Genomic DNA, 144,179 nt, shown 5'->3' on the forward strand with positions numbered 1-144,179 from the left:
GACTATTGTAAATGATTAATCAGTTATTTTCTTCCTTAACGTTACATGTTCTTTTGATTTAAATTGTTATTATTATACCGATTCTTCGTAGACTTATATTTGATCAGGTTGAATAATATCTGTCTTCAAATAATATCCTGTATGATTTCCAGTCTGGATTCAGAAAATGTTTCTCTACTGACACATGTCTCATTCATCTTACAGATTACATTAGGTTCCAAATGGATAAAGGTAATCTTGTTGGTATGGTTCTGCTGGATTTGCAGAAAGCCTTTGATTCTGTTGACTATGGCATTCTATTGATGAAGTTAAAGGCGTTGGGTCTCTCAAGGATTACTGTTCAGTGGTTTACTTCATATTTGTCCGATCGGCATTGATCAATTGGTTGATATCCGTGGTAGTCAATCTTCTCGAGCAACGATAACATGTGGTGTTCCCCAGGGCTCTATTCTAGGAACGTTGTTGTTTCTTATCTACGTCAATGACATGTCTGGTGCAGTCAAAAATAAGTTGTTACTGTATGCAAATGATTCTAGTATTTTGGTCTCTGGTAAGGATAGGTCTGAACTGGAATCAGTTTTTAGCTCCGAAATGAATGTTCTAAGTGAATGGTTAATTTGTAATAAGCTATCCTTGCATTTGAGTAAGACGACTGAATTTGTTTTGTTTGGCTCAAAAGCAAGGTTAAAGTCTGGACCAAATCTAAATAGTGTATGCAATGGTAAACCTTTTGAAGCTAACGATTCTGTTAAGTATCTTGGGGCCACTTTTGATCAAAGTCTATCTTTTAATTCAATGGCTAGGTCAACCATCAAGAAAGCTAATGCTAAGTTTTTGTACAGGAAGAGTAAGTTCCTTAACTCCCATTCTAAAATGTTATTGGTCACATCCCTCATCCAGTGTCATTTTGATTATAGTTGTTCAATTTGGCTTGACTCAGGAACTTAGGAATAAATTACAGGTCACCCAGAACACGATGATTAAGTTTGTGTTTGATCTTGAAGCAATGGCTCATATAGATCAAAGTCATGTTGTCAAGCTAAACTGGTTACCCGTCTCTAAAAGAGTTGATCAAATCATGTTGTGCCATGTGTTCAAAATCTACAGTGGTAGATCACCAGGTTACCTAAATGAGCATTTCATTCCACTTAGTTCAGTTAATAACTATCTCACTAGGTTAAGAGTTGGTGCTTCCAATGATTCATTCACAGACACTTGAAGATTTTGTTTGCCCAAGGTTGAAGGTTTTGGTAAACGATCATTTGCATATCAAGGTTGTTTTCTCTTGAATGAAATGCCACAGTATATAAGCCAGGCTAAGAACCACCCCAATTTCAAGTACACCGTAAAAACCCATCTGCTTGCTACAATTTGATTTTTTTCTAGTTTTAATACGTTGTATCTAGGTCAACTACATTAAATGTATTAAGGACCATAAATAAGGATTTACTTCCTTTTTTGTGCTATCCTTGTATTTTAATGTTTGTGACATGTTTTAAATTTTTAGTACACACATATATATAAAAGAACATTTATTTACCAATAACAGTATTATTTTTTTACTGTCTCAAATGTTTAGATTAAGTTATATAATTTATTAAATATTTATAAACCTGCATCTATGTTTGCTTGATTTATCAACTGTGATGCTATTTTAATTTATAGGTTTGCTATTTCTTATGCCATACAACTTATTTTATGTGTAATATATGCTTTATGTACAAATTGTTAAAATATGAAATAAATTAATGAAAAAAAGACTTCATTGAATACTAGATACGTCAGCTCAGTATTGTCAATGAAAGCATATTTTGGAAGAAAAGTAATAGCAAATTAAATTTAGATCAAACACTCATTTATCAACCATGGTTCAGATTCAAATAGTAGTTGACATTTGTTGTTATTTAAACCCATGTATGCATAACGTCTAGAAAAAAGGTCTTGGAAAACAGCGTAGACCCAGATGAGACTCATCATGGTCTGCGCTGTTTGCGTAAAGGAATTTCTGTAAGAAATATTCTAAAGACAGAAATAAATATACTAGACATCCCTAATTATGGGAAATAAATTGATCCAATTTAGAAGTATGTGAGAGTCCACAAGGCATAAATGGGTTAATCATGGGCCTGCTCGTCGGTTAACTATTGCACGATTGAGTAACTAAAAGCATAACAAAATGAGGAACTTTGAAGTCATACTCAAGCGTGGGTGTTGTTCATGTTCCGCATGTGCTACATTTGGATTTTTTAGATAAACAAATGTTGTTGACAAGATACCATATCTTGCATACAATTTATTTTGCTCTTTTTCTACCAGATGCATCTTTATCCACCCCAAAATTTAGGAATTGACATCTTGATCTAACACATGTAATAGTAAGCCGTCTTCATCTCCTGTACTAGCTGTGTATTCATTGCTAAAATCAATATTTGAACTGAAAAGCGCTAAACTTTTTTTTCATGGCGACCTGTACCACAGTAAATAAATGTACCTGCACATATTAATTGAAAAAAGAAGAACTCAAAGTGATCAACACAATAAAGCCTAATTGGAGAAATTGTCGCTTATGTGTACATCTTTATTAGGTCGTGATCCTTTGAGGATGTTGTGTGATTAACTTGTGTTTTAGTATCGCTCGTACTATCTTGCTGGTATAAATTATGAAGTACTTTAGCCGCCTTTTATATATTAAAATATTAGCTTCCTGTTTTAACTAATAGTTGATTATATTTATACTCAACGTGAAGCATTTGGCATTATGACCATTGGTACGTTTTGTCATTTATGAACACTTACTTTATTAATTTAATTTGATTTATAATCGTCACCTATTCCATGTGTCTTAACTGAAAAGTGCTGTTTAAAGCATATTATTGGACTTAGACCACCCTTTGTATAAAATGGCTATCTAGCATGAGAGGTATACAATTTTCTCTACAGGGCATATCAGCATTCCAAAACTGAACTGCCCACTGCTTTTTTTAAACTTTGACACTTGTAATAATAAAATGTTATTTAGAAAAAGTAATTTCAAGAAAAGCTTCATAGTTTTAAAAAATCGAATGATTAAAACAGTTATTAATGGACGAAAGATTAAAGCTCATCAATTTATTTAACTGCTTTTGTTTGAATAAAACGCAGCATCTATTTGATTTGCAGGGACCGATATTGTATTCTTTTTTTCTTGCACTGCAGAGTCATGCGTAGATTGCGAAGTAAACGCACGCAGATTCTTAGTTTAACTTTATATTTAATTGTCAGCTACTTAACAAAATGCGTCGAGCGCCCAGATTCTGGTAAACTCGCACAGAACAAAATGAGGTATATGGAACGCACAAGAAAAATAACTATATGTAGAAAAACAAATGTTTCATGGGAAATAATATGAAAATATATTTTTTAATGTCATGATTTGTGAACTCTTTTAATCCGTCATCTAAAGTAATCTCAAGTTCATCTATAAAATATGAGGTTTTATGTACGTTCACGTCCCGGCTAATGAAGTCATGCTACGAACAAATACTTAACAAAGCTTAGGTCCTTGTTTATGGACTTCATCTAAAATATCTTTATATTGTAAGTCATGATAAGGGTAAATCATCTTCCTGTTTTCTAGTTATTCTATACAAAACAAGCGAAATAGACGGACAGACGGGAAGTGCGAACAATGAAAGCTCACGGACGTCCTTCGGGTGCATACAAAACTACATACACAATAAATGTACCTCCGCCATGAAGAGCATAACTTTTTAAAATATAAGCCATACATATCTACAGTACCGGTGATGATATATCATGTATGCCATAAAGTCACGGCGCTCTGCAACCGCGCCGGAAACGATGGTTGCCGCGGTCGCCGCAAACACAAACTGGAAAAAACCAGTGCGAGTAATTGGTTTCCGGAAGGCCGCTGTGTGCAAAGTGGGTGTAGCCGATGAAACCGTTTCCCTTACCGAAGGCAAACGCATAGCCAATCAATCAATAAATAACCCCACCGAAATCTGGAAGCCATCAAGGGGAACACAGTTGTTGTTGTTTTAATTACAATGTTGTACTTCTTCGTACTTATTTTCGGAACATAAACATTCGGGAACCGAACATATAAATTGGTATGCATATATGTGACCATATTGAGATTGATATAATAATCCGGTTTCAGTTGATACATGCCGTTTTAGTTATGAAAGAAGGCAAAAGAACTGTTAACACAATAATAAGATAAAAATTACAATAAATCACGCCATTAACTCCTTTCATGCACTCACATGAGTCAAGAGCGTTTTTGATGAGTATGTTGACGGTGTTCTTGGATCGAAAAGCCCCTGCCTCGAGGAAAGCAAAAACCGTCTGCATAACTGAAACAAAACACGGTTTCTTATCAACCGTTATACATCGTATATCACCTGAAATATCCGACATATTTATGTCAGCTCGTGACATGTTTTACTGATCGAGAGCGGGTCTTTTATATTTAGGTTAGTTCATAAGTACAATCTAAATGAGTATTTAAATATGTATTTGAGCAGTGGGACATTCGTTTCAAAAATGCAGTGAAAGAGCATCCTCCAGAGACACGTGACAAATCTGTTTAGAGAAGCCAAGTTTCGGTAATATGCACTCAAAGACCAGGTCTGTCCGAGATATTGCCGAAGAACGGTAACCCATATGTGCCTTATGCAATCTCTAAAACCCATCCAGAGTTGCTGACATAGTGAATTCCGTAAATAGAGCGATATGGCGTATTTTTTCAAGATAAAACGCGGAACAGTGTCATAGATGCTCAAGATGTTGTGACGATATTGTTGAACATTTATTTTTCTTTTGCCCGTATAATATTCTCCACGTAGCACGCATGATTGCACTCATCATTCAAACTTGCGGGGTAGAAATCTACTTACAATGTAAACATTTAACACTAGAATCAAAGCAACAAATCCAATTTATCAAACTTGGGAACAAACAACTCTTAAATAAACCAATGTTTATCAAAATAACAGCCAGCATGCTGTGGTTAACAGACTCGCATATATATATTAAGTTTCAGCATGTGAATTTCTTATGGGTATTGACGGTTTTATTTTAAGTAGGTGTCCGCGTTGAGTTTGTGTGTACTGATTTTGGTGTTTAAGAGTACATACAATATGCCAACACAGACGTGAATCGCGGACTATTAATAAACGCACACTCTAAGCCATTTAATTTAACTTACTTGTTTTAAACTGGTTTAAAATTATAGAAGTATTTGAAGTCAAGGCGGAAAAATGTCATAACAATTTATGAAAGCATAGTAAACATTTTATGTTTGGATTTCGTTATGCATTCCTGTTGATATTCGCGTTCTAGTCAAGCGTGTCGTAATTATAATCAACAAGAACATTCGTTGAATTGATATCCCCGCCTTACATTTTTCATGAATGGGTGCTGAAAAATAAGAAAAGTGTAATAAAGGATTGTTCTATTTCTTTATTATATTTTTAACTAATTCGTTCTTTCGATGGGTTGCAGACGACCATGAAATGCAGATAGCATCTTCTTGATGAATCATCAAATTTAAAGCAGGCTTAGTTTATTCTCAGCGGTAGCTTTTAAGATTATTAAAAACAGATATTTATAAGAATGAAATTGTGATCACTCAGCTAAAATTTATAAAAGGTGGTGTGTACCAGAAGATCTGAGAAGGTTTAACAATAACGAAGGGCTGATGCAACTCATCCAAGAATTCTGCTAAACGCCAACAGCGCTGTATTAATCAATTGATAGATGGGTGACTTTCAGGCTACCAGCGGACGTCCGTCAGGGATGTCTGCTCTCCACCAGCCTTTTTAACATTTGCCTCGAGAAGATATTGCAGACGACCCTTCACGACCAACTTCCATGGATGAGCTTTCTCACAGTAGCCCATAACAGACCTGTCTGGGACATGATCCCTGGAGTCGCGTTCTGAGAAAACTGGGCATAATGTATGTGCGTAAAGTGTCTTGCCAAATTAGGGACGACACTTTCCAGATTTATGGTATTTTTCGTTTAAAGGAAATCTCTTCTACACGTAAATCAAGTTTTCAAGGCGGAAAGTGTCGTTCCTGATTAGCCTGTACAGACTATATATATATATATATATATATATATCATAGAGATAGAGAGAGAGAGAGAGAGAGAGAGAAGAGAGAGAGAGAGAGAGAGAGAGAGAGAGAGAGAGGAGAGAGAGCGAGAGAGAGAGAGAGAGAGGAAAAAATAAAGCAGGAAGAGTAGAGAGAGAGTAGAGATGATTGGAAAAATATGCTGTTCAAACAGGGCTAATTACATATTTTATACATATGCCCTAGCGCTTTCGACTTTTCGTCTTCATCAGGGGCTTGTCAACACAGATATGGTTGTACATGCAATATTGGACATGACAGCGAAAAGTTTTAAAAATAGATAATTCAAAATTGATTGATCGTAACTCACCGATAAAAACGTGCATTCGCCTAGAGCCGTGTCCGTATTGTTACAGGCTAATTGAATGTTCGTAGTGGTTTACAATAGACTGGCTTCAGACTCATTTAAGCAATGAATCACGTAGAAAACATTTGACATCTGCCAAAACACAAACCTCTAAAATATGATGTATGTGTTTTGAAGACTCCATTATGTGTCATTTTTGTTTATTCCATATGGAGCAAGGGTGTTCAGTCGCCTTATCCAATATGTCTCCCGCGACTTGCGTTGCTCGTCGGACCACTGTGTATTTGCTTCTATACAATTCAGAATGATATTGTCAAACGAGTGGTTCGATTCGCTGAAATGTGCGGCAACGGGAGACCTTTTGAATTTGCGAGTTTTCCAGTCGGACCTATGCAGATTCATGCGTATGTTCAATGCCATTTTTGTTTCGCCAACATATTGCTTGTTACATATACTGCACGTCATCAGGTATACGGCATTTGCAGTTTTGCAGTTGTGTTTACCTGTAATGGATGAAATGGCACCAGATGTGGCTTTGAATGTATTTGATGGGCGCATCATTTTGCATGTTTGGCACCGACTGGTGCCGCATGGTTTTGATTCTCCAAGAACAGCTTCTTCGGATTTTGGTGTTATTTTGGCACGTACAAGAATGTCCCTGATACTGTTGGGTCTTCTGTATGCCAAAATGGGCTGTTCAGGAAATATACGTTTAAGCTTGTTTGATTTTTCGATTGTGGTCCAGTGGCGGTCAATGATGTTTTTTATTTTTGGTAGCCCTGGATGGTAAGTGACCACAAACGGTATGCGAGTGTTTGGCGTTTTGCTTTTGTATTGGAGTAGGTCCTCTCTATGTAAATTGCCGGCTTTTGTTATGGATTGGGATACTTTCGTGTCATTGTACCCACGTCTGCATAATTGGTCGGATAGCTCCTTTGTTCGGATTTCAAAATCTGATTTTTGGGTACAAATCCGCCGTATTCGAAGGGCTAAGCTAAATGGTATATTCCTACAGCATTGTGGTGGATGGCAGCTTGAAGGTAGAAGGTACTGGTGGCTATCTGTGGGTTTTGAATAAAGGTCGGTTATAAGACTGTTGCCCTCAATTCGTGAGACAGTATCTAAGAAAACGTGTTGTGTATTAGATATTTCGCTGGTGAACTTAATTGATTTATGGAAGTTGTTGGCAAGTTCAAGGAATATTTGGAGGTTGTCTTGTCCATGAGACCACTGCATGTCTATATCGTCTATGAAACGTAACCAGCGATAAGGTGTCAATGGTACCGCCTTCAGAAGCTGTCCTTCGAGATGTCCCATGAAAATGTTGGCATATGATGGTGCCATTTTAGTTCCCATTGCTGTACCTTGTATTTGGAGGTAATGCACCCCATTGAACTCAAAGTTATCACATTTCAGGATAAGGGTCAGTAAATCCACTAATGTTTTTGTTGAAGGGTCTTTTATGTCTCTTGTTTCCCAAGCATGTGTGCAGGCCTCAATGCCTTCTTCGTGAGGAATGTTTGTATAAAGAGATTCAACGTCCATGGAGACAAGTAATGTGTCGCTTGGTAGAGTGTCGGATGATGCTTTTGTAAGATAGTCCGTTGTATCTTTTACATACGACGGAAGTTTCACTACGTGAGGTCTGAGATGATAATCCACAAACTCCGAAATCCGTTCAGTTGGGTGGCTATTCGCTGAGACAATTGGACGTCCAGGGTTGCCGGGTTTGTGTATTTTTGGTAAAATATAAAATCGGCCAGCTCTTGGGTTGGTGACTGAGAGATAGTCGAAGTTTTTTTTTGCTGATTTCTCCAGAGTGTAACATTTCTTTGAGTTTTGTAACTACTTTTGCCTGAAATTCCTGGAAAATCTGCATAGGTCCGACTGGAAAACTCGCAAATTCAAAAGGTCTCCCGTTGCCGCACATTTCAGCGAATCGGGCCACTCGTTTGACAATATCATTCTGAATTGTATAGAAGCAAATACACAGTGGTCCGACGAGCAACGCAAGTCGCGGGAGACATATTGGATAAGGCGACTGAACACCCTTGCTCCATATGGAATAAACAAAAATGACACATAATGGAGTCTTCAAAACACATACATCATATTTTAGAGGTTTGTGTTTTGGCAGATGTCAAATGTTTTCTACGTGATTCATTGCTTAAATGAGTCTGAAGCCAGTCTATTGTAAACCACTACGAACATTCAATCAGCCTGTAACAATACGGACACGGCTCTAGGCGAATGCACGTTTTTATCGGTGAGTTACGATCAATCAATTTTGAATTATCTATTTTTAAAACTTTCCGCTGTCATGTCCAATATTGCATGTACAACCATATCTGTGTTGACAAGCCCCTGATGAAGACGAAAAGTCGAAAGCGCTAGGGCATATGTATAAAATATGTAATTAGCACTGTTTGAACAGCATATTTCTCCAATCTATTTTTTACTGCTTTCTGTTCTTGCATCCGTTTTTGAATCCAGTGTTTTAGAAAGATTCATTCGTTGGTGTTTAATATTTTTTCTCAACCATATATATATATATATATATATATATATATATATATATATATATATATATATATATATTTATATATATATGTATATATATATATACAATCTATCTTATTTTTCTTGTATATTATTTTATGTGAAGTTCCGCCGATAAAAATAGCTTTCGGCTGTTCTGTCGATCCGTTCTGTCTTTCATTCATAAAATACCGGATTATAACGTTGGTGGAAAATATATAGGCATGTTTTGTTTAGTTACAGCGCGTGCTTTCAGTGTATGAGCTCCGCCCATAATTATTGCAGAATAACCCATATAATATTGTCTTCTTTGTTTCTATGAAATTTGTCGTTCCGATGCTGACAGACAGACAGACAGACAGACACACAGACACACAGACAGGCAGACAGACAGACAGACAGACAGACATTTTATTTGACTTGCACAATCTTAATCATATGTGGTTGGTATTGATACATGTCAGCATGTATATGCGCAGAAAACAAGTGTCAACAAACATGAATATTTACAAAACAAATATATACAGAAGTACAGAGGATGAACAATTTGAAAATAACGTTATACGATTTAACAAATTCAATCTAATACTCAACGATTCCTTAACAAATAAACAAGGTTTTATTATTTCAGACCTATTGGTTCATTGAAGCAAGTGTACATACTTAATAACAGATGGATTATTATAATAATATTTTATTAATGTATTTCTTTCTTATATCAACAAATGTTGAACAAATACATACACAATGAAATTCGTTCTCAATATCCGTGGCATTACAACAAAGACAATATCTTTCTTGTCTAGCAATATTGTTTCCATTATATCTACCAGTCTGTATACGTAGGGGGTGAACACATAATCTTAATCGGCATATAAAAAACCTTAAATTTTTCGGAACTAAGTCTGGGTAAATCTCATATTCAAGATTTGACTTAAATGTTCTATAAATATCTACGATTGAACTATCTTCTAGTTTACGGTGCCAATTTTGTTTATATGAATCAATAATTCTGGATTTTATAATGGGTTAAAAAAAAAATTAACATCAATATCATGAACGCTGTTAAAGACATAACTGAATCCGTAATTATCCAAAAAAAAAATGATGTTATAAATCCAATTTTCAGCCTCTGGTGTAATCTGAAACTCCAATGTTGTATACAGTTTTGATTATTATGTTATCAGAGGCTGCTATTTCAAACCAATATTGTACCATTTGTATGTATCTCTGTATAAAGAGAGGATATCTTCCTAACTCACTATAAACACATGCATTACATTATTAGTTTTAACACTTAAAAGACTTTTACAGAACGTCAGATGTTACTTGAAAATAAAAGTAGCTCAAATTAGAAACCATTAAGCTACAAATTATTTAAGTGTTCGAAGTAATAAAATGTGAAATAAAGCAAAGATGGGTGTATTTAAATAATTTAATTTTGTTGAATAATAAATAGTAACCGGTACAAATTATATTAATATATTTTATGGGCGACGCCATTGTTTTAAAATAAATATTAAGACGCTACATCGAGGACGTTGAAATTTAACTTGACTGCAGAAAAAAATAAAAGGTTTCACAAGACCTTGGACTATTCATACTTATATTGCACTATTGAATTGATTTATTAACAAAACACCACCCTGTGGAGAGTGAAAAATACCTATAAATAAGCTTCTGAACTATACAGCGTAAACCAAAGGCTTAGCAATCTGTTAACTTAAAACGTAAGTGATATCATAGAACAAATTACTGACTTCGTTTTCAATTGAAGAAAGTAATTTTATTTTATCTAGTTCTAGGGTAGCACTGGTTTGGAAGATTTTATTTGTAAAGAAACTTGAGACTGTAAAATTAGCAAAGGAGTTGTAAGGCGAATCCCTGTAAGAAAGCGAAAATGATAAGCTTAAGAACGCAAACATAACCAATAGTCCAGTCAAAATATCCCCAAAATAGCCATAGCCTTAAAAAAATTGCAACAGAAACGAAACCTTTAAATTTACCATCTAGGATCTATTACATATCAAATAAAAAAAATCTAGAAAAATCTAAGCAGGGGAAATATTGTAAACAAATGAAAATATTTACTAGGTAAACACTTAATATTTCAGATAGAAATTGCCTGCTACAGCTAAATAGTGTTCAGAAGAGCAGTTTCATTTCAATATTTGAACATAATCCGGTACACAGAAAGTAGCAAATAATATTTAAAAAAATACTCTTTTGCTATCTGTGCATGTATTTAAAGCGAGATAAATATACATTAAACATTATACAATAATGAAGAAGTGGGTGGGGCAACGAACATAACCTCAATAGGATATATGACTGCCACATTACGTTCATGTTTGACCACAAGTATCGGGCGCATGTAATAAAGTCTTTAACACAAATGTTAAACCAGGTTCTTATAATTCCAAGTCTGAGTCAGAATCGTCTGATTCCCGTCTACATGTTGTGTTAGTGCAACTAACACCCTGGCACTCTGAACATCCAGTTGTACATTCAAGTCCGTTTTTTCTACATGTGCATTTTTTAGAATCGCAATTTCGTTTGCATCTGCATTTAATCATGTTAAGAAGGTTCTCTTGGGCAGGCGGTAAATCTGTTTTCAATGGTAGAAGTCTGTCGTTATTAAGAGCCCAACCCCATTCAGTTGGCAGCAGTCGTGGGTCAGCTCCTATCCACTCATGGACTTGAAAATATGAGAGCACGCTGTGATACTTAGCCGACCTAGAGGTAGGTGGTAATGTTTGGACCTGCACATGGGTTGTACTTGTCATTACCTTCCGCGTAAATTTCCTGAAGCGTAACATGTCTAATCCTTCCTCATCCAATCCACCAAACAGACTAACAAGTATCTTTTCTCCATTGCTTACTATGCTTTCTTCAGTGGACTGTTCTATGAATGTCTCCGCAAGTGTAACAAAATCTGTATCACCCAAAAACTTTTTCAGTGCCGCTCCTTTGCTTATGCCATACATCTGTGAGGTAGTATCACATCCAGTGAGGGCATGTATTACAGGCAGGATATGGGAACAGCTGAGACCTAATACCCGTTTTGTCTTCTGAATATGCCAAACTCGCAATCCCTTGGAGGCTGTAGCACTGGTTGCTGACTTGAAGAATACCGATCTGCTGGGTGAATTGAAATGCAACAGAAGCACAAGTAAATCCGTATCTTCACCAATAATGGTTACATTTGATGTTTCCGCTAATTTGAGATAAGTTTCTACAATCAACCGATCAGCATCATGGACAGCGTGAACACACCGATATCCGTGTCCTTCTAATTCTGTTCCCAACATGAAAATGAAATTCTGTTTTCTGGGTTTGACAAGAACTTCTCTTTTCGTGAAGCCAATGGAGTGCATTTTGTAAAGTAGACTTTTGGTCCAACAACACCATGCGTTCGCCTGATATGTGCTGTGTCTTTTGTTGTTGGTCCTGACAGATAACCATCAAACACAATCACTGCATTGGAATACCTTCCAGCTATGTAGCTTATATAGGCTTTACAGATTTCAGCAAATGTCATTCCCAACTTCCACGGCAAATGATGAAGAAGAGATCCACCATCAAGCACATAAGTTAAGTTTACAGTGTCAGATTCCTCACATGCACTACAGTCACCAAGTTTCCATATCGCATCAGCCAGTAAGGACTTTTGAGACTTTCGAATGAGTCCAGTAGTATCAAACAATGCAGATGGTACACTACAAAGCTCATATGAAAATATACTCGGAATGTCATCAGCAAATCTTTGGGCTGCTGTAGAAAGTCTTTGAAACAGTAATTGTGGATCAACTTTCACAACGTCATCTGTCTTGGTCCGCGGTGCAGCGTCCAGAGTAACCGCCCTTTTGTTCCGTTTAAATGTGATTTCAAAAGCATCTTATCCCATCATAGACTGGACAATACCATCCCCAACACTTTTAGCCTTACGTACTTTCACGTTTTCAGAGGAGACGACACCAGTTTCTATATTGTACAAAAGAGGATCCTTACGAAATGGGGTTCTTTCTTCTAGAAAGGACACGAATGTTTGTGTGTCCTTGTAGTCTCTCTCATTGCGAGTTTTCCCAAATTCTTATTATGTTGTGGACTGGACTGAAATTCTTTCTCACAGAAAGATTGCATTGCATTGTTCATTTCAACACATGTAGGCATGGATAAAAGCCATTGTGTACGCTGGCTTTCTGACATACCCTTACCACGTGTCATTCCACCTGTAGTTTTTGCACTTCTCATTAGGACTTGCTCAATAACAAGGTCTGGTGACAAGCCTGCCCAGTATCTGTCACTTCGTCTCACAACTTGTAAACCATTTTTAAATGCTCGACAAACATTTGGATGGCTTTCGGGAAGATTCTTCATAGTTTCCAAATAGTGGTATACAGATTTCAAGTATAAGTTGTGTCCTGCTGCAGCAAAATACGGTAACATTTCATGAAGGGACTGCAGACTCAATTCCCAGTTACCAGTACGCTCAGCAAATACAAACTGTCTATAGATGTCAATTATTTCCAGATACTGGAACCACAATGCTGCTGTTGGGTACACTTTCAGACGAGATTTTGTGTCCAACCAGGATCGAAATAACTTTTCTAAAAGTTCATTGTCATACACATCTTGTGGTAGATTTTTACCAGATACAAGCTTTTCATAGAGGTCAGTCATTGTTTGCATGCTGGGAGACACAGTGTACTTGACTCGAACATCTGCACTTCAGAGTAAGACACACAAAATCCAAGGCTATTCAACACATCAATGAGATACCTTGACGCAAAATGATGATGGAGCTGAACAGCCAACCCCAACTGTAATGGAGCTATGATAGTTCTAGGTCGACAAGCTTGCATAATGGCTTGACCTATTGAGCACAATTTTACATCAGAATCCTTCCCCGAAAATATTTCTCTTAAAAAGATTAATAAGCTTTCAGGCACAAACTGCTTATTGGCGATATCATCCGGATTTGGATAAACTGATTTGTCACTTTTTACATCCTTGATATCATTTTGAATTAATTTAGCTGCTGTTTTTAAAAGAGTCACTTTTTGGGCCTCGGCATTATCTAACTTTCCTTGTGAATAGAAGTCATGCAATATTGAAGCTGCAGTTCTTGTAAAGGTGACCACATCTACTTTCCCATTTATGTCTGTGATTATAACTGAATCAACAAAATGTTCCTTTAATTTCTGCTTAGTGTATTGTACACCATATGCATTTTCTCCACAAATATTTTTCATTTGGTCAACTAAATCTGTAACTGTTATTTGCTCATCGTCACTTTCTTTTAATGATGAAATCACTTGTTGAAAAGCTAGATGTGCTGCTTCGTTCGTGGGTCTGCCTCGTATTGGTGATGTCATCGTCATAGGTTCGGTAACACTGCGAAAATTTGTTGGCATATCTTTAAATGTTCTAAAATTGATGCTACAGGACTGGTGGTAAACTGCATCAACTGATGGTTGGTCATTTACATATTCTATCCTGCCCCGGACCTTATCAGCCCAATCATCTCCTCTAGCTGAACACAACTCTGTTATAGTTTTTTGAAACTCTAATGTCCTTACTGGAAAAACATCCAAACCGCGTTTTCTGTCATTGTATTTAGCAGAATGACCACAAAATATACAATGTTCTTGAAATTTCAATACATCAGCTTTAGACCTCACAAATCTGGTGTTTGGACTAAGGTTTTCTTTTGTATCGCGAACAATAACATTAGCATTTGTGTACGTCTTTCGACATGCAATGTGAACAAAATTTCCTGGAACAGCCTGAAATTATCCTGTCTCTTCAAGCTAGCATCATTTATTCCACTGCATCCTTTTACTGTAAGTTTAGAGCCTTGGTTGTCTTCAACTGCATGGTGACATATACAGCAAATCATGATATCCATTCTGTAATATAAAGAGGAGACAACTGTTAGGTTTATGTTACACACTTACTGAATTTTTTTTTCATTACTGCATTTATTTTTAATAATATATAAACTTTGAACCTGTACACTTTTATTGCACCATATTTATAAGTATAATGTTGGTCTGATTCTAGTTTCAAAATAGGGCATGCGTGGTAAGAAGTTATAGTAGATTTCTTCATATTGTTGAACAATAAATTATATTAATTTCATTATTTTTGACACAATACTGAGTTAGCCTTGTTCACTTTCTCTAGAATATGTTCTTCAAAATACAATTCATTATCTCATTCCCTGCATCTAAACTGTCAGTCCACTTATCAATTACCTCAAGTAGCTGCAACACTGTGGAAAGCTGAGGAATAAATCCAAATTGTTTTTGGATTTTACAATACTGAGTTAGCCTTGTTCACTTTCTCTAGAATATGTTCTTCAAAATACAATTCATTATCGATTATAACCACACTGTCCTTTTCTGATTTAGATTTTTCCATAAGCTTAATTCTAGTTTGTAGAGTATATTTCAAGTTTCTAGTGCTTTCTTTTGTGCTTATTGTTATGCATTTACATTTCTGAGGATGGAACTTCAATAACCATTTTTCAGACCAGTCTTGCATACAATGAATGTCCTCCTGTAATTTTAAAGTCTTCGGTATTATGAATTTTCTGAAGATTTTTGTGTCGTTAGCATACAGGTATATGCCACTATCGTTTGTCAAGCTCTCAGGCAGGTCATTTATGTACAGAACAAACAGTAATGGGGCCTAGAACAGATCCTTGTGGAATACCGCTAGTTACGTCCTTCAAAGAAGAAGATTCATTATTTACTGTCACATGCTGTTTTCTGTTGTTAAAAACGCATAAATCCAGTTAATGTAAGTTTGGCCGAATCCGCACATACTGAGCTTGTGTGTAAGAAGACGATGACTCATAGTATCGAACGCCTTCATAAAGTCACAATAGGCAACATCAATCTCATTCCCTGCATCTAAACTGTCAGTCCACTTATCAATTACCTCAAGTAGCTGCAACACTGTGGAAAGCTGAGGAATAAATCCAAATTGTTTTTCACTGAACAAGTTATTTATTTTCATGTGTTTTATCATTCCCGCTCTAACAATATTTTCCAATACTTTGCACCCAATGCACGTTAAACTTACTGGTCTATAGTTGCCTGCTACCTTCTTGTCTCCTTTCTTATGTAAAGCTGTGATTTTTGCAAACTTCCATTCCTCTGGTACTTCCGCATTTATTGTTGAGTTTTCAAATATCGTTGCTAATGGTTTACATAATGCTGAACTTAGTTCTTTCAATACGCGTGGACTGATATTATCGGGACCGGGGGATTTTTTTGTCAATTTTCAACATATCTAATTGCTTTTTCACAATTTCAGGAGTTATATTTATAGTGCTCGCAAAGTCAGTGTGCTCAACATGTTTCTGTTCAAAATCTGGCAATGGGCTGTTACTATCATTAGTAAATACGGAGGTAAAAAAGTCCCCAATAATTTCAGCTTTGTCATAATCACTTTACGAAACCTCTGACTTATCTTTACTTGTATACAGGTCAGGAATTGATGATTTTGTCTTTGTTCGAGATTTGACATATGTCCAAAATTTCTTCGGATTTTCTTTAACCGTTTTAATTATTTTTCTTTCATGATTTTTAACAGCTTGACGTGTGAACCGACGCACTTGATTTCTCACTCTTTTTAATTCTTACTGGTCATTTCCATTTCCAGTTTGCATGTACTTGTGCCAAAGTCGTTCTTTCCTTTTCATCTTTGCTTTTAATGTGTTGTCTATATAGAATGTTTTGTTCATTTTATTCCTCCTACTATCTTTTACCTGGACTTTTGGAATACATGATTCCATGGCTGCCTGTTATTTCGCTCTAAACACACTCCATTGTGCTTCAACTTGCTTATTTCCTAGAATATTTTGCCATTCAATGTCAAGTAACTCTTCCATGGTTCTTAAGTCAGCTTTATTCTACTTAAAGCTTGATTTTATGTAGTTTGACTGTTTATAAGCTTCAAAATTAAATGTTATCAGTGAATGGTCACTCTTTCCCAACGGAGAGGTCACTTCTAGGTTTGACACCACTCCCTCCACATTTGACAATACAATATCCAAAATAGAAGGTTCATTTGTACCCCTACCTCGAGTAGGTTCTCTGATCTGTTGAAACAAAAAAAAAAAAAGTTTTTTATTGCTTCAATAAATTCATATTTTAGCTCTCCACGCCCTCCTGATGTAGAAAAGTTCTCCCAGTCAATACCGGGATAATTAAAATCTCCGACGCTTATAATGGGACTATAGTTTTTCTCAGAGATAAAACGCATGAATTCATTCAAATTACTGCTATTTTCACTGCTCGAGCTCGGACTTCTGTAAAAAGATGTGAACAGCATCTTATCTTTTTTACTGACTTCGATTTCAATGCTTATGTATTCACTAAAGTAAATATTAAAGTTTACTGGAGTAAATTTCACGCTACGGTGTATGCAAATAAATTGTTCCTCTTCTAGGATCATTCTTTGCAAGATTGTTATGCACTATCTCGTAGTCGTCTATGTTATATTCACTCAGAAATCTTTCATATCTAACATTCTTGGGTCGAACTTCCTGTAGAGTAATTATAGCTTGTTTATACTAACAATCATCATTTTTCAGTTTCAATTTATTTATTTTGTCACTGGTGAAAACATCAACATTTGGAAACCAAACATCATAACTGTCAAACATATTTACATTTATATTTTAAACTCTTTCTGGTACCCAATTTCAGTCTCTACGCCGTGCTGAGGCTGTTTTGCTCTTCCGCGACCATCCCGTTGCCGGTTGTCTTTCTTGCATGTATTTTCCTGTACCACGCTGGACCCTGACCAGAAAAAGAAAATTTTCATCAGATTTTTTTTTCGCTTCCTTTCTCAGTTCTACCTCTTTCATCCTTTCTTCTTTGCTCATGTCATGTTTTAGCCCTACTTTTTTATGTATTCATCTCCTGAAAACCGAAGTTTGTATGCATTTTTATCAGTTCAGATTTTACTTGCTCTGTAAAAGTAACACATAATATTCTGGGTACCTTTACTTCTTACCCATGGACTTTTTATGTCCCCCACCACTATAGTGGGGGACATATTGTTTTTGCCCTGTCTGTTGGTTGGTTTGTGTGTTTGTTTGCCCCAACTTTAACATTTTGCCATAACTTTTGCAATTTTGAAGATAGCAACGTCATATTTGGCATGCATGTGTATCTCTTAGAGCTGCACATTTTGAGTGGTGAAAGGTCAAGGTCAAAGTCATCCTTCAAGGTCAAAGGTCAATTATATAGCTTCAAAAGCGGCGCAGAAGGGGACATAGTGTTTCTGACAAACACATATCTTGTTTCAGTATATCTTTTTTCCCTAGTCTACGTATCGTTATAATGTCTGCATCGTTCAACAATACACCAATCTCACTTGCTATGCTATGACTTTCACTTCAGCTTTGTCATGCTTAACCTTTTCAGTTACCAGATTACCCAGCCCTTCTTTCACATTCACATTATAAAACACAACATTGTTCTTCCGGTCCATTCTATCCTGAAAAGAGCCTAGAATCTCTTTAGCATTTGTACTGGGGGGTTCTCTACCACTAGAGTTTATACTTTGGTCACTAACCTGCTGGGATGCTCCAGCACCTGCGACGCTTTCCTTGATTTCTCTGTCCGTTTTCAGTTCATGCATACCTTCTTTTACACTTTTCATGTCGTCCTCCATTTTCTTCATTCTTTCATCCACTTGCTTCGCAAAACCTGACATAAAGTCATTACACCGGTCTTCAATTGTTGTTGTATCCTTAATGGCAGTCAACGACTTTTGAATGCAACCATCGCAGATAAGCGGCAGGTATACTTCACCGCTAATTGCTTTATATACAGCTTTTGTAAAACCTAGACATGCTATGCACCTATGACGACTGCAATATTCACAAGTTAGCAACTTATAATTTTTATCAGTGAACAGTTTTTCACAGGTGTCACAAAGCCAAGTATCACAATTATTGACTAAGAAAACGAAAACGTAAATGAAACTGTGGATAAATCCATTTACACACTTGCTTTACACATACCCGATCTAAATCTATGGAAAAATGATGCATACATAACACAGACATAAGAGAAGGAATTGATGTCCTCAATAATTAAAGAAATCTTAATTAACCACCAACGGATTTCCTTCATTGAGCGCCTTGTTCATAGATCAATGTACCATTTGGTCGTGTCGGCCCCAGGGCCAACTTTTTGTTTCATGCTGTCAGTTAATTGTCATTTGATGTACGCCACACGACATATATATTACATTTAACATTAACATGCATACATTCGTACGATTTCAAAATTGATTATTTCACAAATCAACTTACAGCATATAAGAAACCCCATAATAATGAGGAAGAAGTCGTTCATATTTTCGGCGTCGGCGGCGTTTCGGGCCTCCAGCGCCGTAAGCATCTCCTCAAGGTGGCGCGTCTTATTTTCGAAGAGCGATCAATGTCTACTGTGTCTGTTGCCATAGCGATGGAACTTCCGGTACGCTCGAGACACTTTATCACGACAAAGTTGCAGCAGCGACACTAACAAAGTTGTTTCAGAATCGCAAATTTTCGTTTTAGTTATGATATTTGTGAGGAAACAGAAATACTGAACATTTACCATACTTTAAAATAGTCATTATATGCATCTTTTGACGATTGAAAAACCCGAAAATTATAAAGCGTTCCAACGCGAAACGAATTAATAATTTGGAGAGTTCTGTTGTTGTCGTTATATTTTGTGAAACTACGAGGATTGTTTATATAAAGTATAAAATACAATAAACATTGTATTCGGAAGGATGGCCGAGTGGTCTATGTGTTAGACTTTTTACTCCAGGACTCCAGGAGTCATTGGTTCGAGCCCTTCTGAGGGTAACTTTATTTTTTTTAATTTTATTCTTGACTGTTAACTGGATTATTTTATATCCAACGTTGACATATATCAATATAAAGCATTTAATGACAAACTTAAAAACATGCCAAAATCTGTGAAAAGGCCGCTCTAAACCAATATTTAACAAATTGAGGCTACGAATAACATCTGTATTTGTTAAAATTGAGTGTTGACTTATTAATAAAATAAAAATATTAATCATAACGAATGTATACACCTTACAACGTAAATTGTTTTATCGAATATCCAAAACTCAAACTCGGAAAACGAAGCAAGCGTACCCAGACGAGACGTCAGCAACACGAATGTCCAACGTGGATGTAATCTTGGATCAAAACCAAAAGTGAAATATTCAATATAGTGAAATATGAATACAAAATCACACATAATTTTTACTCATCACACAGTCCCAGTCGAAATGCTGTTGCTAGTTGAACATTAGGAGTACGGTGGGATAGTGCAAGAAGAAGTGAGAGCAAGTTGTTACCTACTTATAGACTTGGACTCGACATGAAAGAAATTTAATCAGATACCTTCTTTCTGTAGAATTCCTTATTGTAGAGGGATTGCAATCAAGTATTTTGACTTGAGATAAAACAGATATTTAAATATAAATATATTCATGTGCATAATGTGTGTTTTAATTTGTCCAGTATTTAATGTAATGGAAGTGCTGAATATTTACTTCAGTCAAATAAATGTTAATGTTATGTGCTTCTTGTCGCTTTTGTAAATCCGATCACAATTGCCTACAAATAATAAATTAAAGCTTTGACCATCATTTAGTCAAACGCTGTTTGTATAACTATTTAAATGTTCCAAAACTATCAAATATTTCAACTGCCAATGACAAAAGATAATATTTCATTTTATATATCGTGTGACAGAGATAATTGAGAAATTTGGGATAAAAGTAATGTTTATTATAACACAAATGCTCATTTGACTTTGCTTTTTTCGTGTGAGTTGTTCCGTGCAGTTAACGAGCAACGAAGATTTGCTCCCTCTTTGTGAGAACCAATTTAATACACGGATTTTGCATACATTTCATACCGATTTGTTTTGTTTTCATTCGTTTTGTTTCAGAAATGAACACTACGCAGTGTTTGTTCATTGTTGTATTATTATTTTATTATTAATGAAACAATATTAAATGGCATCATTGAATCACGATCTAAATCACTATTGCTATGATATAATTGTAGCGCTAACAAAAATAAATACAATAAAAATAAAGAAATGCAACAAGTAAACATCGTGGTATAAACAGATAAGATTCAAATGTTAATTGTGACTGAGATTTAATGATATCACAACTATTAAATCACGGGTAAATAACAAATAAATCGCAGACAGGTGAAACCACGTTATACACGTCATTTGTGTTTTTGCCCGTAGTGCATACAAACTGAGCTGATATTTGTGTAGGGGGCTATCATCATTTATCAATATAAAGCATTTAATGACAAACTTAAAAACATGCCAAAATCTGTAAAAAGGCCGCTTTAAAATATTTAACTAATTGAGGCTACGAATAACATCTGTATTTGTTAAAATTGAGTGACTAATTAATAAAATAAAAATATTAATCATAACGAATGTATACACCTTACAACGTAACTTGTTTTATCGCATAAATTTGTTTGTTTGTTTGTTTCGTACAATACGGTGGTCAGTTAACCTACTGGCATATTTCCTGTGTAATTTATCCTATCAATACGCGGTTTATCGGAAAAAAGAACATATCTTTATGTCAGAAATGTTGAACTAGCTTGCTTAAAGTTCATTATCAAATAGGCAATTTTCTTAAACTACGTATGTTTTCATCTCGTGAATTATAAATGTACATATCTTTTATATAAACCGTTGAAGGATCAAACATCGCGTCTGAACCACACGTATGACGAATTATCGTCGATGTCATCTGCATTCAATTCATCCTCTCTTTTAAAATAAAGAACAAAACTGAATTGAATGGAGGAGATGTGTATCGATCATCTATGTCATTTATGTCATCAACACATGTGTCGTTTATGTCAGATTCAATATGTCCGTTATACCGAAATCAGTGTACGTTTTTTATTTGTATACGCGTTAAAAATCGACGTATCGGAAAGGCCCGTTTTGCGGTTAAACTGTCGTATAAGCGCCATTGTAGCGCCGTTAAATATCGCATCGCCGTTATTTGTCGCAGGCTACAAGATTTGTCGCAACGTTGACGATAAATGTCGCAAGGAACGATAAATGTCGCAAATCCTACTGACGATATCTGTCGCAACTTTAACGATAAATGTCGCAAAAATTTCAACTGCCGATATATGTCGCAACATTAACGATAAATGTCGCACATCTTTAAAAGTCATGTTAAAATGAAAAGTTGAAGTAAAAATGACTAAAACTTTCAGGTTAGATCTAGATTAACCGACGATGTTTATTTGGGCCGACGTTCCTTGCGACATGTATCGTCAACGTTGCGACAAATCTCGTAGCCTGCGACATATAACGGCGATGCGACATTTAACGGCGCTACAATGGTCAGTTTTTAGTTAGTATTGTCCGAAATGGTCAATTGTGGTCAGTATTTTCCATAATTGTCAGTTGCGGTCAGTATTGTCCGAAATGGTCAGTTGTGGTCAATATTGACCCAATCAATTCTTATAATTCTTGGCTCGAGTAGCCAGTTGTTGATTTCTCTGTGCTAAATGGACTGCTGTTAACAAGATTGGCCAAATGTTGTTAGATGTGATAAAACTGTAACATTATTACAGCAACACAAATTACGATAAAATTGTATTGAATATTGTATGTTAGTTACATGACTGTAGTACATGTATCATTATCTTAGTTAATGTGTTACTAGTCTATTTTGCAGACGCAATGGCATATGCCGGAGTTTGTATTGGCATACTGATGAACTGACTGAAGAATAATGTTATTTTTTTTTTTTCAATATCGTCGCCTTCAATGAATGCTTAACATATAGGCAGCGGTATTATATGTCGCCGATTCACTGGCTCGCTGCAGAGTATCAATCTAGTGAAAAATACCTCATCCCCGTTAATCAGTGAACTTAGCCTTCTGTTAGTTATTTCCTTTACTTTCGAGAATATAAAGGTTTTTGGATAGTAACAGTGTCAAATATCATCCTCCGTACAAAGTAATTTTGTTTTATTAGATTCCCGATACTTTTGGAATTTGAACTCGTACTCTTTAATCACGAAAATGGCCGCATTTACTTTAAACATAATATATATATATATATATATATATATATATATATATATATATATATATATATATATAATCTGACACGAGTTCTCGTTTCATACAATTTTTTATTAAACGAGTTCAGAAATTCAGAGTACAACCATTCTGGTGGAAGTCGGCTCAAAGAACATCGTCGGGTAAACTAAATCTAACCTTAAAGTTTTAGTCATTTTACTTCAAGTTTTCGTTTTTAACATGACTTACAAAGGTGTGCGACATTTATCGTTAATGTTGCGACATATATCGGTAGTTGACATTTTTGCGACATTTATCGTTAAAGTTGCGACATATATCGTCAGTAGGATTTGCGACATTTATCGTTCCTTGCTATATTTATCGTCAACGTTGCGACAAATCTCGTAGCCTGCGACATATAACAGCGATGCGACACACAACGGCGCTACAGCCATTTCCCAGTCAGGTTGAATTTGTTTATAATGCTTTCGCAAATATCGGGATAGAATTTCGTGTTTTGTGGAATTTAGAACAAAATGTTCCAGTAAGGCTCGGAGTCAAGAATACTGGGGATGTCATTAAGACGAGATAAATAATCATCTACATGGCTTTCACATTTAAAAATAGGGAGCCACGTTAACAGATGACTCACATTAACCTGGTTACATATCGCACAGTGTCTGTTTTTTTATATCACAGTGTTGTTTCGCAACGGAGTCAAAGATATTTACACTGCAAACGGATCATATAGTCACATTTATGATAATCCTTCTCGCATTTTATTTGCGTTTGTTGTTGGTCGAGGAAGTCAGTTGAACAGCGAGACACCATCTTACACAGCGTTTCCTTGTTTATAATACCCCATGTTTACGGACGAAACTGTGTGTAAATACACACGATTGATTCGTACTTCACCCGAAAGAATTCCGTATCCGACCAGGAGGATATTATATAATGGGGACAAGTTACAACACTGTCGTTCACAACGACATGTCTTGCAGTAAGGATTCTTGTCATCAGGAGCGATATGGATGGAGGCATTAGCCGTTAGGAAACACTGGGCTGTGAACGGACATAGATGCCAAAAGTCCTCAACTAAAGTCTTAACAAAACTATCATTAGCACTGTGATATCTTCCGTGGTAAAATAATTGCTCAGAAACGACAACTTGGCACAAGCGCATGAAAATCTTGACCCGAAGTATAAAATTAAAATACTGTCTTGCGTACTGCATGTTCGCCCTGTCTTCATGTCAAAATCTGGCATTCCGTGTCTAATGGTAGCTCTGCTGCAAGCCGATTGAGCCTTTGAGTGATGAAAATCGCAATCCGAACACTTACGAATTGAAAGTTTAAACTTTAAAATTGTTCAACCCGAATGAGTCGGTACGGTTTCTGTGGGGTTTTTTTTCGGGAAGATATCGGCAACCGTACGGAACGTTCTTAACCCCATCGATAGTGACTCAATATATATGGAAAAACCTTCTTCAAAGATTAGTGATGTTCTATTCATCTGGGCATATTATGACTGCATGAAGCTCCACAAATATGTCGAATGCAGCTGATCAGTCTAAGGAATACATTAGAACCCGTTTTTATGCTTATGACTCGGCATCTTCTGAAAGTTTCTTGATATTATATACAACCTGAGCGGGCCAGAACTCTTCCACTTGTCAGTATCGTGGAGTTTCCCTATGTCATTCAGAATCTCGCTCAGGGTGGATCAAACATTAAGATGCCTTGAGAAGGCTTCCGAGTATACCAGGTAGCACGCGCACCTCCGCGCATCTGTTTCTGTGTGTTTTGCCGTGATTAGTTGCTTTATTCGGCTTCTGAAATGACTGGACACATCCGATTTTAGCGACAGATGTTGCGAGAAACTGAGATTCGTGATGTGTTATCCGTTGCGAACTGCCTTGCAATACTTACATGTTTCTTTGTTTTCTCGAGTCATTTAAGTGCATTTAACCGAGTTTTAGCAGACAACGAGACATCGAACTAGTGTTATATATTTAATAACTCAGGTCATCAGTATTTTTGGAAGTTAGATGGTCAACTTTGCCGTATTGCAAATCGAAAACATGTGCTTTGTGAGGTTATATGCATAGCATAAACATTCTGACTATGCCAAAAGCAAATATGTCGTTTGTTTTAATTTACATCGCGAACAAAAGTGAACTACATGCAGATAGGTTTGGTAAACTGTAGTTGTCGATAACCAACTTCAATAAGCGTATCTCTATTTGAGATTATTTTTATGAAAGTTGTTTGTTAATTTTAAGTTAATTTAGCGAATATGATGAAATTTAGGAAAATAAAAATGATCGAAAACACTACAGTTAATTTAGCGAATCTAATCGAAGTTAGAAAAACATATTTGAACATGGGCAGGAACCATATCTCAATCTTAGGATAAGTCATAAATGTTCAGCACAAGTTTCAAAGATACCGCAAAAATGCAATAATTTATGAAAAACGTGTTAAAATGTCTTATTGCAGTGTGAATTTTATGTAACAACCCGTTTCGCAATAGAATCCATAAATACGACAGTTTTTTAGACTTTATTTTCACAGTTTCCAATCAATATGAATCAATTAGTAAATGTGTGATGCGTTTATTGCAAAACGGGTTTATTGCAAAACGGGTGTTTTAAAAATTACAAAAAGCAATAAGACAGTCTAACCCGTTTTGAAATAAAATTATTTCAAAACGGGTTTATTGCAAGACGGTTTGTTATTAAATGTCAAATTGCAATAAAGCAATCCAACCCATTTTGCAATAAATTTATTGCAAAACGGGTTTATTGCAAAACGGGTTGTAACAGTGCTCTGTTTTTTTAAACTCTAGTGGGGCCTAGTTCAAACTCATCCGATATATTATTTGTTCAAATGTTCTGACCAAGTTTCGTGAAGACAGAGCAATAAATGTGCCCCTAGTGTTTGCAAGCTTTTTCTTTAGTTTGATCAAGTGGCCGAGTGTTTTTAGTTCTCGAACCGGGCAAAGATATCATTTTGACTAATTCATTCACCAATTACAATAGTCTGTATGATAATTCATTAAGATTGGGCCTCTTTTCTAGACTAAGTTTTTGTCCAGATTTGTGACAGTTTAAAACTCTGCGGAGATATGATTAGGAAAAATGCCCTGACCATGAAGATTGAGCTAAAAATGTCGCCCCGTTAGTGCTCACAAGCTTTATTTGACATGGTGACCCAAGTTTTCTAATCCATGTGACCAGTAGAGTGAAAACATACCGGTTTTCGTTTGACCTATTTGTTAACCCCATGCACCACATTTTTTACCTCAGCCGAAAGTAATTGAGACAAATGTCAAGACCAAGACAAAGAAATACATAAGGCCTCAACTTGTTTCAGTGTAACATACTGACATTTTTACCCCTCATAACCATATTTCAAAGTCGAAGAGTTAGTGACAAATATTCTTACAAAGTTTCTTAAAATTGGGCATAAATGCGCACTCTCAGAGCGTGTTCATAAAGTAAATGTTGAGAACACACGATGCAAACGAACAAAAGGCAAGAGAAATCCGAAAACAAAATTAAACAGGGTAATGTTTCGGCGTAGCTGTTTAACCCAGCTTTTCACCTTGGCTGCCATTTTTAAGACACCAATCAATTTGAATATAAATTTCCCGCCGGTAGGCCTGAACCTTTTCAAAGAAGAAAACGTAAAATATTTTCACATTTACATTTTATGCAATAAAATTCCTTGTTTTGGGAAGTGAAGGGTATGTATGAAAAGAGATACTTCAATGCGTTTAGCAACAATGTTAACTGCGTGTTCGGCATGAAACAATTTTATCTCTTATGATAAGGTTGGAGAGATAGAGAAGTTTCACACTCAAATCTTGACATCAATACAGTGCGTCTGTTTCCCTTAATATTTTTAATATTGTCAGCGCTAGTGTTAGTATTTATAGACTGTGTTCTCATATTTAGTATTTTCTACGATATTTCATTCCGTGCACTCGTATATTTTAGATCATATATTAAGCATTACTGTTCAATAAATCGGTTTGTTTTCGCAATTGACCGTTGAACATGTAAATGTAAAAAGCTTTAAACAAGCCGTCCTTCCAGCATTGGAATCGTTACCTTACTTTTATGCATTGCATTCCAACCCGCAAGGTATCAAGGTCTGTAATAGAAGTCGTTATATAAACACTATCGGGTTAACTATGCGAACTTGAAGTTAATTTTGATCAGAAAGATATTAAATATACATTAGATATTTATTATTATGATTATTGTGGTGTGTCAATCATGGATTCTTAATGTGTTTTCAACAATTGCATGATATGTACCCGTTTTGATGAATTTTATTAGAAATATTCCACCATTTAGACGAATTTATTTAGCATATGCGCGATGATTCACGCTGCTATAAATAATCAAATCAAATAAAGTCCGACACACCGCTAAAACAGGTCTGTTCGACGAACGCGCGTATTTTATATTTCAAATATGTACGGATGATTCGTGTGGTCCCGTTTACCTATATACTCGTTTATGTTCATTCATTTTGTGTATTTCTATTCTGTACACATACATATCTGATCAATCACATGTGATAAAGCGAAAAAAGCCACAAAATCTAGCACAACACCCAGTAATTGATTTGCGTATGATGCAGCTAAGAACTGGGAAAAAAAGGCATTCGCTATCTTTGATCTCATAGAATAACTTTTGATCGTCCATTAACACCGACCGCAATCAACGCCGCACATATTCTTTAAAGATATTTCTTGTTTTCATTTACTCTATGTATCACATATTCTAATAATCTAACAGGTCGCGCATTGCCCATAATGTTGTTTAAAAGGCTTTTTGATCTGTTTGCTACGGTTTATAGGCGATTTTATAGACAACATTAAGGGATGAGACGGGTCTCCAATTATTTCAGGATATCTTTTCGCTTCCATTTTTGGTAAGTGGTATAATTCTTTGTTGCTGTAGATCTAATTATTATCAAGCCAAACGTTTAGAGAATTCAGTAGGAACGGTTATACGACGTTCCAGAAAATCTTATAAAATTCTACTGACAAATCATCAGACCCCGGACTTTTGTTATTATTAATTTCCTTTAAGGGCGATCGCACGTTTGTATTCTAACAGGTGTAAGTTTAAGTTGTTTGGTTATGATAATCAATTGTATTGCATTCATTTTGGAAAATGATGTTTGAAACATCGATTTTAAGATCTGCTTTATACACATGTTCGTAGTAACCTCATTATGTTTTAGAACATCGTTTTGTGTGTTTAGAATTATCACTTTTCGCATTTTATTTGGTAAATACCTTTTTCTTCAACATGTTTTTTTACTTATTCCTACTCTTTGATCAAATGTGCTGTTTCTTCAAATATGTTTTGATTCTGTCTAATTTTAATTTTAAGAGAAGTCACTTTTCACAACGTTTTGAACATTTCTACAACGGTGATATTTACACATGTCTGTGCACTGAAAAAAGGTAACAAAGTATAACATATTAATTTTACTTATTTATTGAATCTTAGTTTTTAAATGAAAAATTTCATTTTTTTAAACCGTTTTTCTTCTACAAATATATAAAATATACGGCATCACAAATAACACACGCAGTATATCGTTTTTCAGTATAAACAACATTAATTAACGTGTTTGCATTTTCATGAGCTCACAAATTCCATGACTGACCAATACATGATGTGTATTTATATATGAAAAAAATACCATTCAGAATCTATTTAATAAACAATTTATCAACATATTTAGGTAAATTAAAGGTTTGATCTTTTGTTAGAAAGCATGCAATAAATAAGATATCATAAGAACAAATGGTCTTACCAAGTTTCATGAAGAATGAACAATAAATAAAACTTTTAGAGTGCTCACAAAGTTTTACTATAGCCAAATTAGGATAAATTACCCGACCCCTGGCGGCCATGTTTTTCAACAGACCAGAACTATTTTTTAACTGATCCAAGATATAATTAATCAAATGTTCTGACCAAGTGTTACGAAGATTGGACAATAAATGTCACAATAAACTGAAGAGTGTAAACAAGTTTTTACTATAGCAATATAAGGAAAAATGCCCCATCCCCTGGTCGCCATGTTTTTCAACCAATCAGAACCATTTTCCAACTCGTGCAAAATATTATTGGGACAAATCTTCTGACCAAGTTTCATTAAGATCAGACAAAAAATGAGGCATCTAGAGCGTTAACAAGGTTTTACTATAGTAATATATAGCCATATAAGGAAAAATGCCCAGCCCCCCTTTGCGGCTATGTCTTTCAAGCAAGCGGACCATTTTTGAACTTGTTCAAGATATCATTAGAACAAATGTTCTGACAAAGTTTCATGAAGATTGGACAATAAATGTCACAATGAATTAGAGTGTAAACAAGTTTTTACTACAGCCATATAAGGAAAATGCTCCACTCCCTGGCAGAAATGTTTTTCAACCTACCAAAACCATTATCGAAATTGTTCAAGATATCCTTGGGGCAAATCTTCTGACCAAGGTTCATGAAGATAAATGTCGCCTCTAAGGTGTTTAAAAGGTTTTACCATAGCCATATATAAAGCTATATAAGGAAAAATGCCCTGCTGCCTGGCAGCCATGTTTTTCAAGCAACCGTGACCATTTTTGAACTCGTCCAAGATATCATTCAGACAAATCTTTTGACCAAATTTCATGAAGATCTGATAAAAAATGTGTCCTCTAGAGTGTTAACAAGAAAAATGTTGCCGCTGCACGAAAAGGCGATCACAAAATCTCACCATGAGCACATTGTACTCAGGTGAGCTAAAAAGATATAACATTCGTTCTTGCCACATACAATATTTTATGAACTACTCATGGAAATTTGTTAGAACGATTGAAAAATGTTCTCTAACTGACACATTTTATTTTATAAAATTTGGTATTAATGAGCAACTAGTGTAAACACTCTGCTAAAACAATTATATGAATTTTATATCCCCATTACATTAAAGTTTTGCAACGGACTTTGTTACCAATTGTGTCAATCCCTAACTAACATAAACATGTATCTTTTACACTGTCACTCAAAATGATACCATCAAGCACTTCCTCAGGCCAATCCATGACTGGCTAGCATAAAGATTATATACAAACTTCCATGATTTATAAACCACCGTTTACAGTGTATCCACTTGTAAGCAACATGTCTACGACAGATAACAGTACTAATATCCCCATCCATCACTCAGTTTTCATGTGTTCATTATGTTCACATGTCAGCATTTTCAGTGACAAAGACTGTGTAACAACATTGAGTGCAGGCTGCTCCGTGAGCCTCTTAAAAGTCACATAAACAGACAACAGTTCTAACTTCCACCATTACGACTTTCTGTTTCCACCAGATGCAGACACTTGTCAGCAAACTCAGTAAAGATGGGTTCCTGCATTGCAAGCCTCAGCTTCTGGTCAGGGCTTTCTGACTGCACGAGTGCCACTAACATCTGTCTCAGGTGGGGGTTTGCAAGCATCTCCTTCAAGCTCTTGTCTGACCCTGGAAATCAGCAGCATTAAAAGGTACACAACCTTATAACCACAGGCATCAATGAATATAGGTCAATCTCTGGCAAAACCAAGCTAAGTGCATTTTGTAAAGTGTCAACCCAGAAAAGCCAATTGTGCAGTCTACACAGGCTTATCAGGACCACCACTTTACCCCTAGACTGAAGTCTTCATTTAGAAAAGACTTTCTGTAAAATTTTATTAGAGCAGAAAGAATTGTCCGTGATAAGCCTGTGCAGACTGCAATTTTCACATTTGCATTTAGCCTGGTTATCCCATAGACCATCACATGTTGTCTTTACTGTGATTAGAAGACTGTGAGTGTAATGAAAGGTTAAATGCCAGAAATAACTTCCAGCTTCAGTTACCAGCAGCAAAACTATTTTATTGCAACCCAAAACATATTTGAAGCAAGATGTGTATTTGAAACACTTAGTCCCCCACATATACTTGACCTTTGACCTTGAAGGATAACCTTGACCTTTCACCACTCAAAATAAGCAGCTCCATGAGATACACATGCATGCCAAATATGAAGTTGCTATCTTCAATATTGCAAAAGTTATGGCAAAATGTTAAAGATTTTCATTTTTTTTCAAAAAATTCAAGGGGAGATAATTATGGACGTATAACTCCGATATTGCTCATTTTCAATAGGGTTTGACTCATCATTCAGATACAGACACTGTGCAAGTAAGGAAATGATTGGATGAAAACTGTGGACTTAAATGCGTAAACAAACCTTATTTCACAATTTTCTCAAATACAAGGGGAGATAATTCTGGACTTTTTACTCTGATGTCACCCATTTTCAAAAGGGTTCAAGTCCTTATTAATATAAAGACACTGAACAAGTTTGAAAAGAATCGGATGAAAACAGTGGACTTTATCGCGTAAACAAGAAAAAGTCTAATGCACGCACGGACGGACGTCGGAAAACCACGCCATTACATAAGCACTTCAGGCCTTCGGCCAGTAGAGCTAAAAAGCACACAAGTTTATGACCATGCAGATAAAAAAGAGGATTTATTAAAGCTTTTTCCTAATGCTCCAACAAAAGACATAACATGCAGATACCGGAAATGAAAAAAGCAAGAACCCATACCAAGTGCCTTCAATTGGTCAAGTCCAACTCTGTCTTCTGTGTCATCTTCAGTCAGTTCAAACTCAGGAATATCTGTAAGTAAATCAAAAGGCTTACTAAATTATGTGCCACAGCGAGAATTTCAATGTATTTTTTTAAAGCAGGTTTTGTCTTGCTCCAAATAAATCGTTAACAAGGGAAAGAACATCTTGAAATTGTTTAAGTCAGGCAATCTGGCTGTTAATTGAACTTGAATTAGATATCAAGCTCAATGTTAGTATACATATGCTTTATTTGCCCCATGAGCCATGCAATGGGAAATCAATACACAAATATGCGCAAAGAAAACCTACAGGGACCCATTTTGGTCCCTATGGATTTGGATCCACATCTTTAACATTACCTGACAGCTGTGATTGGATGCTTGTGGGAGAAGCTGTCACATTTTCAGTTCGAGGCTTTGACTGGCATAAGTCTAAGAGTAAAAAACACACAATTTGAACCTGAATATGATGATAAGTTCCAAACTAACATTTAAATCATCTTTTTAAACAACCATTAGTCTTTTGCATTACAGGTATTTTTATCTGTACAGTAATTTAATAATTTTAACACAATGCAAACAATCGTAATGTTGAAAGAGTACAAACAAACATTTTATAAACCTACATGTAGCTCAAGTACATTTTAGTTATGGTAGGCCGAAGATTTCAAATATTTTTGTAACCATAGCAACCACAATTTTGGTCTGACAAAAACAGGTATCATGATCAAATTCACCATATGGCCCTCTATCCACATACATGTCATCTACTTAGATTATGTACTTTTTAGTGATTGAGGAGCCTTTTTTTAAGGATGAACAGATAGATGAAAGAAACTATGTTCATGTTACATTAAGGCATAGTCTTACCTTTATGTTGTTTGTAGCATTCCAGAGAACAGCTGAAACATATTAACAGATACATTTGTAATCAAAGCGCTGAAGGCACTGAATTTGTTCCCTGTTGTACATGTATAATCTTAGACTCAGTTTTTAAAATTATGTTATAGCTTTTTATATCGCAAGTTTGAAATGACCACAACCCATTCAAATTTATAAAGAGTGTGTCTTAAAGCACATGGTCGAGATGTGTTGTTTTTTCAAATCATTGATACAGCTAATCAGTGTGCACAGGCACAGGTTGAGATGTGTTGTTTTTTTCAAATCATTGATACAGCTAATCAGTGTGCACAGGCTAATCTTATTTGACATACATTAAGCCCTGCTGTCCCTGAAAGCAGCCAATATGTACAGATTTCAATGATAAACACTAGACTGGCCAACATTGTCTTACAAGCTGTTAAATACTTTTGAATACATACACACTATGTAGTGTACCAGTGGGAACTATAAACAGGCAGTTGCGGTGGTTAGAGCAGACGCTCCTAGCATTCGTCGTCTGCTTAATTTTACTGCAGTTATCCACACAGGCAGTCATGGGTTACGGTTCCTAGCGTACTTAAAGCAGACTGACTTGCAAAATTGCCTCTACATTATTTGTGAGCTAACGCTCACAAATTATAAAATGACTATTACCGACATGTTCTGATACAAGACATTATTGCGTAGTATATTTGAAATGCGATGAACACAACCTTTTAAAGAAGTACAAAGGGACAATGATGGCCCTTTTGGATGCACTCACAAGAATTGAAGGTAAACCAATGTTCAGAGGCATGATCTGGTGTCCTTCATTTTGACACCACTTGACCCTGATGCAAACATGGCCTTGGTATTGATTGGTATTGACAAAATGTATCTTGTTCTGAGAAAACTGGGCATAACGCAAAGGCTAATCAGGGACGACACTTTCCGCTTAAACTAGATTTTTCGGTAAAAAGGGACTTTCTTTAAAGAAAAATACGATTAAAGCAGAAAGTGTCGTCTGGGATGACACTGTACGAACATGCATTGAGCCCAGTTTTCTCAGAACAAGGCTCAAATACACATTCTTACTGTGTTTCATTAAGATAAAATCATTAAAGTGGCTTCTTGAGCAGTAACATAAGTTTTATAAGATATAACATAGTGACAAATGCCTCCTTTAAGCTCCTGAGAAAAAAAGATTGCAAAGCCTTAGACCAACACAACGTAAAGTTTACAAATGAACCTTTGGTTGGTTTATTCAACAAAAGGGCCAAGGTGGCCCAAGTTCGCTCATCTATTTGAACTCGACCAACATATCATTAAGACAAACATTTTGTCAAAGTGACATAAAGATTGGGCATGAAATGTGACTTCTACAGTGTTTACAAGGTTTTCCTCTTTTTGACCTAGTGACCTAGTTTTTGACCCAGCATGACCGAGTTTTAAACAGGATCGAGGTATCATTGGGACAAATCTTCTGACCAAGTTTCATGAAGATCAGACAAGAAATGTGGCCTCTAGAGTGTTTACAAGGTTTCTCAAAAGCCAAGTAAGGAAAACTGCCCCGCCCACTGGCGGCCATGTTTTTCAACGGACCTGAACCACTTTTGAACTCAACCAACATATCATTTAGACAAACATTTTGACAAAGTAACATGAAGATTGGGCATGAAATGTGACTTCTACAGTGTTTACAAGGTTTTTCTTTATTTTGAACTAGTGACCTAGTTTTTGACCCAGCATGATCCAGTTTTAAACTCGATCGAGGTATCATAGGGACAAATCTTTTGACCGAGTTTCATGAAGATCAGATACGAAATGTGGCCCCTAGAGTGTTTACAAGGTTTGTCTATAGCCAAATAAGAAAAACTGCCCCGCCCACTGGCGGCCATGTTTTTCAACGGACCGGAACCACTTTTGAACTCAACCAACATATCATTAAGACAAACATTTTGACAAAGTTTCATGAAGATTGGGCATGAAATGTGACTTCTACAGTGTTTACAAGGTTTTTCTTTATTTTGACCTAGTGACCTAGTTTTTGACCCAGCATGACCCAGTTTCAAACTCGATCAAGATATCATCGAGACAAATATTCTGACCGAGTTTCAAGAAGATCGGACAAGAAATGTGGCCTCTAGAATGTTTACAAACCAATTGTGGTCGACGGATGGGCAGACGACGGACAGACGACGGACAAAGACCGATCACAACAACTCAGCTGAACAATCAGGTGAGCTTATAAAAAGCCCCACTTCTTATCATGCATCAACTCATAATAAACAACAAACTGAATAGAAACTAAATAGAAATAACCACATTCATTACATTTAACTGCAAAATATGCTTGTTAAAGAGATTTTTTTCATTTGAATGCTATTTCACAGCTTCTTTAAGAGGTAATGTGTTAGAATTGATTGTTTTGCCACAAAATGTTCCAAAACATGTACCAGCAATTTTTTTGTTCAACCACAGCATAACTAAATCCCTGAATTCATTCTTTTTAATGCCCACCACTACTATATACATTGTTTTAGAAATGTTTTGTGATTAAACCTTTGTCTAAAAACATCGTTTCCTTATATGTCCGCCATCAACAAATTTTTCAATTTTAACACCTGATAATGAAAAAGGAGAGGCAACGACACATTACAACTTTGACTACCAATTAATGTCTAAATGACAGAAACGGTTCGTTTATTTTGCAAATATAAGTGAAATACTGACGCCCCAACGTTGCAAAAAATAGTCTGTATATACCATAACCACTTTCCTTACAAAAACTTCTTAGATTAACATGATTTGCAAAAATGACTTTTGCAAAAACAAAATACCTGAAACCTGTTATAAAACAAACATCTTTCATCCATGTGGATCATAAATGTGCCTATAAGAGAAAAGTTTACTACGAACACTGTTTGCTGCACAGCAACAGAAGCCAGACATACAGTGTACTGTGACCACAACAGCTCACATTGACCACTTTGGATTTCTCCGACTCTTGATTGTTAACCATTTAAGGTTTTTATTGAATATGTTATCAAATACAGTTCTGTTACCAGCACAAGAACTCCCAAGACTAGTACAGGATCAGTTGATAATAACTTGTGACAACTTGGCACAACATACGCCAGTTTAAAAGTCTGAGTAATAAGGGAAAGGGACAACGACAACGAGCAGGGCCCTCAATCCATTTTAGAGAAGCAGGGTCGCTACCCATAGCAGGGGGAATTTTCGCGGCGTTTCTCTTTGGGGGGGGGATTTTTAACTTACTCTCTAATTATAACATTTGTACATGTTTACACTATATTCATTGCTTTTTTCATAATTTAGTATGTTTGACAAGATTAAATTAAAATAAAATTGAGATATAATAATCATGAGACACACATCTATCTATAAAAAAAAAAATATATTATTTTTTTTTAGGGGGAATTTTTTCCCCAAAAAGGGGAAAAAAGTATACTTTTCAGGGGGGGGATGCGGCCGAATTTCGGCCGTGAATTTGACAGATTGAGAGCCCTGACGAGCGAGGCATGGTATAGGGGAGATAACCATGGGTTATGGTTAGGTTAGGGTTAGGGGTGGGGTAAGGGTTAAGGTTAGGGTTTAGGCTAACCCTAACCAAAACCCGACCCCTAACCCTTACCCTAACCCTCTAACCCTCCAATGCGCATTACAATACCATGCCTTGCTCGTTGTTGGTGTCGGTTTCCCAAGTAATAATGATTTGTTATACAAATGATGGCACAATAATGGAGACACAATCCCTTGAAACCTGGTCTTGAATGTCAAACGTTTTAATGTAATTTCATTTAAAAATTGTGTAAATCTTAGTTAGATCTGCAGGTTGGCTATCTTCACACAAAATGTCAGTGCCATACCTACATTCAAACTCAAGTATACCAATTTGAGTTTTTGGTCGCCGTGGTGCAAAGGATCACCACTGTGTTCTTTAGACCCCCCTTAGACACCAAGTACTGATTCTAGTCCCAGGAAACGGACTCGAGAGCATTTCAAATAAGCCTAAGGCTTTGTATGCAACCAAGCTTAAATAAATAGGTTTAAAATAAATCAAACTCAAATTTCTGAGCAGAAACACCAGTCTATTTCATGTAATAGTAAACGTTTACTTAATCCAACTTGCCCGAAAATTCCACTTCAAGCTCAGTCTGAAAGTTGTAAGCAAGATAGGCACATACATTATCGAACAGAAATCACTAATTAGAGAAAAAGAAAACATTAATAAATCAAATTTGGGATATTTTATGGATAAGGATAATTTAATTGTATTGCACAAGTTTATGCAGATAAAAAAGAGGATTTGTAGTGAGGTAATTTAGAAGTACATCAGGCAATTGTCGTTAAACTTGATTGAGATAGTAATGCCCATAAACAGTGTCATCCAGTTTGATGGTAATGCAATCAAAAATACTATAAGACAGAGAACAAGATTTATTTTGCCATTTTTTTAATATATCAATGCTTTACTACTGAAGTGCTTCATGAAATCTGACCAATTATCATGTTTTAGTCCAATATAATACCTTTAAACATTATCATCAAGTTTAATGATGATCATATATGTTTTTTATATGTTAAGAGGGCAGTTTATGTGTACGTAGCCATTTTACCGGCCAACCTGCCTTCTCAATGCAGGCGTTTCCATTATATGTTCTGTTATAATGGGGTTTATAAAATACATACTATACTATTTTACACTGAGGACATCTGTATTTATGTTCTGCATCCTTGCAAATTTCACACACTGCCTTCTTTATCATCTTGACAACTGCAAAAACAATAGAATAATAAAACCATTAGAAACATGCCTAGTTTCCTGATTTCATAATAAAAGAATATTAATCATGCAACACATTCATTTACACAAAGATCATTTTTCAAAACAGGTGCAGTTTTGAATAAATGAAAGCTTGTCAGAATTTTTTTCATTTTTACATATATTTATTTTTTATTTCTTTTTAGGTCACAGTGACCTTGACCTTTGACCTAGTGACCCAAAAATGGGTGTGGCATGTAGAACTAATTAAGGTGCAGCTACATACAAAGTTTCAAAGTTGTAGGTCAGGGGTTTTTCAGCACTGTCTGCGCCTCCGGACAACGGAGGCACTCCAAAAGCAAACGGACCCGATCCCAAACCGAAATTATAAAAAAAAATCCCAATTTCCGAAAAAAAAAAAAAAATTATATATTTTTTTTTTTTTAAGAATGAAGTGTCTTATAACTTGTGTGACTAACCAGTGTTTGTTTTGGTAAAAAATATTTGCTATAAGGTTTTGACTGTTCAGTTCTTATCACAGAGTGTAACTGTAACTGAAAAACAAAACTGCAGTAATTGAATTAACATTGAACATGCCCAATATTGCATCTGTTTACATAAAGAAGACAAAATAACCAAATAAAAACAAATTTATTTGTTAAACCACTGAATTATTTAAGGGGTGTTGCTGCAGTTTTGCTGATTTTTTTTCCATCTAATAACTTTTGCTCAAAATTTATATTCAAGTACTACATACAAAAACTATATGAAAAATGAAATAAAAACATTGGGTCACCGGCCTTGTTTTGATTTTATTCACCATTTTATAACATGTACTTTTTCATTAAAACTGAAAAATCTCTTATTGCATAAAAATGATTAATAACCTATGAAATTGGCAATATATTGATATTATATAAGCTAATATATATCATATACCATTTAATTAAACCACAAACTACCAAAAAATGGAGAACACAAGTTAAATTTTAAGAAATTTTATTTTTTATAATTTTTATGTCACCCAAAATAACGTCATTTTTTTACTATTTTAACACAAAAATGGAAGTTAAAAAAGTTCTATCTAATAACTTTTTGCGAAACTGCTCAAATATGTTCATCTACGTATTGTTATCATAAAACAAAAATAAAAAAGGGGGGTCACCGCACTTTTAACAGAGATTTGTTTGTTTAACTATCCCTACCGTCTATGTCAAATTTCCTAAAATACAGCAATTAGGCGAAACCCAAGTACCTGGTACATAGACTGTTATGCATAAACATTATAGATTGTTTACAATCTTAATTGGGATCACAACGGCTTACTAAAACACAACACTTATACAATATTTAATCACAAACATAAGACCATACAGTATCAAACTCGACCTTAATCATCCATAACAGGGACTTGTTGACAGATCTCGGCATGTTTTGGAGTTTGTGATTAAATGCTTTAAATTGATAAATGTAAACAACAGGACTAAAGAGCTCCAGGAAAAAAAACAATAGTGAAATAAAAGAAAGAAAAAAAAGAATTTAAAAAAGTTAAGCACACCTGGGATCGAACCACTGAGTACCTATTACGAACCTACTCGGTAATAAATGTGTGATGATTCTGATAACAAAACTATTGGGTTGTGATAATAGCATCGGTGTTGCCATAAATATATCCTCGGTTAAATAAACTGCCGCAACACCCCTTAAGCATGATTAATTCACAATTTTTTCCCAAATGAGCCGTTTCATGGAAGCAAAAATTCCCAAAATGACCAATTTTATATATACCCCCAATTAGAAGTGTATCCTTCTTATTTAGCCTTATTTCACACCAAGATGATTCTTTCATAGGGAGATTATTCAGGTTTGAACATTTGTCTACTGGTATACAGTCTTTGACATATATTATAACACCTCTACTATTATCTGTAACATTACCAATGAAACTATTATATCCTTGAATCTTATATTCATTCTCATGTACATATAAAGGGTTGCTGTTTTTCGGAAAAACTTCCGTGATTACGATTGTGTCAGGGTCTTGTATCGAAATGACGACATTGAGCTCATTCACATTGTTCAGTACACAATCAGCATTCCTATAATACACTGTCAGTTTATTTACTTTTGTTTGAGTCTGCCTTCTCGTTATAAATGACCTTTCAATTGTAAAACGGTCAGATTTTCATGAACTGTTTAAACTGTTTAAACTTTCAGAACTAAAAGAAATGTTTAAAGAACTATTAAAGGAACTTTCAACATATGTACAATCTGAGATTTCACTTTCACTAATCTCGAAATGGCTCGGTCCCTATTGAGGAGCCGCCCAAAACCACATTTCTTACTGTTATGTCTTAGCTGAAATAATTCGCGTTCAGAATAAATCTGAACGCTGAAACTCCGGTCTGTAAAAACCATAACAAAAATAAATACAATATCATTATGGGAATTACAGTATTTACAAGTGTATATATCTGAAATCTACCCGTTGTTTGACAAATATGAACTTAGATCACGAAAATTACCTGTATTTCATTCGAAATCATAGACATGGAACAATCATTTTCTCAAAGGCAACCATTTTGGCATTGTTGTTGTTGTTATTTCGTACCAAAGCTATTTTGTACCTATTACTTTTGGGGTATTTCGTAACTGTCAATTCTAATATGTTGAGTTATAATAGTTATAATTCTTTTTCGCTTCTTCTTCTTACTATTTCCAATTTTATTGCTTACTGTTTTGCGCGTATTGCACAATTAATTTTTGTGTCGAACTCAGTTACAAACATAGTTGAATTTAACCTCCATTTCAAGGGAGATAACTTGAACCTTTACTATAAAAGGATTTATTTTGGATGAAACAAACTCGAAAAATAGTTTATTAACACTAACAGGTAAATTTCGTTATATTTTGCTCAATATATACTATTTAGGCAACGTTCTTTCATAATAGTCACAAATATGTGTGAATTTAAATTCAGGAGTGATGCGAGCAAAATGCGTGTCGGAACTCTTAGAGCTCCAGATAAGGATTTGTGAAATTAGTAACGGTACTGCCATTGACATAAAGAAAAGGAGTAACGCTTAATATCAATTTAGTACCTGTACTACCATATCCAAAAATACAGGTAGTACTGTACTACCTGTGTTCTTGGATATTGAAGGGTGTATAACTGACTTTACAGAAACATTTGCAGCAATTATAATAAATATATGTAGCTTCTTAAACAGTTACTGTATAAGGTTTTCCATTCTGAATAATGATGCAAATACAACTACACATTAAAACTCATGACTAATACTATTTCTTCATTTTTCTTGACAAGAAAACACAAGCCAACTAGTAAGCTAAGTAAATGAACACTTATTTCACTGTCTCATCCGTTTCCCATCGTGTTTTCTAAAGTTTTTAGCCACCGATGCAATCAAATCGTTTAATATCGGGGTGACAATGTCTTTTTCTGGGTTTACAGATTTAATGTCAGGATGGTTAGACGATACCGTATGTAGTCATTATGTGACAACAAAGAGTTGTTTTGAACCACTTTCGGTTAAGCCGGCATTCCATTGCGAGCAGACATATTGTTTTTGACGGATTTACAAGTTACAGGAAATCACGCGACAGAATAGACAATTATTTATGAACCCAGTCTACCAACAAATCATTCCGCGCTGACGCAGGCGTATCGGTACGGCCAGATTTTTTTCGTAAATGCGTAAAATGCATATTCAAGTCGTAATTGTACGTCCAGTTTATAAAAATAAATGTGTAAATCTTCAAGAAAAAGGCGTATTTACGGCTGTACGGCCCTTATCTGGAGCTCTGACTCTTGCTATTAAAAAGATAGAGTGGACTATTAACGCCAAGAGTCTGCCAAAGCAAAAATCATCAAAAGACTCTATGGGCTGGCGGCAATTTATATTGACTAGTTATGTCTGTGTTGTGGAAACCAATTTTAAGAAACAAGCCCCTATGACTAGTTCTTCTTGAATGCTCTGAGCTTTTATGAGTACATACGTACAGCTCCGAGTTCTTCTTTGTAACCCATTTTTTAATGTAAAAAAATTATGTCTCATGTATGTCTATAAAATCGAGTTCAATCAACCAAATACATTGTTACAACCACAATACCTGTTGCAATCGACATCAATTTGCGTGTATTTTGTTGAGAAATGCTCAAAACATAAACTTGATAACAAATCGTTTATAACGGAAGTTGTGAATTGTCGATTTGAGCAAAGCAAAAGAAAAGGTTACACTGCACAAATTGTTTTCACTGCAGTATCTGACGATGTCTTGTGGTAGCAGTTGAAATTGTATTGCGCATAGCAGTGTAGTTTGAATTAGGACACATTCTTATTACTGTATTCTCGCTGCGATCGGATAAGTGGCAGAGTCCGTGCTTTTAGATACGGCATTGTATAAACAGTTATTGCGCTGTATACTAATTGAACTGAAAATCCGGAAAAAATCTGGATTTAGTGTCGGGTGTTCTTACATGCTTAGCAAGTCTACCGATCTGTTATGTACTCTGCGGTGCATTGACAAAGGGATTAACACGTGCGAATGTCTTTGATTAGGCAATAGACCATTTCAGAGCTGATGAGGGTACTGATCATCGAGGGGTAGATAAAGCTATTACTGAAAGGGGTTGCCTAGAGATAAGGCTGTATTATGGAATACTTAATAAATATTTAATCTTTTCACGCTATACAATTTAGTACTTAATTAATTAACGGAATGAAATAAATATTAGCATAAACGCATATAGATGTATGTCTACTTATGTACATATTGTAAAGCTTGATACTGTGTGTGATTATGAAATAAATATTAAAATAAAAGTGTATAGATGTATGTCCCCTAGTGTACATACTGTAAAGCTTTGATAATGTGTGTAAATATTGAAATACATATTAAAATAAAAGCATATAGAACCCGTCCCTTGCAGTTGTCTATCCGTATGGTCGTTCGTTAGTAGGAGACAGTTGACTGAGAGAGACGTTTAAGAGTGTTGAGTGCTTAAGGCTGTCTGTATTAAAGACTTTGTTGACTAAAGAGATGGGTTATGCGTTAGGGAAGGTTGCGTTTTAAAGAATTGTTCTGTATGTGAGTGTGATCTTTGTCAGTGTTGTTCGAGGTGCTGTGCAAAATGCGGATGTGTAGGTGTAATAGGTGTTTAGGAGAGATTTTTCATTTGATTGTTGTCACTGATTGAAATGTAATGATAAACAGACAAGAATAACAAGCGAATAATATATTTTTATACTGGCATTTCCCCAGGAATTTCGTCAGGCACTGCGGCAGGCGGTTGGTGTCGAATTCTTTATATACTTTCTAAATGTTAAATATAAAAATCCACACTACTTTGGAGCTACCAAATCACAACATTTCTTTTAATATTTATGTATTTGTCCTCAGTTCATTTCATTCAAGTCATATATTATAATATTAAATAACAACCAAAATAAACAGAAAGCAAAAAAATTATTGAAAAACATTATGTGACCCATGGATAATCTTGCTTCCAACTACTGGTCGTTTATTAGATTGTATTCTGTCATGCACAAAGACTAAAGAAAAATGTGTTGCAGGTATATAGGAGGTTTTTGTGTGACGTCACAAGAGGGGTTTTCCGTTACTAAAAATAGATTGGCCGTCAACTTCTTGATCGCGGCCAATAACATTGTATCAGAGTAAAGGTCGTCGGAAGACTTAATACTTACAATTTCACAAAACAAAACTATAAATACCCGTATTTTTTTTAAATAAGAATTTAATAAATGATATTTCAAAAATAATAAAACATATAATAATTTGAATATTATAATAAGTGGTGTGGATACGATAGTGTTATTTTTCATCCGCGATTGAAATTTAGTGTAAGGGGTTCATTGAATTAGTCATAAAACAAAGCCCTAAAATAGCTCAATACATTTCAATCTTGAAATGTATTTTTAATTTTCTTTTACATTGAATGAATTTTCGTTTCGTTAAAATAGAATGAAAATATTAATAAATTTAAGCATTCAATTTGAAAAAACACCTGCATATTTTGCAAATTGAACTGTCTTTGCATATACACGTATATTGAAAACTCGTCAGTAGTGATATTGAGCGATACAAATCTAGCATTTTATATTACCATTAAATTACACATTTAATTTATTTAGCGCAAGTATTTTATATCCCTATAATGAACAAACGCCATTGCTTGTTTTCATGATGATGTTTCGAACACTGCAGTAACGCACGATCTTTACACATTATAGCAGAGTTTAAATTTGCAGGTACCAGTTAAATACGTTCATTGTGTAGCAGTAAATGTGTACAATATTTTAAATGTATAGTTATTAAACACTTTATTATTATGTTTAAACTGGCTAATATATATACGTTATAGTTCCTAGCTGTTAATCCATTTCGGACAAATGTCTATTTTTGAATATGTTCAAATATTTTATTAAAGCTATGTTAAGTTTTTGACTTAATATGTCGAGAGATGACATGGAGGTATCATAAATTGTGTTTAATGACCAGACACATGTGGTTTATGCAGAGACCCCATACAGAGTCATACAAGTATAGGTCCCTGGGTTTATGACACACTGTTTTCTTAGTAATTGTCTGGACAGTAACCGATCATATCGATCGAGATAATTGGTTTGTGATAAACAAAGGGGCAATTTAACACTGGGTTAAAATGCTGAAACAAAGAGTGTCAAAATTGGTGTGAACAATTAAATAGAAAACATTAACATTTATCAAGAGGATTTAGTTAATCTGTAACAAGGTAAGTTTTTACAGACAAATAGGTTCAAATCAGTTTCTATATGTTCATTACATCAAATCAATTAATTTGTTGTTTGTTTTCTTCTTTATTTGTGTTCGTTCATTGGATTAAATTTAATCTGAAAGAATTTCAATTTCTGAGTATTTTATGTTCTTTAAAAGGGTCGCGAATACGGTTGTAACCTTATCACGACGCGCTTCATCAATGCAAACAATAGCAGAATGGCCGCAGTTTTGACGGCCAAAATTTGAGCATGCGCAAACGTGACGTCATTATCGGAATCCCCAAAACCTCCTATAGCGAATTTCGTAAATATTAAAGAAACTATATATCTATTGGATCTGAATATATTAAATATTGGTACTGTTAAGCTATAGTCGCCGTTAAGAAAATAATGTAAACACATTTTAAAGTCTCTATAACGCTCAAAATCAACAAAAATTTCGTTAAGTATTTCGTAAAATAAAGTTAACACCTTAACAATCAGTGTTCCTTAGAGCAATATCAACAAGGGACAAAATTGTCACAAAACCAGTGCCCCAGATAATTATTTGGGAAATAGGGTTTTCACCCATTGATTTTGAAAAATAGGGTGATTTCATTCTTGAAATAGGGTAAACTTAGTTATATAATTGCATACCTTATAATCATTTCTGCTTTTCATCTGTTGAAGCTGCATACTTGTATTGATTCAATAAAACTGTAAACAATTATAATTAACTTTAATAAACAGATGTTTCATAACATCTTTTACCCTTGAAACATTCCATAATATAAACTTTAAACTTAAAAAGAATGTTAACACGAATGATTCGGCATTTATTGGCTCTTGCTTTCTTGGTTCAAAAAGTTTGTGATCGACTGATATTTTGGCGCAACAATCGCGGACGTCTTTCGACCTCTCTTAGACATTTTTATTTCGCATTGTAGTAGAAACTGAAAGAACAGACGCTTTACAAATACATGCACAATGAGCGACGGATTAAATCAGATTGAAAACGCATGTATGTTGTCGTAAACGCTGTAATTAAGTTATGAACTCTAGTCCACAGAGCGTTTAAATAACTTTGACTGATTTCCTGCTCCGTCATCCAGGCGCTTTCTGAATAAAAGCGTCGCCGCGTTTCGAAAATAATTCCAAAGAGAAAATACCGAAAATGAGCAAAGCATTTTCGATCGAAGCTATTGTACGCATCAAATTTGACGAATTTGCGTAAAAGTCAAATTGGTTGCGTTTTCAATACGCATGATATTGTATTTCTTTGCGTTTTTAAACATTTTAATAGGGTGAAAGACGCAGATACGCAGCTTATCTGGGGCACTGAAAACCAGGTTTTCATTGTGAAAAAAAATCTGATAAAGGGAGAAAACTCAAACTGAACTTTTGAAATGAACAAACAAAATTAACCCCCTTTGTAAGTTTGTTTTTAAAAAAAATATATTTTTCGTCGTGGTGACATTGACATTGGAGATATTGACGTGATTCTTTCGTGCAACACACCGTCCCATGATGGTGAACAAATGTGCCAAATGATTTTAAAATCTCACAATGAATGACATAGTTATGGCTCGGACAAGCTCATTTATGGCCATTTTTGACCTTTGAACTCAAAGTGTGACCTTGACCTTGGAGATATCGACGTAATTATTTCGCGCGACACACCGTCCAATGATGGTGAACAAATGTGCCAAATGATTTTAAAATCTGACAATGAACGACATAGTTATGGCTCGGACAAGCTCATTTATGGCCATTTTTCTCCTTTGAACTCAAAGTGTGACCTTGACCTTGGAGATATCGACGTAATTATTTCGCGCGACACACCGTCCAATGATGGTGAACAAATGTGCCAAATGATTTTAAAATCTGACAATGAACGACATAGTTATGGCCCGGACAAGCTTGTTCCGCCCGCCCGCCAGCATTCGCCAATCTAATAACCAGTTTTTTCCTTCGGAAAACCTGGTTAATAAAAATTTCAACGCTAGATGTGATATGATTACATAGATTTTTGTAGATACAAAATGCTCGTGTTTATTTATTTAATTATAAATCCCGCGAATATATCTATTCATACGACACACGAACACCATTTTAGTGTCCATGTGTCGTATGAATAGATATGCAAAACAATAATGAAAACGAGCATTTTGTATCTACAAACATCTATTTTACCAGTCCACATCTGGCGTTGAAATTTCAGCAATTGCCATAAAGAACACTGATTTTTAATTTGTTAAGTTTATTCAATTGAATGAAATGTTTTATAATTTTGAGTAGTAATGTTACTGTAAATGGTCGAGAGCAATCAAATAAGACGTTTGATTCCAATTAATTGTATTTATAACTTAAATTACGCACAACCGCAACACACATCAGTTACGGTTTGTTTTTGAAGCAAGTTCTTTATACTTTTTATTTTCTGCAATAGTCGTAAACAATTAAAATATTTAAAAGATCGCTGTGGCGTAGTGGATATGGTGTCCGCCTAGAGATCGGGAGGTCACGGGTTCGAACCCACTAGGAGCGTTCCTTTGATCTCCCCCAAAAGACACCAAGTACTGGTTCTAGTCCCAGGAAATGGACTCGAGAGCGTTTATATAAGCCTATGGCTTTCGATGCAATTGAGCTACAATAAATAGGTTTAAACTATTTAAAATAAAACAAACAAACAATTTGAGCATATCTTTAATTGCTCTTACTCCACATGTACCGGTAATAATAGATCATTATCGGCCATTATTAGGGGACAAACACCATAATTGATCCCCATGAACGACCCATAAATCGTTCATACATGTTATCTAAGCCACTTATGCACACACCGCTGATAAGAGTGTGCATGTTTGATTGAACATTGGCCGAATGCAGACAGCAAGCGATTGTGAGAATTTCAAGTGCACGCATTTTAGCCCGCTGGGCTAAAATCGCCTGGGGAAATCATTATTCTTATAATCAATGCATTACACTTTTGTTATTTTCTATTTTGTATATGGCTAAAAGCAATTGTATGCTTTAGAGCTAATACATGTTGCTGTTGTAGATGTTGTATTATAATTCCCTTACGGCAGATCTGACCGCTATTTATATACAATTAACATAAGTATTAATTAAAATTTGAACAAATTATATATACATTTTCTGTCCATTTAAAACAAATATTTAATATGCTATTGCCTTGTTAAGTCGCGGGTAATTGTGTATAAATCGGTAAAATATTTTATTAACTAAAGCATACATGCCATAATTTTTCAGACCAATTCCGGGACATTGAGTTAAATTGTCCGGGACTTTTGCCGATTTTCCGGGACATGTATAAAATGTAGCGATATTTATAGACATGCATTTTTGGTACGTTTTTTTTGTTTCGCATCGTTAATTGCAAAAGTTCGAAAGCCTTGATCTATTAACGTCAAATTAAACATTACTACTTCCGTTACTAGATACCAGCCACGTGTTTTCAGTGTAAGCGTTCTAAACATAGATGGTGACGTCACTGCGTTATTGTTATTAAGACCGGTGTGTAACGCGTAGTTGTTGATACGCCTTTATTCATTTATAACATTTATATAATAAAAAATACAACAATACAGTACCGTTAGATCGTCAACTCAAATCAATTCAGTTTTTATATGCTTACTTTTTTACTCAACTTCTTTGTCGGTTAAACGTGCGAACATAACTGCTTTTAAGTTTTTTACTCAGCTATGTTGGACTTCAGATGTGTGAACAACTATCCTTTGCCCTTACGCAGCGGGAAATAATGACGCAGTAGATTAAAGTCAATTAACAACCACATTAAACAATGCCGCCTTTATGGTTTGACCGCGAACGTGAGACAATCGATATGATAACAGGACCCCTGTTAATTGATCGAATTTGACACGTAGCGTAGTCTGCCTATTCCCGAAGGCATTGTCATGGAGACGCTGCAGATATACACAGATTCGAGGTTCAATGAAGCCTAAGATAAGGTACATGTATATATGGATTTTGTAAATTCCAGGACATTTGACAGATATCCGGGACAGCGGGACAAGTTCTTCATTTCCGGGACTGTCCCGGACAATCCGGGACGTATGGCATGTATGACTAAAGAGTTCAAATCAATTAAGATTTAATTTCACAAGTATAATCCTTTGTTAATCAATTTGGATACTTTTCGCTGATTTAAACGAATACAAAAACTTCTATTTGTTTTGTTTACATCATGTCAAGCGGCCATCTTGGAAATACGTTCTCATTGCTAATTTTACCAATAAATGAGCGCCGGGATTTTAGGCGGTGATTTTGCTATGGTAAATCGCGAAACCAGTTGCAACTCCCAGAACCCGGAGGGTCAATAGCTGGGAGTTGGATTATTTCAACTACCCCTTTGACATGATGTATGTGAAGTATAGCTAAAGTAAAGCCTGTTTGTTTGCCTTTTGACGAAAATACATACTTGTTTTTAAAAATTTGGGTTATAGTCGTGGTTTACGTTTTATAGTTCAGTCTGTGTCGTTCTGTTGCTCCTTCTAAAACATGTGGAAACACCACAACTAGAATCATCTCCCCTTCCTTCGTCTGTGTTACAAAATGTTTACATTGTAAAAACAGCGACGTTACAAATAAAACAACAACAACATAGCGGGATGTAAGTCACAGCAACATTTCTGCTCATCAGTCGTCAGCGCAGTCATCTTCATTCAAAAGAATAGTGAGTTGTTTAATAAATTGTAATAGATATCAATCGATAACAGCTTGAATGTTCGCAAAAAAAATTATTGAAGGAGGGTTACACACAACCATTTCCATTAATCTTGATTTTATCTCTGTATCAGTTGGTACAGAGACGTAGATAGTTCTACGTCTCTGGTTGGTATACGTAGAAGGACTACTTCTGGTTTATTTCTACGGGGGAGGAGGCTTCAGAACTGATCCGGGAAGGCCTATTTAACACACAACATGCGTGTTTCCACAACAAAAGAGTTTTTAAACTGGTTTGTGTGAGCACTAGGAATTTTGAATGCAAAAGAGTTATTTGTAATGTGTCGGTCTTAAATGTTTGACGATGTATAGTCGCAGTGAGTTTTAACTTTGACAGTTCTTTGTTGAGGTTTAGGTGTCGGGTATTCATCTGGGTCCACTGTCGGCACCATACCCCCTGCCATTTTGTAGAGCATCACCAAACGATTATAGACGCGCAAGTCTTGAAGAGAATTCAGTTTTAAAGTAGTGAGCATATTAGTAATACCAGTGTTCTCCGGAAGCACCGGCGGCCAGCGATTTCGCCGGCTACTGACAGTCTAGGCACCGGCTACTTTCCCAAAAAATATCAATTGGAAACGGCGCAAAAAACGCCCGTTTTAATTCCAGTTGTGACGCGATTTTTCAATTTCGTCTTTCTATTAACTAACCGGATGTTTCTATTCTAATGCGCGTTAATTTTGCGCTGAACAGGAAGAAGCACGGATAAAACCGATCGATACAGTACACTCCATGCGTTTTCCCCAATTTCTCTCGCTTCTCCGCGGGCAGTGACCTGTAGGGAGATTAAGAAAATCCCGCGATACGTGGCGTTTGCATGATTTTGGACGCGGCGCTTAACGATCGGCAAAATTGATAAGCCGACGCGGCGGCCCTCGGCGTTGGCAACGCGGGGGAAACTCAGCATTTAACGAGATAACGATCAATTTAACGTTGTTTGACTTCCTGATTTTCAAATAAAATTACATTTATTACAAGTACATACATGTAGTATAATATATACAATTAAAAAAAAACAACCAAGATAGATCGATCCGGACGTGGTTGTAGAAGTAGTTGTTGTTGTATAGAAAACTCGTTGATTTACGACAAACAAAGCGTCGTCTTTTAACTGATACTTACCAATTAATATAATCACAGTTTGCAACATTGTTTTTATTTTGATAATTTAATCCAAAGTTTTCATGTTAGCAGGTGTTTTTTTTATACTGAACATGTAGACAAATGACCGAGGACCCTATTAAAAGTCTCGCAAAAATTCGCAATATGTGTGAATTGACAGTTTGACGTCATGAAAGAAAAACCGCTTCCTGTCTGAAGGCATGAAAAACACACTGTTCTCGCCGACAAAATTGGCTTCCTTTGTTTGGCAATCAACACGCTAAACCAATGGGGTGTTTTTAACTCAATAGCAACTGTCGAAATATGTAACTGCACGTGCTTAGCTCCGCCTTTCGAATCTTTTACAGGGAACAAAGGGTGGAGTTTAACAGTTAATTGAACACGTGTTTTACGAAAAGTTGAGTCCTGAATGGCCGTAATTACTTGGTCTAAGCTTTGACACAACAAATAAATCTATCTCGGATTTTCCGACAAAGGCCATTTTCCCAACTTTTTGTACAGTTACTAATAATGGCGTCCGCGTGTTTACGAAATTCGAAACACATTCATCTTAAATAACGGTGTCTTGTTGGATAATTACTGGATTTTATTTTTTTATTTTATTTTTTGGTATGCCCAGTAGCACACTGCTAACGCGGTGTTGCGCGGCGGTCACTGATAAGAACGGAAATTGTCTGCATTTACCGACTTGGCTAAAGTAATACACGCCGCGGGAATTAGCGAACGCGGCGTAACGCCGAGCGTTTTATCGAGTTCACCTCGCTTTCCAACGCCGCGTGAACACTCGCTAGCAGAAAAAAAAACGCGGAGGAAGTTCGTTTTTTTTGGGAAAACGCGTGGAGTGTACTGTAGTTCGTATCTTTCCGTAAACAGAACGACCTTAACCAGTTTGTCCAAGTGCAGCCTGAGCCAGCCCCACAGTTTGGAGAAGCAGAATACCAAGATGCCCTCCACGCCCTTGGCATGGATGACCAAGGATCTGGGCTAGATTCTGACTATGGATCTTCAGATTCAGATTCAGATTATTAAAAAACAGTTGTTGCAATTTCATGTTTCTTTTTTCAAAGTTTGTGAGAGAGTTATTCAATAAATTTCAAATAAATATTTTATTTTCTATGAAAAATGCTAGGTTACTTCAATCTAAGAAAAACTCCCTAGAATGCACCAGATTTCACCATTTCACTCATGTACTTTTAAAAAAATCATGGGGGAGACCTCCCATACCCCCCTGGCAGGAGGGGATACCCCTCCCGCACCTACCCCACTCGCCACTTCGCGGCTCATGCACGCGACATGCCGCGTGCTTAGTCACTGGCTACTTTAACAATATTTCTGGCTACTTTAGATTTTATGGAGAACACTGGTAATACATCCTTCCTCTTTGGATTTGTAGTTATAAAATGTGCACCAAGACGTTGAATTTTATCGATTTTGTCAATAAATCCCATATAATTGAACCATATTCAAGTTAAGTTCAAACCAATGCGATAAAAGCTGTTTTACGACATTCTCGGGGACAGTGTTTTAAATTCCGTCTAAGAAACTAAATTTTTGTTATATGGTTTGAGCAAGTTAAGTGATTTGATATGAGTGATATGAGGAATGGATTAGAGTCTACATGTTTCAATATTGTTTTATCCAACTTGTAGAAGTACAAACTTTTACTTTTAACACTTAGAATGTTACACTTTTTGACATTAAATTTCATACCCCAGGTTGATGCCCAAACTGCTAGTGAAGCTAGATCTTCTTGTAGATTTACATGATCCTAGATGTTACGTATTTGACAGTATAATAAACAATCATCCACAAAAAGTCTAACCTGTGATTTTACACTGAGTGGCAAGTCGTTGATATGACATCAAAACATTAACAGTCCGAGTACAGTCCCCTGTGGGACGCACAAATCAACTTGTTTTGGGGTTCATTGACTCGATAGGTCTTTAACATAAGACGTGTAGCTGCAGCCTCAACTCTAATAATTTTTTGCAGTTGCTGCTATAAATCTATTAAATCTTAGATTTACACTGTCAAGCTTCTTTCATCTAGTAACCTGTATCTTATGGCTAACCCCTTTTCTCTTGATAGAAATCTAGTACACACATAGCTATGAAAACCAAAACTATCAATTTGCAAATTTAAACATAAATACTGCAGAATTGTTTTATTGTTGGAGACTGTAAATTGATCAGCTATATATTCTTCATTAGTGAAAGCATGTTTGAACTTTGAAATGGTAATAGAGAGAAGAATTGGTAAATTAAATCAACTTGAATGACAAAATGAATGAACACAATTAGTTTAATTTAAACCTATTGCTTAAAGCTCGCTTGTACAGAAAGCTTATTTCAAATGCCCTCCAGTCCATTTCTTTGGACTAGAAGCAGTACTTGGCGTCTATGGAAAAAATCTGAAGAACCCAGTGGGGATCAAACCCATGGCCTCCCGTTTCTAGTACATAGCCGACTGGCTTCAAAATGGGAATCTGTTCCCGTAATTCTAATATTTTTCATTCACATGTTTGCTTAGTAATAATGTGATTGGAATTTTGTTTATTTACATGAATCTAGCTTAAAAATTATTGTTTGTTAGATCGCTAAAATGTGTACCGGTACATATCATACATGCCATAATTTTGTAGGTCCAAAGCGGGACATTCCATAAAAAAATTGTCGGGACATTTGACCAAAAAGCAGGACACCTAAGTTTTAGGCTTAAACGATCTATCATTCCATCTTTACTATCGTCAGTATAGTACTAACAAAAACTCTTGATACTTTTATTCAAGACATAAAACATCTGATATGAAGTATGAAATCTAAAACATAACAATAACAGTTTTATTAAATAAGACAATAGCAAACAACGAAGATAATATTCATCTGTTTAAAAGTACAAAATCTAGAACATTACGACAACAATACTCATTATATTAATTTCAATGGCAAACATTAACGCAGGGGAGGCTATCCAGTTGGCTGAAAGTACGGGTTACAGTACACTATCTACCGAACAGTTACATCAGTTACACACGGAATGCGCGGCCGTACACATTTCCGTATTTTGTTTTCTTCTTATATACACAGATTAAACTGAATTGTGAATTGTCAGGCGCTGTATTGGGGTAGTGTCAAACTGTCATGAATAACAACACGTTGTTTTTATTACAATAACACAAGACAAGATGGGTACCACTTTTACTATTTGTTGCGATGTTTTTTTAAGCATGTGTCCATGCGCAGTTTGTTACTTGTCAATTGTCGCGGCTTAATTGGAGTAGGGTCAAAATGTCATGCATAGCACCTCGTTGTTTTTAGCTTAATTGGAGTAGGGTCAAACTGTCATGCATAGCACCTCGTTGTTTTTATTACAATTACACTAGACAGGATGGGTATCACTTATTGGACTGTTTGTTGCGATTTTGGTATATTGCACATTCGGAATATCCCGCTATATTGGAACAAAACATTGAATGGAAAAGACTCATTTATGACGTAGCGTTAATTTTACAAAACAATTGTTTTGTAAACCGTTTCAAACAAATACAAAATAAACACATTTTCAACATTTATTTCATTATAATAAAAATATTGATAGCAATACGCGACCACAATCTTGAAGACCACCATGGTGTGAATGCCTGATGAAATCAATAATTAGCCGATAAATCGCTGATAAGGTGTCATAAACAACACTGGTACACACGATAAGTAGAATCGGATTGTTAATTTGGGGCAATAAAGGGATTAGCGGTGGTAAGTGTTAGCGAAACAGAGCTTGAATAGCGAATTTTATTGGGAACCTATACACCTTACATCGTTTTTTACGAATGTCGGGACAAATCGTCTCATGGCGGGACGGCGGGACAAAGGGTCCGAAAGCGGGACTGTCCCGCCGAGATCGGGACGTATGGCATGTATGGTACATGTATGTTGAGAAATTTCATTAATATGACCAGTTTGGGGTAGTTGGAGTTCAGACATTATGTGATCATCCCTTCCAAAAACGTCTTATTATTTAGACCATCCACAACTTGGCTCAAAATTGAAAATCACAAAATGCAAGTGAAAAATAATGCAAATTGTGATTGACATCAAAAGCCAGACTAGCATTTTTTTTCGAGTTAAGAAATAGTAAAATTTAGTTTGCAGTTTGTGGAACTATATTAATTGTGGTATATGTTTCTACCTCTATTCAAAGATTCAATGTCATTGATGTGTAATTGGTCAGGGTAATTCCTGATAACATGTTAACATTGAATCCTTGCGCTCTTCAGGCATTACCGGTAATCTTATTTAATTATTACAACTAATCGAACCTTGAATTAAAATTTTGATTTAAAGCAACATGGAAAAACTTTTTTTTTTAAATATATTACAAAAGTGAAAGTTAATGTTTGTGAATGATAAAAACACATGTAATTTACATTATCATTTATGCTACTAATTGCGTCTTGCCTTAGCCTTGTGTGGCTTTTTAAACAGGAAACATGTACTTGCAAACTCTTGCTTTATTTGGGGATAAAACACAAGCATAACTTAGGCACCTAATAATAACAAAACATCTATGATGACCCATACATGACATAATTTTTCAGACCAATTCCGGGACATTGAGTTAAATTGTCCGGGACTTTTGCCGATTTTCCGGGACATGTATGATATAGCGATATTTATAGACATATGCATTTTTGGTACGTTTTTTTTTTGTTTCACATCGTTCATTGCAAAAGTTCGAAAGTCTATCCGGAATACACTTGATCTATTAACGTCAAATTCAACATTACTACTTCCGTTACTAGATACAAGCCACGTGTTTTCAGTGTAAGCGTTCTCTTTGTCGGTTAAACGTGCGAACATAAACTGCTTTTAATTTTTTACACTGCGATGTTGGACTTCAGATGTGTGAACAACTATCATTTGCCCTTACGCAGTGGGAAATAATGACGTAGTAGATTAAAGTCAATCAACAACCACATTAAACAATGCCGCCTTTTCGGTTTGACCGCGAACGTGAGACAATCGATTTGATAACAGGACCCCTGTTAATTGATCGATTTTGACACGTAGCGTAGTCTGCCTATTCGGGTAGGCATTGTCATGGAGACGCTGCAGATATACACAGATTTGAGCTGCAGTTAAGCCTAAGATAAGGTACATGTATATATGTATTTTGTAAATTCCGGGACATTTGACAGATTTCCGGGACAGCGGGACAAGTTCTTCATTTCCGGGACTGTCCCGGACATTCCGGGACGTATGGCATGTATGGATGACCTCTGTCATAAATACAGCACCTACTGCAGATACAATATTTATAAATTGCCAACAGCAACACTTGGCTAGACAACTTGGCGAGTGTGTTATATGCAGGAAGCTTTAACCCATTTATGCCTAGTGAACTCTCCCATCCTTCTAAATTGGATCAATTTATTTCCAAAATTAGGGATGTCTCGTATTTTTATTTCTATATTAAGAATATTTCTTACAGAAATTCCTTTAAGCAAACAGCGCAGACCCTGATGAGAAGCCGCATCATGCTGCGTCTCATCTGGGTCTACGCTGTTTGCCAAGACCTTTTTTGTAGTCGCAAGGCATAAATGGATTAAGTGCAACTTTTATACTAAACTTATGAAACTAGCATAGTTGTAATGAATGTTGGGAAGTATTAACTCATGTTGGGATGAAAAGAAAAACATTCTAAACGCAGAAATGTCCTGCTTCGGAAGTCTGCAGAAATCTGGACTTACGGCAATCGCATGTACATGAATGAATCATGCAATGGATTGCACATATTTGTATTTCAAATATCAAATGCAAAACGCTCTAGCATGAATACAATTAATTGACTTGAGAAGAACTTGCATATAATATCTTTAAGATAATGATTTTGTTCTTTTAAACTACTAACTATATTTTATGTAACAGCCAATCATGAATGGGTTATATTGAGGCATACATGTGTGTTATAAATCATATGTGCCTCTAATAAAATCCTGTATTGAATTGAATGGGTTATTTTTCACTGTGAAGTTGAAAGTTACCATCATGTAATTGAATCAATGAGAAGATCCTAAAAGTCAAGTTTTTGCTTCCTGAAATCTTGCAGATTTGTAAAGATATTAAATAATGATGCCTGATCTGTCTATAAACTTATTGCAGTGTTTGGAATTGATCATTTCTAGAACAATTAGATCTTTTCTTCCTAAGCCAATTTATGGGTTGAATATTTGTCAGAATTATTTCACGAATTTGAAAAGACACTTCAAGTGTGTACAAAATCACATTGTCGTGTCAGTTTTAGCCAAACTGGCGGTCATGAAAATGGTAGCAACCACAGCACCTTCGTAATCCAGGGTAAATCCCTTTTCATATATCCCTGAAAACTGACCTCTCTGTGGGTTGCCAAAACGTGCGTCAATTACTCGTTGAAAACTGACTTCCAGCAAACAAAAAGTGTATGGATGCAAACTATCGTATTGTATGACAATACAGAAATAAATTGCTTAAATTACCATTTTATATGTTTGTTTGTTTGCTTTTAACAACACAGTCTGGCACCAATTCTCCATCCAAATGAATCGCCATTTGATTTTTAGAGGCCAGCGGGGCTTATGTCATGGTCCTGTGTCCGTCGTGCGTGAGTCCGTGTGTCCGTGCGTTAACTTTTTCTTAAAACATCTTCTTCTCCTAAACTACTGGTCCAATTCTGATGAAATTTCTCAAGAATGTTCCTGGGGTGAACCATTTTCAAATTTGTTCAAATTATGCCCTGGGGTGAAATTTGACCCTGCCCCGGGGGTCACAAAATTGAACATATGCTTATATAAGGCCTATTTTCTGAAAACTTTCAAAATTTTTCGTCCATAACCATTGGGCCTAGGGCTTATAAATTTGGTATGTAGAGACATCTAATAGTCCTCTACCAAATTTCTTCAAATTTTGCCCCTAGGGTCAAATTTGACCCTGCCCGGGGGGGTCACAAAATTGAGCATATGCTTATATAGGGTCTATTTTGTGAAAACTTAAAAAATCTTTTTGTCCATAACCATTGGGCCAAGAGCTACCAAATTTGGTATGAAGTGACATCTTAGAGTCCTCTACCAAGTTTTTTCAAATTATGCCCCTGGGGTCAAGTTTGACCCTGCCCCGAGGGTCACAAAATTGAACATATGCTTATATAAGGCCTATTTTGTGAAAACTTTAAAAAATCTACTTGTCCATAACTGTATGGCATAGGGCTACCAAATTTGGTATGTAGTGACGTGTAATAGTTCTCTTCTTAGTTTGTTCAAATTATGCCCCTGGGGTCAAATTTGGAACTGCCCCGGGGGTCACAAATTTGAATATATGCTTATAAAGGTCTTATTTTTTGAAAACTTAAAAAAAATTCTTGTCCTAGGGCCTAGGGCTACACAATTTGGTATGTAGTGACATCTTATAGTCCTCTACCAAGTTTGTTCAAATTATGCCCCTGGGGTCAAGTTTGACCCTGCTCCAAGGGTCACAAAATTGAACATATGCTTATGTATAAGGCCTATTGTGGGAAAACTTTCAAAATTCTCTTGTCCATAACCGTATGGCATAGGGCTACCAAATTTGGTACGTAGTGATATCTTATAGTTCTCTACCAAGTTTGTTCAAATTATGTCCCTGGGGTCAAGTTTGACCCTGCCTCGGGGGTCACAAAATTGAACATATGCTTATATAAAGCCTATTGTGGGAAAACTTTCAAAATTCTCTTGTCCATAAACGTATGGCATAGGGCTACCAAATTTGGTATGTAGTGATATCTTATAGTTCTCTTCCAAGTTTGTTCAAATTATGCCACTGGGGTCAAATTTGACCCTGCCCCGGGGGATCACAAAATTGAACATATGCTTATATAAGGCCTATTTTGTGAAAACTTCAAAAATCTACTTGTCCAGAACCATTGGGTATACGGCTACCAAATTTGTTGTGTAGTGACATCTTATAGTCCTCTACCAAGTTTGTTCAAATTATGCCCCTTCGGTCAAATTTGACCCTGCCCTGGGGGTCACAAAATTGAACATACGCTTATATGGAGTCTATTTTGTGAAAACTTTTAAAAGCTCCTGTCCATAAACATTGGGCCTAGGGCTACCAAATTTGGTATGTAGTGATATCTTATAGTTCTCTACCAAGTTTGTTCAAATTATGCCCCTGGGGTCAAATTTGACCCTGCCCCGGGGGATCACAATATTGAACATATGCTTATCTAAGCATCTAGGCATTTTGTGAAAACTTCAAAATCTACTTGTCCATAACCATCCGGCCTAGGGCTATCAAATTTGGTATGTAGTGACATCTTATAGGCCTCTACCAAATTTGTTCAAATTTTATCCCTCGGGTCAAATTTAAACCTGCCCCGAGGGTCACAAAATTGAACATATGCTTATATAATGCCTATTTTGTGAAAACTTAAAAAAATTCTTGTCAATAACCATTAGGCCTAGGGCTACACAATTTGGTATGTAGTGACATTGTATAGTCCTCCACTTAGTTTGTTTAAATTATGCCCCAGGAGTCAAATTTGGCCCTGCCCTGGGGGCAACAAAATCGATTATATGCTTATATAGTGCCTATTTTGTGAAAACTTTAAAAATCTTATTGTCCTTAACCATAATGCATAGGGCTACCAAATTTGGTATGTAGTGACATCTAATAGTTCTCAACCAAGTTTGTTCAAATTATGCTCCTTGGGTCTAATTTGACCCTGCCCGGGGGGTCACAAAACTGAACATACGCTTATGGCCTATTTTGTGAAAACTTTAAAAATCTTTTTGTCCATAACCATTGGGCTTAGGGCTACCAAATTTGGTATGTAGTGACATCTAATAAACCTCTACCAAATTTTTTCAAATAATGCCTCTGGGGTCAACTTTGACCCTGCCCTGGGGGGTCAAAAAATTGAATAAACGCTTATAAAGTGCCTATTTAGTGAAATCTTTAAAAATCTTCTTGTCGAAAACCATTCAGATTATGGCTACCAAATTTAATATGCAGAAACATCTTATAGTCCTCTACCAAGTTTGTTCAAATTATGCCCTTTGGGTCAAATTTGACCCTGACCCACGGGTCACAAAATTGAACATTATATACGCTTATATCTTGCTTATTTTGTGAAAACTTTTGAAATATTCTTGTCCTTAACTCTAGGACCTAGGGCTACCATATTTTGTATGTACATGTAGTGAGATATAGTAGTCCTCTACAAAGTTTGCTCAAATTATGCCCCTGGGGTCAAATTTGACCCTGCCCCAGGGGATCACAATATTGAACAATATAAATGCTTATATAAGGCCTATTTTGTGAAAACTTCAAAAATCTACTTGTCCATAACCATCTGGCCTTAAGGGCTATCAAATTTGGTATGTAGTGACATCTTATAGTCCTCTACCAAATTTGTTCAAATTTTATCCCTCGGGTCAAATTTGAACCTGCCCCGGGGTTCACAAAATTGAACATATGCTTATATAATGCCTATTTTGTGAAAACTTAAAAAAAAATCTTGTCAATAACCATTAGGCCTAGGGCTACACAATTTGGTATGTAGTGACATTGTATAGTCCTCCACTTAGTTTGTTTAAATTATGCCCCAGGAGTCAAATTTGGCCCTGCCCTGGGGGCAACAAAATCGATTATATGCTTATATAGTGCCTATTTTGTGAAAACTTTAAAAATCTTTTTGTCCTTAACCATAATGCATAGGGCTACCAAATTTGGTATGTGGTGACATCTAATAGTTCTCAACCAAGTTTGTTCAAATTATGCTCCTTGGGTCTAATTTGACCCTGCCCGGGGGGTCACAAAACTGAACATGCGCTTATGGCCTATTTTGTGAAAACTTTAAAAATCTTTTTGTCCATAACCATTGGGCTTAGGGCTACCAAATTTGGTATGTAGTGACATCTAATAAACCTCTACCAAATTTTTTCAAATAATGCCTCTGGGATCAACTTTGACCCTGCCCTGGGGGGTCACAAAATTGAATAAACGCTTATAAAGTGCCTATTTAGTGAAATCTTTAAAAATCTTCTTGTCGAAAACCATTCAGATTATGGCTACCAAATTTGGTATGCAGTAACATCTTATAGTCCTCTACCAAGTTTGTTCAAATTATGCCCTTTGGGTCAAATTTGACCCTGACCCGCGGGTCACAAAATTGAACATTATATACGCTTATATCTTGCTTATTTTGTGAAAACTTTTGAAATATTCTTGTCCTTAACTCTAGGACCTAGGGCTACCATATTTTGTATGAATATGTAGTGAGATATAGTAGTCCTCTACAAAGTTTGCTCAAATTATGCCCCTGGGGTTAAATTTGACAAAGCCCAGGGGGTCAAAAAAGTGTACATGTGCTTAAATAGGGCCTATATTTAAGTATTTGCACATGCAGAGAATATTTGTTTCAGCCTTTGGAATATTTGTTTCAGCCTTTTTTCAGCAGTGGAGCGATACAGGGCCATCATGGCCCTCTTGTTCATTTACGCTATGTGATATTAATCTGTGATTTGAATGTGTGGAAAGAAAACTGTGTCATAGGTAATGAAATGCTAATATACCATGTATTTCTGAATATTTAAGAAACTAAATAAAGTTGTTAGAAACATAAAGTGCTATTTGAGGACACATACAGTAATATGATTTAACAAGTATCATTTATATTTACATATTCCAGTTTGCAGTTTTCATTTATTTAAGTCATACCTTAACACTGATTTAAGCCTGATACAAAGGTGAATTATATGTTTATTTCACGTAAGTCAGCATTTCTATAAGACAATCTTTTGAGGTCTGCCCTACTGTTCAGGATGAAGTCATTCTATTGTTAAATACAGACTCGGCAAGAATTGCAAGATATGCGGCTGGACACATATAAACTACTCATAGGCAAGCCTCGCAATTTTTTATGCTTTTATGCTTAGCCTCACCTGATAAATTACACAACTAAAAGGCAGTAACATGTTATTCCCTCTACATATATCTGTAATGGGGATATTTTCTTTAATGTCTTATACCGTAGGTTTCCACGTTTAGCGCGCAGTGTTTTACCTCCAAAATTCAAATTAAAAAGCTGGTGTGCGCTATACATTGATACAACGCTATCCTGGCTGCTAAATTGGTAAAAAATATGTTGTGGCCGTAAATAATCAAAATAGCCGCCATGTTTAAATCCAGAAAACTACCACCCTATAATCGTACAGACTGAGGGGCCATTGTCGAAACAACAAGAAGTCGCTTCTGGTAGATATGAACGCAGTAATAGAAGTTTTGGTCAAAAATAAATTTGTTTGAATAAACTTGCGGACATTTCTTTGTTTGTGTTTTTACACTTCTTTATTGATGAATTCCGATGGGGATTGTTGTCGACATTCCGGAGAGCAGGCAAGGGTAGGTGCGAACGAGGTCTTTTTTGCGGGTAACGGTAGGTGTGAAAGGAGGTCATTATGCACTTCCTAATTGGCAGATGTTATTGAGTAATATGTGCCACGACTTGTTAAGACGCTAATTGACATTTCAGACACTAATTGACACTTGAGAACGTGAAGATATGCAATTGCATTTTGTGTGTATAAATATTAACGTTTAATAGTGGTGTACCTCAACAACTGTATCCCTGTCTCCTATGCGACATTAAAATTTACCGGTAATGCCCATGCTTTCCCCGAGGAAAAATCACACGATGTACACTATATATATATTAAATTCTAATTTTCTCTAGTTTTACACGAAATGCACGTGGACTGTTAATCTTTTGCTAGAAAATTACAAAATTGTCAGAAAAGTATAGTGCTATGCAACCCATGCTCCTAATCTTAATGACGCTTCCTATTTTGAATACTTAATTAAGCTTTCCAATGCCCCGGATTATTGGATTGTGCAATAGTAAAATGGCAGCCATTTTTGGTCAGATTTGGTGGTTTTATTGTCTTTAAATATTTTTTTCTCCATTTTTGCATTTAAAAAACAGCCTGCGCCTTATACACGGTAGTGCGCTATACGTGGAAACCTACGGTTATCTGCAAATACCAGACTATTCAAGTTAACAATGTGATTTGAACTATGCTATTACAGTCCGACCCCTACTTCCAGTCACCCCTCATCGCCAGTCGCCCCGTGTAAGCGGCCAGTCTGTGCCACGACGGTCGATAAACACTATATAATGCACTCCTCTTAAGCAGTTACCCCGTTTCTCCGGCCAGCGGCCAGCAATTTTGCATCCCAAATGTTAAATTTCCCCCATATGAGTGGTCATGCGCGAGTAAGTCAGTCATGTACATTGGCAAAATTACACCGACGCAACAGGGAAAAAATCGATACGTACTTCCAGTCTGCGGTTTAGGCTCTGCAGTACTGAAGCGTGATGTGTGATAAACATTTTGACAGCCAGTTTGCAAATTGCAATTAATTAGCAGCGGATTTTTGGGTTACCGGGGTAAAAGCAATATGCGACCATTTGATCTTTTTGTTTCCGCATGTGCAAATATATATCACCTTTTACTACTGGAAAAGAGATTCTTAATTTATAATTTATTATTTGTAGCTGTTGAATCATACAATTCAAGCACACATTTATGACAATTATCGGCTAATGAAAGGTTATAAAGAACAACGAAACTTTTAACCGAAATCAACTGATCTACATGCTCTGTGTGCTATAAAGTTTTTATCCAAAAATCAATACACGCACGCTTTCCATGAGTATGGCATGACACTGTACATTGATGCATAATTTTCACGGGCTTTTGTCGGGACAAAGGAAATACATGAGGACTTTTTTGATGCTAGAATTTGTAAACATCTCGTTAACATAAAACAATCGGGAGTGTGTTTCGGATTACAAATTATTATTCTCATTTGGGAATTAAACAAAACATTTATAGTTGTTTTATATTTACAATGATTTCAATATTAATTTTGATAAAACCCTTTACGCGGCAAAAACTTGTTTTTATAATATTATGCATGAAAAGCACAATTACCAGGAGGATTACAACCGGTTGCTATTATCAGTCTCTTAAGTAACTGGCCACGATTTTATCGTAGAGGAGATCGCTGTCGGGACCTATTCAAGCGGTAGGTATTACAAAGCCATAAAACTGCAATAAACCAATTCAATTAACGATTGATGGTGACACGGGAGTTATTCACGCATAACTGATTCACAACTAGTACTGATCCCATCTTAATTGGGTAAACAATGAATCATGAGAATGATTCTTTTTCATTGACTTGATTCTGATGATGATGATTATGATGATATTGATGATGATTAGAAAGATGAATAGAATATTTTTTGGAATGAAAATGTTGTTTGATAGCTGATTTTAGAAAGGAAGAAATACAATTATTTTAAGTCTATACATTGTTTAGTACATGTGTACACATATTTACCATTTTGTTCATTCAAAAATTGAACAGACTTTGGCCATGCACTCATCAACTCAAGACAACGTGCCTATACCACGTGACTTTTTTGGCTATGTGTGGGACAATCGGATGTCAACAAAACGCCGCTTCAGGTAACGTTTTTGATAATTTCTTCATTAATTCAAAACCATTTATAAAAACACAAAGAAGAGTGCCTGGTCATTGTCAAAATACACAACTTTGTAATGTTTTCGAAAAAATAATTAAGTATTTTTTCCAAAAAGTGCAACTGCGTGTTTGAAAACACATGAAGTGAAATGCTATGTGTAGTATTTTTTATTCAATCAACAAAAACGTTGATTATAATATTGTAGAAGGTTTAAAAAAAATAGGGCGGACATTGTAATTCTTCATAGAGAAGCTACTTACATTGTATGTTTGCGCAAATACATCTGATTTGCAGTTTGTGTATAAAAATGTAATAATGCTATGTGTGGGACACATTTTTTAAAAGCCATGTGTGGTATACAAGAATGTGCCCGTCAGTTCTGCATTTAATCTGAACACAGTTTTGTAAGAATCTAGAACATGTACTTCAGTCGGTACTGAAAATATATCAAATTAACCAAATGTTACATGATGGAAACTGAACTAATTGTGTAATGTTTAGGCAATTTATGTTTAACTGAACATAATTCTAAAATAAAACACACTGTATTATTTGTATCCTACCAATTGTCTTTTTTAACAAACATGTTATGTTGAAGTATAAAATTTTCTTTTTTCGACTTATTGTCTTTAAATAAATATTATGATTGATATTGCTGCCTGATTAACAAATTCAGTCTATTTTTTATAAATGAATGACAAAGAAAGTAAAAGCACTTGCTTTAAAATGGGTTTTACTTCTGTTGTTTTTCAGACTTGACAAGGATTAGTCAAAGGATTTGTAACGCTTTTTACGTGCAAAGCTGTGTAAGAATTACATGAACACCATCAAACCACACGGAAGGTGTTATGCGGCAAGTTAATTATCAAAACCACAGTGACATAGACAGGGACCCAGCTTCATTCTGTGATGTTTATGGAAAGCGTTCAACTAACTATGCAAACGTACCATTTAACATGTATTTTTTGCATAATCAAAACAAAGTGTATTGATATTTGTGAATATTTATGGTTTTTTTATCTATGTTATTACTGAAATTGATTAGATGAATATAAAATCTGATTATGTATGTTAATAAAACAGGTGTTTCATAACAAATAACAATATAAATCCAATGATGCTTGTTTGTGGTCTATTCCAATATCATCTCCATATGAATATCTTAAGTATATCAAAATAAACATTTCATTAATAATAACATTACTTTATAACTAGCATACACATGTTACAATAGACATTAAAGCACCAAATACATAAAGAAGTACATCAGTATTCACAAAGTAATTGTAATCAGTCAATTTAAGAATTTGCAAATCAAAAGATATGAATGCTCCAATTAAGTCGTAACAAATGATCATCGCCAAAATGTATTGACTTGCAGGGTTATTATACCAACAAACATATTGAATTGCATTAATACTCCATTAATTCAAATTCAAATGAAATAACTGAAAATAGTTTAAGATGTTTAATGAAAATACTCATTCGCCCCGGTCATGAAAGGGGGCTGCAAGATCTTGTTACCACTGCACCAAGTAAAAAATATTAAATGTTGTTCAATTTGTTGAAATGTCAAATTTTTATTTAATGTTTACTTTGATTGTTTTCTTTCACTGCAATACTAGCACCATCTTGAAATAAAACAATCAGTCTTTTAAACTTTTGAAAATTTACTATATATGACAACTTTTCATTAATCAAGATATCAGTACGTCTCTTGAAGGTGCTTCCAAAAATACTTTAATCACCCTGAAAAGAACAAAATACAAATTAAATAAACTGTAAAACTTAAAAAAAAATAATATTTACCATGCGTTATATATAGGATAGCTCAATAGGATTGAGATACGAATACATGATTTTCCAGAGAAAAAAATGTTATTGATCCTATGATATTATGGGCATTGTTCACTGTTGAATCGAGCTGAAAAGATTTAACAGATCAAAATAGTTAGTTAAAATGTGGTTACTGACCAATTATCTGCAACTCATCTTGCTACCAGTTGTTTATAAAAAATCTATATTTTACATGATTCACCTACAGTCCAACCCCTCTTAAGCAGCCAGTCAAGGGAAACAGCCAAATTGGCTGCTTAAGCGGGGTGGCCTCTTAAGAGGGGGTTGGGTCATAGGGAGTCTGGAGTTGATGAGTGCATGGCCAACTGTTCAATTTTTGTATAAACAAAATAGTAAATATGTGTACATGTACTAAACAATGTATAGACTTAAAATAATTTTATTTCTTCCTTTCTAAAATCAGCTATAAGACAACATTTTCATTCAAAAAAAATATTCTATTCATCTTTTTTATCATCATCAATATCATCATCAATATCATCATCATCATCAGAATCAAGTTAATGAAAAAGAATCATTCTCATGATTCATTGTTTACACAATGCGCGTTGTATGGCCCCAATGCACTTAAGATGGGAACAGTTGTGCATCAGTTATGCGTGAATAACTCCCGTGTCACTAAAAATCGATAATTTAATCGGTTTATTGCAGTTTTATGGCTTTGCATACCTACCGCACGAATTGGTCCTGACAGTGATCTCCTTCACGATAAAATCGTGGCCAGTTACTTAAGAGACTGATAAGAGCAACCGGGTGTAATCCTCCTGGTAATCGTGCTTTTCATGCATAAAATTATAAAAACATTTTTTCGCCGCGTAAAGGGTTTTATCAAAATTAATTTTGTAATCATTGTAAAATATAAAACAAATATAAATGTTTTGTTTTATTCCCAAATGAGAATAATATTTTGTAATCCGAAACACACTCCCGATTGTTTAATGTTAACGAGACGTTTACAAATTCTAGCATCATGTATTTCCTTTGTCCCGACAAAAGCGCGCGAAAATTATGCACCAATGTACAATGTCACGCCATACCCATGGTTAGAAAGCATGCGTGTATTGATTTTTTGGATAAAAACTTTGTAGCACAGAGAACATGTAGATCAGTTGATTTCGGTTAAAAGTTTCGTTGTTCTTTTTAACTTTTAATTAGCCGATAATTGTCATAAATTTGTGCTTGAAATAGTATGAGCTACAAATAATAAATTATAAATTAAAAATCTCCTTTCCAGTAATAATAGGTGATATTCGCACCTGCGGAAACACAAAAAAACGGTCGCATATTGCTTTCATCCCGATAACCCGATAATCCGCCGCTAATTAATTGCAATTTGCAAACTGGCTGTCAAATTGTTTATCACACATCACGCTTCAGTACTACAGAGCCTAAACCGCAGACTGGAAGTACGTATCAATTTTTTCGCTGTTGCGTCTGTGTAATTTTGCCAATGTACATGACTGACTTACTTGCGCGTGACCACTCATATGGGGGAAATTTAACATTTGGGATGCAAAATTGCTGGCTGCTGGCCGGAGAAACGGGGTTACCGCTTAAGAGGGGTGCATTATATAGTGTTTATCGACGGTCGCGGCACAGACCGGCCGCTTACACCGGGTGACCGGCGATGAGGGGTGACCGGAAGTAGGGGTTGGACTGTAGTCCTCTGAGCCGAAATGATCCATAAAACAAAATGATCCCTCATCCAAGCTTTAGTGAAGGATGAGGGACATTATTTATAGTAAAGCCGGAGGCTTGAGCATGTATACTGAGCATATCGGGATGACGATATCAAGTGATCCGCATTTTAAACGAACGCTTTAAACACCACGTGACTCACCCGGATGTTCAACCCGTTTCTTACCATTCTTTAAAACAAAGTTTTGTTGCTTCAAAAAAGCACAAGAGCACAAAGGGTAGGGAAAAAAGAGTTGATAAACTCCAATCAACCATAGACAATCTTTTTAATAACTATCTCAGACCAATTAATATAATTTCATAAAAAAGGGAGGGAGTATACATGCTCAAGCCTCCGGCTTTACTATAAATAATGTCCCTCATCCTTCACTAAAGCTTGGATGAGGGATCATTATTTTCCGTAAAGCCTACGGCTTTCACATGTATACTGAGCATCTTTAAATCAAGCAACAAAACCAAAGACACACACAATAGTAACAGTTAGGTACATGTATCTTTTACTAAAGAAATACATACTAAATAAACAAAAGTCTTCGAGCCCAAAAATAACGAACATGTATGTCATAATAAACATACTTATAAACCATTAATGGACAAAACACTACATACATTTTCATTGCAGTTTCAACCCACTTAAAACAAATTGACACAACTGTTTAGACACAAAATCTGCATCAAAAAACTTCAAATAGTCGTTTATAGTAATTACTTACTACCAAATACAGCGTCATTAAATGACACTGCTTTCTCTTCCACAGTTCTATAATAGAATTTATAAAAGTTCTTATCGGATTTCCAGTCTGCAGTTTTCAAAATATCTACTACAGAACACCCTTTATTATAAGCTGCAGAGGTAGCTGCAGATCTAAACGAATGAGCCTTAAAAATACCAATGTCTATGCCAGAAAGTTGTAAAACTTCCCTAAGCCATCTTGCCACAGTACTGGTGGTGACAGATTTATAGGTTACATAAGACACTAATAAATTATTTGCCTTTCTTAAGGCTTCAGTACACTGTACATAAAACAACACTGTATGCATAACACACAATTTCTCATCATGAAAATGTTCTAAAACTAACTGATAATTATTATGCTTATTTGTGGTTTTAAGATGATTAGGAAATACAAAATAAACCTTATTATTACTTGTCTTCATATACTCAAGATTAAGTGACACTAAAGTCTGAGCCCTTGGGGCACACGATAATGCTATTAAAGCAGACACCTTAAGGGTCAACATTTTCATAGACAATTTATTTAATGGATACAAAGTCCGTAAAAACTTGAGAACAGTACTCACATCCCATGTGAACCTATATCTAGGAAGAGCTGGACAAATATTAAATATCCCTTTCATAAATTTAGTAATCAAAAACACATTAGAACACCAAGTGTTACCAAAAAATGGTAATGTCTGCAATAACATGGCCTTATGAGTATTTAACACTGAATAAGATTTTTTATCCTTATGAAGGTCATACAAATAAGATACTACTACACCTTCAGTTGTTTGAAAGGGACTGAAAGCCCTTGAATAACACCATAAGTACCACTTTTCCCAGGCCAAACCGTATTGCTTTCTGGTCCCTGGCTTCCAGGCTGACAGGATAATATTCGCAGCTCCTCGTGAAACTTCCCCACTCGCCAACGACTGCCAGATAAAATAACCACGACCATTTTCAGCGATCGACTTAGAGGGTGCACCATGCTGTTGTTGGGAAGAAACAACAGGTCCAGATGCCTTGGTAACCTGACTGGCAAAGAGATTAGATTAGACAATACCAAGGGATACCATGATTGGCTTTTCCACTCAGGACAAACTAAAATTGCCTGATCTACTTCATCAGAAATAATCTTATTAACTATTTTGCTGATCAAATGAAATGGTGGAAAAATATATGGCTTCATTTCTCTCCAAGACATAGAAAAAGCATCAACACCATAAGCTCCTGGTTCTGGGAACCATGAAACGAATTTATCCAATTGTTTATTCAGCCTGGATGCAAAAAGGTCTATGTCTGGCTGAAAAAAGTGTTTACAAATTCTAAAGAAAATATCAGGTTTTAACATCCATTCCGTAGAATTTGAAAAATTTCTAGAATAGAAATCTGCTTTAATATTAGTCTTTCCCGGAATATATATTGCTGAAATAAAAATATTTCTCTCTAAACACCATTCCCAAATGCGTTTAGCTAGACAATCCATAGGGAGTGAATTCATTCCTCCCATATCTGTAACATAAGACACAGCAGAAACATTATCACTTTGAATCTGAATGTGAATATCATGGTAACGAGAAAATAAGGATTGCAAAGAATAAAAGATGGATAATAACTCCAAATAATTAATCGAATGTATGCATTCTTCTTCACTCCATCTACCATTAGCATGTTGTTCACCCTCTGCCAGAGAACAACCCCAGCCTTCCAAAGATGCATCAGTTGCTAAGCGATACAAAATATCCTTTTGCCTTATAATCTTTCCGTTTCTAGAGACAGCATACTTGACCCACCATTTTAACTCATCCTTACTTTCATTACTTAACTCGATAACATTATCAAAGTCATTGGTATCTCCAAGCCCTTTCAACTTATCGCGCTCAAGACATCGATAATGCAAAGGCGCCTCAAGAATTGCAAAAAATGCATTAACTAGTCTGCCTATGAAAGAAGCAATTTCACGTACTCTCACATGCCTAGTATGCAATAAAGTTTCAGCATCAGTCACAATCCTCTGTATTTTCTCAACTGTTAAAAACACCATAAACTGGACAGAATCGATAACAAAACCAAAAAATACTATTTTCTGAGAAGGATGTAACACTGACTTATCAACATTTATAGTGAATCCCAACAATCTCAACGTGTCTAGAATCCTGTTTGAATTCTGTAAACAGATCTCTTTAATTTGATGCATATTAATTGAATCATCAATATAATAAGAACATCTGATTCCCATAAATCTAAACCAAGAATAAATTGGCCGTAAAATTTTTGTAAATAATTTTGGTGCTGGGGATAACCCAAACGGCAGACATACAAACTTGTAGAGAGCTCCATTCAATCTGAACTTCAAAAACTTTTGATCATGTTCATGTATGGGTACTGAAAAATATGCATCCTGCAGATCTATACTCGTAAAATAATCATCCTTCTGAATGAGATCCAAAACCATTTTAAACGTCTCTTGTTTAAAGTGCTCATAAACAATAAATTCATTTAAATATTTCAAATTAATTATTGGTCTATACTTTCCATTAGGCTTAGGCACTATAAAAATAGTAGAAATAAACTGATTGTCTTCATCACTTGAACGTACAATCGCTCCTTTTTTAAGTAAAACATTGACTTCCTCATTAACAATTTGTAATTGGTCAAGACTAAATGGAATTTCATTTGGAATGACATATTGAACCGGTTGAGTATGAAATTCAATTTTATAGCCAGAAATAGCTTGTAAAATCCAAGAATCTTGTGTAAATTGCTCCCATGCTTGCACATGAAACTTCAATTTTCCCACAGTACTCACCACTAGTTTTTTGACTGGTCTGCCATAGTAACAGTAGCAGTGGGGAAAGTGGATCTCCCTCTTCTATTGGCACCAAATGATCGAGATGCCCCTCTGTATGAACCTCTTTGAGGGTATGGTGTGAACCTCATGGCATGAGAGGGTTCAAAACCTCCAGTGAAGGTAGCAGGATAAAAACCTCTACCCCGAGAGCCTCTAAAGGGTCTTGCAGAGTACCCTCGCCCTCGCATTCTCATATCCTTTCCCAAAGAAACACCATTGTCACAATTCTTAATCTCTTTGCTAATGTCGTCACCAAACAACATTGAGGAAACCGGTGTGTTAATATTACAAAGGTTGGAATACTTTTTGTTTATGTTTGGTCTAATCATATACCTGCGTCTAAGAGACAGGTTATACTGTACTTGGCCCATTATTGTCATGATGTCAGAAACTAATGTCCTAGCTTCAGGACTACTTGAAATCTGAGTTTTAAACATCTCCGCCAACTTAATCATAGGCACAATTCCTGTTGCTGCCAAATTCTGGATCTCTACCATTCCCCGATCTTGTGACCTTGCTCTTTTGTCTAAGACTTTCCAAAGTTCATTATTAACCAAAGGTGCTCCAAGATTGACACAATTTTCTGGCAGTTTATACTTAGCCACAATTGAATCAGTGTCACACTGAGCAGAACAAGCAGTGTTTATCAACTTAGCCAAAGATTGGGAAATGGCAGATCCCTTTTCAGGTGCCCTTAACTTTGGCAAATCCCAAAAATCCTCTGAGGTAGGATTATCATCCTTACCGTCAAACAAAGCTGCTGAAAAATCAGCTCCAATATTCCTGCTATTATTGTTATTGTAATCTAATTCTACATCATTGTCACTTTGATCATGGTCAAATTGCACATGGATGTTTGGCAAATGATCTAAATTTTGGCCATACTGAGCAATGTCATCATTTTCCGTGACCACGTCAACAGAACCAAGTCCAAGAGCCACTTTCAGATTGTCAATTTCTTGCTTGGACAATTTAGAAAAATCCAACACATTTGAACTTGATTTTGAATTTGTACATGTACTTGTAGAAGCTGACGACTTATTTCTGTCAGTCTTTTTTACTTTACTTTTAATTGTACATTTATTGTTGGCACTCTTCGTACCAACTGCCTTGCCTTTCGTTTTATTAGTAACATTCGTAACTACAGACTTTAATGTCTTTTGTGGAGCCACAGGCGAAACACATTCATCAGACCCGAATCCCGAAAATTCAGTGTCTTCTTCGAGCGAAAGCTCGTCCTCCATTTTATCTCTTAATTGTTACCAAAAACAAATAAAATACTAGGACTACGTCCTTAGTAAGGCAATAGTAAACTATTTAAACAAATAAATCAAAATATTTCAACGGGTAATTACCTTGCTACACAGCAAAATCGACCGAACCACTCGATAACACGCCAAAACGATTAATGGTAAGAAACGGGTTGAACATCCGGGTGAGTCACGTGGTGTTTAAAGCGTTCGTTTAAAATGCGGATCACTTGATATCGTCATCCCGATATGCTCAGTATACATGTGAAAGCCGTAGGCTTTACGGAAAATAATAGTGTCTTTGTGTCGTATGAACAAATCTCCACTAAAACTAAATTGAGATTCACATCGTAAATCGAATCATTTCTGTTGTCAGTTCTCAAAACTAAAGTACGGTTGATATTCAAATGCATTATTTTTCTCTTTACGGGATATTGTTTAGTATGTTGATGCTGCATTAACAAATATAAGTGTATATGAAGTCAAAACACCAAAAATAAACAACGGTTGCGATAGACACCTATAAACTGTTAGATGCCCATAATATCACTTTCAATAACGCTTTTTGTAGTTTTGTAACAATAGTATTCACATGATATCTTGCACAAACAATCCTTACGATTTTGTGTATTAAACAAGTGCATTAGTTGGCAGTAACAGTTCACTGAACATTCAACATTTTGTTACAATCAATTTTATAGAAACAAACAAGAAAAGGTTTTCCGCAACAGAAATATTTTCCTGTCTGTGCGTTGGTGTCTTTGTGTTTGGAGATCCCCGACTGTGTCTTGACCTCTCTACCACACTGTTCACAAACAAATGGCATTCTACAAGTAAACAAAATATTAATATAAATTATCGACAATCATGATAATTTTGAGTAACATGAATGTCGTGATTATCATATTTAAGGCGCGCAAAACAGTACCAACAATGTTTTATTGACATACTTTTGTTATTTAGACAGACAAAAAATATTATTGACGTTAATGTCAATCTTTTGATTCTCTAGTTTAATTTGTATACCACACATAGCATTTCAAAAATGTGTCCCACACATTATTACATTTTCATACACACACTCCGAATCAGATGTTACTATATTTGCGCAAACATACAATGTAAGTAGCTTCTCTATGAAGAATAACAATGTCCGCCCTATTTTTTGAGCCTTCGACAACATTATAATCAACGTCTTTGTTGACCGTATAACAAATATACCACACATAGCATTTCACTTCATGTGTTTTCAAACACGCGGTTGCACTTTTTGGAAAAAATACTTAATTAATTTTGCGCAAACTTAACAAAGTTGTGTATTTTGACAATGACTGGGCACTTGTCTTTGTTTTTTTGTAAATGGTTTTGAATTAATGAAGACATAATCAAAAACGCTACCTGAAGCGACGTTTTGTTGACATCTGATTGTCCCACACATAGCCGAAAAAGTCACGTGGTACAGGCACCTTGTATGACCCAACCCCTCTTAAGAGACCATCCCGCTTAAGCAGCCAATTTGGCCGTTTCCCTTGACTGGCTGCTTAAGAGGGGTTGGACTGTATATATAAACAGTAAAGACAAGAATTAAAATGTGTATGCATTAATATTATGCAATGCACTGTATAACAAACATTTCATAAGGTTGATAATCAACAAGCAACTCATTAAAGGAAAAAAACACTGCTTTTAATTTATTATTATAATTATTGTCTAACAATGTAAATGTTCATTTATTTTCAAAATCAGAATAAATTCTTTTTTGCTTTACATTACTCAATAATGGTTCTTTTGATTACCAAGTAAAATGTTAATGGTTTTTTCCATTTTTCTCCCGTTGATATGATAAGGAATCTGCTGTTGTTAAGGTTTCTTATAAATTAGCCTCAGCTGCATGCAGTGCTGCACACTTCTATGTGTGTGTTTTTCAGATTCCATTTTCAGGTCCTGCTTCGTCTTTGCTAATTCATCAATTGACCCACCTTAAACCTGATTTTGAAGAAATACGCAGTAGACTATTTTCATTATGAAAAAATGATATGTTGAGTATACTTTTTTTTTTGTTTAAACCTTTTTATTTTAGCTCGCTTAAAAGCCTAAGGCTTATTTGAAACGCTCTATAGTCCATTTCCTGGGTGTCTATGGGGGAGATCTAAATAACACTCCCACAATGGGGCTTGAACCCGTTACCTCTCGATTGCTAGGCAGACACCATATCCACTATGCCAAGGCGACCTTAAACTCTTTCTCAGCGTGGAAGCCGGATGAGTGTGACTTTGTGATTTGGAGTACCCTGCACATTGATTTTTAGAAAACCACATGTGAATTAAAACCTGAGTTGGTCTTGCAAAAACTAAAAATTGTTTAATTTTAACTGTTTTGACTTTAATTTAATATTCATGATAATTTTGATCTATATTGAACTGTTTTGCAGGAGAGACAACCTGAGCTACCTTGATGGATAATTGGTTGTTCCAGTATAGTGTTGTCCCCCATATATTTAGATGTGCATCTCCAACTTTTCTAAGATACAGTCATGGTTATCAGTCAAATAAAAAATCAACATGAATGTTAATGTTGGCTTCTATTTGTCAGTCTTTGAATAAGCCTATAAGCCATATGCCCGAGTCGATTATTGGGCCGGTCGGTCGATCCTAAATGCTTATAAAATAGCCCGACCGGTCGATTAAATATTAGAACGTCATATCAATAACCTGATTTATAAGCGTTTTTAAGAGGCACGATTAAAATGCCCAAAATGACGTTTTAAAGAATTGCATGAACACATGCGGTCGCCATTTTTCTAAACTGTCGTGCAAACATCCGGGTATGTTCCTATTTAAAGTAATGATTCAATTGACGCCCAATCGAGATGAGCTGGTTATTCAAACTGAACATGTTTAGATCACGTTCCGGGATGTTCGCGCATCAAGCACTTCATAATGTTTTAAAATAATGACCAATCTAGAAGCGTATTTAATTTTAGAAGCGTTTTCCGAAAATGTATTTATAATTCATGAAAAATGGACGAAGTAATTTTTTCAATACAAATAAAAGAGTCTGTAAGGGATATTGTACACATGGGGTTAAAAACAAATTGATCCTTATTACAGTTAGATTTCCATGTGTTTTTAGCTCACCTGAGCGATAGCTCGAGGTGAGCTATTGTGATCACTCAGCGTCCGTCCTTCCGTCCGTCTGTCTGTAAACAATTTGTAAACATCTTCTTCTACTAAACCATTGAGCCAATTTCAACTAAATTTCATGTGGAGCATCCCTAGGTCATGGGACAAAAGAATGGTTAAAAAAAATTTGATCGCATAACCAAGATGGCCGCCATGACCATATATGGTAAAAACCTTAAAAAATCTTCTTGTCAGAAACAGCTTATCAGATTTTCAAAAAATTTCACAGGGATGACCTTTGAGGGCTCCCCTGAAAAAGTTGTTCAAAGAAATTTGATTCGTCAAAAAACATGGCCGCAGGAGCTCGTTGAACTTTGCATGTTTATTCGTTTTTGCCTATTTTGTGAAAACTTTCAAAAATCTTCCACATTTTTTGTCCGATCCTTTCCAAATTTGCACAGTGTCTTTATATCAATGAGGACACGAACCCTACAAAAAATGAGCATTATTGGTCCATGAAGTACAGAATTACCTCCCCTTGAATTGAGAAAATGGTGTTTCCAAACTTGTAAGGATTTAGCATGGTTCAAACAAGGGAAACAACTACGGTTTATGCATGTTCTTTTTATTACAGATTTGCCTCCCTTTAATTCATTCAAAATCTCATTTTACAGCAGAGATTCCAAATCTGACCTGTAAATGAGCCCCATATTTTACTAACGGCCATGCTAGGTTACCTTTTCCCATTTGATCTTCTAAGTTAGTTGGTCTTGTAATGCTGGCTACTAGCTTCTGCTACTCTGCTACTCTCTGCTACTCACTACACTCTACTAACGACTACTACTACTACTACTACTACTACTACTACTACTACTCACGGAACTACTGGCTACGACTACTACTTACTCTACTACTACACGACTACACTACTACTACTACTACGACTAGACTACTACTAGACGAGACGACTACACGACTACTAGACTACTCATTCGACTACGACATACTACGTACTACGAGTACAACTACACCACCACCACCACCACCACACACCACCACCACCACCACCACACCACCACCACCACCACCACCACCACCACGTCTACATTCGACACACTGCCACTGTACGAACTGCCACGAACTACAACGAGAACGCACGACTACTATACTACTACTAACACTACCACTACTACTACTACTACTACTACTACTACTACTACTACTACTTCTACTACTACCACTACTACTACTACTTCTTCTACTACTACTACTTCTACTACTACTACTACTACTACTACTACTACTACTACTACTACTACTACTACTACTACTACTACTACTACTACCACTACTACTACTACTACTACTACTACTACACCACCACCACCACCACCACCACCACCACCATTCACAGTGACAAAAAACGTATTCACACAATGGCTGCTACTACAACTTATAGCCCATATAGGGGGGCATGCATGTTTTACAAACAGCCCTTGTTTCTATGGGATTTTAACCACAACTGTTCATGTTTATCTCCGACACATATTTTTAGGTCACCTGTCATGAAGTGACACGGTGAGCTTATGTGATCGTGTGATGTCCGGCGTCCGTTGTGCGTGCCTGCGTTTGTCCGTGCGTCCGTCCGTCAACAATTTGTTTGTGTAAACAGTAGAGGTCACAGTTTGCATCCAATCTTGATGAAATTTGGTCAAAATGTTTATCTTGATGAAATCCTGTTTGGGATTGTATTTGGGTCATCTGGGGTCGAAAACAAGGTCACTAGGTCAAATAATAGAACAACCTTCTGTAGACAATAGAGGTCACAGTTTTCATCCAATCTTTATGATATTTGGTCAGAATGTTTATCTTGATGAAATCTGGGTTGGGATTTTATTTGGGTCATCTTGGGTCAAAAACTAGGTCACTAGGTCAAATAATAGAAAACCTTGTGTAGACATTAGAGATCACAGTTTTCATCCAACCTTTATGAAATTTGGTCAGAATTCTTGATGAAATCTGGGTGGGATTGTATTTGGGTCATCTGGGGTAAAAATCTAGGTCAAATAAATAGAAAAACCTTGTGTTGACAATAGAGGTCACAGTTTTCATCCAATATTTATGAACTGTGGTCAGAATGTTTATCTTGATGAAATCTGGATTGGGATTGTATTTGGGTCATCTAGAGTCAGGAACTAGGTCACTAGGTCAAATCATAGAAAAACATTGTGTAGACAATAGAGGTCATAGTTTTCATCTGATCTTAATGAGTCAGGTGAGCGATTCAGGGCCATCATGGCCCTCTTGTAATCAATTATTCTTGCGTATTAGAAAACGTTTTTCAAATAATTATTAATGATTGTAGTACTTTTGTTTGTTCTGTAAGCTCCATGCTACGTGACCTACTTTGCTACTTATAATCTGTTTACGAATATACAATACTTTTTACGGTTGACACATGCTTATCTAAACATCACGAGTAAATTAAAGAAGCAGACATTGTCACTTGGTAGATTGGGCAATAATAACACACCCAGTGGCCTTAGGTTCTGAAGCCACATGCTGACAATTCAGAAATTCACCGGCAATTGTCCTAGTAATAATACAATAATAATCAATTTGCTTTAAAATAAAACCAAACACCGGTCAATCTGATTAATGGAATCATTGAATGAGAACATGTGTAATAATAAAGTTACAATAAACAAAATAATTATCTGGTGCATTTTGTATAAAATGCATTTCAAAAGGAAACAGAATACCTTTTATTACTGTAATCACATGCATCTGTTTTTACTAATGGAAGTAGATTTTCTGATTGTTACTATTTTGGTGTTCCTGGCCAAAAAATTCATAAAATTTATTTTGACCTCTTCGGGCTATTGAACATGTATTCGGGCTATTCAAAATTCCATCTGATAAGCCCGAAGGGCTATTTGGCTAAAATATTTAGCGCGAAGACTGATTTGTTTACTTACACCAAAAATAGTTCTTTTTATCATTTTTACTGTCGTTTAACACTAATTTCGGGTATTTTGTATTTGTAGTTATGATCAAAGAACAGGTTAAAACTTTGATGCATTTTTCTCATTTTATAAGAATGACTATTAAATGAAATGGTTGGTAAACAAGCAAACAAGTATATTTAAGTACTTGTTTTTGTAATATTTAGCATGAAGTAAAAACAAAGTTGTGATTGTTGCATATAATTGTTTAAGTTGTTTTCTGTGATTTTTTTAGCCAACCTAAACCCAGCCGTAGTTCATTATCCCATATTTCCTTGTCGTTTTCAATATGGTTATTTCTCCATTATAACCTTAAGGAAAACATGATGGCTTCCATTTACTTACAGAATTATCTTTGTTTGACGATTAAAAAACAAAACATTTCAGAAAAGTACTCCTACTTTGTTTAACAATACAAGTTTAGTCTTACTTTTTATTTAAATAGTTTTGTTATTTTAATAAGAGCACACAAATATTTGCCTAATATGAAATTTATATGAAAATGGTGTATATTTATATCTTATGGTAATTTATGTTAGTCAAATAAAATTTCTAAAACATGAACTCTCAGGGAATGTCTATTAACACGATTACGGTTGGCAAATTCACTCTGCGTTAGAATTTTTTCAAAATATCAAAACTTTGTCATAATAATAATGTGCCTAGATTATATTTATGTTTTTATATAAAACTTTCATATGTTGGAACCACAGGTGTTGGGCGCCTGACCAATTCACTGAAACACTATCAATATGTCATAGAACAACATTTTCCATCACATTGACAAAAAAAATTGATATTATATATATGAACATACATGTATATTATATCAGAAATTATTGTTTTTGTGATGAAAGTGATGAAAAATGTTGTATTATGTTAAATTAATAGTGTTTCAGTAAATTGGCCATGCGCCAAACACCTGTTGTAAGAACTCCGCCTTCTCAGAAAAGTTTTCTCCTTTTTGGTCTCAGTTGAGCATATTATGCCCCTTGACCCTCTTTTCAGGACTTTTATGAGATTTTATGAAAAGTGAAGGTGAATATAGAATTCCTGTAATAAAATATATTGTATACAACAGATTGATCCCTATTAAATTTCTTTAATTAATAAGAGATTAATGGAAATCAATATATATTAGTTGAATATTGATTTTACAAAACAGCATGTTTAGTCTTGTCTCTCAAACAATAGCAATATGCCTGCGTAGTTTATTTTGAAGTAATTGATTACATATTATGTAATAATGATTCATGAATTAAAAGCTGTGATAAACATGATATTAACAAACTTATGCATGCTTATGCACGCAAACAAAATGTCAGTGAAAGCATTGATTAGGATGAATTACTTGGGCCATTATTATGCCGAAGTTGTTTTAAGTTGTATCAATTATTATAAAAGCCAAAGATGATATCTGTATATGTTCAAATCTGAATGGATGTACAGTGTACACATGGTAAAAAATGACACTAGCTCCAGTGTGGTTATAAATTTAATGGAAATAATTATAAAGTTAATGTAAAAGGGTTTGTTTAATCTGTTATCTTTTTTTTTCTGATTAGCTTTATGGGATTTTACATTGTATCACTGAACATAACATAACTTAAGTTAACATAACATAATTTTAAACATACAAAATGGATTATTTAGCTACATGAACACTTGTCAATTTAATTATCAATATCTAGATGACCTGTATTAGATATTTCATTGAAAATGCAGACTAGATTTCAACATGGGTTGTACAATGTATGAGACTAAATTCAGCAAATTTTTATAGATATGAAAATTATATATTTAACACATTTTTTTCTATATAATGCAATTGATATGTTTTGTTAACTTGAGTTAAGAAATCTGTTTATTAGGTGGTTTATTAGGCCACTTATTTATTTTAAGTTAATAAATCATCTTATGGGCTTTTTATTTTTGTTCTTTTTTACATATTTCTATTGGTTCTTAATTTTTAAAATAATTTTCTGTATCCAAAATCATAGTTTAACAAATTGAAGAATGATTCAATGTTTCAGACATTACAAGTTGCCTTCCAGCAACCTTTCTTATCAGCTCCTCTTGAAATTTACTAGCCCATATCTGTTGTCCACCAGACCATAATTAATTGACAGAGCTGATGATAAAAATTCTGTAAGTTATTTAACTGTTTAATCAGGATTCATCAAAAACATTATGTGAAGACAGAAACTTATTTTAATGCATAGAGTAAAAACAATAAGCTTATCTGCATGGGTTGTTTGTTAACCCTTTGCATGCTGGGAAATTTGTCGTCTGCTAAAATGTTGTCTGCTAAATTTTTAAAATTAGCATTTTCTTCGATTATTTTCAAAGAATACGATCAGAATAGCAAACATATTGGATCCTGATGAGACGCCACGTTCTGTGGAGTCTCATCTGGATCCAAACTGTTTGCACAGGCCTTCAAAATTCGGTTCCCGCACTGAAAGAGTTAATATTATTTAAGCGTTTTTCACCTTAAGAAACCGTCCAGTGTTTTACAGCAGACAATCATAGTGACAAAGGAGATACTGCTCAAGATGATACATTTCTCCTTTTGTTACAGTGAAATGATCTAATAAAGTTATTATTATAAATCTTTGATATGATGTCATCTGCTGCAATACACATGATTTTGTCTGTGAATAACATTTATTCAAAACATTAGGTAAATGACAACTCACTAAATCTAATATAACCACTTTATTTAAACAACAACATCATCAAATTCTCAACAGTGACCCTATCAGCGTGCACCATGCCAATCAAGTTCAAATGCCTGTAATCTTTTCATTATAATCTGTTGACATTTGTCCATCAATTGATTGTCAAAAGAAAATTTAGCATGTCTGTGATTATGTAAGAATTCCAATCAAACTCAGGGGGTTTTCTGCTTTGTAAAAAAGACCGAAAAATTTACCGGATCCCCAAGCAAATGGACCAGATCCCAAAGATTAAAAAAAAAAATCGAAAAAAAAAATCTTAATGTTATAACTTTCCTCCCCATATACTGCTTTCTCAGCAACTGCATGTTGACATGATAGAAGCATTTGTACATTTCAGGAGCTTGTTAAATTCTATTTCACTAACTCTCTAGCAGTGATATTGTAAATAACAAGATCGATCTATGTATCTTTCTTGTTACGAATCTGTTCCTGTGTAAATTTTTGGGCTATCAACTTTCAAGTGGACTCGATCCTTTGTAGATGTGTTCCTTCAGGTGACAGTACAGGTTAACCATTGTGAAGTGATGTAGAACAACGAGTCTAGTGAAAGGGCAAAAAGATAGACAGAATGTCTTGAAAAAGTGCATGTTAAAATTGGTTCGTAACATTTCTTTTTATGCCCCCTGTAGGGTGGCAAAATTCTAGCCATTGAACTGTCTGTCAGTCTGTGCGTCCGTCCGTAAACTTTTACATTGGCCATAACTTTTGCAACATTGAAGATAGCAACTTGATATTTGGCATGCATGTGTAGCTCATGGAGCTGCACATTTTGAGTGGTGAAAGGTCAAGGTCATTCTTCAAGGCCAAAGGTCAGAAAACAAAATCCAAGGGAAGTAACAAGTTTTAAAGGGAGATTATTATTTTTTTATATCATTTGGCAGGTACAGATCATTTTCACAAGGGAAGTAATATTTTTTAAAGAGATATAATAAAAAAAATTGTTTAATTCAAAGCGGCGCAGTAGGGGGCATTGTGTTTCTGACAAACACATCTCTTGTTCCTTTCCATTTTTATCATTAAAAATGTATTCCTAAGATTACAGTTTAATTTTTAAATTCTGTAAATGATATTCTTAAATATAAAAATAAGTCCCTTTAAATATAGTGAACGATGAGACAGTAACATCGACATGGGAGATGTGGTAATTAAATGATTTCAAAAATAAAGTAATTTCGAGATAACAATTTAGTGAATTTAGTGAAGTTTACAATTATGCAAGTCAAGCATCAAATGTTTAAATTGTGTGTGCAAATTGTGTCACTACATCAAAATAGTGTTGAGATACCCATTGAATATGGACTACAATTGGCCATCAATCTACAAGGTATATGTGATAAGTTTATGACTGTCCTCAATCCAGCAATGCTAGATCACAAGGGCCCCTCTGGAAGCATCTGTTATTGATGTGGTGGGATACAGCTGAGAATTATTACTTGTATGCTTTTCCAGTATGAAGTAATGTTGGAACTTGCTTTGGTGTTGGAAATATTAAATTATATTAAATATATGTGAACAATTAGTGTATTTATGCATTTCCAGTCATGTACACTCCTTTATGCACATGTTACATGTACAATGTATGTAAGTACATGAAATATAATTAAATATCTATGCAAAATTATATTGCAATGCTTGGATCATGCAATAATTTGTTTGCTAGTGTTTTTATCTCAGAATAGTTCAAGTTGAATGCTGTCACAGTGGTATTTTATTATAAATAATTGCTAAAGCTACTGTTAGTGAGTGTAATATCTAGGCAATTATAAAAATACATGTATTATGCATGATCTGTTAGTGATCATTAGCAGTAGGATTTTGCTTTAATTGATGGATTGGAATTGTGAAAGCAGAAACAAACTATATTTTGAAGTGTTTTTTGTTGTCAAAAAGATCACAAGTAACTGACAAAACAAAGCGTTGTAACATTGTATCTGCCATTTTATCAAGTTGTATGCAATTTATGTCCTTGGCGAAACATATACCAAAATATTTAAATACAATTTTCTTAAGATACTTTGATTTATTATTAGACCAATGTTTAAATGACTTATGTATGGAGCTCCAAATGAGAAATTTTGTTTGCCTGATTACTACTAATGGATTCATGCTCAGAACTTATTGCAGCGTTGTGTTCAATAGAAATACTATTATGTACCATACACACCAGAGTCACCATTGTACACTGACCCATCAATCATATGTTAATTAAGCAGCCATCATGTTGGTCACAGTGCTAACCTTTATTCAGCTTGTCCTGTAACAAAATCATAGTTAAAAAAATTAAAGAACAATACAGGACAAGAAGCTGAGTGGAATTCAGACCTAGATGTTTTTTCCTAATTAAAATTGTTTTTACGAGAAATCACTGACTAGGGGCTTTAGGATTCTTTAATGTGTAACTTTTATTGTAAGGGACAGGCCTTGACAATATTTATTGTTTTCTATTTTGAATGGCAATTATCAGTCTTTCATTTTTCAGCACAAACTAGTGCAAGGTAAAAGCAAAGAGTGTTAAAGTTTAACTGTATGTAAAATATTGAAGCTAATAAAACACAAAATTGTGTTTACCCTCCTATTCATCAAAATTTATTGTTCAATCTCTTTTTCAAATAATTATGTTGTCTTTTATTCTTTATGGAATTGTTCTTCTTCAATTGGATGCCATGCTTGGCATAGTGGTCGTATTAACATAACAACATTGTGTGTGTTGATTTTGTTATTCTTGAACATAGTAATCTCCACATGTTTATTTTCTGTTTATCTGTGCTTATTGTTAAGGTATATTTACCTTACACAGCTAGAATTAATCATGCATGTAACAGATGTTTGGAATGTTGTTTGCAATATTGGTTGCTATAATGAATTTAATTGTCCAATAGTATAACACAAAAAGCAACATATTTTCTCCTAGAAGAGTTGTATACTGAATTGTTTTTGCATACGTTTGGATAACTTTAATGGAAAAGATATTGTATTTAAAATCTATTGGGATTTACAAAGCAGGTAAAATGGTAATTTTTGTAACATGTGCTTGATAAAATATATGAAACTCTATCTTACACAACAAACGACTCTTGATTGGATTAATTGTTAAAGGCTCTGTTCTTATGCAATTATTTTTTCCAAAATTTATTTGTTATGCCATTATTATTTAAATGGTCATCTTGACACGTATTAGGTTTGTCAAAAAATACAACCCAACAGCTCTAGTGAATCAAAGCGCTGAAGGCACTGAAGTTGTTCGCTATGTCATAATCTTAGATGCAACTCATTTTTAGCTCAGCTGTTTTCTGAGAAAACCTGAGGTATTGTCATAGCCACCTTGTCGTCCGCTGTAGGGCGTCCACCGTGCTATATCCTTTACATTGGCCCTAAATCATTATTAGTGCTGGCACCTACAACTTTGAAACCTCATATGTAGATGCACCTTGATGAGTTCTACACGCCACACCCATTTTTGGGTCACTAGGTCAAAGGTCAATGTCACTGTGACCTCTAAAAAAAAAAAAAAAAAAAAAATATTACCATCTTTCATTTATTCAAAACTGCACCCGCAGCCGAGCGTTGGCATCCGTTATGCGGTGCTCTTGTTCAAAATTAATCGCAAGTTTGAAATGAACACAAGCCATTCAAATTTATACAGAGTTTGTCTGAACGCACAGGTCGAGATGTGTGTGCACTGTTTATCATCCTATTAATGTTATAGAGATAACTTAAACATAATAATAGCAACATGGTCCTTTGTTTGACGTTCTGAAAGCATAGAAAGTAAAAAGGGAATGGTATGTATATGAGAACCAAATATAAAGAAGATTTGAAATCACCATCATATTAAATGAATATTGTTGGAATTTCAAATACCTATCACACTAAGAATATAATTTCATGATGGAAATTCCCTGTACAAAACTTTAGATTTTTGACACCATATAGATATTCAAAATATACAATAAGATAATTGATGAAAATTAAAAAAAAAAATTGTTCTGCGAGCAATACTTTTTACTTAGTCATGAATAAAGACAGCCCTGTTGACGTGTATTTTGTTGTTCATGCATTACTTGATTTACTTTATAAGAAATATTCCACAATATAGATCATGTTATTAAGCATGAGCGTGATGACTCATAATACAATTTATAATCAAAGCAAAAAAAATGCCCATCAAACCACATTAGCAGGTCTGTTCGAAGGATGCGTGTTTAAGTTTTTCAAATATGTATGGATGATTTATGTGTTGACCTAGCATGCTTTCATTTATTTTAATTCTTCCTGTGTTTTTCTATTCTGTAAAGATAGATATCTGGGATCAAAATATAATCTAAAAAAGTGAAATAAGCCCAGAAATCTGGCGCAACACCCCAGATATGATTTGCGTGTGATGCAGCTAAGACCTATTTGATCTCATAGCTATAACTTTTGATCCTTCATTAACACCGACCAGTACAATCAACACCGTATATCTTTTTTAAAGATATTTATTGTCTTTACTACCTCAGCCTCAGCTAATGCCATAAAAAGGCATGTTATTGTCCTGTTGGAATCTTGTCAAACATTTGGTTAATATATCAGACATTAATTATTGTAACAAGTTTTTTAATTGCTTGGTATGATGTCTTCAGGTTGCCCAGTGCTTTTCCTCTTTATAAAGTTGCAACAGAAAAGCAGTACCATTACCTTTCCTTTTTTCTGACCATTTTCCCAAATTAAAAGTTAAATTTACCCAAATAAAATTAAATAAATTTTGGAAAGAAAATTTAAAAATCTTAGATTTGCTTTTTTCAATTTAAGTTTAACTGATCCATCCCTGAAGCGCAATATAAATTTGAGAGAGTTTCTCCTTGGCGAAATGTTGTTCATGATTTCATGAACACTTCAAGCCAATCAGGAATTGTTCATGAACAGTTCTCAAAAAGTTCCTGATCTTGGTTCATGAACTTTTGGACATGAACTGTTTTGAAGACACGTTCATGAACAGTTTATGAATTTTTTTTGAAAACTTCAAAGATTGAAAAGTTCTTCATCTAACCATAAATACTTAGAAATGAACATTTCATGATCAATTATTTCTGATTACTTTTCTGAGACAGACTTTGAGGATCCATCATGAATAATTCATAAATTCCTTTGTGCTAGATGTTTCATAAATATTTTTGAAAGTAATATTGAAATGTCTAGCATACTTATCTTGTAGATTTGTGAAACCTGTGAAGTTAGTATGAATATGCATAGTACTTTCACCACTGTAAGTAAGAGTTCTTGACCTGTTCTAGAGAATTTTAAGAACATTTGTACAAGAACTGTTCAAGAACTGCCTTCAGGAACAGTGCAATAACTTTTTAAGGACCTTTCCTGTTCTTGAATTATTCTTAAACTATTCTTGAACACTTAATGAACTTTTTTGAACAACATGTTTCCTTCTGATGTTCTTAAACAGGTCTACACAATGTTTTTGAATATATGATGGACTTTTTAAGAATCCAATATGTTCTTAAAAGGATCTGTCATTGTTCTTGGAAGACTTAAAAGACAAGTTTAAGAACGTTTTAAGGACATCTTATTTCAAGAACAGTTTAAGATGATATTAAGAACTCACACATGTACATTGCATTGCTGTTTTTACAAAGGAAGAATATTGTGTGCACAGGAAGTTGAAACGAAAGGCACATGGTTTATGTTATATTTGAAAATGTAAGTCTTTAATAAATTACCGGCTTCTTTGGCACTGTAAGTGTAACCATTTCAGGGAAACCATTGATTAGTAAATGATTTTTGAACTGAAAATGAGACTATTCATAATCTTTTCAATACATGAATTATTCATGAACATATACCGGTAGTGCAAAGTTGTATTATGAAATTTAAAGAGTATTATCAGACCACTTGTATCTCAGTTATTAGTGTTATATTTAAATTATTGTTATCTGTTGCTATCAATATGTTAAGTGCTAATACAAGACTTGTTTCTTCTTACCCTGACCTGTTTGTTGAGCTTTGGTAACACTTATGATAACCTTTGCATAAATTGACAAATTCTTGTTCATGAATAGTTCATGAACACTTCATGCCACCTCAGTTCATGAACTCTTGAAGAACTATGGTTTATGAACTATTCACTGACAGTCCATGAACAGAAAATGAGCCATTGAAAAATAGAAGAAAAATTTTCATGAACTGTTCATGAACAGCAAAACCCTGAAGAATTGTTCAAGAATTGTGTTGTTCATGAACTGTTCAAGAACACTTAGTGGTCACTCAAGCGTACCTTATTTACAAACGTTATAACCAGTATTTATTCCCGTCCATTATGTTTTCGTGGGTAAGGAATAATTACAATGCACCATACTTTACCACTATCCAGGATATTAACTCTTATCAGATATTTGATTTTTTTTAGATTAAAGATCAATACACCTTTTATGTAAATGAACTACTTAAAAAAAAAATACATAATAATAAATTAATAAATTAAAAAAAGCACGGCATTTGTAAATTAGTGTTTGTGTATTTTATATCAGTGCTCCCCTTTTTGAATACAGTGATAATTAACACATTACTAAAACTGTATATAATTTTCTTATTTTATTACCCTTTAGTCTCATACATGAATGTTTCCTTATATGTATACTGCCACAGTATAAAATGAAGTAGGCTGTTAGAAAAGGTAACGCCCAAGCATGAACTTGTATATTTTATATTATATTACACTTACTAGACTCTGCTTAGCATGAAAAATATTATGTAAACACGTTTTATGCATATTTCACTAGCAATGTAGATTGTAACTTAATAAGGGAACTTCAGATCTTTATATTAAATATGTTTGGATGAACACATATTAGATGTTGGTATATACAGATATTGTCATATATGATGAATGTGTTCATTCATTTATTAAGTAAATTCACAAATTAAATAAGTTAAATAGTTTATAAACATATTTGAATATTGTAAAAGACTGTATTGCTGAATTATATTGTGTTTACTCGGACTGTGGAATACATGGTGGGCTACATAAAGGCTCAACTCTTGTTGAACCTCAGTTTTTTTATTATAATTCAATCGTATTTTTTTACTGTTGTTTTACTCTCATATGCATGCATGTGAGCATGGTTGTTTGTATTTTCATTGCTGTTGTTTTTTTTTTTTCATTGTTGTTTTTTTGTTTACACATAATTTTATATACCTATTATTTAAAACGTAGATTCTAGTCTTTTCAACCAGTAGAAATAAATACAAATTTCCAACACAGGTTAACAGAATATCAATATGTTTTTTTATAAACTTAATAGGCAAGGTTCATTACTTTTCAATTTAGCCATTCAAATAAAATCATTTAAACTTAAAAATGTATGAAAAAATATGTTCTCTAAATGTAAGAGGTCTAAACAATGATACCAAAAGGCAAAGTATATTTAAATGGTTTGAAGAAAATAATTATACAATATGTTTACTTCAAGAAACACATGTATGTGAGCTAACTAAAAACAAATGGCAATCAGAATGGAGTGGAATAAGTTTTTATAGTGGAACAAAATCAAATAGTGAAGGTTTAGGAATTTTAATAAGAAATAAAGACAATGTAAGTATAGGCGATTTTAAGGAATTAATACCCGGTAGATTATGCACAATTGATGTTATTATTAATAATCAAGAAGTCACATTAATAAATATATATGGACCAAACAAAGACGAAAAAAGTTTTTTTGATAAACTAGAAACACATCTTCTGCAAAATATGGAAACAAATTATATAATAGGAGGTGATTTTAATACAATACTTAACTCAACCCTAGACAAAAAGAACGGCAAAAAAGACACACACATAAAAAACAGAAACAAAATAAACTCCATAATCGATTCATGCGACTTGATTGACATATGGCGAGCACTTCACCCAGAGCAAAAACGTTACACATGGCACTCAAGTGGCAAACCTGTCATTTTTTGTAGACTGGACTACTTTTTAATTTCAAAAAATATATGTAATATAATTAATAAAGCAAAAATAAAACCAGGATACAAGACCGACCACTCTCTAATTGAAATAATCATTGACAATAAAATGCAACAAAAAGGACCTGGTTATTTCAAACTAAATAATTCCATGCTTTTAAATGATGAATATCAAAATCAAATTAAGCATGAAATTCATAAAGTAGTAGAAAACAACACAAACTGTAACCCAAATACTTTGTGGGAAGTTATAAAAGGAACAGTAAGAAACATAAGTATAAAATTTGCTACCATAACAAAAAAACGAAACCAGGAAAAAGAACAGAATATCATTGAACAATTAGAGTCACTAGAGAAGCAACTGCATACAACTAGTGATAATGAAACAATTCAAAAATTAATGAAAGAAACACAAATAGAGTACGAAAAAATTATAGATGAAAGAATAAATGGCATATTAGTAAGAGCAAGAGCTATACACATTGAACATAATGAGAAAAATACTAAATACTTTGCAAATCTGGAAAAAAGACATTACGAAAGTAAAACCATTCATAAGTTAACAATAAATAACAAACAAGTAACAGACATTCACGCTATAATGAACGAACAAAGAAACTTTTACTCAAACCTTTATAGCAAAAAAAAAGATATTGATACGAATACTTTAAACAATTCACATTTCTTTAATTATAATATTAAAAGACTCACAGAAAATGATAAACAATCGTGCGAAGGCTTTATCACAGAATATGAATGTCTAAACGCCTTAAAAGAGATGGATAACAATAAAAGTCCTGGTTCAGACGGTTTATCGGCAGAATTTTACAAAGTTTTTTGGGATGTAATTAAAACATACTATATTAACTCTATTAACCATTCATTTGTAAATGGACAATTGACTCAACTTCAAAAACAAAGTATTCTTACACTTATTCCAAAACCAGGAAAAAATCTTGAAACACTTGATAACTGGAGACCATTGAGTTTATTGAATGTAGATTATAAAATAGCGACCAAAACAATTGCAAACAGAATTAATAAAGTTATATCATCTGTTGTCGAATCAAGACAAACTGGATTCATAAAAGGAAGATTCATTGGCGAAAACGTACGCACAATTTTTGAAACAATAAATTTTCTGAATAACAATAACAAACCAGGCCTACTTTTATTTGCCGATTATGAAAAAGCATTCGACAGTTTAGATCATGACTTCATGTTTAAAAGTCTCAAACAATTTAATTTTGGAACTGAACTCATAAAATGGATTAAATTATTTTACACGGACATAAGTACCATTATTATTAATAATGGACATCTATCTGAACCTATTCCTATTCAAAGAGGCGTAAAACAAGGTTGTCCATTGTCAACAACACTTTTTATATTAAGTATAGAAATATTATCCAACTATATTGAAAAAAATGAAGACATTAAAGGAATAAAAATAAAAGAACAAGAAATAAAACAAACACTTTTTGCAGATGATACAACCTATCTGACAGATGGAACGCTTAACTCGTTCTCGGCACTAATAAACACTATACAAGACTTTAGTGAAGTATCCGGACTCAAACTTAATACACAAAAATCCATTGTAATGCGCGTTGGTGCCCTTAAAAATACACATATTATATTTAACAAATACAAACATTTTACTTGGACGTCAGAAGAAGCCAAAACACTGGGTTTTTACTTCACAAATGATGAAAACCTCAATATAGACAAAAACATTCAACCAAAATTGCAAGCCTTTAAAAATTGTTTAAAACAATGGCATCACAGAAAATTAACACTTCTCGGAAAAGTCACTGTGGTGAAAACATTTGCCTTACCAAAAATTATGTACACATTGTCAGCACTCCCAAACCCTAATCATGATATAATACAAACAATTAATAAATCTATATACCAATTTGTATGGGATGGTAAACCTGACAAAATAAAACGAACAACTCTTGTTAAACGAATTGAGCAGGGAGGGCTCAAACTCACTGATATAACCGCCTTTTTATACGCAAATAAGGCCAGTTGGGTCAAACGATTGACAGACATTAATAATACAGGGCAGTGGAAAATTTTCTATCAGAATGAACTTTATAAATATGGTGGAGATCTTGTCTTTGAATGTACCCTTAATGACAAACATATTAATTCAAATTTTAAAAATGTATTCCTCAGAGATGTAATTTCTTCCTGGAACAAAATTAAATCAAAAGAAACAGAAGGACATGTCACTAAAACGATTATATGGAATAACTCGACAATAGTAAAGAATAACCAACATACCTTCTTTTACCAAAACTGGTTTAATATGGGTGTTAAGTTCCTAGAACACATCTATGACTTTAGGTCAAAAAGCTATTATACATTCGAAGCTTTTAAAACCCTTTATGAAATACCCTCAACAGATTATCTTAAATATTACACACTAATCAAAAGTATACCAATAACTTACACACAACAACTTTCGGAAATGGAATATGTCAATTTCAATAATAACACACTACTTGAAAAGGTACAAAAAACAAAAACAGTGTGTAAATACTTATATAATTTACAACAAACCTTAGAAGAAAATAAAACCAAACAAGAACAGAAATGGGAAGAAATAATGTCCCCCTATGAACAAAGTATAGACTGGAAGCACGCGTATATAACACCATTTAAAGCCACCATTGATAATACTTTACGCAATTTTCAATACAAAATTCTGCAATGCATATTACCAACTAATTCATATTTATTTAAATGTAATTTAATATCTTCAAGTCTCTGCACTTTTTGTTCAAGTTGTAAAGAAACAATTATACATGTTCTATATGAATGTACTTCTGTACAACCGATATGGCGGGAGCTGACATTATTTTTAAATAGTAGACAATTACACATAGATCTGAATGTAAATGATATTGTATTTGGTACAAAAAAAGGAGGCAATTATAATCAAGTGATAAACTATATAATTATTCTGATGAAGTCTTACATATTTAATACTAAATCAAAAGCCGAAAAGCCAAATATTGAGACCTTCAAAAATGCTCTAAGAATGAAAATTACATTAGAAAAGCAAATTGCTTTTGAAAAAAATAAAATTGACCAACATAATAAAAAATGGCACAACTTTGCAATAACATTTTGAAAAATTCTTGCCTATATCCTCATCATCATATGATCTTTCTTTGTAGTCTTGTTTTTTTTTTGGTATCTCTTCATTTCTCCTTTTTTTGCAGAAATTTAAGAAATTAGAAAACACCTATTGCTTTTTGATTATGTATGTTAATGTGTATAAATTTTACCTCTCTCTCATGATTAAACATTTCTCCCCTCTCTCTTTCACTCTTCAACAAAATAATATAGCATCGTCTCAAAATGTATTTTCTGGGAACAATATTAAGCATTAGCAAATTAATGCATTTATAACGTGTTATTGTTAGTATATACCAAAAACATGTGCTTGTACATAAATCGTAAATATACGATACTTTGGTATGTATAACTATGTAACTTCATATGTATCAACTTGTTGTAATTGAGATGTATGTTGAAAATCAATAAAAAAAAAAAAAAAAAAAAAAAAAAAAAAAGAACACTTCATGCCATTGGTGTTCATGAATAGTTCATGAACATTTCATGCCATAATGGTTCAGGAATAGTTCATGAACACTTCATGCCATAAGGGTTCAATTTTAGTTTATGAACACTTCATGCCATTAGGTTTCAAGAATATTTCATTAACACTTCATGCCATTAGTGTTCATGAACAGTTCATGAACTAAAATTTCAAGAACATTTCACAGACGTGGCTCATTTTCTGTTCACTGACTATTCGTGAACAATTCATGAACTCAGTTCACGAACAGTTCATGAACAGTTCACAACATTTCGCAGGGGCTGTTAACTTCTAGGGTTTTGATTTTCAGCTTATTATGTACATTGTATGCGAAAATCCTTAGGTTTTAAGGATGTATCAAATAAACCATCAGCTTCAAATCCTTTTCTTTAAACAATAACAATGTAAAAAAAGCAAAAAACAACAACTTATAAATGCTTTACTTTTTTTAGCTCGATATTATATATGAAATATATATAGTGGAGCTATCCTACTCACCCCGGCATCGGCGTGTGCGTTATATAGCGTGAGCGTGCAAATGTTAAAGTTTGCGTACCACACCAAATATTTCCTATGTCCCTTGACATATTGCTTTAATATTTTGCATACTTCTTTACCAACATGACCCCAACCTATAAACAAGAGCAGACAACTGTTTCAAGCATTTTGTAGGAATTATGGCCCTTTTTTCGCTTAGAATATGCATATTATTGATAAATCTATGTTAAAGTTTGCGTACCACCTCAAATATTGTCAATGTCCCTTGACATATTGCTTTCATATTTTGCAAACTTCTTTACCAACATGACCCCCAATCTATAAACAAGAGCAGACAACTGCATCAAGCATTTTGTAAGAATTATGGCCCTTTTGTGTCATAGTAACTGAATATTTTGTTAAATTTTGTGTTTAGATCCACTTGACTACTAAAGTATCAAAGCTACATGTATTGCTATCAAACTTCAAATATTTTCTTACTATCATGAGGGTTCTGTACCTGGCAAGTTCAATTTGACCTTGACCTTTGAATGACCTTGACTCTAAAGGTCAAAGGAATACATTTTATTTTTGCCAAAACTTCTTTATTTATGATCAGATATTATTAATACTTTGACAAAACAACACTTACCTGAATACCACAATGGATTCCACCCAAACAATACCCCACGCCCCAACCCACCAACCCAGTATCCCTGCCCCCCCCCCCCCAAAAAAAACTTTTTTTTTTCCTTTTTATATTTTTGAAAGATCGTCTAATAAATGACCACACCCCACATTATACCCCCCTCTCAACCCCCCTACCCAACCCAAAAAGATTTTTTTTTTTAAACATGGTTAAAAAAACAAAACAAATATTGATTTACTTTATTTTTGAAGGACCGTCCAAACTTCCCACCCAAGCTATTGCTATCAAACTTGAAATAAAATCTTATTAGTTTGTTTTATGTGTTTACAAATGTTCAATAGATTGTGGAAAATATACCTGAACTATTACCTTGACCTGATTGAATAATTTGAACAATTTCCCCATGATGGCTTACGTTATACTGTCAGCACTCGAATAGTCAAGCGCGCTGTCTTCTGACAGCTCTTGTTAAATTACTATGAATTTATTGATACATTAACTTTAATATTGGTCTTTGTTTTTCTCACTTAAATGTATTATTTTTACAGACATAGACCTTAAATGTCCTTAAATTAATGTTATTGAATGCTATTCTAGATGCCCAGTCTTTATTATAAGACGTATTTTTGTCAGTCTGAAACCAGTACATGTAATACTTTATTTGTCCATGCTTAGTCTACTTTCTGTTTTTCCTTTTTTCTGTTCCACTTGTTTGTGTTTCCTGATATTAAAAATAGACTAAGTATAGATGTTAATGAGTTGAAACTTTGCAAATCTATTGTAACCAGTGTGTTTTTCACTTCCATATTTTGGTTTGGATGTATTTGACTTTATAATAACCCATTTTTTAGCAAAAATTTACATGAAAAGACTTTACTTTTGCAATTTCTTACTTTGAATATGATCTTTTTGTCATAGCTGGAGATGAACTGGTATACCATTTATGGTGAATATGACTGTTAAGTTTCAGCCCGCTCTAGCAGGAACGTTTTTTAAGTTACAGTTGATACAATTAGAAAAATGTATTTTTTTATTCATGCATCGTGTGAATTTGCGCACTGCCATACTTAAATTGGTCAGGAACAATGTGCACACAATTTGAATTATAACCCCTTTTTTAAGCAAACAAATACCATTTTTAACTTCCCGATAGTATCTCAAAGTGCAGCTTTCAGAAAAAAAGAAAAGTAGAGGCATCCATGTCTTATTGACGTTATCATATGTCAAGAATTCTGGTTGCTATGGCAACAAATAGACTAGAAATATTGCTGAAAATGGTGGAGTTTCACTGGTTGGGGACATCATTGCTTGGCAATAGTCTTGTTTTACATACTTTTTTGCTGTTTATTTAGTTTATTGTGTGATGTGTCAGATTCTTTATTGCTGATTGTAATGGCTGCGATATTCATGGGAAGTACGGTAAATAACATATAATAAAATGAACTATAGTATAGTTTTACACCAAGTTCTAAATTGTAAATTTGGCCATCAATTAAGTTAATATAAATCTAAATTCTTCATATAAAATTCAATGTTTTACTACATGTATCTGTCATAAACCTGTGTCATACATAATTTCTGTATGGTACACTAAAATATTTTGATAAACCAATTATGGGGTATACTTCAAGTTCAATCTTATAAACCTTGGGGCATTTGCCAATGTTTCCACTCAATGTTATCAATTTTGTCAGTCTTAAAGTGTAAATAGTAGGTTTATGTATATCAGGTCTGCTTTTATGGTGGATTTTTATTCAAGTTTTGTAAGTATAACAAATGCTTGATTGGAAACTTTTATTGTTTGTTTTTTTCTATAAAATATAAAACACTTTTAATTAATACTAAAATTAAAACTAAATAAATGATTTTTAGCAGTTTGTGACATTTTACTAATTATCTTTCTATTAAACATGTACATTACAAACACAGCATTTTCTGGAAAAAGAGTCAATTCAAAACGGGATGCACACATATATTGTTAAGATACCTTATATCATAATAATAGTGGTTCTATAAAGAAAATATTTGAATGTTGGAAATGATTATAGAATTCGAAAATTATTTTTTATTTGTTAATTAAAAATAATATAAGAGTATGCATAAAATAAAATAACTTTAAATACGATTTCTCTCAAAAACCAGACATTATGTAACCTTTACATTTATTGTTAAAGTTGACTAGATCAACAATTTGAAAGGTCAAAGATGAGATAACTCTGGACAAATGAATATGTTATCCAATGATTATTAAACAAGATGTCCAAGTTGATAAAATGGTCAAAAGTACTGCCACAGGAATTCTAATATTATTAAATTATCGATTACATCCGTTGAACTGTGCGAGTACAATTATTACAATAATGTCTTATCCCACCATAAAGTGCAATCCGGGTTAGCAATCAAAAACATCCACGAGTCTAATCAGATGTCTACAATGAATATCCAGTAAATGCGTAAATACATTAATAATTTGGTCCCACCATTTCCGGGGAGTGTCATTTGGAACAATACTTAAGCGGTCAGCCAATCAGCAATTAACAAGTAGTAAGGAAACTCTTCGATCAAGCCAATCAGAAAATAACAAGTATTCAGTAAAACGCTTTGACCAATCAAATATGTGATAAGAAATATTATTATTTTATGTTTTTTTGTATTTCGATATAAAACAATATGTTTTGTGTAGAAACGACACTCTGCGGTTTGATTTGAATGAGACATTGAGATGTATAAATATAATTTTAGAATTGGTGTTAGAAAGTATTTTAATAGAAAAATAAAAAAAATACTTAGAAATTATTCAGAGACTTGTCTTGTTAATACGAAATAGATTAAGTACGTTTGACATTCAATTACGCCAAACATTGTTCAAAATTCCATATTATCAATATTGACTTGTTTTATTTCAGAGTTCCTCACTTGAGATGGTGACAAATGTCTGAAAATGAGCCTCATTGCCAGTCTGGCCTATGTAATAGCCATTCTGATAGGTCTGTTACTCTACTACTCATATCAGAAGCGAGACAAGCAGGAAATGGCTCCGTCAGCATCAGTACTCAGAAGACGAAAGAGGCTCCAGAAACATTATTCATTATTTGCAGCCCTTGGTTTAGAAAGGAATAACAACCATCAAAATAATTTCAGTGCCATAGAGGATCAGTTTACAAGCTTTAGTCAAGTCAGTAATGCTTGCTCCAAAGCTGGCTTGGAAAGGTGTGGGTTAATTGTTGGCGTCGATTTTACTGCTAGCAACGAATGGCAGGGTAGAAAAACTTTCAGGGGACATTGTCTACACAGAATAGATGGTGAAAAAATATATAATCCTTATCAAAAAGTGATAAATATCATAGGGAATACCTTAGAACCTTTTGACGAAGATAATTTAATTCCTGCATATGGTTTTGGTGATACAGAAACCATTGATACAAAAGTGTTCCCGTTCAATTCAGATGAATCTCCCTGCAAAGGATTCAAAGACGTTTTAGATCGATACAATGACATCGCCAAACGTGTTCAGCTCAGTGGGCCTACCAACTTTGCGCCTTTAATTCATAAAGCTATTGAGCTGGTTAAAGCTGAAAAGATTTATCATATATTGTTAATAATTGCTGATGGACAGGTAAACGAGGAAGATCCAACAATTGATGCTATTGTGGAGGCATCAAATTACCCGTTAAGTATAGTTGTTATCGGAGTTGGGGATGGGCCTTGGGAAACAATGGATGATTTTGATAATCTCTTGCCGAAACGAAAGTTTGACAATTTTCAGTTTGTGAACTATCATCAAGTGGCATCCAAGTCAAGAAAGCCTGAGACTGCTATTGCATTACATGCCTTAATGGAGATCCCTGACCAGTATAAAACGATTAAAGCCATGGGATATTTGAACAAAGGCAAGCTTGAAACCCCTCTATGAAGAACAATCGTGAATTATAGAAGATCTATTATAGAATGATCATATTATTGTTTTACTTTTCTGCAGTGTTTGTTTGTATGAAAATGTACTTCTCCTCTTCACCAAGTGAAGATATAATTTAACATGCTATCATTTGTGAAGGGATTTCAGTATGAAAAAAGTTTTGAATTAAACTTTTTGCATAATGGACTTCCTTTTGAATCACCCTTAATGAAGGAATCATTTTCTAAGAATGTAAGCATCTGACATTTATTATATATATAGATCTAGATAAAATTCTTACTGGTGTATTTTTCACAGATAAAAAGATAATTTTATTATTATGTGCAATATTTGTTTCTGTCTTTGATAGCATGGGCATATTTTTGTTACTTCTTCAATATGTAACATAATTTACAATGTATATATTTTTCTATTACGAACTACATTTTAGCCATCAATTGTCTGCCAAAGGAAAAAACTGAAATTTTGCTCTGCCTCATTGATCATACATGGGTAAAACTAAAGTACCGGTAATGGGTATTGTTGTTGGGTTTTTTACTTTTGATTTGTCTATAACAGTTTTTGAGTAAACTTTTCTTACAAAAGCAAAAATAATTATGATGGCTAAACTTCTTTTTAGATCACCTGGGCACAATGTGCTCATGGAGAGCTTTTGTGATCCCCTTTTATCCATCGTCCGTCGTGCGTTGTGCGGCGTTAACATTTGCCATGTTAACACTCTAGAGGCAACATTTATTGTCCATTCTTCAGGAAATTAAGTCAGAAGATTGGTCTCAATGATATCTTGGATGAGTTTGAAAATGGTTATGTTTGCTTGAAAAACATGGCTGCCAAGAGGCTGGGCATTTTTCCTTATATGGCTATAGTAAAATCTTGTTAACACTCTAGAGGTCCGATCTTCATAAAACTTGGTCAGGAGATTCATCCCAATAATATCTTTGAAGAGTTAAAAAATGATGCCGGTTGGTTGATAAACATGGCCACCAGGGGGCGGGACATTTTTCCTTATATGGCTATTATAATATAAGTAAAACCTTGTTCACACTCTATAGAGGTCACATTTATTTTCCAATCTTCATGAAACTTGGTCAGAAGATTTGTCCCAATGATATCTTGGATGAGTTTGAAAATGGTTTCGGTTGTTTTAAAAACATGGCCACCAGGGGGCAGGGCATTTTTCCTTATATGGCTATATATGGCTTTAGTAAAACCTTGTTAACACTCTAGAGGCCACATTTATTGTCCAATCTTCATGAAATGTGGTCAGAAGATTGGTCTCAATGATATCTTGGATGAGTTGGAAAATGGTTACGTTTGCTTTAAAAACATGGCTGCCAAGGGGCGGGGCATTTTTCCTTCTATGGCTATATATGGCTATAGTAAAATCTTGTTAACACTTTAGAGGCCACCATTATTGTCCGATCTTCATTAAACTTTGTCAGCAGATTCATACTGATAATATCTTGGACGAGTTAAAAAAGGATGCTGGTTGGTTGAAAAACATGGCCACCAAGGGGCGGGGCATTTTTCCTTATATGGCTATAGTGAAACCTTGTTAACACTATAGAGGCCAAAAGATTTGTCCCAATGATATCTTGGATGAGTTTGAAAAAGGCTCCAGTTGGTGGAAAAACATGGCCACCAGGAGGGTGTGGCATTTTTCCTTATATAGCAATAGTAAAACCTTGTTAACACTCTAGAAGCCACATCCGTAAGTGGTTAACAACTATATATAATTGAATTGTATAAACAATTGCGTTACTTGCACATACTTGACAATTATCAAATAGCTAAGTTGATCTGAGTGAGGGATGCTAGATCTACTCAAGGTAACATGCCTTTATGCAATTTTCCAGGTATGTGTTGCACAGCATTTTTATGGATTGGGGTTTTCATTTCCTATATTTTCCAGCTTAATAGAATCCTTTTTTTCAGAAACAGCCTTTTTCAGGCCTTTTCCAGGCGTATCTACAGGTCTGTTAAACCAAACTTGTAAAAAAAAACTAAATTAAAAAAAATATATATATGTAAATTAGTGTCTAATGATTAATATATCTGAACTTTATTTCAATTACATGTACATCTAATGAAGTATATCACTATTATTTATATAACTTTATTTTTTGAATTTGAATAATAATATTAAATTATTTTTTCAAAAGCGCTTTCTTTGCCTGAAAAATTCCCAATCCCAATCCTAAAATTGTTTTGTCCGAAATTGCCGTGAAAAGGCCTTTTTTTTTGTACAGGTATATACTTGCCCCTCAATGATTCAAATATTGCTGCTCGAAAAATATATATTCATAAAATAGGCATTTTTCTCATATCACTTATACTTCAGATTATGTCATTATATTTTTAGTTTAATACCTTCAAATGTATTTAAAATATGCATTTCTTAATTTACATCAATTTGTTTCAATTTATTATTATATATTATATTTATATTATATTTTGTTGAGGTAATGAAATGTGTTTTCAAGCATTTGCTAGTTCAGTTTTATCATAATATTTGCTCAGAAACCATTGAATTATGCTCACATTTTGTTATTGTTATGCTCCCCCAAAATTTATTTTGGGGGAGCATATAGTCGCCGCTTCGTTTGTCTGTCCGTGTGTCCGTCCGTCCATGCACAATTTTTGTCCGGGCTATTTCTCAGCAATTAATGACCGGAATTCAATGAAACTTTATCAGAAGTTACACTACCAAGAGGAGATGTGAATATTATCAGCCGGTTCTGGTCGGATGATTTTTCACAGAGTTATGGCCCTTTGAAATTTTTGTATAAACATTATTGTCCCCCCAACTACTCTGCCCTCAAGACGTTTCCTTTTATCTGAGTACATGTATATAGTGCAATATTGTGACAAAAAAAACTTTGGGGAGCATCACCTGTCTCCGACGGTTTCTTGTTTATTATTGTTATACATTTGTCTTATTTCTTTATATTTAAAATATTGTATACAGTCTTATATTGTCATAATATTTAGTAAACTGGCATGTAACAGTAATTAAAGATGCTGTATAAGTTCCTCATTAGAGAATTGGTCTGATAGATGAAGTGGCACTGACTAATTTCTACAGTGAGTCATGTGTTGTTATGCATTAAATCCTGTTTTATGGGTGAAGAAATCTTCGTTTGCCACATATTAATGTGTGATCTTCAGTTGTCTTATGATGTTTCCTAAAATAATTAACCCTTTCCTTGTCAAAGGCAAAGTGAAAATGGCTATGTGTGAACAGCATAAAACCAGAACAGCCTGCGAGTAACGCGCAGTCTGTTCAGGTTGTATGCTGTTTGCTACTCATCAGTATCTGAGGGATGGCAATTAAACCTTTAAAACGCGAAAATAGTAAAAAAAGGTCTTTTATTAAATTTTACTTTCTAAGCGACTACAAATGCATCAAAAAACGTATCTATATGGGAAAGGGTTAAAATGTACTTTTAAAGAATTTATTTTATGCCTATGATTTTGAGCTCGATTATTATATATGAAATATATATAGTGGAGCTATCCTACTCACCCCTGCGTCGGCCTGACCGTCTGCGTTAGTGTTAGTGTTAGCGTCTGCGTTAGCGTGCAAAAGTTTTCGTACTACCCCGAATATTTTCTTTGTCCCTTGACATATTGCTTTCATATTTTCCATACTTGTTTACCAACATGACCCCATCCTATAAACAATAGCAGACAACTCTATCAAGCATTTTGTCATAATTATGGCCCCTTTTCCACTTAGAATATGCAGCAAATGTTAAAGTTTGTGTACTACCCCAACTATTTTCAATGTCCCTTGACATATTGCTTTAATATTTTGCATACTTGTTTACCAACATAACCCCAACCTGTAAACAAGAGCAGACAACTCTATCAAGCATTTTGTCATAATTATGGCCTCTTTTCCACTTAGAATATGCAGCAAATGTTAAAGTTTGCGTACTACCCCAACTATTTTCAATGTCCCTTGACATATTGCTTTCATATTTTGCATACTTGTTTACCAACATCACCCCAACCTATAAACAAGAGCAGACAACTCTATCAAGCATTTTGTCATAATTATTGCCCCTTTAATACTTAGAATATGCATATTATTGATAAATCTATGTTAAACTTTGCGTACTACCCCAAATATTTCCTGTATTCTTTGACATATTGCTTTTATATGTTGCATACGTGTTTACCAACATGACCCCAACCTATAAACAAGAGCAGACCACTGTATCAAGCATTTTGACATAATTATGGCCCCTTTAACACTAATTGAACATTTTGCTTAAATTGCCATGACTTCTTTATTTATGATCACATTTTATTATTACTTTGACAAAACAACACTTACCTGAATACCACAATGGATTCCACCCAAACAATACCCCACGCCCCTACCCAGAATCCCTCCCCCCCCCCCCCCCAACCTCCCCACCCCCCCCCCCATTTTTTTTTAAACATCTAATTAATTACCACACCCCACATTATACCCCCCTCTCACCCTCCCCTACCCCCCCCCCCCCCGAAAAATTTTTTTAATACTTTTTTTAAACATTATCTAATAAATTACCACACCCCACATTATACCCCCCCCCCCCTCTCACCTCCCCCCCCCCAAAAAAAAATATTTTTTATTTTTTTACTTTTTTTATTTTTGAAACATCGTCTAATAAATGACCACACCCCACATTATACCCCCTCTCAACCCCCCCCCCCCCAAAAAAAAAAAAAAAAATTTTTTTTCCTTTTTTATTTTTGAAAGATGGTCTATATATTATTGAATATGAACAATTTCCCCATGATGGCTGATGTTAAACTGTCAAGCACTCGAATAGTCGAGCGCGCTGTCCTCTGACAGCTCTTGTTTCATGTCTGGTGCACAAGTCATGTACAGTAATGCAGCCCAAAGTTAGTTGTGCAGGCTCAGGTGCAAAAAGACCTCATAAACCTCCCTACCGAAAATCAAGTTAAGGCGGAGAGTGTCTTCCCTGCGGACTGCACAGGCTTATCTGGGATGACACTACGCACATGCATTAAGCCCAGTTTTCTCAGAACAAGGCTCATTTAATGGCAGTGCATTACTTGATTGTCTAACTTGTATCGTTGTCTAGTGAGATAGATACAAAAGAACATTTCCTCCAGGCTGTTAGTTACATTCCATGTGTCTTTGATAATTAACTATGCAGAGAGAGATATGCAAAAAATGCGACTGCATATATAATTTTTTCATACTAATAGTACATGTTTACGAAGCAGTATCAATTTTATATTTGTATAAATAACATATTTTACTAGTATGCCGTTTACAAATATGCTTTATTACATATGAAAATACTTGAGTGTGTAGCATTTTATTTATATATCTTGGCTCAATTTGACACAATCTGAATGAATGTAATTATTGTTGTGTCAACTTCACATATATATTTATCAGGTATTTTAAAGGTGATTCCAACCCTCAAGTGTATGCAGAAAATTACTATTTGTGTGTAGTAATTGTGCAACTAAAGGGAATGTTATTAGATATTTAAGAAAGATTACTTTATTGCTCAGCAATTTTTTAAGTTTATTAATTTGCAATATTTGTTTGTCATTCTTAAGGAATTGTCTCTCATTACTTCAGGGCCTTGTGAGATCAAAGATCTTAAAACATATCTGGCTGCCTTTGCATTACACTTTTACCTGTATTCTTTACACACAAAACTTAAGTGTATGTTTTGCTGATTGTTTTATAATTATGAAGTACTCAATGTTTGTGGCCATGATTATCAGTTAGTTATGTGTTCATATGTGTCGTGTTCTGAGAAAACTGGGCTTAATTCATGTGCGCAAAATGTCGTTCCAGATTAGCCTGTGTAGTCCGTACAGGCTAATCAGGGACGACACTTTCCGCTTTTATGGTATTTTTAGTTACAAGGAAGTCTCTCCTTACCGAAAATCAAGTTAAGACAGAAAGTGTCGTCCCTGATTAGCCTGTGCGAACTGCACAGGCTAATCTGTGACGACACTTAACGCACATGTATTATGCCCAGTTTTATCAAACAAGACACATATCTGTACAAGTAATTTGTCTGTGAAAAGACATAATCGGTATGTGTCAAAAACGAGAATCAGGTTATCAGCTCTTTATCTTCTGTTTTTTTTTAACAAGATCGTTATGTTTTGTTATATGTATATTTGAAAACAAATTTGTTTAATTCATGTTTATCCTAGAAACTAATTAATGTGTTCAGTCTCACAGGAATTCTGTGAATGATTTATTGATTTAAAATTAAATATCTCGTGTTTCCATTAAAATCAATGTTCATCTGGTCCAAACAGGGTTTTGTGCAAATAAGATAAATTGCAGAAGTTCAAGGAATTAGTGCAAAACTGATAATATTACATGCTTTTCTTTTTTATAACTGATACTCATGTTTGGCACTCAATATTCAAGGTGCAGATATATCCAGATTTATTGGAGCTGGTTTCTGGGAACACCCTGCTTAATGCATGAGCACAGTCTGCACAGGCTTATCAGGGAAAACACTTTCCACTTTTATGAAATTTTGCATTAAAATGACATCTCTTCTGAACGGTGACCTGATCTTCACAAAAAGTGTCGTCCCTGCTTAGCCTGTGCAAATTGCACAGGCTAATCTCTGACAACACTTTATGCATAAAGCCAGGCTTTCTCAGAGCCCGCTCATTTAATTATTGCTGTATTTTATAATTGGTGAAAGGTTTACAATTAAGGACATTTGCAACACATTTTTAAGTATGTAGACAGTTCAAACTCTGTAAAGCCATGAAATATTAATCTAAATACATCTAACATTTACAGCTATTGCATTTATATTTTATGTATTTGTTTTCTTTTCAGATTTTGTTTTCATATTTGATACTAAATGTGCCATCACATGTCTTTTGTGCCCCTGATCCGACTTATATTCCTGGTGTACAGTTCTTCCAAAGCTCACTTGTGATTTTCATGTGTTTGTAAACTGTTGTTGGTGCAAGGTATATGATGATATCTGAATAATCTCTGTATTGAGTTCCAAACAATGTGATATGTTTATTATGGTTCATTGCAATTAAAATATGTCTAATGAACAATCTTATTTTATTTTTTCCTTACTTAAGATCAGTCCGAAAATGGTTTTGTCACACTACTCTGTCTACACGATAATTATTTAAAATTAAAAAATAACGATTCCATGTCTTTATAACGTTGTATTTACATGTGTTAAACATGTTAAATAGTTAAATACATTTAAGATACCTGCACATACGCATAATTATCTTTGGTAAGACAGACAACCCAATCTAACATAATACCAAACTGTTCGTAATGAGTATTTCCCCTTTGGAATACACTGGAATTATTCCAAAACTTGTATGTTAAATCAATTGCGGTTGATTTTTTATCCGAGAGATGTCAAAATACCAAAAAGATACATCTGTAAACCATAAACGCCGCACAATGCCCCAATATCTGCGTTTGTCCAAGTGTCTTTCCTTATGGAAGCCTGCCTAACCGCCTTTATAAAGAAATGGTTGAATATCGGTTTGGCGGGTCAGCTTAAGTTATATGGATAATATTCGTCTCATTTATTTTTGTATTTTCTCATAAAATCATATTAAAACTTGTGTTTAATATTGTATTCTTCAATAAACATTATAATATGTCCATAGCAAAAACGTCTTTGTAAGCGATATATTTGTTTTACAAAACAAGTTGGAATCCTACACGGAATTTCGTGAGGGGAGCAGATAGTTACCACTTAGTCATTCCGTCCAATTTGTATTTATATCTCAATCCGGTGTGTACGGGTATGCTACGAATTTTACATCACATTCCATGCCTGTCCACCCTTCATCCACCAGAACCTGGTGTATCCACATAATCTTACAAGCTGTTGAAAATGCATCAGAGTGGGCTTCGGCATATATTTATGTTCCGGATTAGAAAACAGGTTTCTGTTTCTCGATGTCTTTTGATTTTTGTTCGATCACATTGCTTTTCCTTTCATGAAATAGTTCCATTTCCGCACGGAATCTTGAAAGCTAATACTATTGTAATTGATCGGTTTCACAGTACAATAATTTATTTACAACATACATATGTGTTGGGTTTGCGCATATTGGTTTTCGGTCATTTTAATGTGATTTTTATAGTAGGAATTGCCCTTCAATTAAACACGTATATGTTAACATAATATAAACGAATGATCAAAGAACATATTTTTCGAATCGTAGCGATGTTGCTTCACCGCCCAAGCAGTTTCTCTTCACAAATACATCTTACCCATTATTCTTGTATCACTGGAGCCAATGTGCAGACAGACAGATACTTTTATTCAAGTCTCATTTCTGTACATGCAATTGTATAAAAGACTAAAACATAAATCAGTTTATGAAATGAAATAATAATCCTAATAGTTTAGTTAAATGTTATACAATAAAATGTACAAAAACACTCAATATGAGTTACAAGAGACTATGGACAGATTTACTGTCATATAAACAGCATTCAAATTTAAAACATTTTAAAAGGTACAGATAGACAAAAGTGTAAAGTATCATAAATATAAACAGTTTGAACGATGTATTAAAATGTCATTGCAGGCTTTGGCAGTATATTTAACAAAGGACTCATATAGACGTTAACTGACAAAATTGTCCTGAAGTATCTAGAGATAAAAAAGATTATGTCATAAAATTGCAGTGCGTTAACACACGTTTGTCATTATATATATATATATATATATATATATATATATATATATATATATATATATATATATATATATATATGAGGCATTGAAAGCAAGCCCGTTCATGTTCGGGTACTCCCAATTATCTGCATGTTTATTGTAAAGTGTGCAACCCCGCTTCTAAATTTAGTTTAAGTACTTCGTTTTACCCTTGATATAATATAACATTTTTAAGACAGACTTTAGGGTTCAGACTCAAAACTAGTTTTAACGTATTAAGTGCTTAATTTATTTCGTCCGCCTCTTACGTTGTTAAAACATGTTTTCCAGGTGTTTTTATATTTTTCAAACATAAGTGTTTCTACTTGATCGGTTATCCTTTTGCGTGTAGAATACGGTATTACATTGTCAGTATATACTCTTTCGAGGTTGTTTGATGAAAATATATTTTCTATGTCTATGTAAATATTCTTAAACGTTGGCGGTTACGATACGACCAAACGAAAACAAATTTGTTCAGTCGCGTGCTGTCCACATTAACACAGTGGAAATAGTGTCCAATAATGCACTTCCACTGACGAATGATCGGAGGTTTCCAGCACAATCGCCATTGACAGCCGCATTCGGTGTGTACCTGCCGACGCCAAAGAAATATCTGTGCATTGTACCGAGTGCATCACACCAGGCACTAAAAGCGCAAGGAAACTCACACGTCTCCAACAGCGGCCTGTCCCGGATATAAACCAGACCTGTTGGTAAAAGATAAATGTCATACTTAAAAGAACGCAAAATTTGCATTTTTCTTCTCTGTTTTTAGTTGTTCGCTTGAGAAATACTTCGGTTAAAACCACGCTTTGCAAGCCAGGTTTGCTAATGACCCAAAATCAGATAACTGCCGCATCTGCGCCGAGAAAGAGTTCGCCATATATGTCAGTGGTTTCAGTTCGTCCACTATACTTATTCACAAATTGACACATAATGTGAATATCGTGTTGAATGGAAAAAAAATTTACGGAGCGTATATATAGAAAACACCCTTAAACAATTTTTAATTATACGTGTCGCGGAAGAGAATGTTTATGAATGATTAAAAAAGTCCACTATTTTCTACGTCTTAATCACGTGGTATTTTGCGCAGCGCTGGTCATTCGAAATTTTAAGACTATTAATATATAAAAAACAAGATGTGTTTGTGAGACACTATGTCCCCCATATAGTTAAACTTTGACCTTGAAGGATGACATTGACCTTCACCTTTCACCACTCAAAATGTACATCTCCATGAGATACACATGCATGCCAAATATCAAGTTGCTATCTTTAATATTACAAAAGTTATGGCCAATGTTAAAGTTTGACGCAAACAAACCAACAAACAGACAGGGCGAAAACAATATGCCCCCCAGTATAGACTGGAGAACATAAAAATAAAACTACTGCTGATTAAGAAGGAATATGAGGAGTCCAATACACTATCACGTGTCTGTTGGGCTTCCTCGTTAATAGTGCTTGTAATATGTTTTGGAAAAGTTCTTTTGTTCTCAACAGGTAGCGGCGATTCATGATGTATTCTCAATTGCACCGGCGATAACGACGCAATAGTATAAGGTAAAGTTTGCGTCTTTTCACGGTTCTCAATTTTTAACGTTGAACAATAGGTCACCAAAAGCTACAGGTATACTATAGACAACAAAATGCTTTATAATCGCTAAAGCGGAATATAAAAAAAACTACTTAAAATTAATATACAAAGAAATATCTTTAAAAAAAAAGATATTCGGCGTAAATGCTGACCTTGAAATAACGTTTGATAATTTACGTTTCTTAATAATTAAATTGAAAACAAACTATTGTGTTTTTATTTCACATTTTTGCATATATTCACCGCGTGAGTTTATATCTTCACCATCGTAATATATCGTATGTAAATATTTGATAATAACGCAGTTTTCATTGTTCACCGAAATATATCGTATATTAATATTTGATTAAACACGCAGTATTCTTTCGACACATTCAAATCACACGGTCATAGACGCGTCATGCTAAAATGGGTCCTATAGCGTTCCAGCCAGCGTAGCTCAAGCCCAGCCTACGCATTTGTGCAGTCTGCTCAGAGGCGAGGCTGTCCGCTATAAAATCACTCAAGGTTTTATGGTCTCGTTATGTTTCTCCTGACAAGACTTCAAGATGCGCAGGTTGGGTGGGCTATGATGGACGCATTTGGCATAAGACCCATTTAAGCATGACGCGGGTCTTTAGAAAATATAGCACACTGGCACATTATGGTGGGCTTTTCGGGCGTTCAGGAAAGATTTCCTGACCGAGTACGGCAAGCAGTTGTGCTTAGATAATGAAACGATTTCCTTCTTATCGTGACCCTATACTATTTCGGCAGTGTTTGTTTTCTCATCTTGAAAGCAAAACTGTGTTTATCGATTTCTTCCCCCGACGATTTAGTGACCTTGAAATTCTGCGAGATTGATTTTAACGCGTTATTGTAACTGGGTCACAGTTGGTGTCTATGTGTCATTTTAACATGCAGAGAGTTGTCCGGAATTACTTTCACTGAACAGTGTTATATTCTTTACGCTCTGCACAGACGAATAGATGTAGCCAAAGGTTTAGAAGATTTCTCTCGAATCAGCTTAATAGATGACATATTCGAATTCATTCATTTGTGTGTGCTGGCGTTATGTAAAGGTCATAAGGTCCCATTGCACATTTTGAATTTGTATACGGTGTCAAAAAAATGTGTTATGATAATTTCCATCATGAAATTATAATCTTTGATTGTATATGTATATGTATTCGATATTCCAACAATGTTCATTTAATGTGATTTTGAATGCATTCACAACTCGACCTGTGCGCTAAGACACACTCCTTATAAATTTGAATGGGTTGTGTTTATTGCAAACTTGCGATAAAAAAAGCTATAACCTAATTTTGAAAAATGAGTTGCGTCTAAGATTATGCAAAAGCGAACAACTTCGGTGCCTTCAGCGCTTTGATTTGTATATTTCATTTTAAAGACTGGTACACAAGTGTATATGGTCAAAACTTCAGTTAGAAGTTAAATCGGCCTTTGCTTTATGGTAACATTGCGCAGGTTTCGTAATTATGAATGAAGTCCACGGGATAGGGGTTAATGTCAGGGTCACAATTAAGAGGTCAAAATTTAACGATATTATATAAAATATAATTCAGGGTTCACGTCAATTACATGTCGCTCACAAAAAAACATATCGGTAGCTCAAAAGTTACTGCTATACTTTTAGTTCAACGTCCTGGGGAATGGACAAATCGGGTGGGAGAAGGGCGTTATAGTGTTATCACATCATACTTTTCAAAGGAAATTCATTTAATCATTCGATCATTCGATCATTCGATCATTCGATCATTCGATCATTCGATCATTCGATCATTCGATCATTCGATCGTTCAATCATTCAATCAAACAATCATTCAATAATTCACTTTACAGTTATTCATTTTAACAATAATCGAATTTATCATCTTTCATTTATAGATTGGACAGTTGTCCACGACTACACAAAATTAGAGAAATACACATGTATACGTTATTTAAAATAAATCAGACAAGCACGATATATCGATAACATATTTAATATAAGTAAATGTATTAAGACACAATGAATGGCTACATTGTTCTACTTAAGTTTTAAAAATGTTGGACTAAATTGTAAAATACACGACAATTGCATAAATGTTATACCTGTTTGGTATTTCCAATGTTAGAGATCAATAAACACAGTTATATTTCTGAATGAATTTTATATGAGAACTAGGTACTCGTCTAGCATATTGATAGCATGATACATTTGAATCAGTTCGTGACACTGACATCAAAACCTCCCTAATCCTGAGTCATTACTCTATTACATTCTGACCCCTGACTGTCTACCCGTTACCAGCATATCAGCCCTTTATAAATGTATCAAGTTAAATATTTCGCTATAGCCGGAATCCGATTAAGTTATTATTGATTTTCTGATCAATGGCTAACAAAGCATTATTTCAATTGCATACAAACAATGCCGCTTATAATAACATAATCGTGGCCGAGAGTCTATTGATGTAGAGCAAACATGTAAATAACCTGATAAACTGTTTGTGACACGTTGAAATTTGCAAAACAATCTGATAAGAAAAGTATTTCGCCATAAACCTACCTACGACTCTAACGTATTTTCATATCAAACGGTTAAAATAGTGCACTTATATGTATGGATAAACACCAACGATAGGTTCGTTTTCACTTATATCTACATATCATGTTTAATTTTTATGGAAAGTTTGTTTACATTTATTATAGAAAGTCGAATTTTTTAAATCAAGTAATCTTCTATTCTATCATAGCTTATTTCATTATGTTTTAACATATGTTTTATTAGAACGATGGCTGGCTTCATTAACATAATTTAATGTTTATAATTATATGCATGATTTGAGATAGTATTATTAATATTGATAATATTGATTACAAATTTCGACGAACTTTTTTCCAAAGCGTTTATCGTCGCAATAGTGATAGGCTACGACAAAACTATCAATTTCATCGCTAGGATTGACTTTTACGATTAACCCATTTATACCTAGTGGACTCTCCATCCTTCTAAATTGGATCAATATATTTCTAAAATTAGGGATGGCTTGTATATTTACTTCTATATTTAGAATATTTCTTACAGAAATTCCTTTAAACAAACAGCGTAGACTACGCTGCCAAGGCCTTTTTTCTTGACGCTAGGCATAAATTGGTTTAGTGCAACGTATAGAGTTTTAAACATAGAACATAGTTAAACGCGTTGAAATCAATATCCAAATAAATCTTGAGCATCATTCGTAAAGGCACGTTACTTTATGTTCGGATATGTACTTTCATTATAATCCTGTTGTACGGATCCCATCTCATAGGCGGGCAAATGAAATGACACCCAACAAGCAAACTTTCTTCCTGAAAGCTAACGTTTAAATGCTTGCGGAAGCTCAATACATATAAACATTGCCATTGCCGACTCACATGACAAATTATTTTGATATTTATGGATCATAGTGATAGCTGTCGTCCAAAACTACTAAGGCTCGATTGGTCATTGCCGGATCGGCTACTGCTTAAGTACACTTAAATGTATCCCGAATGAGGAAGATATATTAGCATGTACACGACCGACTTAGACTGTACCCGATTTTTATTCCCGCCTAAAATCGGATGTCGTAAAACGCTCTTCGGAATACGAAACAAAAATTCTAATCGAACAAACCCTGCCTCAAGATGCTTTCATGGGTAGACAATTTCGATAATGTAGAGGCCATTTTACAGAATATTGACTGAAATAAGGACACGATTATTTGATTTTTTTAGCCGAAAACGGCCAATTTAGACTCGATTGGTCATTGTCGGCTCGAGTACTTCTTAAATGTACCCCTGGTACTCTTAAGTATAGCTCGATTCGTCATTGTCGGCTCTGGTACTACTTACATGTACCCCTGGTACTCTTAAGTATAGCTCGATTCGTCATTGTCGGCTCGGGTACTACTTACATGTACCCCTGGTACTCTTAAGTACAGCTCGATTCGTCATTGTCGGCTCGAGTACTACTTTAATATACTTAAATGTACCCCTGGCACTCTTAAGTATAGCTCGATTCGTCATTGTCGGCTCGGGTTCTACTAACATGTACCCCGGGTACTCTTAAGTATACTTACATTTACACCGGGTACGCAACATATACTTATTCGTACCCGGTCGATATTAGACTGTACCCGAGTTGTAATCATTCCCAAAATCAGTTGTCGTAAAATGCGCTACCGATTATCTTACACAAACTTCTCTTTAAAAAAAACCCGCATCAACATGCTTTTTGCGTATGAGTTTCGATAACATAGAGGCCATTTTACAGAAAATCGACATACTTGTGAATATAATCAATGAAAAAGATAGCCGACAACGACCGATTTAACGTTAAATTACCCGGGTACGTTTTAGTATATTTACCGTACCCTGGGTACATGAAAGTATACTTAAGAGTACCCGCGGTAAATGTAAGTAGTACCCGAGCCGACAATGACTTATCGAGCTTAAGTATACTTAAATATACCCGGGATACAGAAAATATACCGAAACGTACCCGGGAACATTAACGCTTAATTGGTCGTTGTCGGATTATATTCCGGCTATTTTTTTTAAAAACTAATTATGCTAATGTAAATGTCAATATTCTGAAAAATGACCTCAATATTATCAAAACTCCTGCTAAAAAAGCATGTTGAGGCGTAATTTGCTCAAAGAGTTTATTTTTGTATTTCGTAGCGCATTTTCGGCCGATATTAAACTGGGGTAAAGTCTTAATTGGCCGTGTACGAGTTAGTATATGCTCCGTACCATTTAAGCATACTTAAGAGTACCCTATTTAAATGTAACCGATTGACTTGTCGTTTCGGTAGGTTAATCGGTTTACTTTTTGCAGCGACCTCGTCCACGATCAATCGTTAGATATCGTAGTTACAAACACGTCAATGTGGAGAAGCCTTTAACACAAGACACAATTTTAAAGCAAGACAACGCATCCTTGAGGAAAAACAGGGATAGGCTGTTATGACTGATAATCACATCTGAATTACCACGCACAATAAAACCATGCAAACAATAGCGCATGTTATAAACTTACAAGTTTAGTACAGGAACAGAACTCTTACATATATCATAGCGTATGATAATACTTAAAATACTATTTACTTGTTTACACTAATTTATCGGTTAGAATATAGTTGATGATATCCGACTCAGACATTTGGTACACTCGAGTAAAAATAAAAAATAAAAAAATTGCTGAACTGTTACACGAACAGCCTTTTTTCAGATGGTCCGGTAACAGAGGATGATGATTAGACTGCTGATCTTTCTTCTGGTGGTCAGTTGGACACAAGTGACGACGCGCAGCACCACGCCCGACCCATCGGGCTATCAGATCATCGACGGGATTTGCCTTGGCAAACGATCGGACAGGCTTATCTATAGACACAGAAATGACACGCACATCTTTATAGCGTTTGACATTCTTAAAAGTGGGACCGTGGACGTGTATACGTGGCAGTTAGTACAAGGTAAGAATGAGTGAACATGTGGCAATAAGAACAATGTAAGAGCAAGTGTACACGTGGAAGTTAGTGCAAGGTTAGAGCATGTATATACGTATAAGATACTGAAATGTTAGAGTAAGTGCTAATTAGGAGGAAAAGGCAGTGCCAGTGTTTAAGTGGTTGTTAGGGCAACGGAAGCACGAGTGTACATCTGGCAGTTTCTACCATGTAAGCACAAGAGAAAACGTTGCGGCTCGAACAAAGATAAGCAAAGTGCTTAGCTTAGTCATATTCACAAAATAATAAAATATATTGTCAATTCTCTCAAAGGAACATAATGTTTCACTGTTTAAAGAGTCTTAAATGATATTGACTCGAACTTTAGGTTGAGGTATAACAAACTTCGTTTCAAACCCAGACTTAGCAATTGCGCATACTAAAATTGCGAAGTGTAAAGAATGAAAGGAGAAAAGTGTGAGCTTATGTTTACACATGCAAAAACTATTTGTAAAACAAAACGCCATGCAACGCTTTGATGATTGGAAAAAAGTAAACGACTTCAAGATCTTTAAGTAGTAGTAGTAGTAGTAGTAGTAGTAGTAGTAGTAGTAGTAGTAGTAGTAGTAGTAGTAGAAGTAGTAGTAGTAGCAGCAGCAGCAGTAGTAGTAGTAGTAGTAGTAGTACTAGTAGTAGTAGTAGTAGTAGTAGTAGTAGTAGTAGTAGTAGTAGTAGTAGTAGTAGTAGTAGTAGTAGCAGTAGTAGTAACAACATCAACAACAACAGCAGCAGTAGTAGTAGTAGTAGTAGTAGTAGTAGTAGTAGTAGTAGTAGTAGTAGTAGTAGTAGTAGTACTAATAGTTGTATGTTATGTTATATCAGAGCATTGCCTGCTTTGACCAGCTATATATATGCGTACAGAATATTTACACATGTTAACGCAAAATTTGATTGGCTGACTAACTCGGGATCTCGAGATAGCGGAAATTCTCTCCTCTTTTGTTTAATGCACTCTGCCTTTATTTACTGCACCGCTCTTTTTTTAATTGCACTCCGCTTTTATTTAGTTTGGCACTCCTCTTTTTTCTATCTCGTGGCCACCAGATAGTTAACTCGTGGCCATGAGATAGAAAAAAGAGGAGAGCATTTTAAAAGAAGAGAAGTGAATGTCACCTCTATGCCACCGTATCTTTCAAAAACCGCATGAACTCATATTAAATACAAATTTTAAAACATTTATTTACCCGTTAAATAAAAAAAAATCGATATAATTGAGAGCATCATAAAACAGTAACTTGTGTAACAACAACTTTCGGATTATACAAATCACGATAAAATTACCTCAGATTTAATGCTCGAAACAAAAACAAACATAATATAATTTTAAAACATCAGGCAAGACATTTTGCCTCAATCAAGTTTCCGGGAAAAATGCATCATTATTAAATAAAAATACTGAAAGGGACATAAATCATAACCAAGTTTTCAATATATTAATTGCGTCACATCATATCGAAGCAAAATTTAACATTCTTTAATTCATTAGTTGTTGATAAACCCAGATAATGTAATTACTGTTCTGATTTGTAGAATTTATGTTTTTAATGTTGTGTGAGTGTTACTGCTTTTTTGTCACGCTTATGTTGTTGTTGTTTTTTTTTTCAGCTAAGACTGGCACATTTATATATTATGATGTCAAAATAGCAACTGTTCCTGCAATAGACTTCCGGAAACAGGTGCGCAGGAGTCACGTAATCGGCGCGTGCGGAAGACGTAAGTATAACTGTTTGCCAACTTCGTTTTGGACTCGGCGAGTGAACAGCTCTTAGTAATGACAGGGGAAGAATTAACAGGGTTTCAGGGGGTAATAAACGGGTTGGACAGAATGTAAACACAACATTAAGAACTTTTATATTTGCAAATTTCTTGTTATTGAAATAAATTTGCAAAAATCTTTAGTGCATAAAAGACAGTGTTTTTTCAGTATGTGTCGATAAGAATGCACCCTTGAATGCGTCTGAAATCGATGCTCAATTTCACGTTTCGTGAAGCATAATCGTGCAGTTCACAGACATAAAATACAGTAATTCTGATGTATTCCACATTGTCATAAGCAGCATACACATCTATCTTATGCACTATATTAAATTCTTTAAAACAATTCTTTCCAAAAGTTATTTGGAAAAAAGCAACACTTACCGGTGTGTTTGCATCCATTAACATTTAATTGAGATAACCCAAACAAAGTCGCGTGATCCTGCAACCCGAATACGATTATAAGAGTAGGAAACGCGTACCTAATTTAACTTCACAGGCTACAAACCGATAACAATTGCTTAACTTAAATGTACTTTATGTATATACGGCAGAGATTCATCAGTTCATTCAAAATTCTGCGACACGTCGACCCTGATCCATATTATAGTACCGGTATTTGCAATAAGTAAATTTCCATGAAAAGATATAGAGCTATAAAGCCTTATCTACACAGATACACGAAACAGGCAGTAAAAAAACTTATATAAACAAGTAAATCGATTTCTAAAATGTTAGATGAAATAGCAGAAATTCAACTTCATGAAAAAACGTACATCATCTGTTAGATGCTTTAACATGAATGTTTCTTGATCTTTTCTGCCATTAATAAACACTGGTATAAGTATAATTTATTATCTTAGGATAAGCGCTGTAATTGTTCACACACTTGTTTTCTTCTTCTAACAAACTCAAAAAGTCCATGTCCCAATTACATTTTAGTATACATGTTGCCCACATATTAAGTCCAGAAATATGTCATAACAATTTTTATTCTAGATATGTTGATCTTTATTAACTTGTATAGATAGTTTTTCAATCTAGTAATTTTTTTTAAATTAAATCTACATAATAATTTTGGAAATCAAAAACTTTTCTTGAGGAAATGTCAATTGTACGTTTATCTCTATTCATTTTCAAGGCCACCAGAAACTGTTTGAGCATCGCGTGGAACGGAAAATGAAGCACTGCAAGAAACTTGCAAAAGAGAAGAGAAGAGAGAAGAAAAGGTTATGCAAGGTGAGGGCCGTTGCCAACATATTTGTGCGCATGAAGATTCGGAATGCCTCGTTCGACAATGAAAACGGATGTGATGCATGACGTCATTGTCTTCATTTTCTCTTTTGTGATGCCATCACATTGTGATTGTAATTTGAACGAAATTGTTTTGATACATGATTTAAGTTTAGGCATAATTGCAATGTTATATAATCCCTAAATGTGTAATCATACATATATGTGCTGGATTTGTTTTTATTAGAGATGATTTAGTCAGTTTTGAATATCAATAAATTTGCAAATTAACGTTTTTTTTTGTCTTATTCTCAAAAAGATACATCGGGTATACCTGGGATTTTAACAAATTGCGTTTGTATTATATTGAAGTTGTCGTTCATGATTGAAGACTGAAATAAAATTAAAATCCATATCTCAGCCCTGGTTAAATGGACATTGTATTTGCATATAAAAATATTTTTATTTGATGTTTGTTAGCTACTTTTATTCCCTTTTTGGCCATGAAATCCCCAAGGGAGCCGAATAAAAATATACTCAAGAAGTTATTGCGCAAGAGAGCGGAGCAAATTAATTGACATCTATCCATGCACGTCTACTGCTCTAAGCAGTGCAACATACCGTAATATAAATGCACGTGTTGTTATAAAATGGTGGGCCCTTTTTAATTTATAATGCAAAACATCCATTCATTTGTTGCAGAAAATCAAACGGCCGTACAAAATTAAAATGTCAACAATGTCAATCTTCACTGACCACGACTGGTCAATAAGTTTGACTGGCTTAATAACCACCCTAGGCGGTTAAATTTTTTGACAGTCTGAAGTGTGAAATAATTATAATTAATGTACATGTTGATTCTTCCTGAAGACGGTTGACGATGTCAGTCTGGCTGGGTTGATAAAGCGCTACGGCTCGTGAACGTGCTTTCCTTAAATAGAGGAAAATGCTTTTTTCTGGTAAGTTGACCATATTGGTCGTTGTATTGAATTTTAAAGTTATGTATACATGAATTAAATTGTATTGTTCTATCTTAATAGTTATATCGTTTGGTTAACTAAAACATGTATTGTCGCATTCGTGTGTACGCAAGTATAATGCTTAAATATGGTGGTGTGTATGGACTACTTATTACAAATCATACATATAGTGCATGTATATATTCAAAAAAGAATATTATTCTCTATAGTAGAGATCATTGATACGTATATTCTTTATAGGCGAGATCATTTATATTTTATAATTGACACGTGACAGTAATATTATGTGAGCCGTGCTCAGTGAAAAGGGAGTTTAATGCATGTGCGTTAAGTGTCTTCCCAGATACCCTGTGCAGTCCGCACAGGCAGTCCGCACAGGCAGTCCGCACAGGCAGTCCGCACAGGCAGTCCGCACAGGCAGTCCGCACAGGCAGTCCGCACAGGCTTATTATAGACGAAATAAAATCGAAAAGTGTCGTCCCTGATAAGTCTGTGCGGACTGAGAATATTTTAGAGACGCATTCGTGATTGTAAACGTATGTTTATTTAACAGAGAGCACTTCCATGCAGTTTAGCCTAGTTCGAATATGTTAACGTGAAAAAGCATTTTGGGCTTGAAATATCTGCACACTTTTTATAAACATACACACAATATATTGGTACATGTGTCGTATTTGATGAGTGTGCGATTGGCGCGTATTGCAGACCAGCATGTCCATCTCATTGAAAAACAACAAACAACGACTTACAATATCGTAAAAAACGGGTATAACTGAGATGAGACCTAATTAATCGTGCAAAATATTAATTAAAGGGACATTTACACATATCGTGGGTTGTATTAAAGTTTGTTAGAAAAAAATATGCTTTAAATTTATAAATGTTTTATACATTATAAATGCAATCCTTGTAATGTCACACAATATAACGATAACAACAGAACCCTCAAAATTACTCAACCGTTTTGCGTTAAGACGCTTTATAAGTTTGAGGTGTTTGAATCTTCAAAAGATGCATATAAGTGATATTTTAGAGCATGGTAAATGTTCAGAATTACTGTTTCCTCGTAAATATAATAACTTCAACGAAAATTTGCAAATCTGAAACAAGTTTTTTATTTCAATTTTGTCAATGTACCAACACGTGGAAAGGGTTCTTTAACTCATTGACCCATTTTGTTGTTAAGAAATGCAACATTAAGGGGTGTTGCGGCAGTTTATTTAACAGAGGATATACTTATAGCAACACCGATGCTATTATCACAACCCAATAGTTTTGTCATCAGAATCATCACAAATTAATGACCGAGTAGGTTCATAATAGGTACTCAGTGGTTCGATCCCAGCCGCGGTTAACTTTTTTAAATTCTTTTTTTTCTTTCTTTTATTTCATTCTTTTTTTTTCCTGAAGCTCTTTTGTCCTGTTGTTTACATTAATCAATTTAAAGCATTTAATCACAAACTTCAAAACATGCCGAAATTTGTCAACAAGTCCCTGTTATTGATGATTAAGGTCGAGTTTGATACTGTATGGTCTTATGTTTGTGATTAAATATTGTATTAGTTTTGTGTTTTTTAGCGGGCCGTTGTGATCCCAATTAAGATTGTAAACAATATATAATGTTTATGCATATCAATAACAGTTTATGTACCGGTACTTGGGTTTCGCCTAATTGCTGTATTGTAGAAAATTCGACATAGACGGTAGGGATAGTTAAACAAAAAAATCTCTGTTAAAAGTGCGATGACCCCCTTTTTTTATTTGTTATTTATGATAACAATACGTAGATGAACATATTTGAGCAGTTTCGCAAAAAGTTATTAGATGGAACTTTTTTAAATTTCATTTTTGTGGTTAAAATAGTAAAAAATTGACATTTTTTTGGATGACATAAAAATTATAAAAATTAAATTTCTTAAAATTTAACTTGTGTTCTCCATTTTTTTGGTAGTTTGTGGTTTAATTAAATGGTATATGATATATATTAGCTTATATAATATCTACATATTGCCAATTTCATAGGTTATTAATCATTTTTATGCAATTAGAGATTTTTCAGTTTTAATGAAAAAGTACATGTTATATAATTGCGAATAAAATCAAAACAAGGCCGGTGACCCTATGTTTTTATTTCATTTTTCATATAGTATTTGTATGTAGTACTTGAATATAAATTTCGAGCAAAAGTTATCAGATAGAAAAAAAATCAGCAAAACTGCAGCAACACCCCTTAAGCAAAATAAATGCAAGTTCACTTTACAGTTGAGGCCCGACTGAATAGAGCGTTAACTATGAAAAGGATTGCAACTCTTGCCGTGACGATGCTCACGTTGTGGACGACAGTGCTTTCCCTTGACCAGACGTGCCCGGTGCGCCGTGTGATTACATACAACACCGCTCTGCTCGATCACTCATTGAATGGAATACAAAACAACCGCATTGAGCGCCTTGACGCCATCATTCAGGCTATTGAAAAGGTGGACGCTGACCTCGTGTGCCTTCAGGAAGTCTGGATCGGACAAGATGTTGAACGTATGACGCATGCGCTAAAACAACAGTATCCATATTCCTTCAGCAAAATCCATGTTGGGGGAGTGCTTCCCAGCCAGGAACTTGCTCGGGAAAACCCACCATGCGACACCGCGCAACTGTCACTTTTCATTTGGTGTGCTTCTGACAACAAATGCATGAAGAAGAAACCAGAGAAAACGTTCCAATGTTTGCAGAAAAATTGTTTTCCGTTCTACGTACAGCTCCCTCAGAAATGCATCACTTGCGTCGTAGCCACGATGAACTTCCTTAAACCTTTTGAAATCTTTCCAAAATGCGCCTACAGTAAGTTTCCTACACCGGATTCATTTACAGTAAATGAGCCCGGATTGCTCCTTCTTTCCAAGTTACCAATCGCTGAGGCCGGTTACACCGAGTATCATCCGAAAACGAGGTGTTTCATCGAGCGCGGATACTTAGAAGCAAACATGGTCGAGCTGGGTAAAGTGGTCTGCACCCACAACACTCACTACCCGGAACATTACTTTGAAATGGACCACATTGCGATCGGCACCCATGCTTCATATCTAGAACAAGGCATCGACGAGCGCAACCAGCTGATCCGAAACTTCGGTTACGTGGCACCGTTGATCATTCTGGGCGACTTTAACGTTGGGGGCGCCACCGGACCGTTCATCAACGACGATCTACCAGAGGAGTTCGACCGCTTATGCCTTTACTTCGATATTCTTCCTGCCACGCAATGCTCTCTGTGTTGGCCACACGAGAACCCCTACAACAAAATAGGATCTGCCACGCTGAACGTTGTGGTTGATCATATTTTCTTCAAAGGATTGACTGCCCTTAAGACGGAGCGTGTGATAACGCCACACGAGTTCGTTCTGCCCAGTCTGCTGCCACTGTCCAACCACAACGGTGTCATGACAACCCTGAAAACCTGTTAAATGCCTTGTTTATGGTGGAATATCCAGCTTCTTTCCTGTTGTTTGCTTTTTTGGTGTTGTGTGTTCGGGGTGGGGGGGGGGGGGGTGGGGGTGTCTTCTACTAAGAGCATTTATCCACGATTAAATGTCGTATCGTATGCGCTATCTTTACTCTCAGCTCACTACCGTACTCAATCTTTAAATGTAATGGTACAATCTTAGCTAAGTATTGATAACTGATCTCAGTTCATAAGGGACCAATGTATAGTGTTATAGGCATGATGTAAATACATAGGGGAACGATACCCAAGATTATATTTATTTATTTATTTTACCCTACCGGTTTCACCGGAGGGGACTTATGGTTTTCGCCTTGTGCGTCTGTCTGTGAGTCTGTCACACTTTTCTGTTTCCTGCGATAACTTTAAAAGTTCTTCATATTTTTTAATGAAACTTGAAACATGGTCAAATGGCAATATGGAGATTATGCACGTCTTTTCATTTTGTTCCCTACGTCAAGAATTCTGGTTGATATGGCAATTTAAAAAAATTGACAATGGTGGAGCCGGGAGGGGACATATATTGCTTGGCAATAGTCTTGTTTATTTTATTTCTTTATTGTATCGTATTTTATTTTTGTTTTATGTAGGGTGTTAAATAAGATCAATTAAATAAGGCATTGAATACACCATACGGGCCTATATCGCATTGACTATTGTTACTAGAAACTTAAGTAAAATCATTTTTATGCAATTCATTTGTACGCTCGCTTATTTCTCTCGCTGAGTTTTTTGTAGTATTGTGGACACTATTTGTTTGCTTTGTAATATATTTTCTTATGTTGGACCGGTATGCATCTTTGAGCAGAAATAAGAGGCTTTGGAGCAGAATTTAACATTAACATTATGAATCCTGAACTGCTTTGTGAGACCGTGAAATGTAGCATATGTTTGATTTTGAAGATTCAATGAGTTGTCATCACGTATGTCTCGATATGCCGTATTACCGTTATGTGATGTAAGTATTGTATTGCTGTTAAGTTCTAGTGTTGCTATGATACGATTATGTGATAAAAAGATCATATTATTAACTTTTGTTTTAAGCATATTTACAATCAATCTCCACGCAGAGTTTCCGTTCCTTGCTCTCACATACGATCTCTCGCATTACAAGAAAATCCTACCAAATTTGGTAGGATTTTATTGTTTGGTTTAAGTATTATATTATAAAAAATAGCATCTTTTTTCAATATTTTGAAAATAGTGTTCAATCTTAGATTCATAACAAAAATCATTTACCGAAATCTAAAAACAAAAGTAAACATAACAACTGTAAAATGATTTTACCACGTTGCTAGGCTATCATCAAGTGGTTGGTTGTGAAGGAAGGGATTTGATCCAGCTATGCTGGTTCCAGTCAAATCTGCGCGAAGGTTGATTTACAATATGATACAATTTGGTTGAAATCTTATATCATGTAATAAGTTTACAATTCGAATATATTTGTTTAAATATGAGCAGCGCTCTGGTAAAATGGGACGTAATGCATGTGCGTCAAGTGTCGTCTCAGATAAGGGGCGTTATGCATGTGCGTCAAGTGTCGTCTCAGATAAGGGGCGTAATGCATGTGCGTCAAGTGTCGTCTCAGATAAGGGGCGTTATGCATGTGCGTCAAGTGTCGTCTCAGATAAGGGGCGTAATGCATGTGCGTCAAGTGTCGTCTCAGATAAGCCTGTCGGACGACACTTTTCGCCTAAATTGGATTTTTGCTTATAATAGACTTCATTTAAACGAAAAATGTCATACAAGCAGAAAGTGTCGTCCATGATTAGCCTGTGCGGACTACACAGACTAATCTGGGACGGCACTTTCCGCACATGAATTATGCCAAGTTATTTCAGAACACGACTCATATGGGTAAAGTGTCGTGTCAGATTAGTTTGTCAAGTCCGCATTATTATGCAAATCAGGGAGGATACTTTCCGCGTTTCAAGAATTTTTGTATAATAGAGGGTTTTTCTAACCAAAAATTCAGTGAATGTGGGACCCTTATTCGCCTGTTCGGACTGCACAAGCTTATCTGGGACAATACTTAACGTAATGCACTAACCTTGTTGGCCTGGGGCGAAGCCATTAGGCCATAGTACTGATACCGATTTCTGAGAAGAGCTGACTTGGCTGGCTGCCAAAACCAAATTTGTATAACTCCGATTTACCACTTAAAAGTGCGTGCGCAATAAAAGTAGTTCTTTGCAGATCTCAATAACCCGGCTTGTAAATACAGAACATCACTATATAACATGACAGTGTCATACAAAGTCTAAAAAAATATTATTGAATCAAAATTGTTAAGCATTGGCTACGACATAGTTTTTATTGTTTACATATTCATGCGAGAATAAGTTGCTCACTTGACGGTCTCTAACTACCGTTTCGCGGAGTTTGTCAAAACAAGAGCAACTTTTTTTTCCATTAACGTTGAACTATAATCTAAACCAATTAAAATAAGTCAGTGGAACTTTAATTTTCCGTATATTCTCTTGATTTTTACATGGTTTAAATTAACCTCAGCTTTAATAACAATGAATACAGTAGGGCACAGTCGACAGTGACAATTTTCGGATAAACTTCCTGGTTTTTGTCAAAGGTAAATTAAAATAAGTTTTTCATTTGTTTTTCTCATTAAAAGCAATCAAAGTTGGTCTAATAGGATGGAATTTCATGTTTAATGAATCTATTACACCAATCATGATGTTTGTATGAGCCGTTTTGGCGGTAATAACGACGATTTTAGACGCTGTTTATGTGTCTGTTTGCCTAGGTCTCCTTTAGGAATTTGTTAGGATCTACACGTCCACTAATCCTATCCCTTTAGGTTTGATAGGGGATGTACTATTGTAGCGCCACTCGACGTACCGATAGTTTTTTCGTCTTTACATCCTATACTGCTTTTAGCAAAATATCGGGGACGTATGATCTATACCTACCATGGTATCTCTGAGGATTGGCCTACAACGTTAAAAAATCCGCGTGGAGTTAATAAGATTTTAATTGATCTCCGTGTGTATACGATAAACCCCTTAACGGGCCTCCTAAATATGACAACGCCGACCTGAGTCGATAATGTACAGTAAACTTACCTTGACAAATGCGTACACAGAAACCCGGATTATTCGAAAACGTATATTGGAAATATTTTTACTTAAAAGGTGCTTTTTTCAAAGGATTTTATGTTTGTGTTCATTGTGTGTGCAATTGTTATGGTGACAATACAACTTCTTACATTCTTTGTCCTCATTTTTCGGATTTTATTGACAAAGAAATATATTCGGCTTGAAACTGTATCGAATTCGGACGCGTGCAGTGCACGGACGGCTTAAAACTTACGTCATACAAAAATTCACGAACTAATAGGAATTCACGAACCTATAGGAATGAAGGATAGTTGCAAAAATCTTAAACACTTCTCAATTTATCATTTGTTGTTGATTTTTTCTATAATGACAATATTAACATTTAACAGACTGTGAACTGAGCAAGGTTGTATTAAAAACTAATATCAAATTTATGTTGCAAATCTTTGTGCAATCTCACAATGACAGGTTAGCGATGACAATTCCATGCGAAATGATAGCATTAATGCATATGTCAGGAAAATGTTTAATTAGAATGTATATTTGATTATTTTTATTGGCACATATTTAAATGTTTCTATTTTTGTCAAAATTTATACTTTTGGATGTCAATATTAATGGTTGTGTTCATGATCAATTTTAACATGAAAGCAATGATGATCTAAGATTCATAACAACAACTAAAGAAAGTAGAAAGAAAACAATATCTTTCTCATAAAGCACGACCAACTACACAAATACGTGGTTATGCTTTTGAAACTTTATATTTTCAATGAATTGTCAGACATGACCAAGAGGTTGCAGCTTAAGAAAACTGATTAAATGTTCTCAGTAAATATGTTTCTGGACTATCGGAATATCGCTAAGATTGTATTGAGATTCAATACTTCAGCAGACCTTTGTTTTCATTGTCATTATTTTCAACTATAACACAATCATACATAAATATTTTGCTATATTTTATTTATTAAGGGGCAGAACCTACTACCTGGTAGTTTCAATGATGAACTATCATGATATAGGGCTAAAAGATAGATGTGCCAAATCCACCTCATGAAAAACAGATTGGGCAAAAGTGGAGTGCGAACACTAAATGATGTGCTGCTAAATAGCAGGATTGATATGATTGGTGTCCAGTCATTACACCCCCTGGACGTTACACCCCTGGTCATTACACCCTCTAAGCCTGGACATTACACCCACCAAGATATTGATTAGATTAGAAAGGTGTAATCAACTTATGAACCACTAATTGGATTTGTCATGTAAGATGACACTGATGAGATTAATGGTTTCTCAAATTATTTAATTGAGCAGCCATCATTTAAAACATTAATTTTTATTTCACCAGAATGACTGTAACAATATGCATCTAAATAATAAATACTTTTTTGTCAAGAATATACAGGAAAAAACTTGAAGAAATAAAAATAAAGATAAATAAAATAAATATTTAGAATAAACAAAACACAATCTTAATTCATATACATTTATTTTTATTTCACCATAATGTAATAATATGCATCTAAATCATACATAATACAGACAGAAAAAACTTTGAAAACAAAATAAAATAAAGATAAATACAATAATTATTTAGTATAAACAAAACACAATATTAATTCATATACGTTTATTTTTATTTCACCATAATGTTATAATATGCATCTAAATCATAAATACTTTTTTCAAGAATATACAATTATATATATAATTTAAACATCACAAAAGAAGATTTTAATTAAATAAGATATTAAATCAATCATTATTCTGTAATTGATATGTTGTTGTTTTTTTTAAGTAATTTATTGTAAAAAAAAATCTTTAAAGCTATAAGAAATAATTCTTTATTATTTATGGAAACGGCCTCAAATACATAAGGACTAAGGCAATCTCTTTATCTCAGTGTATCACATCTGTTACTTAAGTTTTATTACTATTGTAGTAACCATAGTATTTCACTTATCTATTGATATATCTATTTGATTAGCAGTGCATAAAATGCATACGGTGTTATGTCTCTGATATTGACAATGAAGCAAATCTGCCCTTTCATGTCACTCAAACAAAAGGAGGTAACTTGCTATTAATTTAAAGCAAGTATTAATAAAGTAAAAATATCCTATATCTGTTGGTTTCAGTGAGTTTGTTAGATATTGAAATAGAAGTAACATATTGTCACTGTATGATATATAAAATTTTACTGCAGACTTCAAAGTTCATTAATTACAATATCATTAAACTTTAAAGTCAGAATTGATAATGAGGGATCATTGAAGAAATACTTTTTTATATTGAACCACATTTAACAGGAATCTGTCACTTACTGTAGCAATCAAAGCATGTTTTCACAGTTTATGGGAAGGCCCTAATTGGCACTAGTCTGTGTATCTTTTATGGCCCCTAATAAACAGTTAGAGGGTCTTTGTCTGGCCCTAATGTGGCCCAAATAGGTCCAATGTTTATCTAAGTGGCCCAGTGTTACTGTTAGTTTTACAAACTGTGTTTCATAAATGATGACACAAAACTGTGTCAATGATTTAAAACACTAAATTGGGGCATGAGTCTAAATGCAACATAAGATCAACTTAATTATTTGAATGATAACAAAAATATATATATAACATGTATAATCCCTCATGTCTCTACCCATTTCCCTTTTCCTGCATAAATACCATTCTGTTACATATCATATCATATTTTTAGAAAAATAATATTTTTGTTAATAAAATGTAAATCATAAGACCATTAAATTGAATTTCATTTATGTAAAAATAAGAAAGTATTATTAGTATTCCAAACTTTATAAATGAGTATTTACAAAAATAAATTAGTCAAGAATGGCGCAGCTAATAAGCTTAAACTAAGTTGGTGTTTTAAATTATTTATCAGTTACAAGACCATTTGATAACAAAAGATCAAAGAACAATGTTTTTCACACCAAAAAATTGTTATTTCCTAATTAACACTGCACATCAATAAGACAGACAAACAGACAAACAAACAATAAAAAACACTTGGAAAGACCCCCATTGAACACACATCAAAGCAGAAACATCATTAATCAAGTGAAGTGTGCCCCATGGTAGGTGTGATCACACCTTAGTAACCTTATCAATTATGTTTACATCTTGGTGGGTGTAATGTCCAGGCTTAGAGGGTGTAATGACTAGGGGTGTAACGTCCAGGGGGTGTAACGACTGGAAATCATATGATTTACACCTTGCATTGTTTACACTGCACCTTCATGTATACCATGTGACTTTAAGATCTGTGTTGGGAGAATAAGGCGCGACCCAGATAGCATTTTTAAGGATGTCTTTTTAAATTATTTCACCATTTGTAATGGGATAAAGTCGAGAGCTCGCTCATTCGTGAGAGTGTTTTATAGATATTATGATATTTTTAACAAATAAGTAATTTTCAGTAAAGTGCAATCGCGCGTTTGTAATATGAAGTCCCAACACTGATCCGACATTTTTCTAACCGTTCAAACGCGTAATTGCACATTACTCATCATGAATTTCTTCTGGAGAATGTTTTGGCTAGTCATATTTGTCGATGTGTTATTGTGCGACAGCCACGAGACTGTCTTGAACAACCAGAAATACATGTTTTTTGAAAACATAATGCTCCGTGACCCCTGTTTATCGGCAATATTTTCTGTTACTCAGACATGCGGTTGCATTTTCTGAGCAAGATGGGCATTTATCAGCAACAAAGGGTGTCGCCGATCATGTGTTTTTCATATGGCACGGCTCTTATACATAGAATTCTGTATTTCATTAAGTATTATACAATAAAATACCAAGAAAACTCACCTAAAGCGACGGGCGGCGCCATTTTCTTGAAACCCTTTTTAGCAAATTTGTCACGTGGGATACTACCCTGAATTACAGAGTGACGAAAACTGTTCGCATAATGTGATGAATCATGGTTCGAATTCATCGAGTGGGGGGGGGATGATTCACGTGTACCCGTATAGCTGAATCAAAATAACATACGGTTTAACATGGGCTACATGCCAAATGTTTGCTTTAATACAAGTGCTTAATAGGAAACAGAACGATACAGTTATTTACGCTTAATAAGTCAATGTCGGATCAGGTACTACTTAAAGTACACCGTGTACACTGAAGTAAACTGCAAAGTACCCCGGTTATGGCAAATACGCTTTTAGGCACCCGGTTATAGTATGTGGGTAAGTTTGAGTTTATTTTTCGCACCCCGGGTACTTTGTAGTAGACTAGAGTTGCCGGGATACTTTTGATAGTACCTGAGCCGGCAATAACCAATTGAGCTTCACCTCATATGTACACAGCAAACCGTACGACAATTATTATTGCAGAGGTCACCGTGTCAGGCCCAACCCCTCTGACATTTTTGATTAAATGGATGAACCCCTACACTTATCTAATCAGTATTAAGACGGTAGGGAGGCCACGTTAGCTTCCAGTTTATAGCAATGGGCGTTCGTGGAACAATTTGATGCCCTCATATCTGTTCATTATTGTCAAATGTAGATATTCTTGACGGCGCATGGGTGCACTAGACGACAATGTATTCGGGCGCTTAGATTTTACAGTTTAGGAGTTGACACCATGTTGAATTTTATCGGGAATTCCTAACAACTCGTTAGAAACACTTTTGCGAGATACCTCGCTGACGGTGAACATGAGGTTGGTTTGTAGTCACCATTCCAAAAGGACAAGGTTTCCTTTGGGTTGTGTGTTTCACATCGTATATATATCAAGGTATATAATACTGCCTAAAAAGTTAAGTCCGAATATCCTTAAAATTTGTAAATAAACGAGTTTCTGATGGATTACAAGCACAATATACCAGAATATTGCGCATAATCACATGTTCCACTGCTTTTTGAGAACGAATGGGCGCGAAAAATTGACATATAAAAACGACGTAGGGGGCACACGTGAAATACCGCGGGGATAGCGATACAAACAAATTACCGGTACAAGCGTTCGTTGATTTATGAGAATCTTGATAATAAACAAAACGATATCGAATACATCGATGCAAATAAATTCGAAAGATTTAAACATGGCATTCAAACACTCGACCGCCTATATTGTGTCGATTATTGTTTACTATTTCAGGACATTGTAAACTATTGTAGCGAATTTGCCAGCCTTCGATCAGATTGTTAATAATAGTAGAGTGTAACCATTGTTCTATACGGCATCGTCCTCTTACGGTCACAGGTGAAGGGCGCGTGGCCAAGTCACTTTTACACTATCAATTTGTCATAAAACAACATTTTTTATCATATTGACAAAAAAAATAAAAAATTCTGATATGTTATATATGAACAAGGTAGGTATCTCTTGACACAGGAAAATCACCTTCATCTACATTTTATGCGATTTATTGCCTAAATGGCGGTCGATTTTCGTAAACTATGTACCATTTTGTTGGGAAAGGTTGCCTCGTGACGAAAAATGACCACAAACGGCTACTTGCCGACATAAACTACAAGAAAATACTTCTCGAACTCGAAGAAATGCTAGGTCGGCGTCGATCTGACCGATAGTTCAGTGCCGATTTTACAAGAGTAAAACTATCGAAATACCACAGCTACCGAACATAATACGCATTAATACAATAAAAAAATAAGAGTTAATCAACTTACAACACATGTTTGTCTTTTTGTCCACACCAAACACTAATATAATCGTTATGTTTGAATGTTTATTTCAATCGTGTACGATGAACCGTCCTTCACCTTACGCTATTGATACAATTTTTGGTTCCGCGCCTCAGAGTTACCGAAAACCTGAAACCGGGAACCGTAATCGGTATTGAGCGTCTAATCGACTTGGAGCTAGACTCGAAATTGCCGATAAACAATTCCCGATTTACAACGATTTCGACGTTATAACGCAAACAAAAGGACAAATCTATGTTGTAAGTTGATAAACTCGTATTTGTTTATTGTACGAATGCGGATTATGTTCGGTAGCTGGGGTATTTCGGTACTTTTACTCTTGTAAAAATCGGCATTGAACGTTCGGTCAGATCGCAGCCGACCTAGCATTTCTACGAGTTCGAGAAGTATTTTCTTGTAGTTTATGTCGGCAAGTAGCCGTTTGTGGTCATTTTTCGTCACGAGGCAACCTTTCCCAACAAAATGGTACATAGTTTACGAAAATCGACCGCCATTTAGGCAATAAATCGCATAAAATGTAGATGAAGGTGATTTTCCTGTGTCAAGAGATACCTACCTTGTTCATATATAACATATCAGAAATTTTTTTATTTTTTTTGGTCAATATGATAAAAAATGTTGTTTTATGACAAATTGATAGTGTCAAAGTGACTTGGCCACGCGCCCTTCACCTGTGCTTACAGTTATTCGGATGAAATAGATCGGACGCTAGCATTTCAATTTGGGTTATACACATATTTATATTCAGTTATTAATAAAACAGTTTGCATTATTGCCTTACAATATATTTTTTTACTGCATGACTATAATTGGTAACTAACTAATGTGAATCGAACATTGTTTAATAGTATCTCATTGCTGTTTCATAAGGATGAAGTAAATTAGTTTCCACCCATTTTGTAGAATAGTTTCGTCTAGGGTATCACGTGACTTGTCTGTATATAAACAGTGGTTTCTCTGCATACGGATGATTTCGAAGTTGGTTCTCAAAGCGTACACATCGAACAATACTAGGTAAATTACTGTAGCTTTTCTGTCTACTGAGTAATTCCACATTGTGGTCGGACAAGTGACAGAACTAGTTGTTAGCAAGGGCTTGCTGAGTAAACCAAGGTGGAAAAGCGACAGTCTAAATCTAATACTAACAATTTAGGCTTTGACGTTCGTCTACGCATAGTTTTAGACTAGTCTCATCCATAGTCTCAGACCAGTTTCATGCATAATTTTAGGCTAGTATCATCCGTAGTCTCAAACCAGGTTCATCCATAGTTTCAGACCAGTTTCATCCATAGTTTCAGACCAAGTTCATCCATAGTTTCAGACTAGTCTCATCCATAGTTTCAATCCAGTCTCATCCATAGTATCAGACTAGGCTCATAAATAGTCTCAGATCATTTTCATCCATAGTTTAAGACTAATATCATCCGTAGTCTCAAACCAGGTTCATCCATAGTTTCAGATCAGCTTCATCCATAGTTTCAGAATAGTTTCAACCATAGTTTTAGACCAGTTTCATCCATAGTTTCAGAATAGTCTCATCCATAGTTTCAAACCTGTCTCCTCCATAGTATCAGACTAGGCTCATAAATAGTCTCAGACCAGTTTCATCCATAGTTTTAGACTAGTATCATCCGTAGTCTCAAACCAGGTTCATCCATAGTTTCAGACCAGTTTTATCCATAGTTTCAGGCCAGTTGTATCCATAGTTTTAGACCAGTTTCATCCATTGTCCCAGACCAGGCTCATCCATAGTTTCAGACTAGGCTCATCCATAGTCTCAGACCAGGCTCATCCGTTGTTCTTATTGATTAGTTTGTTATATTGACCCGGTTTTGTTAATTTCTACTGTGATTTATTGTATGCACCAATCATTGTTCCAAATCCGTTGTTTCTAATCACACTGGTAAAGCAGCCAGGCGAAAATATTATATATCCTTAGCCAGCGTGAATTTCAGTCTGGTTAAAGTCACCTTGCACGTTACACTATATCAAAGATTGCAACATTTCCCCAGGGTTTAGATAGGACCATTCAATAATATTAATTCATTTAGATCTACATCCAAATAACAGGGGCCCATGCTATTTGAAAATGAATAACTCATATTTATTGGAACAAGAATATCAAAGGTGTATCCGTACGTCTGTATCGGAAATTGCATATATTAATCGCGAAGCTAATTCAAATACGTTATGGGAAATGATTAAAGGTAGCATCCGAGACACAACAATTAAATATGCCAGCAGAATAAAAAGAAAAAAAAGGAACAGGAGGAAACACTTGAATCAAGAATTATAGAACTCGAAAAACAAATCGCAATGATTTAGAAAAACGACTGAGCGACTCACATAGTGAATTGAATAATCTAATTGAAAATAATATAAAAGGAATACTATTACGAGCTAAGGCACAATGGATTGATGGTTCCGAAAAGAACACCAAATATTTTACAAATGTGGAAAAAAAACGAGCTGTAACTTAAACTATACAACAAATAAATATTTATAATAATACCTTAATAAAATATCAAAAAGTCCTACTCAAATCAATTGCAAAATTCAATGCAAATCTTTATATAAAAAAGACACCAATATAGATATAAACAATTATGAACGTTTTACACAAACACTTGCAATAAAATAAGACCCGAACAAACGCAAAATGAACGAAAGTATTTACCAAAGCATGAATGCGCTCAAGCATTGTTAGACATGAAAAACAATAAAAGTTCAGGATCAGATGGCATTTCTGCAGAATTTTATAAAATAGTTTGAACAGATATCAAGCAATATGTTGATAGCTCTCTTAATTATTCTTTAGACACCAATAACCTCACAGACGTTCAAAACAAAGCAAAAATTACTTTACTACCCAAGACCGAAAAAGACACCCTTTTTATCGATAACTGGATGCCTGTTTATCTTTTAAATGTTGATTACAATAAAGCTAAAAAATCGATTGCGATTCTTTTAAAACCTTTTTTTAAATCATATAATCAATACAAAATCAAACCGGTTTTATCAATGGGAGGTACATCACCTTATCAGTTTATGATCTACATTGAATTGATGTCGATAGACATAGTGCTTAACACACAAATCAAAGGAATACAAATTAATAATGTAGAACTAAAACAGTCACTTTTTGCTGATGAAGCTTCTTTTATACTAGACGGTTAGCGTATATCGTTTGAAACATTAATTAAAATTATAGAAGAATTTGCATTCATATCCAGACTAACTTTTAAAAGGCATAAAGGTAAATCCTAAACTAGTGGCATTTAAAAACAGCAAACTATTGGGTATTGTAAACACAAACAGGTCATCTGGAACTCTTACCATCCCTCAACTTTAGGAATAGAATTTAGCAACGAACCAGAAGAAATAATGTCATATAATATTCCTGAAAAAAATCATGCGTTTGAAACTTGTTTAAATAAATGAATTCGTTGGAAGATATCGTTAATAGGAAAAATTACAGTTTGAAAAAAAATGCAATACTTAAACTTGTATATCTACTAACAGTTTTACCAAATCCATCTCAAGACATCATTTCAAAAATAAAATCGCTATGTTTCAAAATTGCCAGAAAGCGAATCATACAAGATGACGATGAATCGATGGTGGTTTAAACATGTTAGATATTGACATATCTTTAAATCTCTCAAAGCCAGTTGGGTAAAACGATTTATATTTCAAGCAAACTCTAAACTGATTGATATATACCAATGTGCTAAATAAATATGGAGAAATATTGATTTTGAAAATCAAATTATTATGAAAAAGAAGTAAAAAACATAATCATAAAATCTGAGTTCTTAAAAAGATGTTATGTGTGGATAGCTCAGTTCCTCCATGGAAAATCATGAAATACCAATACAGAAACAAGTTATCTAGAATCATTCATTTATTAAAAACTAAAATAAAACTTTCTTCATTAAAACATGGTTCAAAAGAGGTATTTAATATATTGAACATATATATGATTTTAGGAAAAGGGAATTTTACAGTGTTCAAGATATTATAAATCTAAAAGAAATAGATAAAGCAGACTTGATAAATTACCATAAAATTGTCAAAAGCATACCCGCTGAATGGAAAAATAATCTTATAGAGAACGATATAATTTATAACACACCGAAATACATGATTAACAAAATATCAGAACATACAAAAGTCTGCAAACTAGATATTGAATCACTTATACTAAAACACAAACCTGAGGAGTTCACACATTTTGATTATTGGAAAGACACGCTTAATAATCAAGATATTAACCAAAAAGCCATCTTCAGCCAAACCAATCAAATTGACTAATGACACCAAACTAAGAAACTTTCAATATAAATATCTCATGAACCTTTTACCAAACAATACTTACCTTCATAAATGCAATCTTGTTCCGTCAACGTTATGTAATTTTTGTTATATGCACTCAGAAACGAATACTCGCGTTTTTTGGGATTGTCATGTCATTCAAAAGTTTTGGATGGGTATAATTAAACTTTATTTACAACAAGTTAGAAAGGTTGTAAAACATCGAACTAAATTTTGCAATTATATCATTCTGCAATTTGACCATAGCTAATTCCAATAATTATAAACTCTGTAGTATTATTGGCTAAATATTTTATCTTTAATTGCAAACAGAAAAAAACACTTTACCAGGAACAGATGCTTTTAAGTCCTATTTACTAACAGAATACAATTTGAAGAATTAGTCGCGACCACACACAATAAACTACATATATTTAATACTCGCTGGGTGCCTTTAATGTCCAATTAGTATACCAACCCTAAAAACAGTTTTAAATATACTTTTTTTACATAGGTACACCTACCTTATAGCAACATACACTTTTTTCTCTTTTTTGTCACTGTTTAAACATATTTTGCCCACATCAACCATATTGTATATAGATGCTGTGTATCATAACGGGAATTGGGAAACATGTTTAAACAGATAATCTCCTTTTGTGTATTTTCAAAAATAATGGCTTATAATGCCGGGAAAAGGAAACCAGAAGCACAACAATGGGAAGCAACAATCGTATTTTTAGCAGAGAAAAACATATTATGCGAGTATAATGAGTGCGATTCGCCTCACTATAATTATGTCATTTGTATACATTTTATTGAGGTATGTATAAACGTGGGATTCAGCATATTCCGAATTGGTTTGATGCTTTGAATTTCATTGAAAGCATCGCGAAAATGTATATTACGCTTGACGAAAAATTTTGAGTTGCATCTATATGTGTATTGTTATGTTAAATTCCATATGTTTGAAGCGGTCAACGCCCGCCGCACATAATATAATACTTATACAATTAATCCTTTCGGATCTGGAAGTATTTTCTTTTGATGGCATAGATTGTATGTGGGAGCATAGAAAGATAATTATGCGTGGAGATTGGATGTAATATCGCAATGACATTACCTACGCTCGATTTATGACGACAATGACGTCCTTTTCGCGTAGAATATTACGAGAATCATGTCAACTTTTCAAACGAAGCCCCATACGTGAGTAGGGTATATAATATAAAATAGTTTAAACATAACAAATGCATAGATACTTATTTTTAGAACCCGTATCCTGACATTACTATTAAATAGTGAGGACGAAGAAGAGGCCACTACAGAGGTTTCAAAGACCTCCGGTGGTAAACCACCTAAGGTAACCCAATGTATTACTATTTACAGAGCCGCTATCCGCGGGCGTAATCACGTGATAGTCAAGATGGCGATGTATATGGCCGATAGCCTATCCCCTTTGTATACCCTTAATTAGACACTTGAGTGAAATATTTGTGATTTGTTTAATAGTTTATTACGTTTAATGCCCCGTTGTGCGGCTTAAACTTCTTAATAATATGTTCTTAAATGATGCACACCAGAGTTATCTAATATAATTTGGAACATCGTCATCGAAACTATAGCAACTGTCGTTCGCTAATTAATGTTAGGCTGTACTCAGGGGGGGGGGGGGGGCATGCGTATTCGGGAGCTTACCGCGTTTTAGTGAGAAAGTTAGAACAAAACTTCCAAGATGGCGTCGTTTTAGTGTTTTTCGTGAAGGAGAGGCGGATATTTTCACCCGGTAAGCCAGTTTATATTTATATTTCTTTTAAATGAATAAGCCATTTCGGCTCTACGGTGTTTATGCTCCCCTCGGTTTTTTTGTTTCAATACCGCAGACGTCGGAATAAAAAAGTTATTGAAGCAAAACCGTCAACAAATTTGTTGTTTAATTTCTTGACCATCGATATGTTGGATGTTCGAATATCATTTTCTCTCACAATTAACAGTATTTGTACATGTTTACAGTAAAATATAACATAAATCACGATTATTTTATTATCTCGACGCGTTTTTATGTCTATTAATTCATTAAATGCCGAATTATAACGGGTCAACCCCCCTTTTTGGAACTTAACTTTTGGAACTAAACTTCCTTTTAAGCACATTTTGGGACCTGACTTCCAAATGATAAACAGCTCTCTCCTATGTTAGAAGATTTTATGCGAAATAACTTTCGTGAATGAATTCCGCATTGGTGCGAATGTTTTGGAAAACATTTTCACTTGAGGAAATCAAGAGTTTTTTTTATTAATTGTTATATTATTAATTTTTATTATTATATGTTTTATCGCGTACTTAACGCTAACATTTAGTGTGTGTAAAATAAGACATTCGACGGTATTATTAACACAGTATAATTCTTACCTGTTTATTTTAACACATATGGACATACTTATGTTTGAATATGCATCAAACGGAATACTACGCCTACTTAACGGAATACTATGCTTACTATTTCCAGATATCAAGACGCCAGTTATATGTCGAGGATGCAAAGATTTAAAAAGACGGCGTAACGAAGTATGTACCGCTCTAGAAAGCGAAAGGTACATGAAAACCCACCAAACAAACAAAAAAGATTACGTCGAAGTTCCACGCCAAACAATCACATGTACGTGCAATATAAGTGTAATGAAAAACAGAAAAGAGTAAAGCCGTTTCGATACTAGTATAAGGTTGCTGTAACCAAATACTGTCATTGTTGAGATTCGGAATACATGAAGCAATTTGGAATACCTGACACCTGCTTAGAAGATGCATATCGGTGGATGTTTTTTTTAATGAAAACTTTTATATTAATTGTTTATTTAATACAATGACATTTGACACGTTTTACCATAACGATACTGATACATGTATGTGACTTTGATGTGACACATTTTAGGCGACCTTCTTTTTAACCAGTTCTGAGTTGGTCACTATATTATAATTGCAAAAAGTGAATTTGAAGTGGATAAAAAGATTTGTGCAAATGCAATACACGATATGATATCAGTAGAAGTGATCAATATATACATGTATTTTTCTCTCTTTTATACATATGTGAATACATATTATTTAAGACTGTTGTATTGAGGGAAAAAAGTATTGGTTCACTTAGAAAGATTTTTTCGTTTGTTCCTAACATTGCCTTCTAATCGTAAGAAATTTTAATATGTCAAATGCATAACGAATTCATTCCGACCCAAATCTTTTTTTATCATGTATGTAAGTGCTAAATACAATTGAAAATGTATGCAGGGACATCGTTGGAAAAAAAAGACGTAACAGATAATGTTTATATGTGTACTTCAATATTTTAGTTTATAGCATTTTATGTGGTGCAATATAAGTGTTTTCTTAATCATTTTACTGTAGAATTATAAAAATGTTGTACACAAAACCTGCCGACCAACTGAATCAAATCGTATTGCTTTCTTTCGAAATAATTTCATGTCTCCGAACTAAAATGCAATACGCCCGGTGTTTTTTTTAATATGCGGATTAATGCTCCGTTTTAGATCCGTAATTAATGAACGCCTCAATATTTTCAAAAATTAACACCGGATTAATGTTCATTGACATTTTTTATACAGATTTGATATAAATATTATAGAGCTGAACAACAAAAATACATTAAGCCCTGTTTTCCCGGCACACGCGCTGGACATACACATTTAAAAAACGCTATACCAATTCCAGTACTTGTGCACTTAATAGATTGTGAACAATGACGGTTGAAATCCGTACGTGGGAATTTTTCTGGTAACCAAGAGCGACGTCAACTGCGTTTTTACGTGGGGAGCTTCACTTTTTTTGCAATATACATGTACTATTAAGCAGCATAGCGCCCTCTTTGGACGGGATATTATGTTCTGAGTTATGTAATCGACTTACCGGTTCGGAATTCATTTTAAACTAATTGGCGGGTGCACACAGCAGCGGATAATATGCAGGTCAAAAATAGATTTTACATCTCTCTATCTCTCTCTCTCTCTCTCTCTCTCTCTCTCTCTCTCTCTCTCTCTCTCTCTCTCTCTCTCTCTCTCTCTCTCTCTCTCTCTCTCTCTCTCTCTCTCTCTCTCTCTCTCTCTCTCTCTCTCGCTCTCTCTCTCTATCTCTCTCTCTCTCTCTCTCTCTCTCTCTCTCTCTCTCTCTCTCTCTCTGTATATGTATATATATATAGAACAGGTCTCTTAAATAACGACAATTCGTTTATTTACCAATATATTAAGCAACTCTTGAATTCTGATAAATAGGAATAAGTTAAGACGTATTAGAAAGACTACGGACTTTTTATTTGTCGATAAATAAATATTATGGAAAGCAAATACAAGTTCAATATGACAGAGGTCAAACATATTTTCTGTTTGTGTAGGTAATTAATTGTTTTAAACGAGACAAGTGTTTTGTATATGGAATATCGGCAAATATCGTCCTAAAATATTATGAAAAGAATTTATTTTTCAGGAATATATTAAAATAAAGCATTCCGTTATCACAAGCTGATGACTAATCAGTACTATAATGGAAGGGTATTTAGGTAAAAATTACATCATTCGTGGTGAATATTTACATTATGACTGATGCTTTTTCTTATATGCTTCACGACAATTTCAGCAGGCTTGTTGTCTATTCGTTTATACTTGATGATTGTTGCAACATTACATAATTCATGATGAATATTTACATTATGCGTGATGTTTATTCTAACATGCTTCATGACAATTCTAAGATGCTTGTTCTCTTTTCGGTTATACTTGATGATTGTTGCAACATGCTTGGTGTTTATCATTATTCCAGAAACCAGTCATAATCGGCTTTGCCACTAAGCGTCATTAACAACGGCAGTTAGAAACAGGCAGTAAGCAGAATGCAACTAAGCAGAATGCAAGTTACCAAATTATGACAACATGTGGCGCGCGTTTATTTTCCGTATGATGAATACATTACTTTTCGGAAAACAGCGAAGACATCCGAATCATTTTCACTAGTATACTGAATAAGCTAAATTAGTTCCCTGTGTTATATAATCTCCAATAAACTAAATACGTTTATTATTGCCATTAAGACCAGTAGGCCTAAGCAATAAATTGACTGCCGTTAATATTTTTGATATTTGTAAGTTGCAGTTGGCACTCAAGAAAATATACATGTATTTTATTCAGGACATAACGGGGCTGATGTGTTGGAAGTCACAGTGGCCTATCCCTAGTCCACATTATTACAGTAGACGTAATCTACCGATGTTCATTGTATATCGACCTCATATTTATAAAGTAGCCCAGACCCCCATTGCCACAGAACTGTGCGTGTTACTTTCAGATTTCTCTAGTCTGTTTACCAGGCTATACTTACAATGTCTATAAATACATATTGATCATTTTATGTCTATATAATGTCTGTGGTATGTATAGTGAAGCCTGAAAGTTACAAGTACTCGTATCTAGTACAACTATTGTACCCCTCGTTGAGAAAACAACTACTTCTACTATTAAAATATCATAGAACATAATTTTCAATCAATTTGGAAAACATAAATAAAACAAATTAATATAAACAGGTCTGTCATAATCGTTGACGTCGCTCTTGGTTACCAGACAAATTCCCACGCACGGATTTTAACCGTCATTGTTTACAATCAATTAAGTGCGTAAGTACTGGAATTGGTGTAGCGTTTTTTAAAGGTGTATGTCCAGCGCGTGTGCCGGGAGAACAGGGCTTAATGGAATGAGTGGGGCTTGATTGAATTTGAAAAACGATTCTTTCTGTACATTTGATGATGGCAACCATACAGTACTTCTGGCATATATTGTTTATATTTTATCCTAGGCATTTTAATTCCAGATGTTGTTATCCCGGCCAGGCAACTAGCTTTTCAAAGCCTTAAACAATCCAGTGCCATTAAAATTAGGGACAGTGTAACAATGTTCAGTTTGGTAATATTAATATATTAAGGCATAACTTTGCCCTTGGAAATGAACTCAATTCAGAATGGCCTCTCAAAATAAGACATACTGTATTGAAATATTAAAACTGAGCAGTGGTGTTGTTAAAATTTATATTATTTATCTTTTAAGAAACTTTAAGATACACATCACAGGCATGCCCAAGGTTTTGGTTCGGTACTCTTTAGATGGGAAACAAAAACACTAAATATGGTCGACAGTGCAGGCAACAATTGTAAAAATATATTTTCCATCCCTGACTAATATATATATACCGGTTATATATTTAACAAACCAATCACATAAAACATTAATTTAAACAATAAGACTACTAGTAACAAATAAAATCAGCATCTTCTTTCAATTTCAATCTTATTGTCTGTGAGAGAAGTTTTCACCTTGTTTTCAAATTCCTATTTATTCTTTTATAACGATTTTTACATCAGCAGGTGAACAGTTCCAGTCTTTGATCGTTTATAATAAAAAGTAGTGCTGGTAAAACCATTCACTTGAGGACATTGAGGTAAATAAAAGTTATTTTTACTATGTCTACTGTTATCACTATGTATATCAGACACTAAACTAAAATTATTATACAAAAAAAGGTAAAGGTCATGTTAGAAGGACATTTCTTGTTAACAATTTTATAAACATGGTTGAGTGCTAATTGCTTAACTCTGTTTTGAACATTTAACCAACCAATACTACTAAAATCTTTAACTTTCAAAGATGTTCTAGAGTCATATCCATGAATAAATTTAACAACTTTATCCTGTACAACTTGTAATCTATTTTTTAACTGTTTACTAATACCATTGTACTATGAAGAGCTAGCATAGTCGAAATGGCATTGAACCAATGATTTACATAACAATTTTCTTAATTCCATATTTTAACAGTGGTTTTGTCTATACAAGAACAGGGGCGTAGCTGCTATTAGGCACAACAGGCCTGGGCCTACAATTTTTTTGAAACATGAAAAAATTAAAATTGCTTCAACTTCGAAAAACGCATTAAAATGTTGACCCTGAAGGTGGTGAGGTGTAAGAAATCTGCATTTCCTCAGGCAATGGATTCTGGTCTTGTTCAAAGGACATATCTTCCAATTATCAACTCTACTTCTTTCTATATAGACATGCAGACAGTATTATTGGAAAGAATTCCCATGGTTTGACTTGTGAATAAGTGAGTGTTACAATTTTAAATGTTTCTCTGTTCCAAATTGTTTTAAAATTTAGTTCTCTGGTATAAAGATAATACAGTAAAATTTAGTTCTCTGACATTGAGATAAAACAGTAAAATATCAAAGAAATACAGGCTAAAAACTTATATTTTCTTACCTTATTATTTGTCTAGATATGCTTTAAATCTCACCACAGGTGTTATAGGATTAAAACAATTTCCGGGGGAGGACCCCCGCACACACACCCCGTTTTTATGTAACATATTCGGGCCAACAGCTAAAAAAATGCTAGCTACGCCCCTGAAGAATCTTATTCTTGAGTTCACCTTTTTAATAATATTATTAACAATAGATGTAGCAGAAAAATCAGTGTCGAATATTGAACCAAGGTGTTCAACAGATGATTGAGAAACAATAGTGTGATCATTACATTTTACATTAAAATTATGAAGTTTAGATAATTTCCTTTTGGAACCAAGCACTATACATGTACATTCAGTTTTTCCAAGGTGTAAAGACAGTTTGTTATCCACTAACCATTTAATACAATTTTCAAGTTCTTTACAAATCACACTACTGATGATACTAGGATCTTTGTGAAAATAAAGGATATCACTTTCATCAGCATAAAGAATAAGTTTACATAAATACAATAATCACTAATATCCTATATCAGTGTTAAGGCATTATGGAATGGAAATGGGTTTGACAAGTAACAAGAACCCTACACATTTACATCACACAACAGCTGATATCTACAGTTACTGCATATAATATATATGTTTAAAGTTAATATAAAGAGGGCAATACAAAAGAATGTACAAAAGAAGTAATAAAGACAAAACAACCAGTTTACAGTGTTAAGATTTATGCAGTTGTTGGCAATAAGAGAACAATTACCATTCTTAACTTTGAATTTTGCAAGTGTAAATACATGTATATAAATCAGCACACAATAATTTGTTTCCCGGTCACTTTGAGCTATGTAAGTGCCCAATGTTTACACTCAGTGAATTTGTAAAACCAACTTATATGTGCTATCTGACTGTCCGAAAACTTAAACATTTCCTATAACTTTTGCAATATTGAAGATAGCAACTTGATATTTGGCATACATGTGTATCTCATGGAGCTGCACATTTTGAGTACTGAAAGGTCAAGGTCATCCTTAAAGGTCAAATATACGGCTTCAAAGCGGCGCAATAGGGGGCATTATGTTCCTGACAAACACATCTCTTGTTTTTACATGAAAAACCACAGACATTGTTGGAATTTGCCACATATTAGGCATTGTGTATACATTTTTAAACTCAATTTTCCACACAATGAAACAACTTTTTAAAAAGGCACCAACAAATGTTCCTCCATCCCCTTTGCACGCTTAACAAAGAATCAGTTTTGAGCTCCACTGGCCAAATTTGTTTAAATTATGCCCCTGGGTCAAATTTGACCCTGCCCCGGGGGTCACAAAATTGAAAATTGCTTATTTTAGGCCTATTTTGTGAAAACTGTCAAAATCTCCTAGTCGATAACCATTGGGCCTAGGGCTATCAAATTTAGTATGTAGAGACATCTAATAGTCCTTTACCAAATTTGTTCAAATTATGCCCCCGGGGTCAAATTTGACACTGCCCCGGGGGTCACAAAATTGAACAAATGCGTATATAGGGTCTATTTTGTGGAAACTTTACAAATCTCGTCCATAACCATTGGGCCTAGGGCTACCAAATTTGGCATGTAGTGACATCTTATAGTCCTCTACCAAGTTTGTTCAAATTATGCCCCTGGGGTTAAATTTGACCCTGCTCTGGGGGTCACAAAATTGAACATACACTTATATGGAGCCTTTTTTGTGAAAACTTTAAAAATCTTTTTGTTCATAACCATTGGGTATAGGGCTACCAAATTTGGTATGTAGTGGCATCTAATAAACCACTACCAAGATTGTTCAAATTATGCCCTTTGGGTCAAATTTGACCCTGACCCGCGGGTCACAAAATTGAACATTATATTCGCTTATATCTTGCTTATTTTGTGAAAACTGTTTACACATTCTTATCCTTAACTCTAGGACCTAGGGCTACCACATTATGTATGTAGTTAAGTAAAGTAGTCCTCTACAAAGTTTGCTCAAATTATGCCCCTGGGGTTAAATTTGACCCAACCTAGGGGGTCACAAAAGTGTACATGTGCTTAAATAGGGCCTATATTTAAGTATTTGCACATGCCGAGAATATTTGTTTCAGCCTTTTTTTCAGCAGTGGAGCGATACAGGGCCATCGTGGCCCTCTTGTTCATAAGAATATGTCAAAATGGGCAAAAGTCAGGGACAATACTGTCTAAAAGCCCTTTTAACAACTCTGGTGACATGCGGCTGTAGTATATTTTCTCTGTAAATTTACAGCGAAACACATAATGTCATCATCATAAATGTATAGCTTACATGTATATAAATATGTTACGAGGTCTTACCCGGTATTTATACAAATTAACCTGGATATTTATGAAAAACACCATCTCCCTGTAAAGTGTTAAGAGAGAAGGCATTTGTTCACCAGTAACATTATGTTCAGTACATGTACCGGTAAATTGCAAGCAACGAACATGAAAAATTCAGATCCCAATTCATCGAGTTTTTAAAAAGTTCAACTTTGCTTAAGTAATAATGCATCAATGTTAATTCTAAAGAAAAGGGTAATCATTTATGCCTAAACTGTTCTTCTGTCCAGAAGCAAGGACGTCATACACAAGCTTTACAACATTTATAGTTTTAGTTACTTAACAATCTAAATTGAATGTCCATTCTTAGTTTGTTGTTGTATTTTTCCCTCAAATCATTAATGTTTCTTGCATAATTGAATGTTCATGTCCATGGATCACAATGTATAAAGAAACAAACATTATTTTGAATTATCTTTCAGTTATATATTTAATATTAGGTTAATTTCGGGATACAATAAAGCAAATATTAACATTTGTCTCAAAATGAATCATCCTCTGAAGCCCCCGATGGGATTCAAACCCATACCTCTTTCCTCTGGAGAGGAAAGTATTCTATCTTAAAATACAAGGGCATGTAAGAGAAAACTAGCAATTTCAAAGGGACGTTTTC

The 144,179-nt window shown here is 34.6% G+C and overlaps 3 protein-coding genes across 7 annotated transcripts; 2 read left to right on the plus strand and 1 right to left on the minus strand.

Moving 5' to 3' along the window:
* Positions 1-28,616: 28,616 nt before the first annotated feature.
* LOC127837153 (zinc finger HIT domain-containing protein 3-like) lies at positions 28,617-48,829 on the minus strand. Of its 4 annotated transcripts, none has more exons than XM_052364041.1 (6): positions 48,672-48,829; positions 37,361-37,445; positions 32,657-32,688; positions 32,147-32,218; positions 31,765-31,836; positions 28,617-30,651 (listed from the first exon to the last, which is right to left on the minus strand). In XM_052364041.1, the coding sequence occupies exons 2-6, from the start codon at positions 37,435-37,437 to the stop codon at positions 30,467-30,469; spliced, it is 438 nt and encodes a 145-aa protein (XP_052220001.1). In that variant the 5' UTR covers positions 37,438-37,445; positions 48,672-48,829; the 3' UTR covers positions 28,617-30,466. The 4 variants fall into 4 exon arrangements, with proteins under 4 accessions (XP_052220001.1, XP_052220012.1, XP_052220019.1 ...); XM_052364052.1 differs by having other exon boundaries at positions 48,708-48,806; XM_052364059.1 differs by lacking the exon at positions 48,672-48,829 and adding an exon at positions 44,867-45,272.
* LOC127837089 (uncharacterized) lies at positions 48,817-99,885 on the plus strand. Of its 2 annotated transcripts, none has more exons than XM_052363929.1 (2): positions 48,817-48,926; positions 96,514-99,885. In XM_052363929.1, exon 2 carries the CDS (start codon positions 96,549-96,551, stop codon positions 97,518-97,520), a length of 972 nt encoding a protein of 323 aa, XP_052219889.1. In that variant the 5' UTR covers positions 48,817-48,926; positions 96,514-96,548; the 3' UTR covers positions 97,521-99,885. The 2 variants fall into 2 exon arrangements, with proteins under 2 accessions (XP_052219889.1, XP_052219896.1); XM_052363936.1 differs by lacking the exon at positions 48,817-48,926 and adding an exon at positions 95,284-95,370.
* Positions 99,886-110,313: 10,428 nt separating this feature from the next.
* LOC127837148 (uncharacterized) lies at positions 110,314-116,653 on the plus strand. The gene is made up of 4 exons (XM_052364011.1): positions 110,314-110,481; positions 113,098-113,341; positions 114,980-115,087; positions 116,271-116,653. Exons 2-4 carry the CDS (start codon positions 113,116-113,118, stop codon positions 116,447-116,449), a joined length of 513 nt encoding a protein of 170 aa, XP_052219971.1. The 5' UTR covers positions 110,314-110,481; positions 113,098-113,115; the 3' UTR covers positions 116,450-116,653.
* Positions 116,654-144,179: the final 27,526 nt, after the last annotated feature.

This window comes from Dreissena polymorpha, chromosome 1 (assembly GCF_020536995.1).
Source record: "Dreissena polymorpha isolate Duluth1 chromosome 1, UMN_Dpol_1.0, whole genome shotgun sequence".
In the NCBI taxonomy this organism is placed as follows: Eukaryota; Metazoa; Mollusca; class Bivalvia; order Myida; family Dreissenidae; genus Dreissena; species Dreissena polymorpha.

Excerpts from the sequence above, each read along its gene's own strand:
- LOC127837153 (XM_052364041.1), bottom strand. The coding sequence starts at position 37,437 with ATGATAAAGAAGGCAGTGTGTGAAATTTGCAAGGATGCAGAACATAAA. Across the intron at positions 31,837-32,146 it reads CATCCAATCACAGCTGTCAG|ATATTCCTGAGTTTGAACTG; the intron begins GTAATGTTAAAG and ends ATTTACTTACAG. Across the intron at positions 30,652-31,764 it reads TGACCAATTGAAGGCACTTG|GGTCAGACAAGAGCTTGAAG; the intron begins GTATGGGTTCTT and ends GCTGATTTCCAG.
- LOC127837089 (XM_052363929.1), top strand. The coding sequence starts at position 96,549 with ATGAGCCTCATTGCCAGTCTGGCCTATGTAATAGCCATTCTGATAGGT.
- LOC127837148 (XM_052364011.1), top strand. The coding sequence starts at position 113,116 with ATGATGATTAGACTGCTGATCTTTCTTCTGGTGGTCAGTTGGACACAA. Across the intron at positions 113,342-114,979 it reads TACGTGGCAGTTAGTACAAG|CTAAGACTGGCACATTTATA; the intron begins GTAAGAATGAGT and ends TTTTTTTTTCAG. Across the intron at positions 115,088-116,270 it reads AATCGGCGCGTGCGGAAGAC|GCCACCAGAAACTGTTTGAG; the intron begins GTAAGTATAACT and ends TTCATTTTCAAG.